Source organism: Ctenopharyngodon idella, chromosome 17, assembly GCF_019924925.1.
Source record: "Ctenopharyngodon idella isolate HZGC_01 chromosome 17, HZGC01, whole genome shotgun sequence".
Taxonomy (NCBI): domain Eukaryota; kingdom Metazoa; phylum Chordata; class Actinopteri; order Cypriniformes; family Xenocyprididae; genus Ctenopharyngodon; species Ctenopharyngodon idella.
This window is the reverse complement of record NC_067236.1, coordinates 7,102,467-7,246,645: the sequence shown is the minus strand read 5'-3', so window position 1 is coordinate 7,246,645 and position 144,179 is coordinate 7,102,467. Positions and strand designations below refer to the sequence as shown.

Genomic DNA, 144,179 nt, shown 5'->3' with positions numbered 1-144,179 from the left:
AACTGTTTTTGTCTATACAATGAAATATTATAGCATTTCACTTGTGTCCAAAACAAAATGCAGACCCCACTGACAAAAAAAAACACTGGAATTTGTATTCTACAGAAGAAGGAATGTCATACAGGTTTGGAAGGACATGAGGGTGATTAAATGATGACAGAATTACTATCCTTTTTATAGTATGTCTGTTGAGCTGTTTCCCTTGAACCATTGGCTGCTTCCTGTCATGTTGGTGATTTTAGGTTTTACTGTCCATTTAGGGATATTTGCTCCTCAAAATTGCTAATTTGAATCAACAACACTGATTTCAGGTCTGTTGAAGAAGTGTTCTCTATTTTTCTCCTCTTGTCTTTTTCTCGGTCTCTTTTTCTCCACGCTATCGTGCCAAAGCGACAGTGACTAACGGCCCACAGTAGATGAAATATAATGATTCTCTTGGAAGGAGACAGACACTTTGAGCTGTCTGGTCTCCCCTGGTAGATACATGCACACATGAACACTTTAGCACTGAGATCCAGGGTTAATCACTCTATCAGTGTAATGAAGTACTCACTGACAGCTGTAAGCAAGCTATGTAGATGAACTTCCCTCATCAATTTCTGCCACTCTTCACACACACAGAATAAATCTCCATGAAAACCCTGTCTAGAGAGGTAGACCCATAGACACTTTTACTGAGCATGTGTGTGTATGGGAAGGCTGCAGTGTTTATATCAGATTTAATGTTGGATTAAACACATGGTTTGACTTGGTTCCTAATATTTGCGCATTTGCACATTTCATAAATTCTCTGATAATAGTATAGGGCCTACATGTTAGCATTTCATTTTCAATGATGCATGCATCAGTAAGTTTATGTCTAGTGAATGAAATATTTTACTATTAAACTAGTAGCAGTTAGTAGTACAATGCATTTATGTGTTCCAAAACAGTATATTTAAAGGGATAGTTCACCCAAAAATGTCATAATTTACTCACCCTCAATGTGTTCCAAACCTTGTATGAGTTTCTTTCTTGTGTTGAACACAAAAGAAGATATTTTGAAGAACGTTGGTAATCACAGTTGACTGTAGCTATTGACTTCCATAGTAGGAAAAATACTATGGAAGTCATCAACTGTCTGGTTACCAGCATTCTTTAAAATATCTTTTTTTGTGTTCAACACAAGAAACAAACTCATACAGGTTTGGAAAACCTTGAGGGTGAGTAAGTGATGACAAAATTTTCATTTTTGGGTGAACTATCCCTTTAAGTAGAACGTCCCTGCATCTAAATTCTACCGAGATTAGACCTGTTGTATTACTTTAATAATATTCAGTCATCAATTTTATGATAACATTGTGGCTTACCTTAGCAAATGTGCTTTGATTTATTAGAAATTTTTAAGAAAGTGACCTATTATAATAATATAATTATAATATAAAATTATATTTTAAATGTACTATAATATAATTAATAATAATTATTAATATAAAATAATTCCTGTAGCTCAAACAGTCAAGAATAGCACCAGCAATGACAAAGTCATGGGTTTGATTCCCAGGTAATGCATGAACTGACAAAATGTATAGGCTACCTTAAATGCAATGTAAGTTGCTTTGGATAAAAGCGTATGCCAAATGCATAAATGTAAATAATTTAATATAATATAATAATTATTGCTAAGACCTTAAAACGATAAAGACAGGCATCAACTGTCAGAGGGGAAAAAAAGAGAAAAGAGAAAAAATCCATTGTCTAAAAAAAAAAAAAAAAATTGTAAAAAACGTATGTGAGTCTGAAGCACAAAAAAAGAGCAAAAACAATTTTTCCGTGAATGGTGGTAATTTTTTATAAAATCACTTCAGGACAGCGGTCTGTTTTCCTTTCAGCTCTGGAACTATAGGTTACGGCGTGCAGGATATTCAGTTTTGAAAAGCTTGATTTATAATTTGCAGCATTCCCATCTGCCCGTAGTTCACTGGTCGCTGAACGGACAGATAAACCAGTTAGCAAACACTTTTCCCCACTGTCTGTTGTTTTGATAATCACCCATAATAGCATCTAGCTTCAGTATGGTCTTTAAACCTGATTTACTGTCTAATGGAATAAGAGAGACTCAGAAAAGACAGAAAGAGAGAGAGAGAGAGACGCAGCCAGTCACTACATGCACCTTTTGGGTAATGTCATTAGACATGTTTTGAAGAATAAATTAAATCAGCCCTAAATTGTGCTCTCAAGTCAGACCTGGAAAAAAAAAAGAAAAAAGGGAGGGGGGAAAATGAGTGGACCTCATTGAAAAGAGAGAGAGAGAGAGAGAGTCATATTTGAACCTCTCGCAGGGAAATGCACTTAACCAGATTAGAACGGGCCAGTGTGGATGGATGGGCACAGTAATTGCGCTGGCTGTAATGGGTTCCTGTTGCCCGTAGCAGACAGTGGGCAGTTCAGTGGATAATGCGGGTCTCTGTGAGGTTCGAGGACCTTACAGGCTCAACCTGTGATTGGGGTCAGATCTGTGGATGTCAGCTGATAAAAGGTAACCCCACTCGCAATCCCACAGGTCACACATAACCCCGCTGCTACACCGCAGGAGTGTAAAACACACACGACTGCGTTATTTAAGTGCATTTATTATCCGACAGTTATGTGTGGTAAAAGTACATGTCTTCATGGTGAACTAACAAAAATCATCAAAAATTGCAAAAATGATTTAACATTTACAGACAAGTACCCTCGTTCCATTCCAGATTTTTCCTTAGATGTACCACACAATAAGAGTCATTGAACCCGATAAACAAAAGACAGACTATATCTGCTCTTTTTTGTTCTGTCTAAATCTTATTCAACCCCTCCTCGTTTCTTCCCCCGCTCGGTGATGTCTGTTTCACGTCTGTTTTTGTTGTCCTAAAGACAGAAACATTATCTACACTTAAACGAATTCTAACTTAACCTGTGGGATTGCTTTAAAATAATCACTTCCTGTCTGCAGAGGGCTTGGGAAGTACGCTGTTTGTGGCTTTTGTCTCACTGAAAGAGAATCAATGGTGAAACTGAAATTGATCTGCGGTGTGTAAATGTATTTTCTCTTTCAGCGCCGTTGTTCCCTCGCTCACACTCACACACACACACACACACACACACACACAAACTCCTGCCCCTCCCCAGATGGTGTGTGTTACCTGTGGTCCCGGGCTCACCTGTAACAGAGTCGGCTTGGCTCCAGGTGAGGGCTGTGGTAACGTTGTCCATTGTGTGTGTGAACAAGCAAAAGGCTGCAGGGATTGAATAGCAAACATGCAGGTGATGACATAGTCTCCTTGAACACAAAGTGTGTGACACTAGCAAGGAGGTGAAAACACACACATACACGTGTACAGACACACACACAGCTTGACAAGGGCATTTACCTTAATTCACTCAGCCAATTAAGAACAATATCGCTTTCTTCCAACTGAGAATTTGTAAACGGACACATTGCTATCACATCCACCTTATTTTTAACACAAGAGGCGCAGCCATTTTTAATTTGAATGTACTTCCTGTTTCAGCCACTTTTAGTTGTTTTAGCTGTTCAAAATTCAATCTGTTTTGCTGTTTGATTGATTGTAAACTAGTGTTTGTTTGTGATATTATTTTAATTTATTATCATAATCATAAACACACTGGTTATAGCAGTATATAGTTTTGCTGTTTAATGCACTTTGTTATTCTTACAGTTATTTACCTAATGACTCATTTGTCTCACACATTCCTAGGAAATTGATTACTTCCTTGTTAAAAATATGATGGCTATTATGTGCGGTTACCATTACGGAGGTGGGAATTTTAAAATCTGACATCAAAATGAAGGCCACAGTAAAAAGCAACAGTACTATGCACACATTTATGACATTATAAAGCATTTTACAAAGTGTATTTTCTGACTCTACCAAAGTTTAAAGGAATATTCCCGTTTCAGTACAAATTAAGCTCAATTGACAGCATTTTTGGCATAATGCCGATTACCATCGTTTTCAAAACAAAAAAAACACTCAAAAATCAAGGTAATGCTGAGGCACTTGTATTTTATAAAAGCTTTCACATTAATTATTTTTTTTATATTAATTGAGCTGTAAAGTTGTTCTGTTTTTTTACTGTTTTTGTCTTGTGGCTGTGCGTTTTGAAATAGTATTTTCATGTTTACATATTTACTCCATTCACTTAAAGGGTTAGTTCACCCAAAAATGAAAATTCTGTCATTAATTACTCACCCTCATGTCGTTCTACACTCGTAAGACCTTCGTTCATCTTTTGAACACAAATTAAGATATTTATGATAGAAAATATTTTTGACACTCTGAACCACTGATTCGAAACAAAAGATTCATAAAGATTCGAAGCTTCATGAAGCAGTGTTTTGAAATCACCCATCACTAGATATTGTGGAATAAAGTCGCTATTTTGTTATTTTTGGCGCACAAAAAGTATTCTCGTCGCTTTATAATATTAAGGTTGAACCACTGCAGTCACATGAACTGTTTTAAATATGTTTTTAGAAACTTTCTGGGCATTGAAAAAGGGAGTGTTCTTGCTGGCGGTGCAGGCCTTACTGGGCCATCGAATTTTATCAAAAATATCTTAATTTGTGTTCCGAAGATGAATGAGGGTCTTACAGGTGTGGAACGACATGAGGGTGAGTAATTAATGATAAAATTTTCATTTTTGGGTGAACTAACCATTTAAAGTACCTCACTTAAACCAGATTTTAAAAAGAATAAAAGAATAAGAAGAGACAAGTGGAAATTAATTTTGGGTTCACTAAAATTATGCCAAAAAATGCTGTCGATTGAGCTGAACTTGTATTGAACCCAGAATATTTCTTTAAAGAGGGGCAGGATTTGAATGTATTGGTCATAAACAATGAATAGACTCAATGCTCTTTATGAGGGAAATATGGGTGGGGCTAAAAGAGCAGAATCTCATGACCTCATCTGTGAAACATCATACAACCGTTGTAAGGTTTTGTTGCTTGCATCACCTGTTAAAGGGTATACCTTCAAGGAAAAAAAGCATGTTTTTCTGACAGAATGACAAGAGAGAGTTTGATATGAATAGCTGGCGATCTTTCAGACACAAATGATACTTGCATCCAACGTCTAGATCTGAAGACTTTTGGAGCTGTCACTCCATTAATCTGTTATGCAATCATGCCTTTTTTGCTTCAGATTCATTTGAAGCACTGAAAAAAATCACTTGTGTGTGTGTCGGTGCATTTCACAGGTGTTCTGTGGGGCCTGCAGAAAGACACTGCAGGCTGGTAACCAGAGACCTTTCAGACCTTGTGGGAACTCTGATAAGATACTCTTGCTCTTTTCCTCCCCTCCCCGCTCTCTCTTTCTCGGTACGATGGGGCAAAAGGTGAAGGCGGGAAGCCAAACAAAGGCATGTGTGCCTCTGCCATCGTTGAGCGGGACCCCTCGCTCGTCTGTCAGAACGCCGGGGCGCACCGTTCACAATGGCATTCCACATTCCGACACTGGAGAAAGTGGCTGGTGAGAGGGCAGCATGTCGTCCCCACGGTAACAAGACCCTTGGGCGGGTTAAGAAAAGGGGGTGTAGAAGCACTCTGGGGCCTTGTCCTCACTCTCAGGTGATGTGAGGAACTTTTTGTGTTACGTTGAGTATAACACACTGTTGCTTTTGACCCCACACACATCCATTACTGTAGAATGCGGCCCTGCGGGGTCACCGGGGACACCTGATCTAGTCGTACATTGGGTAGCCTTTGAATGAGTTTTGTTAGCGTTGGAAAAAAAAAGATATATTTTTAATAACATGTTGAACTTGTCAACACATCACACCTGAAAAAAATTCCCAGACTGTGCAACTTCCAAGTAAACAGAACTTAAATTATGCTGGCTACACACACACACATATGCACGTCCCTCTAAATTTACTCTGCTTTGTCTCAATTTGTTTCTGAGCCATTTGCGATCCTTAAAAACGACTGAAACACAATAGAAGTGAAATGTGAAGCTTGTGTTGTCTGGCAGCAGATATGAGTATGTCTGGATGTTGCCTTCATTCAGAAATTCCCTGGCAGCCGGAGAAACATCGTCAGACCCCGGCAGCTTCCAGAGAGCTCATTCAACCCCGCCCGCCGCTGGATCGTATTACTTGCGCTGGCCCGGCGGCCAAGAATTCAGGATGGAAAGGATAAAAATCGGATGAAATGAAAAATAATCCCTGTTGATGCCAGGTTAGTTTACCTGCCTTTGCCTACCTGTCATGGTATTTAATCCTTTGTTGTTTGCAGTCGGATTTTTGCGGAGAGAGGAATGTAATGAATGTGGTAATTTGGAGTTCCCCGGACACGATGAGGAGGTTTGCTGGGGTATGTGCTTGGGACAGTTGAGACTGATGACAAAATGTGCAACTTGCTAAAATGTTGTTTTTATGTCTTCATATTTCCTCAGTGGTTGCCGTTGCAGCACACCATTACTCTCGCAGCACAGCCTTGGCTGTGTCAGCTGGTAGAGGGTGTCCAGAGGGTGAATGATGTTGTTTGTTGGTCTTGTTTGGTGTATTAATGTATTTGTGTGCTTTTATAATGGATGACGTGCTGATGTTCGGACCCCTCTGGACACTCAGAGCTGATTTTGTTTGTGGAACACACCTCACTCTTCACTGGAGTCTCCAAAGCACCAGGAACCAGGTACAAGGTGCCCGAGGCTTTTGTGTGTGAGAGTGTTTGCGACTTGATTAATGTGACTGACAGGTCCAGGTCTCCCTGTTCTTTGTGATTTCGCCTTGATTCATTTGTAATGAACACACTTAAAATTCACACTGTGAAATCCGGTGTGTGTGTGAGATCCTTTGACAGGCCATTTCATTTTCCGGTTTCTCACATAGACTTAGGGACTAGGCCTAGTCCTGGCACGGAAAAGGCCAACATCCTGCTTCTGTACTGCAGGTGCGATCTAAAATTAAGTCCTTTGAAATAGTTTGCGAGCGTCAATGTCATACACTACTGTTCAGAAGTTTTGGATTAGGGTTCATTTTATTTTTTATTTTTTTAATTAAGAAAAATTAATAAAATTAATATTTGTATTCAGCAAGGATGCATGAAATTGATCAAAAGTGACAGTAAAGACATTTATAATGTAACAAAAGATTTCTATTTCAAATAAATGCCTTTCTTTTGAACTTTGTTTATCAAAGAATCTTGAAAAAATGTATCGTGGTTTCCACCAAAAATTAAAGGTAGGGTAGGCAATTTTGGAGAGGCTAGCAATAGCAAGCTAGCTTTGATAGCATAATTCTGCCTTCACGTGCTCTCGGAATTATTGTAAATACGAGTTTCTAGGTAAAAATTGCACATGAATGCCCTCCCATTTCAAAATTATCATAACTTCAGAAGTGAAGGCAGCATAAGATCCCACCCTCCCATTAGCGCCCTCTCTAAAACCACGCCTCCTTCAAAACACATGAACGCACACAGCAGAGTCTGCAAAGCATCTTGAGAGAGAGCGCTGAATTACCTCATGTCTCAAAGCACATAACATTACAGTAATAATGAACGTAAGCAACTTACAAAGCTCTTACTTGTACCACCTGATGAGTGCAGATTCATTTCAGTGTTGATATATATAAACTCATAATTCCAAAGACGTGAACAGCTCCGGGAACATCACGGGTTGCCATCTTTTAATTACGGTAATTATGACATGGTGTGAACGCTGCATAAGCTCATTGTTTTGGCTCAGGAGGAAATGTAAAAGGTGGCTGCTGTTTGTTTGCGGCGCTCAGTGACTTTGTCTGCAACTCTGCATAGCCTCATGGGACGAGCTGATGACGTGTGATGAGAGTGCGCAGAAGTATGAAAATACATAGGTTGACGGGCAGGACATCCTATCATTGCATTCGGACCGAATACAATGATTGGACAAAAATTTTTTGGACTTCCACAGAAGATATATGTTCATTTTTAGCAGCACAACTGTTTTCAACATTGATAATAAAAAGAAATGCTTCTTGAGCACCAAATCAGCATATTAGAATGATTTCTGAAGAATCGTGACACTGAAGACTGGAGTAATGATGCTGAAAATTCAGCTTTGCATCACAGGAATAAATTGTTTTAAAATATATTACAATAGAAAATAGTTATTTATTTAATACAAAATATTACAGGTTTACTGTATTTTTGATTTAAAAAAAAAAAAACTTGGTTTGAACTTGAACGGTAGTGTATATAGTTTAATGTTTTCTCAGTCCTAATGCAGAAAATATCAGTTAAAAGATTTTGAAATAATGATTTCAATTTTAGCGTTATTATTAAATTCAGTAAATTAAATTTAAATGAAAGCTTTAATAAAAATAGCTGTTTAGCTCTATATTTCATACAACAAATCCCAAAAAATCATCTTCATTCTTCACTAAAAAAAAAAAAAAAAAAGAAAAGATTTTTGTTAAATGATTGGATCTTATTCATGAGAGGTGCAGAAGAAATTTCTGTATGTAAATCCTTCTTAAATTAATTCTGACATAAAATTTCCTGTATTGAGTCATATGCAATTCACGTAAGGTTTTTTTTTTTTTTTTTTTTTGTACAATTATAAAAATGTTCTCTTCTTGTTTTTCATGAATAAGGCCCTTTCTATTTATTAAAAAGCTGCACATTCACATACACAAGTTCAGCAGATGTAATCCCTTTGCATCCATAATTTGCAATTACACTGTGTTAAAGCCCATGTTGTTCTAGTAAATATGAAGTATATGGCGCCAACGTTTCATGCTGCATATCTTCAATACCATAAAACCATTTTTGGCAGTGCTCAGTGAAATAATCCCTGTTGTGTCAGACTGTGGTTACCAGATGATGGCATATCATTTCTATGGCTGTTATTCACCATGATATAATTGTGTGTGTTGGTATCATCAGAGGTCCTCCCTTTTTTGAGGTGTGTCATGTCTTGTCCTGTGATTGTAATCTTACACTGAGCCTAATCAAAGACAGGCCTGCTGAATGCCCTTCCATAACCACAAGCGTTCATGCCCATTAGAGCTAACAGGCCCCTGAATGCATCAGATAACGTCTGTTCTTTTGAAGGAGAGTGAGAGAGATTGCGCCGGGGAGAGAAAGAGAGAAGGTGGTTGGGACATGTGGCTTTTGCGGGGGCTTATCTAGGCTTTGAGAGTGTCACAGCCTTGCCCTCCCTCTCATTCCCTGCATTATCTGGCCATATCTTGAGGGCCTTCCCTGTCCATTCCACATAATCACTCAGTAATACCAGCCACCCTTTTCTCTATTAAAATAATCACCGGCAATTAGGAGGAGAATGGGCAGGGAGAGAGAGAGAAATCACACACAAAGTAATATTTTCCCCACCTTACATGCTTTTCATCTGTTTTTTTTCCCACTAACCTCCCGCAATGCATCAGGACCCTGGGCGGCCTAGACTCGATCCAGCACTATTAAGGAAAAAGGCTCTGACAATTTTTCAAGAGCGGATAGATGAAAGAAAAAGAGAGAGAGACAGATAGGAGCAAATAATTTAAAAATTGACCATCTGTAAAATGAAGAAAATGGAAGTGTAAGAGGAGCATTGTGATTTACTTTATCCCTCTCAGAGAAGCCCGAAATCTAAGAGGCGCTATTAAATCTTCCTTTGAAATAAATGTGTCGCATTTATCTGTGTGGCCAAAAACGACTAATGAAGCTATTGTCAAAGCAAATAAAGCAGGGCGGATTTGCTGCGCGCAGACGGTGCGGTATCATCCGGACAAAGATAGGGGGTGCGTGTGGTGGGGGCTTTGAAAGATACATTCACATAAATATTGAGACAGACAGACACGACATCTCTGTAGAGGTGAAAGCCTGAAAAAAAGGATTTAACTAGACAAAAATCAGAATTGCTGTTCATACTCGGCATAAAAAAAACAAACATCAAATTAATAAATGACAGAATCAGGTGAAGAAAAGGGCAGAGAATGTAACTGCCATTCTCATATCTCGATTAAATGGAGGCGAGGATGTAATTACGGTGGAAGAGTTGCTCAATTACAGTAGCCGCTCACTGCATTTGGCATAAGTCACTTTAAATGGTTTTATGAGAGCTTGTTTTCAAAATGGCATTTTGCTGCCTTTTATTTTAATTACCAGGTCATAGCAGTGCCTCTCACTCTCTCTTGATCTGCTTTGGCTGTCCAACCGTCAATCTCTCTCTCTCTCTGTTCCTCTAAAAACTCTTTATGAACTAAGAGCAACTAACCCTCTACAGCTGAACACTTTGTGCCTACTGTTTCCTGGATGATATTTAAAAAAGCAAATCGAGCTCGACTGGTTTGCGCAGTGGAGGTAAAAGGTTCATGTTGTTCACGGTGCAGAGTAACGTTCTTCGTACACCATTTTAAGCCTCTTCTTTCCATTACTTCTGGTCACACTGTAGAATTACACAGAATAAAAAAAAAAACTATATAAACTATAACTTTTCATTTTATTACAACGCAAAGGCTTTGGAGAATGTCTCAGGCTATAGAAATGACAAGTTGTGTCATGTTGTTGTAAACAGCATATCCCAGTGTGTGCAACTTATCCCTCCATTTAAAGCTAATCAATTTCATGTTCAGGAAAAAGCTGTGAACCTGGGGTGGGTCAAAGGTTATTGTACTCAATGTGTGTTCATGTCCAGACGAGGGGCCACAAGGTCTCAGTCAGGGTCATGACCTTGGTGACCCCCTGATGTCCATAACACTCATATTTCTCTATAACAGGATCACTCTCTCAACATCGTATTTCGTCTGTCATATGATTGAACGGGCCAGTGCTGTATAATGTTGCCAAGTTAGCCAAATTTGTTCATGTTTGACATGAATATTGCATTGCATTTATTTATTTATTTATTGCTGTAATGCAAAGTTATTATCACACATTAATGAATTGCATTCATTTACTCCATCGGTGTGTTTATTTAAATGAATGAAATTATAATTAAATAAAATAGTAAATGAATGAATGTTTATTTGAATAAATAAACAAAAATATTTCATTTATTATATATATACAGTCAAACCAAAATGTATTCAGACACCTTGAACATTTCATTCATTAATACAGTTTATTCACTATAGTTTAAAAAAATGGTAATACAATATGACAAGATCTCAGAGTTAAACTGTGTCAGAAAAAAATAATCTTAATTATGTCAGATAACACTTAAGCAAAACATGGTCAGGTCAAAGTGTCTGAATAATTTTTGGTTCCAAATTTTTATCAATTTTACTGGTAGTCCACTGTAAAAATATATCAAAATATCAAAAATGTCTGAATAATTTATAATATATATATATACAAACCCGATTCCAAAAAAGTTGTGACACTGTACAAATTGTGAATAAAAAAGGAATGCAATGATGTGAAAGTTTCAAATTTCAATATTTTATTCAGAATACAATATAGATGACATATCAAATGTTTAAACTGAGAAAATGTATCATTTTAAGGGAAAAATAAGTTGATTTTAAATTTCATGGCATCAACACATCTCAAAAAAGTTGGGACAAGGCCATGTTTACCACTGTGTGGCATCCCCTCTTCTTTTTATAACAGTCTGCAAACATCTGGGGACTGAGGAGACAAGTTGCTCAAGTTTAGGAATAGGAATGTTGTCCCATTCTTGTCTAATACAGGCTTCTAGTTGCTCAACTGTCTTAGGTCTTCTTTGTCGCATATTCCTCTTTATGATGTGCCAAATGTTTTCTATTGTTGAAGATCTGGACTGCAGGCTGGCCATTTCAGTACCCGGATCCTTCTTCTACGCAGCCATGATGTTGTAATTGATGCAGTAGGTGGTCTGGCATTGTCATGTTGGAAAATGCAAGGTCTTCCCTGAAAGAGACGACGTCTGGATGGGAGCATATGTTGTTCTAGAACTTGGATATACCTTTCAGCATTGATGGTGCCTTTCCAGATGTGTAAGCTGCCCATGCCACACACACTCATGCAACCCCATACCATCAGAGATGCAGGCTTCTGAACTGAGCGCTGATAACAACTTGGGTTGTCCTTGTCCTCTTTAGTATAGTTTTCCGGCCTTGACCCTTACGCACAGAGATTGTTCCAGATTCTCTGAATCTTTGGATGATATTATGCACTGTAGATGATGATAACTTCAAACTCTTTGCAATTTTTCTCTGAGAAACTCCTTTCTGATATTGCTCCACTATTTTTCGCCGCAGCATTGGGAGAATTGGTGATCCTCTGCCCATCTTGACTTCTGAGAGACACTGCCACTCTGAGAGACTCTTTTTATACCCGATCATGTTGCCAATTGACCTAATAAGTTGCAAATTGGTCCTCAAGCTGCTCCTTATATGTACATTAAACTTTTCCGGCCTCTTATTGCTACCTGTCCCAACTTTTTTGGAATGTGTAGCTCTCATGAAATCCAAAATGAGCCAATATTTGGCATGACATTTCAAAATGTCTCACTTTCAACATTTGATATGTTATCTATATTCTATTGTGAATAAAATATAAGTTTATGAGATTTGTAAATTATTGCATTCCTATTTTATTTTTGTACAGTGTCCCAACTTTTTTGGAATCAGGTTTGTATATATATATATATATATATATATATATATATATATATATATATATATATACACATACATACATACATACATACAAATTTTATATATAAATTTAAATCATAAATTTTTCTATATCATTTATCTATATTAATATATAAATATTTATTTATATACATATTCATTTACTCGTTAATTTACATAAAATAAATAATTCGAAGAAAGGCAAGCATTTGCATATACATTCATTATTTAATTATCTAAATTAATAAAAAGTATTTAAATTATAAACTTAAAAATAAATTAAACAAAAAATGTTTTAATTTATTAATTCATCTAAATAAATTAGAAGAAAGGCAAGCAACTGATAATTTTTCAGTATTTTCTTTTACACAAAACAACAAATACACTTTTATAGGTAATAATGGGCAAATTTATAGTGATGAAAGTTTAGTTATTCTGCTTTTTCACAGGATTAAGTCTTTTCTGCAGTCACATTCAAGCATATTAGTTGGTTAAAAAAACATGTATTTTCAATGGGAATGAAGGTAAGGAACTGCTGAGACTCCTGCCTTATTGCATCACTTGATGGCTTGTTTAAAAACAAACTATTCAGTTCCAGAGAACAGCTGGTGTATTAAATATAACAGCTTATGGACTGCCACCCAACTGTATGCCCCATTCCTTCATCATTATTTCATATGTGTATGATTAACTCTCTCCACGCTGACTCTGACCCCATTTAGCACAGTAGTGGTCGCGGTCCTGACTGGAGAGTGTGACTTTTTCTAAGTCATTTAAATTTTACAGATCCATTTACACCACCTTTTAATTTAGTGCATAATGACACCATTAAAAAAAAAACCCATCTGGGCGTTCTTTGGGGAGGGGGTAATTTGCCTGAGCTTTCCACGCTAATGTTTTTCCCCTCACACAGGCAACAGATGCTGGGAAAGAAACAGATACATTCTCTGCAATTACCGTGGCCTGATGTGGGCATCCAGGATAAACGTTTCACAGTGTTCTTTTAACAAAGTATATTCCTGATTTTAGGCTTTGCTACATGGTGGAATGGTCTGGATAACCTCAATTAAATCGCAAGTTTAAAAAGTCTGGAACACGTCTGGAACATTGTACAGTATGGTGCCGTCACTTTTAGGCACACTTCCCATCAGTCCTTTTCAACAATAAAACTTTCCACAAGCCTTGATACAGTGTGAACCATAAATAAAGATCTGGGTTATTAAATAATAATACAATTAAGTAATTGCTCGAGCATGATAAACTGTGTTGCGAGAGACTGAGCTGCGGCCCCTGCGCTGGAGCGAACTTTAATCCTACCAGCCTCAATTATGATAATGAATGCATTTCTCCTGAATAATTAGGGTGATTAATTTTCCCTTGTTTTGAATTACAATTCTGCTGCCTGCTAGCATTTTAGACCACTCGTTAATTACCAATTAAATCAGCTGGCTCGTATGCTCCAGGTTCATTGCCCGTGTGGTTCTGTAGCACTTAGGGGTGGTGTTTAATGTGCTAATTGGAAGAGATTAAAATGTGTGACCTCTTTTGACAAGGACCGGATGTAGAATGTCGTCACCATGGATGACAGTGTTTCCCGTTCGCTGCTAGAAAGTATATTTCTTGGGTGTTTTTTGAGTCTTAGTTTATCTGCTATTTAGCATTTTAGCTGTAGCGCCATTGCATGTTTGATCCAGGAGTGTGACTGCTTTTATGTATCAAGCATCAGAGGCTTCATATTCTAACGTTTTTTTCCCTTTTACCACCATTATTAGCAATCACTGAACTACATTTGTCATTCTTAGCCCTTTTCAGAGGTGTCTGTTCTGCCCTCTGCTCTGTGTCTCATCTTAATATCCTTTCATTTCTACTCTGTCCTTCATGACGTCCACTTGAAACGCATTAACAGGTCTTCCATCCATTTTTCTGAGGCAAGATTGACTCAAATTTAGTTTGCTACATCAATACCACAACGCTCTAGGCAGACTTGAGAGTACTCCTAGTAAAAAGAGAGCTTTTTTATGTCCTGATGCCATCTTCTTGAATGGCAACTGGATTATTATTTTTTTTATTATGGGCTGAAGCTCTTTGGGCCTCAGCGAAGATCAGAGATTTGGGTGGGGAGGTATCTGTTGGCGGGTGCATTGATGGAAAGACCAGAGGCTCTAAGATCCATCAATGGAGTCCATCAACCAGAAGGCTCTGCAGTCCATTGAAAAACTTCAGAGTGTTGACCTTCTCAGCTCTCACAACACACCGAAAGGTTCTGAACTAATGTCCGAGGCCTACTAAAATAAAGTCTGCAGAAGCCCAGCTTCAGTCACCTGGTGCCATATTCAAACTATAATGTTATTTGAGCTCCTGGCACCATGTCAATGGACTCATCGTTAAACACCCAATGGACTCGTTGCCAAACACCAAAACGGATTCATGGAAGCGCATGCAACTGCAGTTTGTAATGTTCTGTATCTTTCTTTAATCATTCTCATGCAATTTAAAAGTAGTAAAGTGTGTATGACTGATACAGTAACTTTCTGTTCCACATTCAGAGTCGACTTGCTTTTAAAAATACTGCCATAAACCGAGACTATATAACTGAACGCGTTCCTTTCCAAATATTTCTCTCCAGGCTTTGTACTTCAGTCCCATCTGCAGATCAGAAAGAGTTATTAACCTCAGGGCAGGTGTGTAGCATCCTCGTTCTTCATCAGACCCCCTCATCGAAGAGAGGAAAAGGAGAACAGAGCATATACAAAACAACACAAAACAAACAAACTCATTTCAGGCACCAAAGGACTTCGCTGCAGCTCCAACCTTCATGTTGCCCTGACCTCCTCCAAGCCTCAAGTGTTCGGATACTGGCGAAATCTATTAGCTTGGTATCAGAGGCACAATGGCACGAATATCAGGTCTATTAAGTGTGTTTTGTTCGTGTAATTTATGGAGCTTGAGGTAAAGTGCTTTGTACAATACTAGAGCATCAAGATGAAAACAAATCGCTTTGTGTGAAGCTGGACACTTGCGTGCATCACGCGCGCACTTGTCATTTACATGGAAATGTAATAATGTTGTGTCCTCTCCTCTGTTTGCTTGTCATAGGTCATTGTTCACACAATAAAAGAAAATAAGAATCTGAAGTATAGGTCTATACATGAGACTGATCTGTAGAACAAGCTCCATCTAATAGAGATGTACATATGCCTGTAACTGTCTGTGGTCGGATTCTTTGAACTTTAAAGTTTCCTGGGAAACTACCAGTTTACAGACTGTGTATTAGTCGTTAAAGGGATAGTTCACCAAAAAAATGTAATTTGTCATCATTTACCCACCCTTATGTCGTTTCAAACCTATTTGACTTTTTGTGGAACACAACAGGAGATAAATGATGTTTCATTAACAAAATTCGGGAGTAGCACGTTCAAATGATCTATCCAATCAACCTGTCATCAGCAATTATCATGTCTATCCTATTAGCATGAAAGGAAGCATATATATATACACACTATATTGCCAAATGTTTTGGGACGCCTGCCTTTATGTGCACATGAACTTTAATGACATCCCATTCTTAATCCGTAGGGTTTAATATTGAGTTGGTCCACCCTTTGCAGCTATAACCGCCTCTTCTGGGAAGGCTTTCCACAAGGTTTAGGAGTGTGTTTATGGGAGTTTTTGACCATTCTTCTAGAAGCACATTTGTGAGGTCAGGCACTGATGTTGGTGAGAAAAACTGGCTCGCAGTCTCCGCTCTAATTCATCCCAAAGGTGTTCTGTCGGGTTGAGGTCAGGACTCTGTGCAGGCCAGTCAAGTTCCTCCACACCAATCTCGCTCATCCATGTCTTTATGGACCTTGCTTTGTGCACTGGTGTGCAGTCATGTTGGAACAGGAAGGGGCCATCCCCAAACTGTTCAAAATGTCTTGGTATGCTGAAGCATTAAGAGTTCCTTTCACTGGAACTAAGGGGCCAAGCCCAAACCCTGAAAAACAACCCCACACCATAATCCCCTCTCCACCAAACTTTACACTTGGCACAATGTAGACAGGCAAGAACCGTTCTCCTGGCAACCGCCAAACCCAGACTCGTCCATCGTCCATCGGAGAACACGTCTCCACTGCTCTAGAGTCCACTGCTTTACACCACTGCATCCGACACTTTGCATTGCACTTGGTGACGTAAAGGCTTGGATGCAGCTGCTCGGCCATGGAAACCCATTCCATGAAGCTCTCTACGCACTGTTCTTGAGCTAATCTGAAGGACACACGAAGTTTGGAGGTCTGTAGCTATTGACTGCAGAAAGTTGGCGACTTCTGCGCACTGTGCACCTCAGCATGCGCTGACCCCGCTCTATGATTTTATGTGGCCTACCACTTCGTGGCTGAGTTGCTGTTGTTCCCAATTGCTTCCACTTTATGATACCACTAACTGCTGAACGTGGAATATTTAGCAGTGAGGAAATTTTACGAAAGGACTTATTGCACAGGTGGAAACCTATCACGGTACCACGCTGGAATTCACTGAGCTCCTGAGAGTGACCCATTCTTTCACAAATGTTTGTAGAAGCAGTCTGCATGCCTAGGTGCTTGATTTTATACACCTGTGGCCATGGAAGTGAATGGAAAAACTGAATTCAATGATTTGGAGGGGTGTCCCAATATTTTTGGCAATATAGTGTATATATATATTTCTGATAGTTAGCATTTGCCTTAGCAGTGCAGCACACTAAGTATTTGAAGGTTGAGCAGCAAGCTCATTGGTTACTGATACAGCAGGAACCAATCAGCTACGCCCTATAAAGAATGATGCTTGCAAGCATATTGAGTTAAAGTGCCCCATTATGCTATTTGAAAGGTTCTTAATTCTGTCTCCTACAATAGGTTTACATGCATCAAAGGTCAAAAAACACTTTAATTTTCTCACAATATACATTACACATCACAATGATTCTCAAACGACTCGTCGGATGAATCTGTCTCTCTAAATCCCTTCTTTCCGTGAGCTGCTCTGATCGACCAGACGGCCCAGTCTGTTGTGATTGGTCTACTGCATACAGCTCCAAATACTTCCTAAAGCTCAGTGATTGTACACACTGTAAAGACAGTACCGATGGTGTTGATTTTACTATATTTATCTGAGCACAGATCTGATGATGAAATGTTGGAAGAACTAGTTATTCAACTGAAACTGAAAGTAACTAAAAATATGCTGAACAAGACATCTGTAGTTACATTCACAAACTTATTATGGTGGAATGAGGCAGTTTACATTTAGTGAATGAACAAATTAAAATTGACAAAACAAAGTAGTGTTAGGACAATTATTTAGACAATCATTGAGAGAACTGTGACAAATCTGAATGCATCATGTAGCCTTGAATTTTTTACTTTTCACAACAATTCCTTTTTACAGAGTAGTCTGTATTCTGTGCAGGGTTTGTGTGTGTGTTCAAAGGTCACGGTCTGTTTAACCACTCCCTGTCATCACATCATATCAGGAACCCCAGAAACTGTGATCAAAGGGTCATTATATGGGGACCAGATACCCATCACCCATCCTTCTGTCATTTTCTCTCTCTGTCCCTCCTTCTCCGTTCTCCTTTGAAAATATGAGTGATGGCTGGTGCGTGGCCTACATACAGAGACATATAAGACAGGGCCGCTCAGCTCGTGTCCCAGCTCCAGACGAGTGGCGACAAAGGGGTCCTTGTCACTCTGGGGGTGGGCGGAGAGGTTTCATAAAGTGACTTGCCACTACAACATAGGACGGTAAAAAGATCCTTCCTGGAGTGAGCCTGGGGGGTGCTTGCTGAGGGGAAGGGGAGGAGACGAAGGAGCCGGCAGGATATTGCTGGCCAAATCATCCAGTCAGTCAGAGATCATCTTACCTGTACAGGTGTGTGCTGTTAGTAAGTCTGTGTGTGAGTGTGCGTGTAGCTACAAAATTGACCCCAGAAGTGAGCTAAATTTGACATAAACTTTCTGTGGGGACATCCAGGGACACCAATTGGACAAATGATTCTTAAATACAGTAATATGTTGCATTTTTCAGGTGCTAATAAGTAGCTTAAAATTTGCGCTTTTATGTCCTGATTTAGACGTGTAAAAATGTACTTGTAATTAACTTAAATATGTACTTGTAAAAAAAAAAAAAAAAAACAGTTTTAAAGATTTCAATCATATATACAGTATAGTGAAATGTGTTCTCTAACTTCTGAGAGCATTTGAGGTGATTCACACTGTTTGAAATAATGCTAATAATGACAATAATTTAAACAGGTTAGTTTGAGTGCTGAAAATATGCTATTTATATAGATAAAGATTTTCTAACTAAAATTTATTTTATTGTCAGTAACATTTTTTTGAAAGGAATAAATACTTTTATTTAGCACGTAGAGTTGTCAAAAATACCGATTTCAGTACCACGTTGGTACTGAAATTTTAAAAATGTGACGCTTTGAGCACTGTTGAGCAAATTCGTAAACATCTCTGATTGGCCACGCTCATCGGATATGTCTGTGATTGGCTACAATGATCGCACACGTTTTTGAAGCGCTGGTTATTGAAGCCAATCACAGACATATCTGATGAGCGCGTCAACACAATGGCCAATCAGAGGTGTTTACGAATCCGCTCAACAGCACTCAAAGCGTCACATTTTTAAAATTTCAGTACCGATTGGTCCCAAAGTCTATACTTTTGACAACTCTGTATTAAATTGATTAAAAGTGATGGTAAAAAACATTTATGATGTTACAAAGATTTCTGTTTCTGTTCATTTTGAACTTTCTATTCATCAAAGAATCATGGAAAAAAAACATGTATCGGTTTCCACAAAAAAAAAGCATCAAAACCGTTTTTAGCATTGATAATAATAATAATAAATTACATAATAATTAATAATATCGTCAAAAATATAGTGAAACATGTTGAAAATCAGCTTGTGAGGTCTCGTGAAGTGCTCCTCAATATCTGACATGCTCATAAATCAGCCACATTATGTTTTTCTACAAATCTACTGATATCAGCAGGTTTGTGTAAAGGATTTAGAGATTTAGCAAATATCACTTCCATATAAAAACATTGTGTATGAGATCTCATCACTAATATACTATGAAACCAACAATATTTCACAGCCTTATATAAATAACATAATACCTAGCTGACATTACAAATGGCCTTAAATTGCATTAAAAATGCATTAAATAAAATACATGACCCGAGCCTAGCATATATTTAAAAAAAAAATGAGGTAGAAAGCAGAATATATTCTCAATAAATAATGATTCCCCTTCTTCCTCTCACTTTCTCTCTTACACACTCTTTCACACACATGCTGACCTATCTATGACAGCCGCATCATCTCCCTAATAGCACAGACTGAAGGAACAAAGCATACACTTTTACACCCTCTCATGTAATGATGTCTTGTTGTCAGAAGGTGATGTCGGCCTGAACCACATGAACGAAAGTTACTCCTGTGTTACATATCGATCCCTCTCCTTTTTTGATGGCCCAGGATACCGCTGTAATTAGCGCTAACCATTAGTGTAGCACTCTATGGGCTAAAATCACCATTAACGTCGCTGCGGGGTCTTTCATTCCCGTTAACATTCATTGTGACTTGCTCTTTTCTAAAGACAGCCGAGAGAAGGAAATGGTGCGGAGTTATCTGAATAGGATAAAGAGAGAGCCTGCTGAAGTGTAGGTGTAAAAGCATTAGATAGACGCTGGATTTAATTAACAGTCTTTAATAGAGCCAGCCTTTGTTCCACTACTGAAAATAATCGGCTGGAGGGAGTCTAGAGTGCCTGGATTTGGAAGGTGTCACTAAATGGTGCTCATAACAAAGCTGGCTTTTTTTTTTTTTTTTTTTTTACCTGCCTCACTTACTTTGTCAGTAGTAGCCAGCACAATGAGTTCCTTCTCCTGACAAGATTTGATCAGGCAAAAAGCAGAGACCCCATCTACGTCTGTGTTACCCCCTCTTATTTTTCCTCTCTGGGCTTTACACGCCACAAAATGGGAAACTGAGCAGGCCATTGTTAGCATCACTAATCTTTATGAACTCATTATGACATCATTAATAATTGCTGCTAAATCTATGATGTTGCATTGATGACAGGACTTTTTTATGTTTTATATGTACAATTCAGAAGACCTGGTTTCACAGACAGGGCTTAGATTAAGCCAGGATTAGGCCTTAGTTAAATTAGGACATTTAAGTCGTTTTTTAAAATGTACCTTAGAAAAAATACACTACTAGTGTGCATTTTAAGACAAAACAATGGCACTGACATATTTTAAGATGTCAGGTGCTAAGCAAGTTGCTTTCAGTTAAAACAGCTCAAACAGGCATTTTTGCCTGGGACTAGGTTAAAAGTAAGTACTATACTAATATATTAAAGGGTTAGTTCACCCAAAAATGAAATTTCTGTCATTAAAGGTGCAATGTGTAAATTTTAGGAGGATCTATTGACAGAAATGCAATATAATATACATAACTATGTTTTCAGACCTTACATAATGAACCGTTATCTTTTTATTACTTTGGAATGAGCCATTTCTATCTACATACACCACGGGCCCCTTTACATGTTAAGTCACCATTTTGCGCTGCCATGTTTCTACAGTAGCCCTAAACGGACAAACTGCTCTACAGAGTGCGTTTGCTTGACTGGCTTCTCTCTTCTGTCTCAGACGACATTTTTGTCCTGTGTTGGCAACCGTAGCTTCTCTATATTGCAATTCGCAAACTCACCGCTAGATACTGCTAAAATTTACACACTGCACCTTTAAGTACTCACCCTCATGTCATTCCAAAATCCCGTAAGACACTTTGGAACACAAATTAAGATATTTTTGATGAAATCCAAGGTTATCCCTCATAGAAAGCAACGTAATTACAGTCATTCAAGGTCCAGAAAGTTATTAAAAGACATCATTAAAATAGTCCATGTGACTACAGTGGTTCAACTTTAATGTTATGAAGTGACAAGAAATTGTTGAATAAAGTTGTTATCTTTGTTTTGTTTTTGTGCACAAACAGTATTCTCGTTGCTTCATAACATTAAGGTTGAACCACTGTAGTCACATTGACAATTTAATTATGTCTTTACTACTTTGCTGGACCTTGAATGGCGGTAATTACGTTGCTTTTTATGGGGGATAAAAAAAAAAAAAACCTTGGATTTCATCAAAAATATCTTAATTTGTGTTCTGAAGATGAACGAAGGTCTTACAGGTTTGGAATGACATGAGGGTGAGTAATTAATGACAGAAATTTCATTTCGACCCTTTAAACTACTACTTAAACTATTATATATCTTAAAAATAAAGGTTCCAAAAAGTTTTTTTTTTTTGCAGCTAAGCCATAGAAGAACCATTTCAGTGTAAAATTCTTAAAAAGAACCATTTTTTTAGTGTGAAGAACAACTTTTTTCCACTATCAATTTTGTGAAATGGAAAGGTTACATGGATGTTAAAGGTTCTTAATGGAACTAAAAGATCCTTTATTTCTAAGAGTGATGTAAATATGCATTGATGCATCCGAATATTCCAAAACATTATTGACAATTCTGTCCATCACAAATGGGGATGATTGCAAAAAAATATTATCTGTGAAAGTCTATTTTTCGCTTCTTCAGTGGTTATCATCTCCCTGTCTCCCCTCTCAAATGATGTTTGTGTTCCCTGGCAGGCAAAGATGCTCCGCTTGAGTATAAAAGCCCTAGACCCTCATTACCGTACCTCGACACGAGTATGTAGCACCATGCTAGCATAATGAGCATCCGTGCAGAAGGCCAAAGGAGCATTTCTGAGGCCTGCAGAGCAACAAAACAACAGACGCTACACACAAACACACATACCCACATACAAGAGCTGCTGCTTCACCTTTCACCCTGAAGGAGAGAGAGAAAACAAGTGCGAAAGAGTGATTGCTGTTGGCCCTCAGCCTTGACAGTGATTTAACATAATCTGAGTCTAATAATCATAAACAGTGTGTAGTAAACACTACAGGAAAACTGCAAGCAGAGCCGCAAACATGCCGCATTGACCCTCGATTTCACTCGAATCATCCAGATGTGATTTAGTGGCTGAAGTGAAAAGAAGAGTTGCAATGAATGAGAGAAAATCATCATCAGACAAAAAATAAGAGAAAATCAAATGAAATTGTACGTTTTTGTTAAGAACATAGAACTACTGATCTTCTTGGATTAATTTTAAAACTGTTCTAAAGTTGTGGGGCATGTTTTGAATCTGTGAGATTTATTGTACTGTAAATTCTTCTCATCACCTGAACGCAGCTCTCGCATGCTCTTTTCCATGCACCTTGTTTAAGGGCTGAACTCAGGACGAGTGTATATCAGCCGCCCGGGATGCAGTCGTCTCCCTGCCGAAGGCTGCAGGCTGTCTACTCCTCCAGACAGACAGCGGTAAATAAGGCCTAAGTCTCATTATCCCAGCACCAGGCCTCGACAGCTGCATTCATCCAAAATGCATTTCTACCTAAAGGTTAAGAGTAGTTATGAGGACAGTAATGTATTATTAAAATACCTTTCGGACTGAAGTACCTTTTGATATATTTTCCCAGGTAATGAAAGCAGCGTTCGGAGGGGGGAAATGTAGTAATTTGCTGTCCCATTTTGTCGGCTGCTTTATTCTCTCTTCCTCTCTCTGTCTCTCTTCCTCTCTCTTTACCTGCCTGTCATCTCAGGGGTGAAGGGGGGTGTAGTAAACTGGTCTGTGAAAGGCAGAAACGTATCTTACATTACCCAGCTTTCATTTATGAGGAAAAAAACTGCAAAGCATTCAGTGCATGAGGATGTCTTTCAATTTCTTTCTCTCTCTCTCTCTCTCCCTCTCTCTGATGTTGCCAGGGCAGTGATTGGGTGAGGAAAATGGCTGTTTGGTGTCTGATCCTGGCATGATAAGGGGTGGCAGAAGGTTTTCAGGTATTCAATGGAGAATGGCGCAAAGATGGTTTATGTCTTCGCTCTTTTATCTGTTGGAAAAAAGAGAAGAATAGAGGGAGGGATGGGTAGATTTTTGGTGTGAGGGAAGAGAGAAGCTTTAGTCAGTACTCAGAGCTCTATTAAAAGCATCAGCCTTGTTAAAACCAGTCAAAAGACAGGAAATCAGGCAGTGAAATGAAGCCTCTCGACCAATTATAGGATCTGAGTGGAACATCTTAGTGCTTTTTGTGTATAGCATCACCAGTCTCTCTATCTCTCTGCATCCTAGGTGTAGAAGTAGTACCTCCTGTCATCACTCTTCAGATGATCTCTAAAGGTATATGATATTTCTTTATAACTTACAAAATGTTATCTGCTTACTTATGCAATATGCAAGATATTAAGTTATTATATTAGCATAAATAGCAGGTTAACTCATGGGAGGACTTTTGTATGGTTCTGGAAGAAATATTCTTGTTATCACTCGTCTTTCAGTCTCTCTGTCAGTAGTAAATATCACATCACTCCATCTCAACAAAACTTGATTAGCTGTCTCTAAACAGATGGCTTATTGGAAATACCTCTGATGATTCCACATTTCCTGCTATTCACAATAATAAAACAATAAATGTGAAAAACAGATTTGGATGAGAGCACTCAAAATATAGTCAACATTTCAACCCTCAACATAGCTGATTCTAGGCCCTATTTTGGGAGGATTCTTTCTTCTAAACCCCTCTCTTAAAAATCTGAGATGAAGTCTGTAATTGTTTACTGAAAACAACAGCTCCAGTGAAGACAGGGTTTCTCAACTTTTTTAGCATCAGAAAAATATATAAATGGGCTAATAGGACAGTGACACTTTTTTTGTAAAATTTTAAATGGTCTAAGATTCAACAATGACGCATTGACAGTATCATAATGTAGGATACAAGCACTTTTTATTTTATCATTATTCCTTTTATTCTTATTCTCAATGTTCCTAATTACTGGTACGTACTTACAGTGTTCTGACAGACCATGGTATAAGATTATAAGATAAAAGGATAGTTCACCCAAAAATGAAAATTCTGTTATCATTTACTCACCCTCATGTTGTTCCAAAACTGTATGAGTTTATTTCTTCTGTTGAGCACAAAAGATATTTTGAAAAATGTTTGTAACCAGACAGTTGATGGTAGCCATTGACTGCATAGGGGGGTAAAAAAAATACTATGGAAGTCAATGGCTACCGTCAACTGTCTGGTTACCAACATTTTTCAAAATATATTCTTTTGTGTTCAACAGAAGAAAGAAACTCAGGTAACACTTTGGGGAACATATATTCACTATTAACTATGACTTTTACCTCAATAAACTTCTAATTTACTGCTTATTAATAGTTAGTAAGGTAGTTGTTGTAGCGTTTAAGTTTAGGTATTGGGTAGGATTAAGGGATGTAGAATATGGTCATGCAGAATAAAGCATTAATATGTGCTTTATAAACAGCCAATATGCAAGCTAATAAGCAACTAGTTAAAAGTTAGAATTGTTCCCCATACTAAAGTGTTACCAAAACCCATACAAGTTTAAAACAACTTGAGGATGAGTAAATGATGACCAAGTTTTCATTTTTGTGTGAACTGTCCTTTTAATCTAAGACCAGTCCTTTCTAGTTAAAACTTAAAACTTTACACATTTGCTGTTACGGAACTTTCTTTGAATAATAATTGTCAGGGGTGCACATAAGTGGTACGCAGGTCCGCATGCGCGGTAAAAATAAACGATGCGCACCAGAAAACATGGAGGGATGCACTTTTGAGTACCAGAATTTTTGAGGACCGGTTCACAGGGACACTTACTGGAGTAGGATTTTTCTCCATCTCTGGTAAGATGATGATCATGATGATAAGTGTGTTCTTTAATTATTAGGTGTGAAACGGATCGCAGTTAATCCGTGATCCGTACGGATAAAGTCCAACAGTTTGGCACACTTGAATCGCGGATTAACTGCTAAATTTAACCATCATAGAGTGAAAGTTTATCATTTGGACGTGTTTTGTCTCGTTAATTAACACATTCAAACGATTTTAAAAGCGGAAGAAGAGGCGAAATCGGGACTCGCGAGCTGTTATCTGTGCGCACAGCCTCACACCCCCGAAACGCGCGCAGGCAGAGAGAGAGACACTGAATTAATTTCTCTTTCGCGTTTACTTTCACTTGAACGGACACATACACACAAAATTATGTCAAAATACCTGTCTCGGCAAGTATTCTTTTGGTTATGTCATAAGTGAACAGTTGAGAAAGAAACCGGATGCGTGTCAGTTATTCGGTACATGTTTACCTTCTTAAAGTGACAGCAGCCTAATATTCTTGCTGTTGTCTGTGTCATTAATGTTAGTAAAATTTAAAAAAAATTTAAAATAAATAAAAATCATTATCATCTACCATGTTCGACAGAAAAGAAGATAGTGAGGAGAGCAGTCAGGAGGAAAGTGATGAGGGCAGCTTTTAGGATAAGTGTGTCGAGTAAAGTGTGAGTAACAAGCAACATCTCCAGGTGCTCCCTTGAGAACCAGACCAAAAAAGTTATGTGCACCCTAGGGGTGTCGCAATATACCGGTATTGACGATAAAAGCGATATTCAAAGCATGAAATATTGACATCGTGTTAATTTAGGGTGTGACAATATACCGGTATTGGCGATAACCACAATATTTAAAATGAATAGGACTCTTATGAAATCATGACACGTAAATACTCCAGAGCCAATACCTGGTTGACCTCTTAGGTGGTAGTGTTGCACCTTAACGCTGACACCTGTCAAACAAGAAGACGACGCAGCGCGCGCAGCTATTCCGAGAGTTGCCCAAACGGGAGAGCGAGAGGCTCTGTCCACACCGGTCCACACCCGAAAAAAGTAAGCTCGACAGTATGGGAGTTTTTCGGCTTCAAAGAAAACAGCACCTTAGACAGCCCAATCTGCAGGATTTGCCTCAGTTGCCTCAACTTGCCTGGCTACAGTCAGTGCGAAGGGTAGCAACACCACCAACCTTTTTACCCACCTTCGTGTCCATCACCCTGCGGATTACGCCATTTTACAGAGAGTAAGTTGCGATTATTTTACTTGTCATGGAATGGGAAATGTCATATTAACCTGTTAACAACGGATTTTCTGTGTTCATATATTTAAATAAAGGGTGATTCTTTTAATAAGTACCACATTTTCTTTACTCGTCTTACTCAGCGTGATGTATCTATGCATGCAGTTATATGCCCTCAAAATTCAAGATACATGGGCATTTTTGCCCTGACGAGTTTGTCATTATATCATAAGATATTATGTAATTGTATTACAATATCACACGAGCAAGAGTGACGTTTCCCCTAAATCAGCACAAATGCAATGTTCATATAACTTTCACACAGTATTGTTAATATTGTTTTTTTCTTTATTTCGCCAATGAAAATTTCAAAATTATGAACAGCAGAACAGAGCCCTCGTGCAACAGACAGACATTTTTGTTGTTATACTCACTGAATCTGAGTTTTGAATGAATCAGTTTAATTAATGATTAAATGACCCATTCAATAAAGACGGTCACTTGCTTCGTTCCTGAATGAATCAGTCATTTGAACAAATCGGTTGAATGAATGACTCACTCACTCATTAAGACAGTGACTTGCTGCCACGTACTGGCAGTTTAGTTTCATATTTAAAGTACATTTTAATTAAAAAGTTAAAATTAGAAATAATTCCATATTTAAATATTGAATTAAATTTATGTAGACAAATTGTAAATGCTGTGTAAATATATTAATGCCACCTCTCATTCTGTGTCACCTCTGTATTGCAAAGATGGATTTTGTTGATAATGATTTCATTTGATTGGTACAGCCCTAATGTATAGGCTACTAGGCTAGTATTAATTTTTATTTCTTCAGGTCTTAAAAAGCATTAAATTTGACTTAAAAATGTGCAGCAACCCTGAAAAAGAAAAACTAAATAAACAAAGTAAAAATCTCTCCCCCAAGGATTCTATATATCACGATATATCGATATTGTGAATTCTTTTGGCCACAATAACCGTGGTGTGAAAATCTAATATCGTGACAGCCCTAGTGCACCCCTGTTAATTGTACAAATTACAGTTCTGCACCATACCTCTTCAACTTAATCCAATTTAGAAATTGAAGTGGAATTTAAAAGGCATTCGTAATTGAATTCTGAATGATGCGCAAGCATAACCCTTTCATTCATCATTGGCGCTTCCTGTTACGTCACCGGCGCTCATCCGTCACGGCACACTTTCAAAATCAAATTTTCTGAATCACTCAGCAACGTATCGCTATAAGCGCCCGGCCATAATGCTAACAAGAGTTTCATTTTCTACACCGACAACATAATGCGCCTGGTGTCAAGGCGCAGGGGATTTTAATGGCTTTGGCTTCTGTTTAATGTTAATGTCAACAATGACACAGTTATTAGGAGTTGAGGGAGGTGTGCGCGCATGTGTGAGTGTGTGTTGCGTACGCGTTATGAATCTCTGACAGCTATTTGCAAGGTTAATGTAGCCGAAAAACAGCATCTATTCAAGCCTATCCCACACCTCCCCTTCCCTTTTCTATGGCTTAACAGTTTCATTAGCCCTCTAGATACAACCTCCCCCCAGCATTACGTTGTCAAATGTGACGCGCATCAAATTATCAAAGAGGCCCGAGATCGATCAATATGCAACGCCGGTGTTGAGCTCCAGCGCTCCTGGCGTTCAACGGCACAGAAATGGAGGCCGGTGTGTGTGTTTGGCCGCCTCTCTCTTCTCATTCGTCATCCATGCGGCTGTAAAGAGAGTGTCAGAGCTGAAAGATCCATCAATAACGCGAGCAGAGCGACTGGAGCAGGACCTGGACTGTGTCAGATACATTAGACTTTTCCTCCGTGCCTCCGTCATTCTGATTCATGGCACGGCCAAATGATCAGCTACTAGACAAACAAGCTGAATCTGGGGATTACATTAGTTAAACAAATACAGCGTATAATCAATGCTCTCCCTCTCCCTCCCTCAGCCCTGACACGAACAGCTCAAATTTTTTGCTAAAGTAGCAGCTTGTGATGCAAATGCTTTATAATGCGCTCGCTCTCCCATACAAAATGTTTAACTAAAACCGGATGTAACAATGGAAAAGTGAGTTAATAAAATTCTATTTAAGCTATTTGTAATAGCGTGTGTTGTTTCCGCTAATTCTCACAGTCAATCAGTCAGTCGTTCAGTCATTCTAAAGCCGAAACTCAATGGAGTTTGTTTACATTACTCTGTAATGTGCTATAGAAGATAAAGCACAAAATGCTGTCTTTATCTATATGTTAAAAAAGGGAAAAAAGAGAAGAATATGGTATAAATGAGGAAACACCTGTCGTGGATAGGCCTATTTTAAAATGCTTTTTTGGTATAAATTATGCGTTCATATCATTGGGAATGAATGGATGTAAAATGCATACAATACAAATGCATGGGGAAAACAGTGATAGAAACCAGATGTCAAAAGCAAATTTCTCTTGCAGTGGGTTTTGTTGTTGAAAACTATTGTAAATTATGGTAATGTGTGTGATTTTTTTTTTTTTTTTTTTTTTTTTCCTCAAAAATAAATTTATATTTTTGTAATGGCATAAATAAATAAACCACACTGGCATACAGTATTTAAATGTAAATACTGAATTAAGAACAAGGATATTTTTCATAAATGTGAATTTTTTGTTTTTTAAAATGCTTTTACTATAGGCTAAATATAGCTGAAAAGCAATTTAATAGAATATAAACCTTTTTAAATACAGTTTGTGAAACATGTTTTTTTAAACTTTGTGTAGTATTTCACATTTAAAAGAATATCGTTTTTTATTCTTCTCAAATTAGTGTCAGTAAACAGCAGCAGCATTGTGACAACTTGCCCCTAAAAATTGTAATCTCAAAAGTGTTCCTTTTAGAAAATAGTGTTTTGAGTGTTTCAACTATAGTTGTGATCGTCGGTTTAGACATACAAGCCTTTCAACTTCTATCTCTTTATGCCTCAAATAATAGAGCCTACTTTTTGTAGACTCAGTACTTGTTTTGAAATAAAATAATAAATGCATTACCTGGCTGCAAAAAATAACCATAACACATCTTTAAAGATACAAATGAGAAGGTTGTGGAGGTTTTGCTTTAAAAGAACTCTCTTTGCAACCGTCTCATTGTATCCTAACCTGGGAAAAGCACCAGCCATCCTGTAAATGGCAGCGTCACTATCAGACTTTAAAGGAACGAAAGCACTTTAACACACCGCCTCCAACAAATTAGAAAAATAATGAGGATTGGGAAATAAAATGGAACAGAGAAATTGAGTAATTATACATAAATGCCAAATGAAGTGAAAGGGAGATATAGTGAGTTAGAGTATAGAATATATTTGTTGAAATTCAACCATGCTGCACAACAAAAGATAGAGGTGATGTTTTAGGGTTTCTTCATCTTCATTCACCCACAGACTCTTCATAACCTTTCTTTTCCATCTTCCCTGACCCGCCACTTTTTTTTTTTCGTTTTCTCTGTCACTCTCTATTGCCTCTGCCAGTGTCCTCATCTCTCTGCCCTCTGACTGAACTTCAGAGGATTTAGCTAAAACAGCTATTAAGATATGTGCTTGTATTTTTAAAAATCATTCTAACCTTGTTTTAAAAGAAAAAAAATCTCTTCTTTTTATTCAGCATTAAAAAAAAAACAGCTGTTGATCGCAATGTATGTTGCTCCATGTCTGCTAAAACAAGCTTCTTCAATGAGCAAAATAATTGCTGCCATTTCTGGTGGGAGCACAGATACATTATCGACTTTCTGCTAAAAACCTTTAGCAGTAAATATTGGCAAGCAGCATTCATTAAACAGAAGTGCTATGGGCCATATTGCGAAATGTGAATCAACCATTACCTTGAATTACTCTGATTAGCTAGGTAATTATTTCTCTTTGCTAAACTGTAGATTCAATCCACTGCAATTACAGATCAGCGAGCAGCAAAATCTGCCAGATTGTGTGTGCGTTTGTGTGCCTGCATGAATGTTAGCCCGCTTTTTCTACTTGTGTGTTTCTTTTGGAGTACTGTGTGTGTGTGTCTTTGTGTTTGTATGTGTGTGTGTGTGTGTGTGGTTCAGGTATTCCCTACGTTATAAGGATAAAATGGCCCAACAAAGATGGCAGTATCCGAAATCCTTTATTAGGATATTTTTTGGTGCCTATAAGGAAAACAGCTTATAAATCATACTAAGTGATGTTTTTTAAAAATTGAAAAATGCAGAAAGTTTTCTTTGATTGGTAGGTTTAGCGGTACGGTTAGGGTTATGGGATAGAATACACAGTTTGTACAGTATAAAAATCATTATGTCATTGTGGAAAGTCCCCATACATAAATATAAAATGCGTATGTGGACACAAGTACATAGGGCTACATAATATTTCTCTGTTATAAATGTAACATTAACTCAAGTAATGTCTTCTCAGCAAGTGTCAACATATATCTGAAAGTGCTTATGGCAAGAAAAACACGTTATTGATTAGAGTTCCTGATCACCCCAATGGCCCAGTCACAACGGATCGATCATAGGCACCTTTTTTCTTCTCCGGAAACTGTGTGTGTTTGTTTGCATGTGTGCATTCATCTACACATGTGATGGTGAATGGGAGTTTAACACTTTAAGTTGCCACCACCATCTCTCAAGTATGCGCTCATCCTTGTCAGATACAACAAACGATGTGCTATAGCAGTAAAGAATGTGTAAGGTGTTTGATTTCGTGCCTGAAAAGAGAGCAAGTAAATATTTCAAGGGCAGCATGTTCCTATTATGAAGGAGGACAAGTGGAACTTCTCAGCCTCTCTGAAAGCTAACGGGTGGCGTGAGAACACTTCTTAATGACCGATGGAGAAGTGACATCCAAGACCCATGAGATCACACTGTTCCAAATAAAGGACAGGAGATGCATGTATGACTTTACAGAGTCCGATGAGATCACAGAACAAGATTCATGACCTACATGCTTGAGAAAAGACTGGATATTTAAAAAAAAAAAAAAAAATCCACAGTGAGGGCTACAATTAGCTTGTGAAATGAAATAGTTGTAATTGAACGTTCAGGAGGAGCATGTTCCTTTAATCCTGTCAGTCACAACAAAAGGGCCTTTAAACAGCTGCTTCCTGTGGCAACTTTTCTGGCAATGTTGGAATTAGAATCATAAGTGTAATTTTTAATAGAAAAGCAACGTTTATCAACTTTGAATGTTGGCTTGATTTGAAAAATTGCACATAGAAATTTATTTATATTGTTAAATGGGGTTAGTAATGTTTTTTTTATTTTTTTTTATTTAAGAAATTAATACTGTATTCAGCGCAGATGAATTAGGGTTAGTTCACCCAAAAATGAAATTTCTGTCATTATTTACTCACCTTCATGTCGTTCCAAACCTGTAAAACCTTCATTCATCTTCGCAAATCAACATATTTTTGATGAAATCCGAGGGTTTCTGAACCACACATAGGCAGCAACGTCATTGAACATTTTGTGGTCCAGAAACGTAATAAAGACATCATTAAAATAGTCCATGTGACTACAGTGGTTCAACCTTAATGTTATAAAGTGACGAGAATACTTTTTTGTGCACAAAAACAAAACAACTTTGTTCAACAATTTCTTCTCTTCCCTGTCAGTCTCCTACGCTGTCGATGTAGTGAACAGAGTGCAGAGCTTCCGTGTTTATGTCAGAATGGCGGCTCATTATTGGCCGGCTCCTGCATCAGGCGTCATCAAGGTGCTCACATGTACAGGGTCGGCCAATACTGAGCTCGCGTTCAGACGTAAACACGGACGTAAAGACGTAAGCGCTGTAGGAGACTGACAGGGAAGAGATAAAAATTGTTGAATAAAGTTATTTTTGTTTTGTTTTTGCGCACAAAAAGTATTCTCGTCGCTTCATAACATTAAGGTTGAACCACTGTAGTCACATTGACTATTTTAACAATGTCTTAACTTTCTGGACCTCAAAAGGTGCAATGACGTTGCTGCCTATGTGTGGTTCATTTCATCAAAAATATCTTAATTTATGTTCTGAAGATGAACAAAGGTCTTAGGGGTTTGGGACGACATGAGGGTGAGTAATTAATGACAAATTTCATTTTTGGGTGAACTAACCCTTTAAATTTTGCAACACAACTTTTTCAACATTGATAATAATAAAAAAAAAAAAGTATCTTAAGCACCAAATAAGTATATTAGAATGATTTCTGAAGGATCATGTGACACTGAAGACTGGAGTAATGATGCGGGAAATTCAGCTTTGACATCACAGGAATAAATTACATCTTAAAAAATATTAAAGTATAAAACAGTTTTTGATCAAATAAATGCAGCTTCAGTGAACATAAGAGACTTCTTTCAAAAACAAAAAACAAACTTTTCAATATATATGTATATGTTCTTCATCCTGTCATTCCAATTCAGCTTCCTGTGGAGTATGGCCTATTCAATTCGATTCAAATTCCAGCTTGTGAATTGAAAGAGAGCCAATTCTTCAATACTGAATTTTACCCAACCCAGTGAAAACAGAAATAGAGCATCGCAGACTGAAAGTAGATAGAAAGAAGGCAAGAGATTGACAGCCGTAATGGGGGCCCTTTCAAATGCACCATTTTAAACACACACTGGACAGTCGCCCTCGGCTGTTATGTCTTCTGTCAGAGATACAGTGTTTGAAGAGCAGTAACCCACAAGACATGCGGGAGAGAGAGAGAGAAGCTCTGTTGAGTGTTCTTTAAGCTGTCAACTGTCAAAGACAGGAAAAAAAGAGAAAACCATTGAGTTCAGCGGTTCAGACCAAGCAGAGGGATGATATATAGTCTGTATTGGTTTCAGTTTGCCATTTGATTTCTTTTTTAAAAAGTAAAAGAGATGGACAAAGTAAGGTCCGGCCAGCAATTCTTTTGTTTACCTTTGAAACAGGGCTAATTTTTTCAGGTCAAAAACTGCACACAAAAAAATCCCAGAGTCCCACAGGCTCAAGAGTTCTTATTTTTGTTGTTTTTTGTTTTGAAAACAACCCCATCATTAACTTCTTAAGCACTGACCTCCTCAAGGCTAAATACGTCCCATTCCCTGTGTGTGTGTGCGCGCTACTGTTTTTGCCCCTTGCAGAGCGGACTTCCAATAACCCAGCACCCTAATAAAGCTTGTAATGGATCTGAAGGGTTTGTTCTCTCTCTCTCTCTTTCTTGTTCATCATCTCTCTCTACAGTCTAATCTGCCCAGGGGTTCTTCGACAGCGAGCACGTAACTCAACACTCTTAGATTCACTGCATTAGTTCTGCTTAGCTAACCGTGAATGCTAATTGCAGGAAGGACAGAATTGCTACCTTTCCCTCCCTCTTTTCCCTCCCTCTCTCTATATATCCTCTCTTTTTGTTAAGACCCCTTCTATCCATTCATTCTTTAGGAGTTTGAAGGAGCAGCGTAGCGGTTTGCAGTCTTTCAGAGGGGATCACAGAAGGGAACGGGTTTGACAGTTACTGTGTCTCACAGGAATATGATTTGATATGTGAGAGATGTCACAGGCAAGCTGTAAATTCTGCCTGTAGCGATCTGTGACAGGTGATGACATCGTAAAGACTTGACCAATCACTCAGCACACTGTTGGCTCTAATCCTCCATAAAGACTTCAGATCTGTTCTCTTTTTCTTTCAGATCTCTTTCTTTGGCTGTGGATCTCCTCCTTTCTCTCTGTGTCTTCAAGCCTCATGGAGATTGATCTCATTTTGCCGGGTTAATGACTGCAGGTGAATTTGGCAATGCCCAGGATTACCCATGTTGTGCTGCAGTGTGTGAATGCTTGACAATACTGTCATATTTTACATAAATAAAAAAACAAAAAAGTCTAAGCTTAAGTGATTTTTCTAAAAATACAGTATTTTTCAAAACTTTGCAAATTACTGAATTACACTGCGTTAACAAATAAAACTGAATGTTTAAAATATAGTTTTACTTCTTTAATGTCTAAATAATTGACTCAAAATAACTGCATTTTCACATTTAATCATCTCTCCGATAAAACTAACAAACATTGTTACATTATTTAATGCTTACGATATTTCTGTAGACTGAAAAAGGTAGGAACTTTGTAAAACTTTGCTTTTTGATTTTTTTGGATACTCAAGTCACACAAACTTTATTAGATATTAGAAACTGCATTAGATAGATTAGAAAATATCAAACAAAGTGGCATCTGCATACATATGATGCTAGAGCTTTTCTCAGAACTAACATCACTTTTACTTTTGCAATTTGCTATTTTTGCTATGTGATATTTTGTTATGTAAGTTCCCCTCAAGTTCATTTTTTCCTGTGGTAGAAGAGTAACTACAAGTGTAGTTCAACACATTATGGATAAATTCCATCAACCTTTAACAACCAGAAAGTGTCCAAATACCTTTTGTCTTCATTTTTAACAAAATATCTGTTGTCAGTGCTGGGTAGATTACTTACAAATTGTAGTTGTTTACTGCTTCCAAATTACATGACAAAAAATGTAGTTAGTACTGTAATCCACTAAATTACACATTTTAGATTATATAATCAGACTTTAGATTATTGACTTGTGCCGGCTCAGCTCCAGTTTTGAGATGTAAGGTGCATGGGCCAAGTGACATTCCTGGTGGGCTGGAATTTATACATTATATTATTTTTTCCTCCATAACAGATTTTGTACCTTTTTTTTTTTTTTTTGTAGCAAAAGGTGTAGGTCTTAAAATGGACTCTACTGGTTACTTGCCCTGCCAACATTTTCACTGGCCCTGCCACAAAAAATAAATAAATACATAAAAATAAAAAAGGTTAAATAAAGACAAGTAAACAGTCAGTAATAAAATATGAACAAATGACCAAATTACTAACAATAGCACAAATAAACAGAACAAAAATACAGATGAAATAAACAGATTTCAGGTAGGTCCAACAGATTTCAGGTATGAAATACAACAGTGTAAAAATTAAATATATATTAACCCTGTTAAAGCTAAAGAATTCAGTCAGCAGATTTCAGCAGAGCTTTTTTTCCCTTTTGTTCTTTAACATTAATGACACAAGACAGCGGCAGGTATATTAAGCTACTGTCACTTGCTCGGATCTGACAAGCATCAGATTTTCTCCCGTTTACTTTCATTAAGACCTGTTCTTTTAACGGAGTTAAGACAACTCCAAAACAGCCATTTTAACATAATTGTGTGAGTATTCGTCTGTTTAAGCGCGGTAAGAAGCAAAATAGAACCCAGTTAATGGTGCGCTGTCTGAGACGCAGCTCTCTGTTTGCGCACTTTGTGTGTATGCGCACAGAAAACAGCGCACGGGTACCGAATTGACTTTCTTTCACGCCTTTTTTGCTTGAGCGGTTTAAAATCGGTCACGTTCTAATACAGCTTTTCTAAAGAACAAGCAGGTTTTTGATACCAAGCGGCCAAAAAGCATGATCTCCCTCAAAATCTGGAGCTGAATTGAACATTGCACCAATTTTGCAATCGGCCGTTATTTGGTATGGGGACAGGGGGGTGGGACAAGCTCCTGATTGGGTGGACCAGGCCCACCCTGGCACCCCATGGAGCCGGACCTGTTATCACATTGATTTGAATAGGATAATCTTGTACCATATTGATATAAAATACAAAGGGAAAGAAAATATATTCCATTCTTTGTTATCAAAAACATGAAGTGCATTAAACATTACATTACGTCAGTTTAATGAAAAGCTATTAATAAATCATAAAAATTAAAAATTAAAATAAATAATTTTAAAATAAAGAGAATCAAAATAAATTACTTACAGGTGCATCTCAATAAATTAGAATATCATGAAAAAGTTATTTTTTTTCTGTAATTTAATTCAAAAAGTAAAACTTAAATATATTCTAGATTTATTAGACATAAAGTAAAATATTTTCAGACTTTTTTGTTTTCATTTTGATGATTACAGCTTGCTGCTCATCAAAATAAAAAAATCAGTATCTCAAATTATTAGAATATTTAATTTCAAGTTCTATTAAATTACCATTCTCAGGGTATAAATACTGGGTTTAGGTCAGTAATCCAACAGCAGTCATGGGGAAGTCTGCTGACTTGACAGTTGTCCAGAAGACGATCATCAAGACCCTCTACAATGAGGGTAAGCCACAGAGGGTCAGAAAAGAGCTGGCTGTTCGCAGAGTGCTGTGCCAAAGCACATTCATGGAAAGATGACTGGAAGGAAAAAGTGTGGTAGGAAAAGATGTACAAGTGAAAGGAATGACCGCAGGTTTGAGAAGATTGTCAGGCGAAGCCGATTTAAGAACTTAGGAGAGCTTCAAAAGGAGTGGACTGAAGCTGGAGTCAGTGCATCAAGAGCCACCGCACACAGACGTCTTCAGGAAATGGGCTACAACTGTCACATTCCACGTACCAAGCCACTTCTGAACCAAAGACAACGTCAGAAGCGTCTTACCTGGGCTAAGGAGAAAAAGAACTAGAATGTTGCTCAGTGGTCCAAAGTCCTCTTTTCAGATGAAAGTAAATTTTGCATTTCATTTGGAAATCAAGGTCCCAGAGTCTGGAGGAAGAGTGGAGAGGCACAGAAACCATGTTGCTTGAAGTCCATTGTGAAGTTTCCACAGTCAGTGATGATTTGGGCTGCCATGTCATCTGCTGGTGTTGGTCCACTGTGTTTTCTGAAGTCCACAGTCAACGCAGCCATCAACCAGGAAATTTTAGAGCACTTCATGCTTCCTTCTGCTGACAAGCTTTATGGAGATTCTTATTTCATTTTCCAGCAGGATTTGGCACCTACCCACACTGCCAAAGGTACCAAAAGCTGGTTCAATGACCATGGTGTTACTGTGCTTGATTGGCCAGCAAACTTGCCTGACCTGAACCCCATAGAGAATCTATGGGATATTGTCAAGAGGAAGATGAGAGACACCAGACCCAACAATGCAGATGACCTGAAGGCCGCTATCAAAGCAACCTGGGCTTCCATTACACCTGAGCAGTGCCACAGGCTGATTGCCTCCATGCCACGCCGCATTGATGCAGTAATTCATGCAAAAGGAGGCCCAACTAAGTATTGAGTGCATAGAAATGAACATACTTTTCAGAAGCCTGACATTTCTGTTTAAAATATCCTTTTTTTTTAGTGATCTTATGAAGTATTCTAATTTATTGAGATTTATTAATTTATTGGGTTTTTGTTAACTGTGAGCCAAAATCATCACAATTAAAAGAACCAAAGACTTAAAGTACTTCAGTCTGTGTGCACTGAATTTATGTAATACACGAGTTCCACAATTTGAGTTGAATTACTGAAATAAATGAACTTTTCCACGACATTCTAATTTATTGAGATGCACCTGTACCTGCATGTCATGTGACCATTAACTGATATCGGAGAACTATGAGCTTAATTTTATTATTAATTATTATTATTGTCTTAATTTTATTCGACCAAAGTAACTGTAGTTTGATTACGAGTATTTTAAAATGTAATATAATCCAATTACAAGTACTTTTTGTAATCTTATTATGTAATCCAGATTACATATAATTAGGTACTACCCCGCATTTTCTGTTGTTGTCAATTTAAAGGGATAGTTCCTACTATGGTAGTTAATGGGGGGCGAGATCTGCTTGGTTACAAACATTCTTCCAAATATCTTCCTTTGTGTTCAGCAGAACAAAGGAATTTTGGGTGAACTATCCCTTTAAAAGTTGACAGTCTTTTTTTCTTCTTTTTTTTTTTTTTTTTTTTTTTTTTGCTAATTGTTTTGCTTAAACATGTTGCTATATTTCTTTAGAAATAAATGCTACTTGCTTCGATATTTTGTTGTATAATACAATGGCATTCTGCAACTGAAGTATCCAAATATTTTTGTATATTAGTGAAAGGGCTTTACTATATCATTTCATTCAAAAAGAGACTTTAACAAATTGCGAGCAATACATCTAGGTGAGGCCTGTTACATATGTCCTTCACCACCATGTGTTTTATTCTGCCAGAATTCAGCCACCCGTTGCATGTAATTTTTGGAGGACAAAGACTGAGACAGAAAGAAAGAGGGGTTTAGTCAGAGGGTGGAAGTGAAATAAACACTAGTTCTGATACTGATACTAATCTTAGGTGAAGGTCAAAGATCTTTATTCACTCTGAGATGGCAACTCCTCCTCAGTGTCTGTCTCTGTTCCTTTAAGCCATGAGTCAGAGGTCATAACCCTGATCACAGCCTGTGACCTCAGCCAATGAGAGGCCAGAAGCCTACAGGCTCGTCCTGAGCTTTATGTGCTTTTTGTAGTTCTCAAAACCCGGTGGTGTGTGAAGAATATCGGTCCACAAGTTGATTAGATGATTTAATAATAAAAATAATCAAAAAATACTGTAAATAATTATAATTGACAAAACCAACATTGAATTAAGTGTTTGGTATTCATTTTGCTTCTTTAGTCTAGTTCAGGGGTTTTCAAAAGACCCTGAAATATAATGATTGGCTCCCTTCTTGAAATATAAAGCCAGATATGTATTTTAAGACTCAATTATACTGTGTAAGAAAAATACAAAGTGAAATATTATGAAGATAACATATTTAAAAATCACTGGCATTTACTTTATCATTGTGCTAAAGCAAATTCAGGATGGTTAGCAGTCTCAGTTTTGCTGTAGAAATGGTCTAAAATCTAAAAGAGGACCACTTGTCTTAACTAAGATCTAAGAACCAGTTTCTCTATTATCTTTACCTGTTGCTTTGAAATTCCACAAGAATAAAGCCACCTCTACTTCTGTGTCATCATGATGTCATTGTTTCCTTTTTTATTGGTTGGCTGGCCTTAAATCTGCTCCATTCCCTCTGGCTTGGTTCCTATCACATGACTGTGGCTTCTCTCTCTCTCTCTCCCCCCCCCCCAGCAGGCAGAGTGGAGCTTTATTGTAATGAGAGGATTCCGTTACAGAGGTGAGGATCATCCTCTCCTTCTGTGCTTCCCACAGGTCTGTACCTTTGATCTGTGACCTTTGACCTTTCAGGTTAAGCCATGCTCTGCTAATATGATTCTAATATGATAACAGTCTCCTTAACGAGGACTAAGGGTAAGTGGTGACTTCGGCCACTTGGTTTAGTGTGGACCAACATGTGTGTGTGTGCGCGTGTAACTTTTGTACTGTGTGTATCTTCTTTTAGCTCTCAGAGAACCCTCAAACTTTCTTTGAAGTAAGAAATACAAGCTAGTTTTTTCCTAAACAATCCTACTTTGTGGAGAAAAAGGATTGGATGGATAATCTACGCTAGTGTGAATTCAACCCGTGTAGCATTTCTGTACTGTTCTTTACCAGGCGGTTAGTCAGGCTGAATTAAACCGCGAGAGAAAGAGAGAGAACAAGCAAATTTGTGTGATAGAAAAAAAATACACATTTATTCATTATGACCACACACACCAAAAACTGCACTTAACCAACCACAGATTATCAATTAAAGCAATCAGCATGTCTTTTACTTCAAACGGGTGCTTTCAAAGTCAAGCGCTAATGCCTCAAATTGCCATTTTCCCATTCTGTCAAATTAAATGTACTGAAATGTTGGGTGGTTTTCCCTTTATAGCATATATCTAAAATGTCACATTTGTTAACCTGTAATGTTTGTTATGCTTTTAAAAGGCACTTAGTGACTCTCTCACTCAGTGAAACAGAACAAGCCACAGTAAATGTGTTAAATGATTACGGAGACGTAGAAAGACGGTAGTATAACAAGGCTGTTGACTGCATTTTTTTTTCCTTGTCAAAGACAAAACACATACACACTTTTCTAAAAGGTGCTTTGAACTAATGCGAAACAAAAGCACGCACGCACACACTTCTTGTGTAGCAGAAGCTTCTGTTGGTTAGCCAGAGAGCTTCTTTGCCCCTAGTGCAGTGCTAATTACTCAGTAATGTAACGACACTTCTTTTGAAGAGCTGTTTTCTCTAGCACCAAATCTCCTTAAAAGCCTCCCCAGGGCTCTGTGGGGCCACGGAGAACCACAGCCATGCTGGAAGAAGGGCTCAGGTTACTCTTTACACCCAGAATGATGCATCATCTGCGGGACGAAGAGGCACCAGAGTCTCCTTCCACTAACATGGAGCTTCAGGACACACATATACACTCTGATGATGCTGTTAGCTCAGAGACGACATGAAACATGAAACAGGAGACCCAACTAATGGTTACAAATATGTTCCCTGTGAGAAAAAGATCTCTAGTGGGCCTCCCTAGTACATACACACTAACACACACACACACACAAGTCTGAGTTGTTATCCAGACGTGGCGCTTTATGCAGAGATCTCTCAAAAACCGAGTTGCTTGTTTACTAAAAACAACCTCAGTCAAGTGCTCTCCAGGGCATTTGCAACATAAACCTCATCTTTTTTTTTTTGTTAAAGTTAAACACTACCTATGCAATACATGGCTAACATACCGGTTCAGTTATTTTTAACAAAGTAGTCAATAAATAAATAAATAAAAAGGCATGTAAATACATAATTACATCAAGACTAGATTGCAATCAGGTTTCGGTCACCTCATCATTCAAGCTGCCTCTATAAAGCACAGGTGCATTTCACATTTACCTGACTCGCCTCACACCTGAATGACCCCTGCCTCCTGGTGTCTATAAATCTCTCTAATCAGGCTTTTCCTTCCACCTACACTGATTACCTTACAGGTGAGAATGAGTGAGCGGGTTTTACTTGGGGGTTTCCCAAATCCCACATATAATCTGTAAGATTTGACCATATTATTATATATATATAATATGGGACAATGACATGACGTGCATATTTTTGTGTCCAAGTACATTATTTCCTTTTAAAATAATCTGATAAATTCATGACGTATCACTTTAATCTATAATATCTATTTAGTTTGAATTCATTTTAGTGCATTTAAATAATACATATTATTTTATGTTTTGCTATCTTAAAGGGATAGTTCACTCAAAAAATTAAAATTATCCCATGATTTACTCACCCTCAAGCCATCCTAGGTGTATATGACTATCTTCTTTCAGACAAACACAATCGGAAATATTTAAAAATATCCGTAGTCCCCCAAGGTTTATAATGGTTGTGAATGGGGGGCTGTGTTTTGAAGCCAAAAATCATGCATCCATCCATTTAAAAAAAAAAAAAAGTAATCCATACGACTCCAGGGGGTTAATAAAGGCCTTCTGAAGCGAAGCAATGCGTTTTTGTAATAAAAATATTCATATTTAAAATTTTATAAACTCAAATAACTAGCTTCCGGCGGATGACCGTACGCGGAATGCACAAGTCGATTTGCGGCGGAAGAGTATCCTTTGACCTGACGCACAACAATGACAAACGCGGAGGCGCAGAGAAGAGATCAAAACAAATTACTGGTCACGAATTATAAGTCAATAATGATCATTTTTAAACAGAAATGTCGGAGGATTTCGATATAAGAGAAGAAATTTGTTGCACAGCCCTATTTGTTTGAACCGCGAGAGGCATCTAAGCTAACAATTCTCCTACATTCTGCGTCATACATCGCGTCAGAGGATTACTCATTTGGCGCAAGTCGACTTGCACATTCTGCGTACGTTCGTCCACAGGAAGCTAGTTATTTGAATTTATAAAGTTTTAAAAATGGGTATTTTTCTTACAAAAACACATCGCTTTGCTTCAGAAGGCCTTTATTAACCCCCTGGAGTCGTATGGATTACTTTTTTTATGGATGGATGCATTATTTTTTACTTCAAAACGCAGCCCCCCATTCACAACCATTATAAACCTTGGAGGACTAAGGATATTTTTAAATATATCTCTGATTGTGTTTGTCTGAAAGAAGATAGTCATATACACCTAGGATGGCTTGAGGGTGAGTAAATCATGGGATAATTTTAATTTTTGGATGAACTATCCCTTTAAACCCCCAAAATATCAGGTGGTGCAACTGTCCAAACAAATGAACAGACTAAAAAAAACTATTTAAAATGGCGTCTTAATAATAAAAAAAAACTATGGTATCATTTCAGTTTTGAAACCTTTTATAAATATCAGTAGTTTTAACACTGTTGAGATAACTGAAAAACTCTTCTCCAGCAATTTGGAAATTCTCAAATGTCAGGGTGGCACAACTGCAAACATGGCTCTTTTATTATGAATTGGCAAGGTAATAACAGTAAACATGATGCATCATCCAGAGGAACCCAATTGAAAAGGTTTGAGATGTCTCTCAAATACTGGTAAAAACTGCTAATTTCAAGTATGGGTAGGTTGGTACACTTTTCTGTGTGGTACAACTACAGTATACATACAACTATTTGGTTGTACCGCCTGACATAAGTCAAAAATGAATTTAAACACTTTAAAATGTTATTTAACAACTGATACTTGTTTTAACACATTGTTCATGACTCAAAAATATTACATCAATTTTGAAAAGATTTTTAAAAACACCTTTTTTAAGCTTTAGTTTTCAATGACCAATATATACAGTACATATATATACACTTCTAGGAAAGGTTTTATAAAGGTTTATATAAAATCACTCTCAAGTGAGTAAGTGAATGCATGATCAGCTTTTACTATCCCACATGAATCTGTGAATGAGCTTTGTGGGTGAGAGAAAGAAAACAAAAAAAATCAACAGAGCAGAGGGATGGCAGACGTACGGGCTCTACATGCAGTTGTTAGAGTTATTTAAGCGAAGTGATTGGGCACCACTGATTGTGTGTGTGTATAAGTGTGATAGTGTGTGTCTGCGTGTGTTATTGGCCTGTTTTGCTTAAAAGGGGTGAGTGGGCTTCAGTGAATGGACATGTTCATTTATCCAAACCACAAAAGGGTCTTATGTTAACACCAGCAGCAATGACCTTCAGTTTCCCTCTTTCACAGCATTCAGTTACAAGCACAGTCCCACATACACAAAATTTGCATCTACCATAAAAAAAAAAAAAAAAATGAATGTTTTCATTTAAAAAAAAAAACAACATGCTATACTAACTAGTCTGTTCTGCTTGTTCTATGTCAAAGTAACAGCCATCTATTTGGTTCTTGACAATTGGCTCACCAGATCATTTAAGACAGACGGCAGCAGCGCACACGATGGCCCGGTCTTCAACCCCGCTGCTCTGCAAACTTCATTTTCCAATTTACGGGAACACACAATGGCAGGAAACCTCCCCCTTCCAGCCTTCCTCTCGCTCCCAACCCTCTGAGAACCATGGGCAACTATTCCTGAAGAAGCAAGATGCCATGTTGAATTAAGACGTATCTGCATCAGAGACGTTCGGGCCCGCCTCATTACAACTAATTATGAACCAATTAGAAACATCATTTAACTAAACGAGCAAATAATGTTCAGGATATTGAGGGAGGCTGGCTGTGCCTCTGTGGACTGCAGCAAAAGCCATTACTAAAATTGTACCTCTTAAATAGAATAATGACCCCCTCCCTCCTTTTCCAGTATGAAAAAATGGGTCTGAAAGAAAGAGACAAAGAGTAAGATAGTGCAGATGAGATAGAGGAGAGAAGAGAGAGGCTTACACAACTGTTGTAGTGACTGCATCAATGATATTTCATGTGAGAAAGGAAACACTTTTGCTGCATTTATTTCTTTTTTCAGTGGTATTAATGTGTCTGATGTTTTACAACAATGCAACTCTGTGTTTAGGGAGAAAAGGTTTTTTTTTTTTTTTTTAACCTTATTCTGTACAAAATATGATTGTATTATTTTCTAGTTTTTATTTTGGTTATTTCTCTGTGTATTTTTTAAACTCCAAAAGTAGCTCCAAAAAAAAAAAAAAAATCAATGTATTAATGTTTTAAAAAATATCATTTTATTTTTTGTAAAAATTATAATTTATCAAAATAATAATTCCTGCAACTTTTTTTTTTTTTAATAAATTTCAGTATAAATAACGAGAGCAATTGTAGTGCATCTCTAAAAACGACTAATCAAGCGCTTTCTCGCATCCGCACAATCAATGTGAACTAATGGATAAATGTGATCAGCTTTCATCTCTGAGAGAAAAGTTCAGCCGACTAAGATACTTTTATACCATGATTATTGATTTTGCTCAATATAATGGACTTTCATTCTACTTCCCAATGAAAGAAGTGATCAGCCTCACTGGATTGAAGACATTAGGAAAGCTGAGTAGTTTTCATCACCACTTGGGAAGAAATGATAACTTTTATTTTGTGGTAAATATATATTTATATCTATCTATATATGTATATGTGTATATATATATATATATATATATATATATATATATATATATTGTTGTGAATGGTGCTCATTCTAAAACACTGCTTCAATGAAATGTTAAAACTCTGTCATATAACTGAAAGTTATCTCAGAGTGCATCTGGAAATTACTAAGTGGCTTTATATTTAGTTATTGTCTGGGGGGATCCAAACATAATTTCCCTTCGGCTCCTCCATTAAGATTTGATATAAACCAGAATCAGTTCAGACTCAAGCTCCTAATTTCAGCCATTAGTCTGGAGGTACAGCCGCTCATGTGGGGAACATAAGTGATACAGAGGCCAATCAGAAACCTGGTTATGTTTTTCTTAAATTCATTTAGAGAAAAGCAGCTTCTGTTAGATGCTGTTTGTAGTGAGTGACAATTATGGCAAATGTCCATCCAAACCTGCAGCACTCCTTCATTATTGAGCGGTTAGACGTTCAGCTGCTGTTTCAACAAAACAGACACATCCATGGTATGAAAACAGATCATTAGCTAATATATGGACACAGACATCAGTATTTTCAAAACACCTTTTATACGTCTTTTGTCTAAGTTGGCACAGAGACATGAATGCATTGGAGCAATGTTGAAGGTTTTTTTTTTTTTTTTTTTTTTGAGATTTATCACTGCTTTTAAATTAATAGACCAATGTCAGTTCTGATATTAGAGGAATGAAAAAACATTTCTCTCTAGCTCTCTCTCTCTCAGTATTTCTATTGCTCTCTCGTTCTCTTTCTCTCTCCCCACTTTATATATAGTGCCCATTACCTTCCTCATAAATTACATCCCAAACTGAATTACTCCTGCTTTTCGCTGTGCCAGGCAAGTTTGATGAATCCTGAGGCACAACACATCATCTCAACAAATCTGCTCCACACTGTCTTCCACCTCTTCAAACCACTTCAAATCATTTTCATTGCTGTGCTATTAAAATTTGTAATTCACACCTGCCATTTCACCTACAGATGGGTGTGTGAAGCAGTAAATGGAAGTGTACGTGCTTTTACTCAGAGAAAACACCGAAAACCCACAGGATAAAATTTACACGGAAGCCACATAAGTTTATGCTTGCATGTATGTCATGTGCAGCCTGACCTCTGGTCTGAGCTGTCAATCAAACAGACAGCAACAACAGTATTACTAGCATGCTAGGAGCTGCTCTTCCTCCTGCCTTTAGGGAAGTCACTGATGTTTCAGGTTTTTTTTTTTTTTTTTTAGGCATTTGACATTTTAGGGCAAAGAAAAAAATATATAATAAATATTAAAATAATAATATAATAAATATAAAAAGAGCAACATTTTTTTCTCTGACCATATCCGCCAACTATGAGGAATGAATGAAGGTATTTATTAATATGTTCCAATTAAAATGTATCTAGAATTTTATTTAAAATGTATTGGTTAATATTTATCTACATTCGTGCGAATTCTCTAGATATCTTTAAAAATTTGCGTTGTTTAATGTGCAGTTGGTCAGAAATAACATATTTCGAGATGGCGTTCAAACTGTTGTCATCATGTCGGAAAAAGTACTTGTGTGTGTTGATAATGAACTTTCTCCGTGGCCGGTATAGAGAACATGGAATCAGTACAACATGACACCACTACACCCTTTGTAATTTGACAGCGGGTGAGTCTTATCAGATTGCACCGCGAGCACTGTCATTCTTGACTGCGGCTTCTCTGAGGCCCCGCTGCGCTTTTGACGTTCCGCTTGTCTCCGAGAATGTTTGAATGCGTGTTCGTGTGACAAGCAACGTGTAATTATCCCTAATTGCGAAAGCATCAACTGGGGACACTACACGACCCAGTGTCACTGTAACACAAATGTTTGTTTTGAGCTGATAAGCACACGAAAAAGAGAGCACTGTCACTCTATAGCCTATATGTATATGTGTGTGTGTGTGTATGTATGTATATATATATATATATATATATATATATATATATATATATATATAGGCCTATACACACGCACACACTTAACCACTAAAAATTCATTCACTAGAATTTATGTAAACCTTTTACAATTCAAAATATTAGGAAAATGTGGTTGTTTTAAAGCAAAGGCATCATATCAAAATGTGGCATTGTCATTTGTTAAGCTGGTAATTCATTGTGTATTTTATAGACATCAATTTAAAATAAATATTAAATACAATATAATAAAACATTATTATTATTATCGTCATCATCATTATTATTGTTGTTGTTGTTAATGAGTGTTCTTTCCTAATCTCAGATGTTTTCATTTTAGAGACAGGAATCGAATGATTACACTTTTATTTAGTTTTCACTCCTCGTAATGTGTAAAACTGGTTAAACTGGGGACAGAAATGTAAATAAAAGTACAAAATAATTATTATACACATGGTGTATTTTATAGGACATGTACAGAACCGTGTTGCTTTTGTGTTTTACACATAGACTCGTTTAATTGCTGCATAATAAGAAATATATTTTTTCACCAAATAAAGAGGTATAAATAGACATGAATTTTGTCAAACATACTTAAATGTGTATTTGTACGTTTTAGTGTGTAATAGTCATCCTTTAGCAAAGAATTTTCGTTGTGCGCAAAAGTTAATATTCAATCTTATTGTAAAGATTGTATAATGGTAAAGCTGGTAAATTACTTCCAGGGTAATACAGTGGGGTTGGAAAAGCGATGGACCTCGGAACCGGCACTCGGAGCAACGAATTTTCTCTGAAAACGAGGGGCATCCCAACCAAAGTCTGCGCCGATGCGTGCGCCATGTTCGCAGCTTCCAGTTCCGCAGAGAGCTGCCGTTTCCATTTGTTCCGCCGGTTCTGAAACCACGTTTTCACTTGTGTCTCCGTTAACTGCAGGCTGGAGGCGAGACAGGCTCTCTCGGAGCTGCTCAAATAGCGTTTCATGTCGAATGTGGATTCGAGCTGATAAACCTGACTCCGAGAGAAAACGGTGCGCGTCTTCTTCTTGGCGGAACTGCTCTGTTTGTCCGGACCGTCACGTTGTCTCTCTTCAGAAACGGGAGACATTTGGCTACACGCTCGCTCCTGCTCCTCTTTGTAATCCGGTAGTATGGATGGTGTCAAATGCGGCCGGCGGTCGATCCCATCCTGCACAGGTAGAAGTCCCTTTGTGGCACCTGCAACAAATGCAACACAAAACTGGTCTTATCAAATTGTGCTTGAAGAATAACATCCATTGAGATCTACTGATAATTATATAAAGTTTTCGTGCTTCAGTGGAAACAATATGCATAACTATCGTGACTACATTAGTGAATTCAGTAAATGGTTGCAAACACGTTTATTTTTAATGTGGCACTTTGAATATTCGTCCATCATCAAATTCACTCAGTGTTTTTTTTTTTTTTTTTTTTTTTTTTTTCTGTTAGGCTAAACATCGCCATTACTCGATACTTTACACAAGAGTTCATTAAATTTGAACTCTGACTGTTTGATCGACTGTTGAAAGGTTACAAGTGCCCTGTTAAATAAACAATACAATATGACTAGCACTGGTGCACGATATTAATTAAATCGTGTTACATTTAACGCTCAATTGACAAAATGCAGCATTGCCTCTGAAAGCCGGGATAATCAATTAGCAGACTCGATTAAATTCGGTTAATTATTTGACCTTTCCCCTGTTCACCGAGGCGCGATAATATGTCGGATAAAAACACGACTGGAGTTTTATTCAGTGTTGGCAATGGGGACAACATTACAAGACAGTCACCATGGTGACAAAAACAATTCGTGTTTTATACTTAATGATTGTGAAGTGAGACGTTTAATAAAAGTGACTTTCTTACTAAATATCATGTCATCACAAATATATTTATTTTGACCATGGTGGTAACGACTGTCTATGACAATAAAATGTCACTTACCGAGGCAGGAGAAGTTCAGAGGCTGGTGCGGGTTGCAGGACTCTGGTACACCGGACTCAGAGCAGTAGCAGTCGCCCGAGTCCTCTCCGGCGCTGCAGTCGTCCTCTGACGACACGGACAACGTCCGCTTCCTCGGCTGGGATTTGGGACTGTCCTTTCCTGCTGACCGGACTCCCTCGTTGGAGGTACCGAGAATGGACTGGATCGTGAAGCTTGAAATGGGGGCAGGCGAGCACTTGCTTCCGCTGTCCTCCGAGTTATTCATTCTCGCCTCATAACAGTTCAAAAATGTGCTAAAATGATAAAATGTCAACGCACCAATAAGTTCCGCTACACATAGAGAGTGTTTTTCTTCAAATTTGAAAATGGTTCGTTAGAGCTGATGGGACGTTAAAAAAAACTTGTTTTTCGTGGGCTCAAAAGTGTTCGAATGCATTCCTCTCCACTTCCACGCGCTCTGGTCTCAAGGCGGGTGGAACGTGCCCTCATTTGCATGTAGGTAAGACCGGCGCTGGCCAATCACGCGCTCAAAGCGCGCCCGGAAATTTCAAATTTTATAATAGTTGAGTTCCTCGATGGAGATTAACTTGCTGCAAAACATTAGGCTACACTGCAAAAAGAAAAAATTTTAAAGGGGAAAAGAATGTAAAATGTCCAGACCTGTTATTTGGCTAACCGTAAGTTACCTTTCCGTACATGGTAAACAGTATGTTTTATAGACAATTTTACTGTAAAATATTATAAACAATATATGTAAAAAGTGTGAATTACTTTTTAATTTACGCATTTATATTCTATTTAACAAGGCAATAAATTTACTCTAGATTTTGTTAATTTTGTAAAAAGAAAAAAAAGTACCTTATTTAGTTAATGGGGAAAGGGGCATTCTCAGAATTCCCTTGACAAATCATCGCATTTGTTTAGTTACTTTTTTAAAGAACCAGTTACTTTTTATGCCTGTTATTAGTCATGAACATTAAAGTGGTTTATTTGGCATTTTAGGTTATTTAGTTTCATCATATGGCCTTATCAGTACTTTTTGCAGTAACAAACATATTTAACATCAAGGGCTCAAATAGGTTGTTATATTAATATTATTGTTAACAATATATGCCATTTATCTGATATAAATTTACCCCAAAATGCTTTACAATGTAACCGTCTAGCTGTATGGTCAACATTATTTTGTCTTTTTTCCTCCACAACTTAACAACTTGACGGACGTTTGCCTGCAGAATATCACTGTAACGAGAAATCACAACCAAGATTTTAATAGCTTTCTGTGAACTACGTGATGGATAATTATTCATTGTCATGTACGTGCCTCTGGTTTTCCACTTTGATAAATTGTGATTATTATTGCTTGTAATTTCAGTAATTTCCTGTTCCCTTATATCGACATAATATTTTTCTGTTTACAGGATAACGAGCTTAATTTTATATTCATTTATTGATGTTCAGATTTTGACTTGTATTGGAAGCCCATGAAACAGGCCTATGTTTTCTAGGCCTATAATTAAAAATGTAACAATTCCATAACTTTTTGTCTGGTTCAAAAGACGTTTAAGATGATCACAACAGTTGTCCATGCAATTCAGAGATCCAGAAGCACTTTTTAAACCGATTTTACTGTAGACTGATCATCACACAAACGTACAAGCATGCTGCTGATCCACAGAGGTGCTCTTTGTTCATGAGTTCTAGGCATCTCAAGTACACGCCTAGTTCTCAAGTTCATGTGCACATCAATAACCAACAATAAACCAGCCTCATAATCACAAGCCATCTGAATACATGGTTTAGTTCAAAATCATATATCTTATTAAACAGTCGTTTTAAATTCCACTAGTCGTGTGCTATAAATGGCAAATTGGTCAAATAATCCAACACACAGTCTAGGAACTAATAATGGATCCTATCTCATTTTTCTTGAAAATAATAAACTCATTCCACGTCCATTATCTCCGTTTAAGAATTAATTTGATCATTATGGTGGGCTAATCTACTGCCTCTGCGGGCCGGCTAGAGCGGGCAGGACCCTGTTTAATTGATTGACTAATTGATTGGGGGGGGGAGTTGTGCGCTCGCCCCACCCCTGACTCGTGTCTCGAGGGCAGCTGTGGCTCTGCCACATTAGCTCTCGTTAGCGTTTTCTAAAGGCTAGCGACACTTAACAAATGCTCTGGCTTTGTCGTGGTGACAGCGCGCGGACACCTAATGGAGCTGAGGGAGCCAGGGTTGAGCGATCCGGACTACAAATTTCAAAGGTCGGGAGTAATGCCCTGCACACATGGGTCTCCCAACCACAGACTAACTGGGCCATATCAGTAAATAAATAAATTATATATATATAAACATATATATATATATATATATATATATATATATATATATACATACATATATAGAGTATATGTACTCAACAAGAAATATAGGCCCATATATAGCCTGTATATTTTCTTGATCTGAAGTCTAATAACCTACAATCACGAACTTTTTACAGTGAACCTGTGCCTAAAAAAAACATATGAATGGGTCTAGTTTGTTTAGTTTAGTAAGGCTCTGAAAGTACGACACGTGCACTATATATGTACGCGATGATGGAAACGATGTGGTTGAACTGTCACAATCTGCAACTCTGTTTGGAACGGTTGTTAAAGAGACCTATTGTGAGGGGCCATATGCCCACATATAGCCATTTAGTGCGTAAAATATGAGGGTCTAGTTCACAGCGGCTCAACGATTTATGGCGCATTCACATAAGGCGTGAAATCCGCAATGATCGTTAAAGAGCCGGTTTTATACGCTGCGCCTGTCAGCCGAGGCTGGATGGCTTAAAGGCCGTTTAGACATATTAAACAAAAACAATACAGCAGAAATGTAGACCCCATCACAGTATTATATTATACGTGTTTGTTGAGAAGGGAGTGGTAGGCTAGTATCAAAAATTTTGTTGAAAGCTGCCTAAATAGTTACGAACAAGAGCATTTGTGTGTATGCTGTTAAGACGTGCGTTATAGGCCTATACAAAAAAAAAAAATCCGAAAAGTTGTGTTTCTATTATGACAGCAAACTGAACAGTCAATAGTGCTATCTATACAGGTTTACCGTGATGAACACCCAGCGATTATGGGACAATCTGTCACGCGTTCACAAAGCTAAAGATCTTTCAAATCCGGCAGAACAGGCGTTTTTGCACGTGCTGTCAGTGCATGCGGCAGACAGTAATGACCGAACATACACATCGAGCTCTGGCAAAAATGCTTTCCGCTAGAAAGACGGATGAAGTCATGGGCGCCTTTGATCTGCAAATCAAGCTTCGATAAATATTAAACAAAGGGCCCTTTACACGTGTGTATTATGATATATGGCATGTCCAACTTTAAGATAAGGAAATTACCAGAGAAAATGATATCAATAAATTTTCTAAGTATAAACGCTGATTATGTTTCGATTTTCATTCAAGATTCTGAGGCTGGTCTTTTATTTTTTCTCAAATGGTTTTGCAGAGAGAGAGAGAGAGAGAGAGAGAGCAGGCGGGAATCTCAAGCCCTGGAGGTGTACAATTTATGTAATCTACGGCTGGGAAATGAATTGGGTAATTTATTGGAAAACAGAAAGTCAAGAAGATTGGATCAGTATAGTTCAACCAAGGGCTTCTATTCATCAAGATCCAATTAACAACCTAACCATTGAGTCTTAATGGGTTTCCAATCTACTGCTCTGATATACTCATCAATCCCTGAGGGAGAAATTAAGCGAATCGACCGCCCCTCGGCGTTGTGGTGTCATTCCTCTCCGCAACTATATGTCAAATTAAAAACACAATTAAAATTTAAACTGTTTCAATCAGAGGCTGCCCCGCAACCTATGTTTCACTTAATAGAACTTTGATGAAAATCTGATGCTCGCTTTCAATCACAAAAGCAAATGGGAAAGGTGGGGCAAAAAAAGAAGATATCCTTTTCCCTGAATAACACCAAAACATTTCGAGAAAGTAATAAGCAAAGATAGGCCCGCTCCCTCTCTAGCCTTATTACACGGGATTGAGTTCACGTTCTCGCCGTCTATTGTGGGTAGATGTACTTTGCAGAGCGCTGAAAAACATTTTTCCCTATGCGAAAGATAATTTAATAGGGCAGATGATAGTCCATTTTGTCAGTCTCCTCCTATGACGCAGGGAGCTATCCTTTTCGCTCGAAAATGTGAGGTCGGCTATAACTAAACGTATTGTGCTTTATCGAAATTGTTAAATCACCGCTCCGTCAGTTTGAATAGCCCGAGCTTTGATGAGCTAAAAAACCCCGCCAAACTCACAAAGAAAAACACTGTTGTGCAAATAGGAATAATCACACAGACAGAAAGATATGGCTTATCAACACAAATGGAGAGAGGGTTGTTTAAATACCGATTATATATGCACTATTTGTCCAAACTCTTCTGTGTTCTTCTAACTTTGTCTTCTATGTTAATGCGCAGAGAACATTTTATCTGTTTATCCCCGCCTACCTTCTTTGCATAAAGACATGGTCAGATGGAAATTATCGAGTGATAGCTATATATTTTTTTCAGTTTATGACAGTGGATCAAGGTCATCAGTAAGCCAACAGGGAAAAAAAAAAAGAACTGTTAACAATGCCCTTGATTTGAAACAATATTTTACAGACGTTATCCGATCAATACTCGACAGGCAATAATGCCTCTGCGATCTATTAATTCACCGTAATGGGCTCGTGCTGAGCTTGCATTATATTATACGTCAATATAGGAGTTATGATTATTAGGCGGCGGTATTTGAATGTGCTCTTGGCTGAGTGCTCAGACCCAACGCAGTTGATTTCGACTTTATAGAGGAAGAGTGCAATAGGAGGACCAATGCTTGTCGATGAGCCTGACTGACCCATATTAGCCTAAATTTCTTTCGATGGTTCCTGTTTATTCTAATTTTTATGCCTTTAGTTTTGGTAACGGCAGGCCATATTCAAATTTTTCTTTACATATAGTCTATCTGAAAATAATTATAAGCCTTGAATCTGAAGCCTTTAATTTAATAGTTTAAGGTAGGCCTATCAAAGTAATTTATGACTGACCGTTTTAAAGGGGAGTTTATTATTATTATTATTATTATTATTAATAATAATACAACTTAACGCTTTAATTTCCCCTCGGGGACCAATAATAGAAGTTTAAGTCTAATACTACTACTAATAATAATGATGATAAAATAATTATTATTATTGTTATTATTATTAATATTATTTTGTCGTCTAACCTCTTCCACTGAACTCAAAAATAAACTAACAGGTTAAGGTTTGTACAGCTAAATGGGCCTTTTTTCTTTCTTTCTTTCTTTTTTTTTTTTTTTTTTTTGCATGTAAGCATTTTAAAGCACCAGCAATAAACTCATTACGTTTTTCATACAACTAAATACAATGCATAGGAGTTCAGTTTTTACAGTATCTCTCTCTCTCTCTCTCTCTCTCACACACACACACACACACACACACACACACACACACAAAGAGCGGCGAAACTCTTAATGCAATTCCGCCAGCTCTCACCGATAATTATACTGTCTTATTGACAACGCGATTTTGCAAAACATCGCTTGTAGAGTTCGCCAGATTTAAAGGTGCACCTGCTTGTAATTGAGATGGTAATGGGTATTTCAGCTTGTTGAAGCGTAAGTGAAACAATTCCGGTTTTGCTGCAAGCTTGGTTTACCTCGTGGTTTTTTATATTTCATAAAATATGCTGTTAACTCAATAAACAATAATAGAGAAGTGTTTTTTTATTATTACATTATTTCCTTTAATTTTTAGCATGGCGCACTGGCAAAATAAATTAATAATTCATAAATAAACTAATTAGCCCACGTATTGATTTAATTAATAAATTATTTACATATTAATTTTTACATCCCTTTAAGAATATTTCGTTGTTTTAAAATGTATAGAATTACTTCCATATAATTTTGAAACTGTTATACAGTGAGCCTCCTCAGACTGTAATGGGGTTGTGCGATCTTATGTCAGTTTTGACTCCCATGTTCATTTCTTTACATATATAGCCTATATATTATTTACTGAAAATCATGTTTTTATTTGTACTCGCTAGTGTATTGGTAAAGCAGCATGTCCATATTTATATAGGCTATAAACATTACTAAATTGTGAAACAAAAAAACACCTGTTTTCGCTTCAACACAGCAGTCGTGCCACAACGTCAATCAAGACATGTAGACTTTAATAGTCTCCGTTTATTTCACAACAGAATACAATGTAAAAAAAAACTTAGCTATTACTGTACAAATGACACCTTTCCTCATTTTGGTTCGTTATATCTGTACATGTACATATACATCTGTAAATAATATAGATAAAGGTAAAAGTTTTTATTATTCGTGTTTGCGTGTCTTCAGTTCAACTGTAATTTCTGTCAGATATAGCCTATGATTGTCCATTGAACGCGGGACCAAGGACACAAAATCGTTTTCAGCGGTTATCTTCTCAACCTAAGAACTGTTTGGTTAAGAAAATTTGTCTAAAATAAGAGTTTCAAAAAGAATATGTTGCCTAAATATATGGATCATACACAGTAGTATTGCACATTCGTGTTCAGGACTGTGTGATTTTTTTTCCCCCCCGGTGCTATAAATAAACTTAACCAGGTGTATGAACTCTTTTCTTTGACGTGTCAACAAGTTAATTTGTGATGTTCATAGATGATAATAATAATAATAATAATAATAACAATGAAAGCAAATTAACGTAGTCATTGTAATTCATCACCAATCAAACCAACATCAGAAATAGGCCTCTAAACATTCGCCTTATTCATGTGTAGTTTTATGGATATATTTGTGAGTTGTAAAACAAAAATTTAGGGCTCAAATGCATGATAGTGCGTCTTTGTACATTTTCTTTTCTTTCTTTTTAAATTATTTTCTAAACAAAAATAGCTTTGTCTCTTGGTTTCATTTCCGCCTTTTTTTTCTCTTTCCCTCTTTTCGAGTCTCTGTAAAATTGTTTTAGTTACATAAGTTACATAAAAAAGGCATCTCTCGTCCTCTCAAACCGGTCTGAGGAGGGGCACGGAGGTGACGATAGGATGCGAGTAGTAAACCGGATGAGGGAAAGTGAGCAGCGGCTGGCTCACGGGCACGTTGCCCGCTGTGTTGGAGCTCTCAGAGGACGAGTTCTCGTGATACAGGATGGGTACTCTCACAATCCTTTGAGCTGCTGCGTGGCTCAAGTTGGCGGCCTCCAGCTCTGCGGCCAGCTGACGTTTCCATTTGTTTCTGCGGTTCTGAAACCAGATTTTGACTTGGGTCTCTGTGAGGTGAAGGGAGGCAGCAAGGCCCGCGCGCTCCGAGCTGCTGAGGTAGCGTTTCATGTCGAAGGTGGACTCCAGCTGGAACACCTGACTCCTCGAAAACACCGTGCGAGTTTTCTTTTTCCGGCAAGGTTTCTTGTCCGCGCCGTCGTCGTTCTTCTTCCAGTCGTCCACGCCGCCTTCTTTTTTACCATCTTCGATGTCGCTCTCTTCGAGGACAATCTCGTCACCACTTTTGTTGTCGTCTTCATCGTCTTTGGCATCCGGGTCTGATTTGAGCACGAGCTCAGGTGAGTCTCGGTCGGTGCCTGCATTCGGTGAGGAGTCCCTCGCTTTCTGTGCTGCTACAGTATAAGAGAGCTCAAATTAGCATTCGTTTTCCTTCAGAAACATATTCATATCAAGTTTCACAGGTCGCGTCACTTTGCCACATGACAGGTGCAAACAAGTGTGATTCGTACTGTCCAAATCTCAGTGTTTTCACTTAAACTTGGCATTTTAAACTAAAAACACAGTCACTTTCATATTTAAAGAATGAAAACACAGCTTATTATAATTGATACATGTATGCTTATATTATTTAGTATGTTCTGAGCTGACTTGCTTCTCATTAACATTACGTAGCTATGCACCATTTGCTAGCAGAGTCACGCTATTGTTTATGAAAAATAACAAAGCAATTCACACTACACAACAAGCAGTTCTGAGTTATCAAACCTTACCTTCTGTTCTGTGAAGATGCGCAGATGCACTGAGTGTGTACGGGTACCACCACGCCGAGGCACGCTCAAGGTAAGCCGGTAACGCAAAGCGCTGGGTCGGCAACTCGAAGCGAGGAAAGTTTAATTCCCCAACCTGAGAGAGCGAGAAGCTGCCATCAAGTCCTGGTTTAGTTGAAGCCAACATAGGCTTAGGCTTGGACGGCTTACTGTCAGAATTTAGAAGATTTTTAATGAAAAACGGAGAGTCTTTCGCCGAAGCACATGTATCCTGGGTTGTTTCGGGCATGTTGGCTGGAAATTCGTAGTTATAATATTATTTATGAAAATTGTTAAAAAATCTTTAAAAAAAAAAAAAAAAAAATCTTTTAACAGTTTGAAGGTCCTTGGTAAACTCTTCCAGTATTTGGAACTTAAGCGCGGTTGTTTACGGTCAGCACTGACGTTAAAACGAAAGACAATAACGCGGGGCGAGATAAACAATATTAATCTTGCTGATCATCTTCCGAGAGTTCCTTGGTGAAAATGATGCTCACCGCGTCCGTCTGGCGCCAGATGCTAATGATGAAATAAAAATGTCACCCGAGTTAAATGCAGAAAGTATACGGCGATTGGGCACGTACAATAGCAAATGGGATGAAGGGAGAGATGGGAAGTGGAGAGTCGGGAGAGAGGAGGGGCCTCCCAGACTCTTCGCGTTGGCTGCTGGGCTGAGAGTTCTCTCCTGTTATTGGTCTTATATAGTCCAATTAGGTGGCAAATGAGGACGGACCATTAACACAAAGGAACAAGGATTTAGCTCAAGCGGTGCGCCGATGAAGGCAATAGCGAAAAGGTGGTTTAGGCCACGAGCATTGCAAAGTTAAAGTTGACTTATTTATCAGTGCATCACTATAAAAGGTTATATACTGACTTTCTACATTTATTTTGGCATAGACACAGGTGTAAACTTCAGTTAGGGTCAGAGAGATAGAAATGCGCTAATAAATAGGCCCATGAAGAAAAAGATTCGGATTATTTTCTTTTTTCACACAAGTCTAATTTGTAGTTGCTGCTTTAGGTACATTTGTAATAGCTATTCTAAAATGTTACAACATTTTGGTATAATATTGTATTATGCAACCCTATTGTATATAATACTGTAAACAATATGGAAAGCTATTTCGTTTTATTTTTATAGGTAAAGCACACTGCGAGTGCAGCTTCCACTGGTAAATCCCTTACAGATTTTTTAACGAATAGCTATCAGGCGTAGCCTATTTTCCATTTAGCCTACCTTGCACGGTCTTTTAAATATCCCGATAGATGAGCTGAAATATTTCTTTCCTCTGAACAAGACTAATTTAAACTCAAATATTTTCATAAGTTTTATTGCAACTAATTAATAAGTTAAATCTTTAGATTTATTACATTTTAACTCACCATCGAAAGGTGCAGAGTTACGAATGAACTTGCATTCGTCTTAAAATTAAATATTACTTCACAGTTTAACACGCTATAAAATCAAACAAACCACAAAATAAAACACAAAAATCTTAGCAAAGATAAATTTGACCACTAAACGCTGAGTATGCTCGGGAAACAGCACATTGTCACTGTCACAAAAAATAAATAAATAAAAATAAACTAATAAATAAATCACTGAACATATGTGCGTGGCCTATTATCATGTTGCCAGCTTTGTCCATATTTAATCAAACCCGTTCGTGTTGGTGTCTTCTTTCGACAATGATAATAATAATAATTTTGTTTCTATAATTATTAACAAGAGTGAATTGGACGCCATAAGTCACTGATTGAACGAGATGAGAGCGTCCTCTACGGGTTATAAAGAATTACTGCATGCTTGCAAAACAGACTGCAAGTCAAGTTAGCAAACCAATAAAAGCCAAGCTCGCTGCTGTAAAAATTACTAATATGAATTAAGCCCTTTCACAATAGATCGACAGAGTAATTTAGTCCTGGATATAATAAAACAGTGATTATGATAACAAAAGCATTATTATTATTATTATTATTATTAGCATATTAGAGTAAAAGCAGGGGAGTTGCAACTTAATCAGAACTGCTGATTTGATTATGATATTAGGCTACTAATTAAGCTGCATCCATATTTTGCTGGTCCACTGCCATTTCTAAAGTGATGACAAAACAGAAAATGGGTTTTCTAAATGTTAAATTTACTGTAAATGTGATTAGTCTTAGTGTGTCGAAAAAAATAAAATTATATTATGGGATTGTGAAAACATTTTCCAAAGACAGAGAGTCGGTTAGCTCTATACAGAATAATTATAAGAAGCTTAGTTAACACAGAAAATAAAGTGTAGAACCTTATGCCGCTAGAACAAGAAGTAAAATATACCATGCAACAGTCTTTTGACCATGTATATATGCGTAGCCTACTTTTATTGCATTATTATCATCAAAATCTACGTTCAAATAAGTCGTTCCCTAGCGCCATCAGGTGTTAGACAGGCTTTAGTCAATGATGTTACTCAGGCAACTCCCCTCTTCAAAATACATGTTTCGGCTGTCAGTTATTAAAACAAGGCTTATTTTTAATAGCCTACCTTTGGGGGGAAAAAAAACAAAAAAACAAAAAAAAAAACAATACAAGATGTTTTATTAACATAACTATAATGAGATTTAGAGGGTCAAAGGTAGGCCTAATTCATTCAGTGTAGATAACACATGGTTTTATCCATGAATGATGGACGCTACACACAAACCAATAGACTATTAGAATCAGTGTTCGGTGCATGCCTTTATTGGGGCTTGTGCCATGTTGGCTATGTGTAGATATTTCATATTAGTCTTCATCTCGGCTCTTTGTGTCTCTCTGCCTGGTGGGAAGATATAATGTTCCCTGACTTTTTAGATTATTTATTTCAGAGCGTGGAGTTATTGATTATTTCACAGGGAAAATGACGAATGGCAGGACGGAATGACACGGTCAGCAGGTTCTATTAAAGAAATGATAGTATTGCTCATGGTTTGTTAAAAGGTCCAGTTTAGATACTTTATAGGTTTACATCCATCATCGTCTAACGACCCCGGGAGATGAGAAAAGCGCGCCGCGCGGTGACAACGACCAGACGCCGCTAACTTCGCGCTGTAATTGCCCACGTATTATATATAGATTTTTGTTTTGATATCTTGTGAGTTTCTCTCGTCTGGTCGAAATTGTGATAAAAGACATGAGTATAATATCGAAAAGCACCACACAGTGAAAAATGGGCGAGGAGGTATTCTAAACCTTTAACTCTTGGATTGTATAGGCTACGCCTGTTGGATCTTATACGGCAATGTGTTTGGACATCACTAAAAATACTATTAAATGTCGATTTTGTTAACTGTGTGTAATTTAGGGCATAAACTCCAAATGTATTTATAGATAGATAGATAGTTTTATTACAGATTTATCATAGATTACAGATAGAGTGAAAAATTATTTCAATCCATTATGATCCTTTAAACCATATGACCATTATAAGAAACCTCAATAATGACTAATAAAGTGTACCTGGATGCACCACAAGTTGCTTTGTATAAAAAGCATATGCCAAATGCACAAATATAAATAAGCTAAAAATGCTTTCTGAGCACCATGATTAGCACACATAGTTTAAACCTTTTGATCTGTTTAACCGACTTGTACAAAATGACCACTGCATGCTCTTTCTCAGTGCATTAATGTCCGGCACTATTGAAACGAGGCATTAAAAGCTTGAAGGTCAGGCTGCTCGTCCCACTGTAATACACACAATGGATTTAAACATGGCATTTAAGTTGTAAAGGACTGACTGTGGCCTGGCCCTGACCTGGCCCACCTTAATTGGGATGGTGAAGCTATTGATTGGCTGAGAGATAGTTAGAGGCTGTGAGTTACAGCGTGATTAGCCAAGTATCAGTGAGCTGCTTTTATATGCTTATGGGGGACACGGAGAAAAGAGTAGAATTCAATGTCACTTTGAGGGTAAAAAGAGGCTCTCGCCAACTGGGTTACAGGTCGGTCCACGTCCGAACACTGGATTAACAACAGGCTATCAGGACCATCCTAGCACATAATATACCATCTGCAGAAGTTGTTGTGGAAAGTGGAAAGAATTAAGTATAATTTAATTCCGAAAACCAAAAAAGAAGAAACAGTGCTTTTAAGTTGCTTGTTTTCTCTTGGACAGAGTCATGTTAAAGCGATAGTTTACCCCAAAATGAAAATGTCTTAATTTACTCACGCTCATGTCACTTTAAATCTGTTTGACTTTCTTTCTTCTGTGGAACACAAAAGAAAATATTTTGAAAAATGTCCCAGTGTTTTTTTTTTAGTCCCCTCTGACTTTACTTGATTTCACGGCAATTCTTAAGTATTTTATGAAGTGGCTAATTTGTACGATCTCACTTGTACGAATTCGTATGTTTTTTGCTAAAGCGTATTTTTACAAGTTGCTAAATTCGTATGAATTCGTACGAATGACCTACACCTAACCCTGCCCCTAAACCTACCCGTCACTGGGGTTTAGACAAATCGTATGAATTTATACGAGTGAGGTCATACAAATTGAGTAACAAATCGTACAAATTTGTACGAATTAGCCACCTTGTAAAATACGTATGAATTAGTCGTGAGATATCGTTGGGACAAAACAACTAAAACATTCTTCAATTTCATTTTTTGTGAACTAGCCTTTTAAAGAACGATAAAGAATTGAGAAGGCATGCATAAATACAGGAACTTAAATACATGCTCAATGATGATATATGGTCTATGTAATCATCCTCATTGTGCTAAAGTTATTTTTTTTGTCTGATGTATCACCTTTGGAACGGTAAATGTTGCTTACAGTTACAGAGATGTTCAACAGGTTCCCTGACCCTCAGTGTCCTACATTGATGCAATGATCTGTGTCTTCCTTGTGCCAACCAAGAACTAAAAGACCCCATTCATTCTTTCTGACATGGCTGAATCTGTGGAATGGCTTTGCAGCACCTGTCCAGGTTCACACACACACACACACACACACATACACAGAGAGGCACACAGGTGATGCCTTCCGTAGAATAGCCAGGTGTGAGCGTTCTTGGGCCAAGCGTTCTGACCGTGTGTCATTACAGCGCTGTAATCGGGTTGAGGCAGCAGTGGCTTCTCATCAGTGTCTGAGGGGAGATAGAGATATGGAGCCCGTTACAAATGGCCCAAATGCTCAGGCTCTGAGGAAGCCCATCAATAAAGCAATTTCTGGTGTCATAACAGCGGCGCTTTTGCTAAAGCTAACCTTTCAAAAAACTTTTCTCTCTGCAAAGCACTGCAGCCCCACCATTAGAGTCCTGCCTTGTGAATTTAATGGATTCCGTACAAATAATATTCCACCATAATGGAAAAGGTTGAGGTGGCTGAAGACGGATGAAGTCATAAACACCTATAATTGAGAATCAAAGACCGATAAATTTTAAACTGCTATCCATTTTCCCCCTTTTTTTTTCTCCAGATGATGATCTATGTCATTCTGGCTGCAGGAAAATGGAGGAGATTATGGGTGGAAATTATAACAATAAATTTTCTAAACATACACCTTGATTATGCTTCGATTTTTTGGGAAGGAGAGCAGAGAGAGAGAGAGAGAGAGAGAGAGAGAGAGAGAGGCGGTTGGCCTGGTTGGCTGAAAGCTTGCTGGCTAAATGGCGCCATAAAATAGCTTCTGTGTGCTGTTTCGCCCGGAGAGGCCAGGCGTGCCTGGAGGTGTCATTTTCTTCCCCTAAATGGGGGGAAATGAATTGTGTAATTTATTGCAAACTGAAGCACAGTGAGATTAGATCAGCATATCCCATCAAAGGCTCAACAATCAATCTGCTCTGCTTTAACAGCTTGAGACGCATAAACCAGGGCACCTAATGGCTTTCCAATCTAACAGATTGATAGACTTATCTGCTCCCAGGGGATGTATTAAGAAAATCGGCTACTTTCACACTCTTCCCTACCACTTCTGACAGAACCCACTTTTTCTCTCGCTTTCTTTCCCCACTCACAGCCTTGATTGTAGATATAGAGATATAAATACATTTCTATGAGGTGTGGTGTAAAGGAGGGGGGTCGGAGAGGAGAAAAAGGCAGAATGGAGAGAGAGCTTGTTATTTGTTATTTAGATGACCGTGGGGGTACAAGGGGAGGGAGGGAGGAAGCTCTTTAATGAGCTGATTATTGCTCGTTGTTTGGAGCCGAGATGGTGAGCAGTCACTCAGGGCCACTTATGAACACATATAAATGTGGCCATAGCAACCGACCTTTCCTGACTAAAGGAAACAGAGAGACGAGCTGTAATGGGGTGGATTAATCAAACAAACTGAGTACAGTAATTAAAACAGGTCATTTATAGGAGCTTTAATTTCATTGTCATGTCCTCCGTTATAAGCTCACATATAAATACTTCAACATTATTCATTTTATTATTATCATTAGCTATTAAATATGCGTTTTAATTAAAATGAGTACAAATGCTAATAGCAGCTGTCATGCTCAGGAAAGGGATCTTATATAGTACCTGTCAAAAGTGAATTTTTTTTATTGTTTTTGAAAAAAGTCTCTTATGCTCGCCAAGGCTGCATTTATTTAGTATAAACAGTAATATTATGAAATAGTATTACAATTTAAAATAAACTGTTTATTAAATTTAAAAAACGTAATTTATTCCTGTGATGACAGAGCTGTCACATGATCCTTCAGAAATCATTCTAATATGCTGATTTGCTGCTCAAGAAACATTTATTATCATTATTTTATTATTATTATTATTTATTGTAATCAATGTTGGAAACAGTTTTTTGCTGGAAAATGTTTGTGGAAACAATGATATCAGCATTTAAACATTTGTGGTAAGATAAAAAAGAGAGAGGATTTAATACTTTTATTCATCAAGAATGCATTAAAATGATTTCTCTTTAATAAACACTTTAATAAATTTAATACATACATTTAATCAATGCAAATAAATGCTGCTTATTGAACTTTCCATTCATCAAAAAATCCTGAAAAAGTATCACACAAAAATCTCCACAAAAATATCAAGCAGCACAATGGTTTTCAAAATTGATAATAATAATAAGAAGAAAAGAGCAACAAATCAGCATATTAGAATGATTTCTGAAGGATCATGTGACACTGAAGACTGGAGTAATTAGGCTAAAGGAATAAATTCCACTTTAAAATATATTCAAATAGAAAACAGTTCTTTTGTTAATTTGTTTTTTAATGTTTTTTTTTTTTTTTTCTGTATTTTTGATTAAATAAATACAGCCTTGGTGAACATATGAGATTTCTATTAAAACAATGTAACGATTCCAAACTTTTAACAGGTACAGTATATATACATGTATATAAATATCATAGATTTAATGAATAAATGTAAATTATCACATTAAATATAAATATTAAATAAAATGTGATTATTTATATGTATTCATTTAAATCTTTTAAACATCATAGATTTAAATGAATACATGTAAATAAATTAATATTACATTATATGTTTGTATATATAGACATACATACATATAATGTAATATTTATTTAAATGTATTCATAAATATATATATATATATATATATATATATATATATATTAAAATTAATATATTTAAATTAATGATAAACATATCAGCCCAATGACATTATAGACAAACGTATTTGTCCAGGACACCAGTACAGATTCCCAGTGCAGGTGTAGGATGACTCCTATTTGTCAGCCAGCCTGTCAAGATAAAATCTAAACCTCAAACACTGAGAGTGAATGAGATGCTATCAGCATGGACACAGAGAATAAAGATCTCCTACCTCCCTACATAATTAAGCAGCTACTGCCACCGCTCAAAGAGAGCAATGAGAGGGGGCTGTCTTAGAGCAGAGAAAGAGAGAAATAAAAGACACAGACAGACTTCTATGAAAAAGTACTCATGATTGACATTCACGAGGATCTTATACTAAAAATTAAACTGGCTAAATAAAGCCTACTACACTTGTACTCCTTAATAGAGAACAGCTAATCCAGGGGAGAATAGAATTCATCTTGAATGAAAGATTAAAAGCTCTTGTTAGTGTCACCACACAAATCCATTTGAGATAAGACTCCTTTTATTCGCCTCACATCATCCGTTCTTCATGATGGTCATATTGGATCTCACATCTGATTTGTACCAGAGTCCTGGGGGCAGAGGGGCATTTTCTCCCCATATATATCAGTCTAGCCCCACATGGACCACAAATCAATGGCAAACAAATTTAGATGCTGTTCTCTCCCCCTACTACACCTATCACACACACACACACACCACTAAGATAGATGCAAACTATGCAAGCTTAAAATTAGCAAATACTGAGCACAGTGAGAGGATGATACAGCCATAGGTGTATCAATCAGACACAGGCACTTATTTTAATTATCTTAAATTAGAATGGGAATAAATGACGAAGATAGCACTGATGGAGATGGTGATGATGACTCGCTGGATGATGATGATGACAATGAGCACAGATGACAATGACGATAATGAATCTTTGTGTATTTTCTTACATTAAATTAAGTATTTCTGAAACAAAAACAAATCTATAGAAGGCAACATGAATAAAACAAATAAAGTGAATCCAGGCCATATTTTATGATATTCATCTGTTTGTATTATCAATTTCAAGCTGTCGGTGTCTCCAAATGAAAGTGTACTATACAGGGCACAATCTGTTATGCAGTCAAAATGAAGCATTGATTATTTGTAAAAACATAAGTGCAAATCAAATCAGTGCTCCTGAGAAGAGATGTATGGCCACCCACCTGCACACACATGAGAAGTGAGCCAATTATCGACCGATTGATTTTATGCACAGCACATATTTTTCCTTTTGTTCAATGTTAAGACCCTTTTTTCTTTTCTGTTTTCAACAGTGACTGTATCCTATGCTGCCATAAAGCCCTTATTCCCTGGTTACAAATTAAACCTTTTCCTCGACCTCTTATATATTTTGCTCTCCATTTCGCTTTAATAGCACTAAAATTGGTTACATATTCTTTTACAGTCCCCAGATGCCATTGCGCCCATGTTGTCATTCGATTATTTATAGAAAACTATTACATGCTTACATTAGCGGCTTACTTCCCCCATGTGGCCTACTTTTTTTTTTTTTTTTTTGGAAACCAAAAAGACAATTCTTTACAGGTGTACAGGCCTGCTATTGTAGTCTTCACTGGACCAAAGGTCAAGGTGAATAAAAGTGCACATGTGTCTGATAGCAGGAAGATGAGAAAAGAAGCAGAGTTGTGAAAGTGTAAGAAGTGATAGGATCTAGAAAGAGAAAGAGCCTGTGTGATAGACTCATGCAAAGAAAAGAAAAGAAGCCTCACCAGATACCAGAATAAAAAGAATAAGAGTAAAAGGAAGAAACAGAGAAAGACAAACAGAAACAGAAAGAGTGAAAAAGACTAATGCTTAAAAAAAATAATAAAAAAAAATCTGTAAAAGTGTAATGAATTATATTTATATATAGAAGAATTGGACCCTAAAGTGTTTATATATATATATATATATATACACTTTAGTTTAGGGTCCAATTCTCACTATTAACTAGTTGCTTATTAGCATGCATATTACTAGGATATTGGCTGTATATTAATACTTATAAAGCACATATTAAGTACTTATTAGTACTTATAAAGCACATAAAGCCTTATTCTGCATGACCATATTCAACATCCCTTAATCCTAAACTAAAGTGTGACCATATATGTGTGTGTGTGTATATATATATATATATATATATATATATATATATATACACACACACACACAGACTACCATTGAAGTCAGCAAGTAGGATTTTTTTTAAAGAAATTAATACTATTGTTCAACAAGGATGCATTTTATTGATCAAAAGTGACATTAAATACATTAATAATATACTTTCTATTTAAAATAAATGCAATTATTCAAAATTTTCTGAACGTAAAAAGAAAATTCTGAAAATCCAGAAAAATATTAAGCAGACACAACTATTTTCAACATTAATAAGAAGAAATGTTTTTTAGAGCACCAAATCAGCATATTAGAATGATTTTTGAAGGATGCGACACTGAAGACTGGATTAATGGCTGTATAATTACAGGATATATATATATTTATAAAATGGTTAGTTCCTGTCCTTGATTCTGATTGGTCAATAGCTGTTTTATTCACAATAAAACACAGCTATGACCACTTCACCCAACGGTTATGTGTATCACTACACAACACCCTTAGCAGCCACTCTTAGCAACGTAAACTGTGTTTATTGATATTGATATTGTTCATTGAAGCTTACTGTATTATGTAGAAGAGTGTTGTGAGAAAGAGATCGAGTGAGCGAGTTTATTACCTGCATTCAGATTTAGCATTTTCCTTCAGGTCAGTCCTATGTTCATAATAAAAAATCTATTTAAATGTCTGATGTATTATCTTGTCATTTTAACAGTTAAGGGGTTTTCCCATGACTGACAGCGCTAGTCAAAGCAAAGTCAGTTGCATCTTGTTCCGTGTTCACAACAATTCAGTCTTTTCAGTCTTTTCAATGTAAAAGTCTTCGCTACTGATTGACACACTCATAAACTAAGTTACTGTTCACGGTCAGGGAATATTTTTTCTGGCGGAAGGAAGGCTTTTAGTGAAAGTTTACTTCATGAAAGTTGCACTGATACATATTTCTGGCTTTAATATTTGTATTGTGTGGTAACCGCTTTATAAAAGCAACAAGGTACGCGAGGCTAGTGCTGTATCGTTTTGCGTCGTGCCTAACAACGCCCTTGAGCCGTAACTTATTTACGATACAACACAGCCACTTGTACCTTATTGCTTACTTATATCTCACACAGACTCTATATACAGTATATACCAAGTTCTGTCACAGGCTGATGGGTCCTAACGCAACCTGATGACATTTATATAATTTACTATAGCACAAGCTGATTGGTTCTTGTCGCATCTGCATCCAATGAGCTTGCTGCTCAACATTTAAATTGATGGTTAGACCCTCCATCTTCCCCAGCTCCACCTGTACAGGTCTGCTATGTGTAATTTTATATATGTTATTTGTGCAGCAGCATGTCTTACATATCACAGCAGCGTATCGGTGTTTGTACTGGTGGTAGCAAGTCCCTGTACTTGCTCTGCAGCAGCAGAAATAATCTACAACAGCAATAATCAACAGCAGCAGCAGAGCAGCAGATCTATTCCGCCAAGATCAAATGCATTAACACCGATTTGTCATATCCATTACCATGCTAAAAATCTTCCAAGAGCTGTCATGATAGAAATATATATATGTTAATATGACAAGAAGAAGGTCAAATATCTGTGCATTTACACAACTGCGTAAACCAAACTGCTCTTCTGATCAAGATAAGCTTGGCGGTTGAGGTTACTCAGTACAATTCATTATCTATTCATCACTTCATCAGCCTCCCTAAATTTCAAACCACTGAGAATTCAGACAGACAGAAAAATTGATTTATTGTTTTTTATTTATCTACAGCTCTTTATCCATTCTCTTTTGTTACTTCTTTATGTGAGCCCCATGACTCCCTGCTCCTCTGTGCTCTGGTTGGCTTGACACTGTTGTACAGGTGAAATGCATGTAATTAATGATCTCCCCAACTGCACGCTGGCATGGTACAGTGCGTGTCGTGTTTAAATTCCTCCCCCTATGCATTGGAACACAGTGGCCCAGCTGCACTAGGCCCAGAGATCGATAAGAGGTCAAGGAGGTCGAGGGTCATTCCTCCCTCCCATTATGACCTGGCCACTCACCTCATATGGTGACTAACGAGGCCTACTGGATACAGCGCAAGATAAGAGCAGTGTTCAGGGAAAGTGAATAATACTAGAGGGGCTATTCATTCAGAAACAGAATACAGAGGTAATGGAGTACTTCCTTGTTACAGCATCAACTTGTGTGGAGTATCAATAAAACATACTAACCACTGTGACGTGGAAAGCAAACTGGACCTTTGTTTAAAAATGATAGCTGGGATTGGGCTACAGAAAACACTGGGCGGAGGGTCATTAGTCCATGGTAAAATATCATGTGGTGCCATAGAAAGCAGTTTCTAAAAGAGTAGTAACCCAGAAGAATATAAATGAACAGGTTTGGAGGTGCAGAACTTCTGCAATGAATTGTTAGTCTAAAAAAGAGATAAGGAGTCTATTAGACATGATTATGCCAATGATCAGCTTTTATCAATAATCAATACTGTATTGGATCTCTTTAACCTGAGATGTCCTCTGTGTCTGGATGCTACCTAATTTTTGGAATACAGATAGTCAACCATACATTAACAGAATGTGCAATCAATAATAAATTAAGAGAGCATCATTTTAGTTTTACTTCTGTTAAATTTAAGATTCTGTGTTTTAGTTACTCTTTAAGAAAATGTTTTCTAGCACCACATTATATTCATGACCTGTATGGCTTTTTCAGTGTTTTATTTAGTCCTTATGAAAGTAATTGGGGTCCAATGTTGTTTGGAACGTTCTTTTGTGTTCGGCAGAAGAAAGTCATACAGGTTTGGAATGACACGAAGGTGAGTAAATGATGAACTGGGTGAACTGTGCCTTTAATATAATGAGTTAATACAAATGTCTACTTAATCTGCCAATGTATTTGCAAATTTCATGGAATAAAACATCTTCACTGTGAACACATATACATACACAGACTAAAATGAAACTAAACATTACCCAAATTCAGCATTAAACTGATACCCATATTTTACTCTTGAGAATTCAAAAGCCATTTCTAATGAATCTCCCTGGTTCAGCGCCCCAAAGTGGCAGGGAGGCGCAGGGGTGGTGCCGCTGGATGCACTCCGCTAGCTTGTGTAGAGCCATGTGTTTTAAAGATTTGACAGAAGATGCTCTAAATTATCTGCCTTCAGACAGTGCTATCCATTAGTTTCCCTCTCAGCGCCAAGCATGAAATGCGAGTATTGGGGCAACTGTGCGTTGGGAGATATCATTCAGGACTATGAGCTATTGCCAAGCACTGACAGTCAGGATAAATGCCCCCACTTTTCAGGCTGTACAAATGGCATTTGGCCACAATAATTCAGCAAAGGACAGTTCATTCCCCATCCAGAGCGACTGGACCCAGTCAAAAGCTATTACAGCATCTTCTTTATTAGTGCCTATGGTTTTGGTGTAGAGATCCTCAGATAAATACAGCTAAAATGCCACTTCACTCAGAAATATTGGCCCATTCCTCTGTTGCCTGACTGGGCCCGAATGGCAGCCTGTTTCAGACATTATAAACCTTTCTAAAGTCACACATTGCTCCTGCCAGCTATCTGTCATGATGTAAGTACCATCATTTGCAGACCAATAGAAGTGATCAGTAGTTTTTCCCCCAGGCTCCAAGCGAGGCATCATAGTCAAAAGAATTGATTATCACTTTATCATTTAAGTATAGCTTGCTTTGAAGAATAATAACTCACATTTAAGGTGCCAAATGGCTTTGCATATAGCTCAAAACGCTAGCCATTTAAGAATAATTGTGTAATTCATCATTTGTGACGTTGCTTTATAGTTTTTTGCATCTCGGCGGGGCTAAAGAGCTCTACCGAATTGAAGCGTGCTGTCACCTGTGACGTTTGAAAATCTCTCCGTCGAAGCTTTAATACTTTGCCAGAGGGACGCGCGCGCGTTTAGACTTCATAAGGTGACAGCGGTTTTATCGTGCGTCGCCTCGTAAAGGCACGTCATCTGTAGGACGCGCCCGACACTTTTATTAAACAGCTATTCACCGCGTGCGCGCCGAGAGATGTGCAAAGATAAATCCTCATGAATAACTGAATTGTCTGTTTGAGGATCGGTGTGTCATACAAAAGTTAAAACGTGATACAAGCAGCACACAAGATGAGGTAAAATGGTTGCTTTCAGAATGTATTTGACTTTGTATTGTGTTATTTAAATTAAATCATTGGCTATAAATAATGCCCCATTCAGATACATAGATAGGAATAGCTAAATAAAGTTTACACTCTGCTTTGGCATTCCTTTTATCCCCTTTGGATTTGATTTCGGTGCAATATTCCAATCAGCCAGATTGGGCTAGGTTTTTAGAAAATGAGATCTGGCATTCGACTAAATGAGAATTTCCTGTACCGAGACATTCATTGGTTCACGCAGGAAATTAATGATAAAAACGCCCATCTTTGTGTGTGGCGTGCGTATCGCCGCTAATCTGCGCCTTTGTGCAAATGTAACCAAGGCTGCTCTTTGGCAATCGAGCGCAACGCCACGGCTTTGAGAAAAACCACTTGTTCTGTCACATAATTAGAGATCTCATACCCGCTTTGTGAGGGGGGGAGAGAGCGGATGGAGGGGGCCTTGTTTGCCCATTTAAAGTGTGATTCAGATAATAGTGTTCTCATCAAAGGTAGCAATTACATTCATTACACAGGCGGCCGCGAGGAAATTAAGTGGCAGGAAAATGAAAAGCTTAATATGCACTTCCTTTATCCCATTTCTTTCCCTTTCTCTGCTTCTACACACGCCCTGTGTCGCACAAGGGTGGGGGGGGAGTAAGATAGGGTCTCTCCAGAAATAAATAGTCTTGGGGGCGTGAAGAATAAATCCAGCAGTGGTCCTCCTTCACCCTTTAGCAGTAATGATTTGGCGTTGGGGCAGCCGTTTCTATAGCTGCGCTCTTCAGGCAGGATTAAAAGCCTTTCTTCGGGGGCTAATGTCCACGGCAGCCTTTAAATGACTCCAGCATATGATTGGAGTCTTAAAAAAGTGCTCAGGGGCCTTCTCCAAATTAATACCCAATTCCTTTTCAGGAGAAAATGAATTGTTTCGCATTCTATAAAACCACAAACAGCACATAAATCAAGCGCTTTGGAGGAGAGAAGGGGGCCCGCTCATTCAAAGGCTTTTAAATGTGAATTAGGGCAACGGGGGAACTTGGTCTGACTTACCCCCGAGCAGGTGTAGATGGAGCAGCTTCAGACACTCTGCAGATGCCAAATTAAAATGGAGAGTGAGAAGGGAGGAAACTAAGCAGGACAAATAAATTGAACCAATTGTGACTGAATTACTTCAAGTCTGTGCGGAGTTTGAAAGTATATCAAGCTATAATCAAATATTTGGATATAATCATACGTGGCTGTCAAAAGAAAAAAGAAAGAAAGAAAGGTCACAATAGCATTTATAAAACATTGCAACATCGTTGGATATTAAACAACCTAGTTGTCTAGATTTCCAGAGTCTCTTAATCTGATGTTGACCAAGCTGAGAGAGCTAAGAAACAAATTATCATCACAGCAACTATTTTTCACATGCAGACCTACTGTTGCACTCCGGCTTTGAAAACAATAACGCTTCATGAAAAGAAGCCCACTTGAAACCCCAATTAATCTTTTTCAACTGACAAATTACTGTCACCCTGCTTGAATTATTTAAGGGGAAGTGGCTTCACGGGAAACCTGAGCATAATTAAATTGCTATAAAATAACATTAGTGTGGACAGGCCATTAGGAAGTGTTGTAATTGACTGCTTCAGGGGTCGTAGTTCAACCCCACAAGGTCGGGCTGTCGTGCCTGCCTTTGGATCAGTTTACGGCGCTTTTCACTGAAACCCACAAATTGTAAATGCTGTACCTCATAACTGTCCAAAGTCTGTTTGACTTCATTTATAATTCTCATTCAATAATGCTAATATATCAGTGCACTTTGAATAAAGACTTCTCAGCTCATTCATATGGAACAATTAAAAAACTGACAACTGAACACTCTTTATTATGCTTTGTGCATAATAAATGCAAAAGAGTGAAAGAAAAAAATTATATTAAACCATACAGGCCTACCTTATGTCCCTTCATCACAACTTGACATCCTGCGCCATCTAGTGTCCTAAGTGTGTAATGAAGCTGGATTCAGCCCTATTTACAGTAAAGTACAGAATTAGACATACACAGCAATAATATGCTTTTGGTAAGAAGAATTGTATGTTTGAGATCACAACACAAATGCAATGTTATTTGTGAGTCAGGAGTTTTAGTGGATTTCAGGAGAACTGCAAAATAAAATTTTAGACCTAGTGTGGAATAATACAAAAGCTTAAACAGTATGTCAGATCAGGGGGTTTCAAACTAGGGTCTGGGACCCCCAGGGGGCCACAAGGGAGTGCTAAAGGGTCTGTGGAAAAGTCTGAAGAAAAATAGTGTAAAAAATGTAAATAAATAAATAATTGAATCATAAAATCTAACTAACCAACTAAATAACTTGGATAAAATAAATAAAACATTGATTAAAATGAATAGATTTAAAAAAAAAAAAAAAAAAAAAAAAAAAATCTAATCTATCTAGTGCCGCCATTTGTAAATTTAATGTCTGGCTTCCAGTGTCATTCGCTTCCAGTTATTTTTAGCTGTACAAAACAGCTCTTTATGCTGCTTGATATTGCAAACTGGTATATTTCTTACCATATTATTTTAATGTATTGTCTTAATTATAAACACGCTGGTTTGTAGCGCAAACAGTTTTACAGTTTACTGTACTTTGATATTCTTCTCGTTATTTCCCTATAGCGGCTAATAAAACAGAAGTCTCGTACATTCACAGAAAACACCTTACTTACGTATTGAAAAATAAGGTGGATAGTACAGCACAGTAATATAGTGAGAAGAAAAAAAATGTATTAATGTATCATAATAAAAACTAAATATTTTCCAAATTATGTTTTACACATATTTATAATATTAATTTTCACAGTATAAATTTGGTCTTTATACATGAAAATATATAGATGCCTTTTTAAATTTTAGGATGGGGGCCCTCGCACCAGTATGATCATATTTAGGGTTCCATGCATGGCATCTAAAAGATCTGTGTTAGATCATAGCTTGGTAAAATCTGATCTTTTTTTTTTTTTTTCTCGCTATAATGTGTCCCAAAACAGATTTTAGTGTAGGGGAAAAGTCTAACTCCACAATAAGGTTATATGAATAGGCAGTTTTAACATTTTAACCTACAATGGGAGCCAGACAAGTTGTTCTCTGGTCACATGAACCATGATCACAGGCAATGAATTGCCACATGTTACACTAGAACCCTCTCATTACAACTCTGAAGAGTGTCATAAGGATCCAAAGCTCTCGCTCTAACCGGTCATTTGTCACAACCTCTTCAATGGTTTTCCTACAACCCTGACACAAATGGGGCAATGCGATCTTCGGCTAACTTCCCCTCTAGTTAAATATTAAACGCTATGAAACATAAATGAGCCAATCCTGCTATTTAAAGTAATGCAATTGGCTCAAGTACTCATCAAATTGCCCATGACATTTGAATATGGAAATTATCCATGTATTTAGGTTTAGGTAATCTGGTAAAAGGTGATGAATCATCAATGCACTTGATGCAGGTTTTGAAACTCTAAAAGTTTTTTTTAAAAATGGATCTGTTTTGCAGTACCATTTATATTAATATAAATTAATATGATTAAGATGTAACTAATTTAAGAAAATATTAAAAAGGTAAAATGGTACACAAGACTTTCATAAATATGCTTTTAATTATAACTAAATTATTTACATAATAACAAGAACATTAACAGGATGCCTAACAGGATTCAAATAAAGCGCAAGTTAATTGCTCAATGAGGCATTGAGAGTGAGAGCATCAAGTTAAATGTAATATTTTTAATCTTTTTGAAATATTTATAATATCATACTGATTTATGTAGTTAATGACAGCAAGTAAATACTGTAAATACTTACATATAGGCTACAGTATTTGTGCTGTTGTTTTCCATCTAAACGATGTCCTTTCCTGGACGATGGCGTCTTTAGGAACATGGCTATTGTTATTTAAAATATTTATAAGAAAACATGATTTGATTAGAGGAAGGGAATAACTGAATACGTCTTAATTGTTTGACAGTTTGTCATTTTAACAAATTTAGGATATATATAGGCTAACACTAAAGACGTGGCAAAATGGCAACACCAGCTCAAATCACGAAATGGAAATTATGTATAATTCACTCCTATGTTCGCATATTTTAGGATAACGTGTTAGGATACATTCCTTTAAAACGTCTGGTTTGCTCTGCTGAAGTCCTGTATACTCACAGTGACACACAGGAACTAAATGTTCACTTATCGGAACGAAGACGGAATCATTTCAGCGGCGCACCCCCGGGTTGAACTTTCACCCTTTCGTTTTCTTTTGTTTTGATGTTGCAGAGCATCGTTTTGGCCCACGAAACGTCGGGTTTTACTCTCCGTTTACTAATGATACAGTCCTAGTGGACACACGGAGTATGTTTCAAATACGTCGATCTAACGGCTGGTCAAATGTAAAGCTCGTTTAAAATCTGTTTTCAACTGAATCAATCGTGCTAACTCGCCGACGTTAGCTGTCCAGCATCAACATGGAGTTTTATGTACTCCCATTTTTCTAAAATCTCCTTAAAGAACGGGTCGGCAGTCAGTACATTCAACAACCGGGTGTGGTTTTAATTTATCTGACGTCTTTGAGAAGGTAACTGTTGTTAATTGTTGTTTTAGCGATAGCGTAATGGTTAGGAATACATAGCAACGTCAACGTTCACTCGCTATCATAGCAACGCATGTTACCTTGTCAACTGGATAACAGCCAGACTAATACAACTGATTAGTGTTTGTTACAACTGTCACAAGTTCCACTATAACTTATAAGCTTAAGATAATATATGACATTTGTTTACCGACCCGTTGGCCTGTGGTTACATGTTATTGTAGAAGAATCGACTGGATTCACACTTTATAGATTGCTTGTAAAGTTTTATTTTGTTGCTGTTTGAAGTAGGTGTCATGTTACATATATTAGTTTTTATAAATTTACATCTGTACGGTCTTCTGGTTGTATTTTATTTACAGTCTGTTTGGTCTAGCTTAAGACAGCAGAGAACGACGGTGTAGATCTTTCAATGGGCGAGGAGAAGCCAGAACCACTGGATTTTGTGAAGGACTTTCAGGAGTACCTGAGTCAGCAGACCCAACATGTCAACATGATATCTGGCTCTGTCATCGGAGTGAAAGACAGCGAGGATCTCCAAGGAGGTAATGCTTAGAGAACCTTTCTGTGTGTTGTTTTAGACTTGACTAAAAATGTACAAAATGTATCAGAATGTAAGATTTAGTATTAATGCACATTTTTTGAACATCTGCATGCGTACATTTTCATCTGATGGTACTTACCATGAATAGGGTACAAAATATAGCCTGAAACATTTTTTTTCCTCAGTAAAAAGAAGGCAATTTACCTGGTGAAATTCACCAACTTTAGGAGGTCACACGAAATAATAGAAACGTTTTTTTTTCTATTTACTTTATATGAGGTTTACATTTTTTTTCTATTTTTTATTAAAATAAAATTTTGCAAATTTTACCTAATTTAAGCTGTTGATCAGTAGGTCCTAGTTTGAGACCAATTGTTGGTTTGTAGTTATTAATTAACTTTTAAAATTATTTATTTAAATTATTTAATTATTTACTTAATTGTTTTATTTATTTGTCTTCTAGCCATGCTGCAGGGATCCTAATGTTGTTACTTTTTTGTTGTTAATTTTGGAATGAAATAAACAATAAATTAAAGGTACACTATGTAACCTTTTATTGGTTCAAAATTAACAAAATGTAAACAATTTGTCAATACATCATCAATATTTCTTCCAAAATGTGTTTTTGTCTTACCTTGATTCACAAAGGTAAGCCTATTATAAGTGTTTATATTTTAGACCGATCTGGATGGTTTTTGTGGGAAATTGCATACATACGTCACTCGCCTGTGTGTGTCTCATCATATCTATAAATAGAGCAAAGTTGCTTTGGCTACTTTGATGCATGTATGATTTTATTGATCAGATAAATTGCCGTATGTAGCTCTGTAACAGAGTGTAAAGCATTATCTATTGTGAAAGGTCATTTCATTATGGGTTGTTGAAGCGCTGTGCTGGAATTTATTTTCAGGGAAGTACCATGTCTGTTAATGGGTATAGCTACAGTAACGTCTTCAGCTAGTCAGTTTGAGATCCTTTCCATCTTAACTGGTTATATCTCTTAAGCCTAGTAGTGAATGTTTTATGAGCAATACGATAATCTCTCTCTCTTTTTAATTAAGAGAAAGAACCATATTCATCCGCAGTCATGCAGAGCCAAAGCACAACCAAAACAATGTTCTTCCGCAAAAATGCACGTAGTTTTGTTTTTTACCTGCTAGAGGGCCAAAATCGGGCTGAATTGTGTAACTTATTGTGTAACCGTTCCATTCAGTGCCGATCCGGGCCAGCTGGTACGGTTACGGTTTCATTTTCCACTGTGGGGCTGATAACGGCCGCTCTTCGGAATGTAATATAAAAACGTCAGTCGTTGCCTTGGTAATGCAACAGTTTACTGATGATATGAGATGTAAATAACGACTGCGTTATGGAGGATGATCAGATATTTCATTTAATTTTATTATTAATTTGTTTACGATGCTCAAATAGAGCGCTTAGCCAGCTACAGAGAAACTGGTAGCCAGGCAACAGACAAATAAGTATACTTCCATGTCTTAATCTGTTCTTTTTTTCTTACCTTAAAGAACTTGGGCAGAATGGCCTGGAGCACCCAGCAGTGGACATATCCTTAGAAGATAGTTCAGGGATGTTAGTGGATGGCTTTGAGAGAACATATGATGGCAAACTTAAGTGCCGCTATTGCAACTACGCCACCAGAGGCACTGCACGGCTAATCGAACACATTCGCATCCACACAGGTAAGACTGAAAACTCATCTTTAAAGGGTTAGTTCACCCAAAAATGAAAATTCTATCATTTATTACTCACCCTCATGTTGTTCCACACCCGTAAGACCTTCATTCATCTTCAGAACACAAATTAAGATATTTTTGATGAAAATCCAGTAACAGCAAGATAATTAACACTTTCAGATGCCCAGAAAGCTACTGAAGACATATTTAAAACATAAAACAGTTCATGTGACTCAGTGGTTCAACCTTAATGTTATGAAGTGAAGAGAATTCTTTTTGTGTGCCAAAAAACAAAATAACAACTTTATTCAACAATATCTAGTAATTTCAAAACACTGCTTCATGAAGCTTCGAAGCTTTACGAATCTTTTGTTTCAAATCAGTGGTTCGGAGCATGTATCAAACTGCCAACGTCACGTGATTTCAGTAAACGAGGCTTCGTTATAAGTGTTTCGAAATTAATGTTTCGAAATTTCAGTGGTTCACGTGACTTTGGCAGTTTGATACATGCTCCGAACCACTGATTTGAAACAAAAGATTCATAAAGCTTCGAAGCTTCATGAAGAAGTTAATTATCTTGCTGTCAATGGAGGCCTCACTGAGCCGGATTTTAACAAAAATATCTTAAGTTGTGTTCTGAAGATAAATGAAGGTCTTATGGGTGTGGAATGACATGAGGGTGAGTAATAAATGAAAGAATTTTCATTTTTGAGTGAACTAACACTTTAACTTTAGTTTCACTCTGACTAGTTATATAGGTGCTCTTTGGTCTTTTCATCAGCTTACCGAGTACATAAGACGTTCCCTATCTCTTTCTCCAGGTGAAAAACCCCATAGATGCCACTTGTGTCCTTTCGCCTCAGCGTACGAGCGCCACCTGGAGGCGCACATGCGCTCTCACACGGGTGAAAAGCCCTACAAATGTGAGCTCTGCTCTTTCCGCTGCAGCGATCGCAGTAACCTTTCTCATCACCGGCGTCGAAGACACAAACTCCTTCCTATGAAGGGCGCACGCTCTGCTATCTCACACCGAAAAATGCTCAGTGTCCTCCAGAAGAGAGGAAACTCTCTGGGTTATGGCCGCCGGCTACTCATCAACCTCAGCCCTCCATCCATGGTATTGCAAAAGCCCAGCTCAGAGCAGCACCACATGGGTGACTTCGGTCATGATCTCCCTCCTCATGCCCACCTCCATCAGGAGGCCTACAACAGTCTAGGAAAGGATGCGCAAGCTGGTGGAGCAATTGGAAGTGGTTCCAGGGAGGACCAGGACATGGCATTGGACAACCCGCTGAACCAGCTTTCGACTTTGGCCGGTCAGCTTGCCAGCATCCCACCTGATGCCCAAGGTGCACCGGTATCTCCCGGAGCAGAATCTCTACCCGATGAAAAACCCACGTTCCTCGTCCAGCAGCCTGTGACGGCACCTGCTGCCGTTTCTGTCAGCGCAGCTCAAGCTTCTTCTCCCATCACCCCCGAGCCCAGACCGGCAGCGCACAGTGGCTGTAGCCCAGGGGTGGGACCCTGCAGCGAGAGAACCAGCACTCCCAGCGGTACCAACAGCCAGCCAGGGACGCCCACCCCAGTACAGGACCCCCAGATGCTTCACCACTGCCCCCACTGTCACATATATTTCCCTGACAACATCCTCTACACCATCCACATGGGTTGCCATGGTTACGAGAACCCTTTTCAGTGTAACATATGCGGACACAGATGCAGAAACAGCTATGACTTTGCCTGCCACTTTGCAAGAGGTCAGCACAAATAAGGACACATGGGTGTTGCTGGCCTCTTCTTTGCCCTGTTTTACATAATAATACAATTATAGTATCTGGAACATTCCAAAGACAAAATTGGTTGACTCTGCTTTGTAATTATTTTATTGGTATGTTATGAAGTCAGTAAACATTTTTTGGTCTTTGAAAAGGTAAGAAGTGTTCTCATATCAAAAACTACCATCTCAGATGATTCCAGTTTGAGATCTTGAGAATTTAACAATTTTGCAATCATTCAGACCACAGATTTTGCCTCAACTGTTTTTTTTATAAGTGCCAGAGTTCAGTAAACAGTGCCTATAGTTAATTTCTGAAAGTTGTCACTTAACATTTTGTATTATTATTATTATTATTATTATTATTATTTTTACATTTGGAATTCAGAGACATGAATGACAGTAAATGTTTTGGCTATTCTAACGCTTTAGTTTAAATGTAACATGACATTGCCATATTTAATATTTCTTTCCTCTAATTTAAGATAAAAATGATTTATTGAAACAAATTATTACTTGCTTATTGGTTGAGAGAGCTACATTATTTAAGCTTAACTTAAATCATCAAGGTTGAGACTGAAAATAAAATAGCACAGATAAGTAACCTGGCTGTTTAGCAGTGAGAAATAGTGTCCTGTAGGATTGTTGTCCAAATTGATAATTTTAGTGACCTGAGGTCTTCTTACTTAGCACCATAGCACATGGCTGTATACACTGGTTTTGTAAAGCAGTGTTGATTGTTTTTGAGCAGTGTGGGCACACTGTTCTCTCTCTTTCATTCTCTCACCCTCATCGCTACCACCGGTGCCATTCTGTAGATGTTATTTGTAATGTTTTTGGAAATGTCTGTGGTGCTACTATTTCAACATTTCATAATTCTGTCTGCATAATGAACTAAAGTATCAGATGAGTATTGAATAACATGTTTTGGTGGATTTGATGTTGAATGTCAATAAACCTGACTTATGCGATGTGTACTGCAATGATTGTCTTGTCATTTCATTCTCAAAACCAAAAAGGTTTGCCTTGCATTTCTGTCTGGTCCACATGAGGGAGCCACCTTTGTTATCTGGTGAGTTGACTAAATATCTTCCTGCTAATAAAACTTGAAAGGTCTCTTGACCCACCAGAAAATTTCAAATGAAAGACAAACACCTGTTACATGCAATTATTAAGACCTACATGTGTATACAGTAAAGATGAATCAAGTTTCTAGTTCATAGTTCTGTGAAATATGACTGAGCTGAATGATCCATTACATTGTCATTAGCCACCTCACCTGTATCATTTGAGTTAATTTCATGTAAAATTAGAACGTCCATGTCATCATTGGTTTCAATTCTCTCATGGTATTCCTTCACTGGAAAGACGTGACACATGGGAACACCCGCTGTAATACTGCACCATTCCATCTAAGAACAAATCATTTAGAAGGTCAAAATCAAGCTTAAACTCATTGTGCAAGTCAGCAGCAGGATATTTTTAGTAAGTGTATTTCAAAGTGTTTAAGTGTATAACTGTTAAAAATCAAATTATTAAATATTTAAAAGAAAAATGTGAGAAAAGTGCAAATTAAATTTTAATAATATATATAAAGTTTCATATGAATCTGCTTTCTAAACATGAAATTTCATTCATATCAAATGTGCCTTTTTGTCTTATACAGTTTTTACATTTACTATAAATGTGCTCCAAGGAAATCTTAAAAGCTCAAGCAGTATGTTATAAGCTATACTCTAATTTTCTTTAAACTGCTAAAGCTGAAGAAACCATTTTATTTCAAGATGATGTTTGTATGACTGTATGATCCATGGTAAATGTGCTTTTGATGTAAGTTTTTAAACTGTTGATGAAAAAAACTTTTGACTTTCTGACGAATATCTCATCTTTTCCAAAACACATCTGTGAGTTGGATTCTATCAGTTGCTAAAACGTACACTAGACAGTACTTATCAGAGAGTGTTGGTTCCTTAATGTAGCATTTACCATCTGAGGATAATGGTTTTTCTGGGTTAAGTTAAATATGAAATATGAATAAAATATTATTGGCCAGCTGCGTCAGCAGCACACACATGCGTCATTGAGCTCACGTGTACAGCGTTGGCCAATACTGAGCCGAAGTACTGACTTGGAACCTGGAAGCGCTGCGCTGTGTTTACAACATAAACAGCATAGGAGAATGACAGAAGAGAAGAAATTGCTAAATAAAATCATTATTTGTTTTTGTTTCTGCGTACAAGTATTCTCGTCGCTTAATAACATTAAAGTTGAACCACTGTAGTCACATGGACTATTTTAACAATGTCTTTACTACCTTTCTGGACTTTGAATGTGGTACTTGCGTTGCTTTCTATGGGGGATCATCAGAAACCTCTTGGATTTCATAAAAAAAATCTTAATTTGTGTTCCGAAGATGAAAGAAGGTCTTATGGGTTTGGAACGACATGAAGGTGAGTAATTATTGGCAGAAATTTCGTTTTGGGGTGAACGAACCCTTTAAGCCACATTTGAAGTGTACATTTTGGACTTTGACAAAGTTAGAAATGTGGATGCTATTTGTTAATGGTGTCCTGTCCTCATGTAACAGAGGTCAGCTTGTGCAGGCGAAGTAGGCCTGGGTTTGATCAGGCCTATTTGTTTGAACAGCGAGAAAAATCTACTCTCATAAACTTACTCTAGGACTGCGTCCTATGGCCGCATACACACTGCAGCTAAATTCGGTTGTCAGTTCACCTTTTAGTGCTTAATCGTGTTCTGTACACACACAGTTCAGTAAAATACGGGAGTGACAACTGCATTCTTCAACCGAATTAACTCACGAAAAATCACGTACACACTGTAAGTTTCAGGAGTGACAACCGCATTTAAATGCGGGAGTGAATCCCCTAAATTATCGTTACACGTGTGTACGGAACACGACTCACTTTCGAAAATGCGATGATTGACAGCTTGGAAACCAGCGACGTTCTGGCGTCTCTCGTGTTCGTTATCCATTATTGTGACCAAAGTAATATTACAGTGATAAAACACTCGTTATTTTCACCAATTTAACTAAACACACTAACACAGTCGAATGCGTCGTGTGTTGTTTATGCTTGCTCTTTCTGTGTTGCCATGATTGCTCATTACAAGCGTTTTCGGGTTTGTTGTTTAAGCTCATCTCATTATTAAAGTGTGCAGACATGAATCGTGATATTTTGGTGTTATTTTCAGCATAAAGCATTTGGATTTATTTCGGTTTATTATGGGCTTATTCTTGTTCGCTGATTTTTCTATCAAGATCTGGCAACTCGAATGAGTCAGTGCTCGTGCTTTCCCTGTAATTCACCGCGCATAGAGACACATTTCCGATGAACGTTAAACGTCATTAACAACTAGTTGTTCAGTTCGGTTCCGTACACACTGCTTGGAATTTCTGTAAATGCGGTTGTCACTACCTGTAGTGTTTTTCGGGAGTTAATTCGGTTGTAGAATGCGCTTGTCACTCCCGTATTTTACTGAACTGTGTGCGTACAGAACTAAGCACTAAAAGGTGAACTAACAACCGAATTTAGCTGCAGTGTGTACGTGGCTATGTCAGATTATGCCAAAATTCGACTCTCTTGTGAACGCACGGATGGCCGTTACCAGAAGTTAGTCATAACAGTTTATAAAGTTATAGCTAATTATGGATATTTTTCTTACAAAAATGCATCGCTTCACTTCAGAAGGCCTTTATTAGCCTCCTGGAGCCGTATGGATTACGTTTATGATGGATGGATGTGCTTTTTTTGGCACCATTCACTCCCATTAAAAGCTTTTTTTTTTTTAATATAACTTTAGAGTAGAAAAAGTTATATACACCCAGGATGGCTTGGGGGTGAGTAAATTATGGGATAATTTCATTTTTGGGTGAACTATCCCTTTAAAGAGCACCCATGTCTTATAAATGAGACAGTAGGCCATAGAGCAATACATTTAAACAGCCCATTCCACATAATGTACTGTTCTGCTGTACATGTTTACTCTGCCTGAGGCATGAGAATAAAAACCTGGACATACAGCTGGATATAAGGCAGATGAAAAAAAAACCTTCTTGTTTTGGTCTTGTTGCTATTTTGTAACACGTTTTCTGTCCTTTTGGACAATGCTGTTAAAATCCTGTTCTTGTTAGGGAAAATATTATATCTACAAAACATTTTGCTCTGAGTTAAATGTTTTTACTGATTCCTTGTCTAAATTACAAACAACCAAACAAACAAATAAAATCATTAAAATATGGCTGCTTTAGATAAGATTATGGAGTCCATTTTGAATAGATCCAGTATTTTAGTTTAGGTTTTTACCTTCATATCATCACTGCATCCATATTACTTTTTAATGCAATGCAAAATGTTTTGTGTTAATTAATAGTAATATATATCAACACATTCTCTTGACAGGCGGCAATTGTAAGAATCCTAGAGTATTTATAAGTGAGTTGCTTGGTTCAATAATTGCAAAATAAAAAAATATCTATATTCCACTGATAGAGACAAAGAAGTGCATCTGAAGAAGGATTGCTTTAATGAATTCAAGAAAATTTCATTTAAATCAATTTGCTTAGGAAGGATAATATGATTTGATTAATGATACAGATGAGAAATAGAGATGCTGATGATGATCAAATCACTCTGCTGCCTCAATCTTCTCACGCTGCCTTGAAAGTGCGTCTCCCTCCTGCGCAGTATAGGGATAAAGGGATAGAGTAGTCATATATACTAATAATTCAAACTTGACAGGAAATTATACCAATGTACCAGCAGAGCATTTTCCTAACATTTAAAATATTGTATGGAAAATGTAAATATTAATTAAAACATTTTAAATTATCTTTTTAATTTTTTTTTAAATTATTATTTTTAATAAAACGTTTTAAGATACAGTTAAATCGATAGCTGACCCAATAATTCTGACTTTATTTACTCGTGTTGTTTATCCTCACATTGTTCCTAGATTCTTCAGAATTTTCCCTTTGTGCTCCATATGAGCATATGGGTTCGGAACACGAGGGAGAGTAAATAATGACAGAATTGTCACTTTTGGTTAAATTATTGCTTTAAATTTGTGAGACTCAGAGAGACCTCTGACCTTTGAGTTTGATTGGCCCCAGCGTCACAGTATTGGTGTGGTAGGTGCTGTCGAGGGATCTCTTGCGACGGAAGCGACATCCTTGACGGCAGCGAGAGTTGTAATCGTTATCGGGGCAGATGATCACTTTACACTGCAGGTACACGTAGGCGTGAGTCCGGAGAACCTTGAAAGCCCGGAAACTGAACTGAGCATAATAGTGCTGACCGCTGGTGTAGGAATAATAAGTGTTGTCTCTGGGACATCTACAAAAGATAAAATAAGAGAAATTACTTGTATTTGAAAGATAAATGCATTTGGATTACATTCAGGTTTCTCTATTATTGTACACAAATGAGTACAAGAACATATTTAGACTAGGTAGCTACAGAATTCTTACAAATACTGTCTCACCCGTTACGCAGCAGGTCAAAGGAACGGTCTTTGAAGTCACTGGGATTTGGAGACGCTACACAGGTGTCCAGAAAGAGATCCAGGCTGTTGTCAGGCCTGTTTAGCTTGACTTGAACATACAGAAGCTGGTTCAGGTTGACTTCATATGGAGAGTCATAGATTTGTTGGTAGAAACTGCTGGAGGTGTAGAAGGCTATGCTGGCATTGAAGCGGCCCATTCTTGTGTTGTTGGCATTGATGTTCTCCCTGGCAGGTTCGATGTTCAGCCCTAATCATTAATTGTCATTATAATATCAGGTTAGAACTGAGGTAGTAAAGAAAGGAATTTTCAATATGTGTGTGATGTACACATTACTGGGTCACTTTACTGATAGACCTTATGCGCCAGAGAAACAAGCGCACAGCCATCTTTAGAATTTTGTGTTTGAACTTCCATTTTGCGGTAGCTCTGTATATTTCTATGGCATCGCTGTCGAAGAGTAATTAGCTGGTGAAGTGGATGTACTTATTGAAGAGTTGAGTTATCAAGTTACCTGCTGACTTTGTTGTTGTTGTTCTTGTTGTTGGTGTTGTTGTTCTTAAGCAGACGTCTATATAAAGAGAAGAGATAAGACTGAAAGGGGAAAAAATGTAACACCACAAGTCTCCATTGTTGCAGCAAAATCCATTTCACCCATGTGTTCACTACAGGAAAATATTTGTGTATCTAATTAGAAGGAACTCACTTTGGTAGTCATGGCAACAGTCACCAAAAAAAAGACAGGCCCTGGAGCATGAACAGTACCCAAGGTGGTACCCACAGTTATACATGCAGGAGGGAGCTAGCAGAGAGAGGAATGGATTTGAGCCATAAAATGTGTGCAATGTCACTTCATTGATTAATACACGGTATACATTTAGATAGAAAAGTTACAAAAGTTGCTGAACATTAAGCCGATCCATTTAATGTCATTAGTGTCATTTAAATTCAACTGAATGGCAGCAGCACCTGTTGGATCATCTGGCGGGTGAATTGTTGCTATGCAGAAGCCTGCGTAAAGAAAAGAGACAAAACTCAAGGGGTAAGAACAGTAATGCCACAATTCTGCTTTGATTCAGCAAAATCCAATTCATCACAAGGAATGCAATGGCCCATGTGCTGACCACTGGAAAGTTGTTTATTTGATTTTGAAGTGTCTCTGATCTAGAGGAACTCACTTTCATAATCAGGGCAACAGTTGTTGCCATAGTACTGACAGTCGTGGCTGCATGAGCAGCTGCCGAGGTCATATCCACAGGAATACCTGCAGGAGGGAGCTAGTAGAGAGATGAACAAGCCATTAATACATGTATGATTATTAATATGTGATGCCATATTAATAGTTATGGTTATCTGAAGTCGCTGATCGCTCTGATTTTCAGAAATGGAATTCTGAGAAAAACAGGTTTAAATAACTGTCTGCTCCTTTTTTCACATAGACATGAAAATGCACTATCCAAACATAAATGGTTGTAATTCAAGAATGCTTTGGAATATAGACCTAAGGTTGGTCTTGTTTTAAAGAAGACACTAGTCAGATTATTGTAGAAGTATAAATTATGTATAAATTATGAAAGTGAAATAGAAAAAAAGTTATAGAATTTTAAGTTTATGAAAATGTTTTACTCTTAAACTGCAAGAAAAATGCCAAAAATGTCAACATTCCAAATTTTAGGTTGAAATATTTCAAAAATGAGCTTTCAGTAAGATTTTGTTTGGGCGCAGTACCAAACTTTTTCACTAGATGACACCCAAGCTCATTATCTGACCATTTAAGGGAGCCTCCATTTATTTGCGTGATCTGAACCATATATTTCCATATTTTCATACATTTTGTGAAGTAGACATCCTATTCAGAAGTAGTATGGGCAGTTTGACAGTATTTGATTTGAATTCAACCTCTAATAAACACATAATTAGAACATGTATGTTCATTATAGCTCAGTTGTTCTCGTGCTTCGCCTTCTCGCAGTAACGTTGTATTAGAAAAAAAAATCTTTGCGTGCCCTAGCTTATACAGGACTGGCGGGAAATTTGCATTAATAGACCTTCATTCTACATGTTATGTGGTTTATTTTGATAGGTGAACTGTCTTTGTAGTGTTAAGAGAGGGAAAGCTATGGGCGTTTTTTTTTTTTTTGTTTTTTTTACCTCCGCTGGGCGTGTTCTTAAACAGTAACGTTTGAGGAAGACAGCCTAGCCACTATAAATCGCTATTTTTCTGCACTAAACAGGCGACTTTTGCCAATATATTTTCAGAGATGATAGACAAGATGTTATAGAATGATAATTTAATGAAAACTAATTTTGACCAAAAAAAAAAAAAGTAAATAAAAGACATTCGACCTGTTTTTTGACTTTACTGGAAACATTCCTTCGCGACATCCGGCGGGTTTTCCCAGATCGCATCACATATATGATATATGGGGACATCAGCCTCCTTCTACACACCAGGGAAAGGTTTAAATCTGACAGACAAATAAGAGAGTCATAGATGTACCTGTTGTAGTTGACTGTTCAGTTGTTATAAAGCAGTAGTCTGTATGAAGGGAAAAGATGTGAAAATCAATTTAATATCTGGAAATACAATGTATTATCATATTTTCAAACTGTATGCTCAGTACATGAGAGATTTGTGTATAGTATTTGAAGTGTCTGTCTGATCAAGAGGAACTCACTGTCGTAGTCAGGGCAACAGTTGCCATAGTTATGACAGTCGTAGGTGCATGAGCAGCTGCCGAAGTCGTGTCCACAGTTATACATGCAGGAAGGAGCTAGAGAGAGGAACAGATTTTAGACAGTGATGTCAATGTATGATTAATGTACACATTATTGGTTTACTTCATTGATTAGTGTACATATTCAGTTAGAAGAGCAAAGCCGGGCTAATTACTGCCTTTACAAAACTAGTTTAATCTCAGTGTGCACTTAAATTCAACTGAATGGCAGCAGCACCTGTTGTATCAATCCAGTATGTTGTTGCTGTTGTTGTTTCTGTTGTTGTTGTTTCTGTTGTTGTTGTTTCTGTTGTTGTTTCTAAGCAGTAGCCTGTGAAAAGAGGAGACAAAAATGAAGTAGGAAGAAAAGTAAATGCACAAGTTTCCTTTGATTCAGCAAAAGCCATTTCATCACAGATAATAATGACCCATGTGATCACTACAGGAAAGATTTGTGTTTCATCTTGAAGTATCTGTCTGATCGAGAGGAACTCACTGTCGTAGTCAGGGCAACAGATGCCATAGTTATGACAGTTGTAGTTGCATGAGCAGCGGCCGAGGTTGTGTCCACAGTTATTCATGCAGGAGGGGAATTCTAGCAGAGGGAGAAACACATATTATCCATGAAGCCATTAATACATATATGACTACAAGAGCCATTAATATGTGTGTGATATGTGGGGACATCAGCCTCCCTCTACAAACAAGACACCAGGGAAAGGTTTGAATCTGACAGACAAATAAGAGAGTCATAGATGTACCTGTTGTAGTTGGCCGTTCAGTTGTTATAAGGCAGTAGTCTGTATGAAGGGAAAAGATGTGAAAATCAATTTAATATCTGGAAATACAATGTATTATCATATTTTCAAACTGTACACTCAATACAAGAGAGATTTGTGTATAGTATTTGAAGTGTCTGTCTGATCAAGAGGACTTACTGTCGTAATCAGGGCAACAGTCATTATAATTTTGACAGAGGTCGTCACATGCACAGATGGGAAGAAATTCACCACAATAATTCTCGCAGGAGCCTTCGTCTACTGTTGAATGTATACATTTTGAAGGGAAATGTTTGAGAAATTACTGCGCTCACATAGGTTGTTGAACATTCATCTAGTCATTTAAATGTCAGGTTAGTTCAACTAACTGACAACAGTACCTATTATAAACTCAGTTGTTGTTTCTTGTGTTGTTGTTGTCTCTTGTGTTGTTGTTGTTTCTTGTGTTGTTGTTGTCTCTTGTGTTGTTGTTGTTTCTTGTGTTGTTGTTGTTTCTTGTGTTGTTGTTGTTTCTTGTGTTGTTGTTGTCTCTTGTGTTGTTGTTGTTTCTTGTGTTGTTGTTGTCTCTTGTGTTGTTGTTGTTTCCTGTGTTGTTGTTGTCGTCATGAAACAGTAGCCTTTGTAAAGGGAAAAGATGAGTAAAATTAAAGCCAAACAGAAAAGTTTTGTTTTTGTAATATTTTTTTCCTTAAAAGTATCTGTCTGATCAAGAAGAACTCACTGTCGTAGTCAGGGCAACAGTTGCCATAGTACTGACAGTCGTGAGTGCATGAGCAGCTGCCGAAGTCATGTCCACAGTTCCACATGCAGGAAGGAGCTAGAGAGAGGAACAGATTTTACTCATGATGTCATCAATGTATGATTATTGTACACATTATTGGGTCACTTTACTGATAGACCTTATGCGCCAGAGAAACAAGCGCACAGCCATCTTTAGAATTTTGTGTTTGAACTTCCATTTTGCGGCAGCTCTGTATATTTCTATGGCATCGCTGTCGAACAGTAATTAGCTGGTGAAGTGGATGTACTTATTGAAGAGTTGAGTTATCAAGTTACCTGCTGACTTTGTTGTTGTTGTTCTTGTTGTTGGTGTTGTTGTTCTTAAGCAGGCGTCTATATAAAGAGAAGAGATAAGACTGAAAGGGGAAAAAATGTAACACCACAAGTCTCCATTGTTGCAGCAAAATCCATTTCATGACAAGAAATACAATGACCCATGTGTTCACTACAGGAAAATATTTGTGTATCTAATTAGAAGGAACTCACTTTGGTAGTCATGGCAACAGTCACCAAAAAAAAGACAGGCCCTGGAGCATGAACAGTACCCAAGGTGGTACCCACAGTTATACATGCAGGAGGGAGCTAGCAGAGAGAGGAATGGATTTGAACCATAAAATGTGTGCAATGTCACTTTATTGATTAGTACACGGTATATATTTAGAGTAATATAGTATATTTATAGTATATTTATAAGTTACAAAATTTGCTGAAGATTAAGTCGATCCATTTAATGTCATTAGTGTCATTTAAATTCAACTGAATGGCAGCAGCACCTGTTGGATCATCTGGCGGGTGAATTGTTGCTATGCAGAAGCCTGCGTAAAGAAAAGAGACAAAACTCAAGGGGGAGGAACAGTAATGCCACAATTCTGCTTTGATTCAGCAAAATCCAATTCATCACAGGAAATGCAATGGCCCATGTGCTGACCACTGGAAAGTTGTTTATTAGATTTTGAAGTGTCTCTGATCTAGAGGAACTCACTTTCATAATCTGGGCAACAGTTGTTGCCATAGTACTGACAGTCGTGGCTGCATGAGCAGCTGCCGAGGTCGTATCCACAGGAATACCTGCAGGAGGGAGCTAGTAGAGAGATGAACAAGCCATTAATACATGTATGATTATTAATATGTGATGCCATATTAGCCATATTAGCCATATTATAGATGACATATTATAATAGTTATGGTTATCTGAAGTCGCTGATCGCTTTGATTTTCAGGAATGGAATTCTGAGAAAAACAGGTTTAAATAACTGTCTGCCCCTTTTTTCACATAGACATGAAAATGCACTATCCAAACATAAATGGTTGTAATTCAAGAATGCTTTGGAATATAGACCTAAGGTTGGTCTTGTTTTAAAGAAGACACTAGTCAGATTATTGTAGAAGTATAAATTATGTATAAATTATGAAAGTGAAATAGAAAAAAGTTATAGAATTTTAAGTTTATGAAAATGTAAAAATATAATTGTTTATATTTTGTAATAATATATCACAAAGCATGTTTTACTCTTAAACTGCAAGAAAATAAAAGCCAAAAATGTCAACATTCCAAATTTTAGGTTGAAATATTTCAAAAATGAGCTTTCAGTAAGATTTTGTTTGGGCGCAGTATCAAACTTTTTCACTAGATGACACCCAAGCTCATTATCTGACCATTTAAGCGAGCCTCCATTTATTTGCGTGATCTGAACCATATATTTCCATATTTTCATACATTTTGTGAAGTAGACATCCTATTCAGAAGTAGTAGTTTTTTTTTTGTTTGTTTGTTTGTTTGTTTTTACCTCCGCTGGGCGTGTTCTTAAACAGTAATGGGGCGTTCACACTAGACGCGACTTGCGTGAATAAATCGCGCTATTCGCGCGTAGTTGGACGCTTGAACATTTTGAGTTTGCTCGCTTCATTCGCGCGTGAAATTCACTTCACAACAGACGCGAATTCGCGTCATGAGAGGGGCTTCTGCCAGGCGGCTTGTCTCGTTTCTGCACACTTCCTCTTAATAAACACATCAACTCGTCAGCGGGAAAGTAGTTGTAAAATACGGCGAATAAGCTCAATTTGCCGGCTTTATCTAGCTTGTAGTCTCAATATGTGTATATATAGCTCAAATTGAGTAAAGAGCGTTTTTTACAACTTACCAGATTGTCCGACCTCCTCACTCACTTTCTTCTAATCCTTTTTATTCCTGTTTCTAAAAAAGTGCAAAGATGTATCATACAGCGAGGATGATTTTGTCCTCCATGTTGTTTCGGCTTTCTGCCTCCTCACGCTACGTCGTTACTACTAGAGCAAGCTCCTGATTGGTTAACGCGGCGCGAATTTTCGCCAAAGTTCAGATTTTTCAACTCGCGCGATTCGCGCGAATCACGCGTTACGCGCGTCAAACGCCCGAAACGCTCTATTCGCGCCGCCTCATTCGCGCGAATCGCGTCATTCGCGCCGCAGGATGTCTGTTCGCGTCTTTGCATTGACTTAACATGTAAATAACTCGCGCTTAACGCTTCATTCGCGTCTGGTGTGAATGCACCATAACGTTAGAGGAAAACAGCCTAGCCACTATAAATCGCACTAAACAGGCGAATTTTGCCAATATATTTTCAGAGATGATAGACAAGATGTTATGTTATGTGATGTCAATGTATGATTAATGTACACATTATTGGTTTACTTCATTGATTAGTGTACATATTCAGTTAGAAGAGCAAAGCCGGGCTAATTACTGCCTTTACAAAACTAGTTTAATCTCAGTGTGCACTTAAATTCAACTGAATGGCAGCAGCACCTGTTGTATCAATCCAGTATGTTGTTGCTGTTGTTGTTTCTGTTGTTGTTGTTTCTGTTGTTGTTGTTTCTGTTGTTGTTGTTTCTGTTGTTGTTTCTGTTGTTGTTTCTAAGCAGTAGCCTGTGAAAAGAGGAGACAAAAATGAAGTAGGAAGAAAAGTAAATGCACAAGTTTCCTTTGATTCAGCAAAAGCCATTTCATCACAGATAATAATGACCCATGTGATCACTACAGGAAAGATTTGTGTTTCATCTTGAAGTATCTGTCTGATCGAGAGGAACTCACTGTCATAGTCAGGGCAACAGATGCCATAGTTATGACAGTTGTAGTTGCATGAGCAGCGGCCGAGGTTGTGTCCACAGTTATTCATGCAGGAGGGGAATTCTAGCAGAGGGAGAAACACATATTATCCATGAAGCCATTAATACATATATGACTACAAGAGCCATTAATATGTGTGTGATATGTGGGGACATCAGCCTCCCTCTACAAACAAGACACCAGGGAAAGGTTTGAATCTGACAGACAAATAAGAGAGTCATAGATGTACCTGTTGTAGTTGGCCGTTCAGTTGTTATAAGGCAGTAGTCTGTATGAAGGGAAAAGATGTGAAAATCAATTTAATATTTGGAAATACAATGTATTATCATATTTTCAAACTGTACACTCAATACAAGAGAGATTTGTGTATAGTATTTGAAGTGTCTGTCTGATCAAAAGAACTTACTGTCGTAATCAGGGCAACAGTCATTATAATTTTGACAGAGGTCGTCACATGCACAGATGGGAAGTAATTCACCACAATAATTCTCGCAGGAGCCTTCGTCTACTGTTGAATGTATACATTTTGAAGGGAAATGTTTGAGAAATTACTGCGCTCACATAGGTTGTTGAACATTCATCTAGTCATTTAAATGTCAGGTTAGTTCAACTAACTGACAACAGTACCTATTATAAACTCAGTTGTTGTTTCTTGTGTTGTTGTTGTTGTTTCTTGTGTTGTTGTTGTCTCTTGTGTTGTTGTTGTTTCTTGTGTTGTTGTTGTCTCTTGTGTTGTTGTTGTTTCTTGTGTTGTTGTTGTTGTCATGAAACAGTAGCCTTTGTAAAAGATGAGTAAAATTAAAGCCAAACAGAAAAGTTTTGTTTTTGTAATATTTTTTTCCTTAAAAGTATCTGTCTGATCAAGAAGAACTCACTGTCGTAGTCAGGGCAACAGTTGCCATAGTACTGACAGTCGTGAGTGCATGAGCAGCTGCCGAAGTCGTGTCCACAGTTATACCTGCAGGAAGGAGCTAGAGAGAGGAACAGATTTTACTCATGATGTCATCAATGTATGATTAATGTACACATTATTGGTTTACTTCATTGATTAGTGTACATATTCAGTTAGAAGAGCAAAGCTGGGCTAATTACTGCCTTTACAAAACTAGTTTAATCTCAGTGTGCACTTAAATTCAACTGAATGGCAGCAGCACCTGTTGTATCAATCCAGTATGTTGTTGCTGTTGTTTCTGAGCAGTAGCCTGTGAAAAGAGGAGACAAAAATGAAGTATGAAGAAAAGTAAATGCAAAAGTTTCCTTTGATTCAGCAAAAGCCATTTCATCACAAATAATGATAGCCTGTAGCCTGTATAAAGTAAAGAGATAAAGTTTTGTTGTACATTATGTATTGGAAATTTAAGGGGGACCCCAGTTCACCCAAAAATTAAAATTCTGTCATGAATTATTCACCCTCATGTCATTCCAAACCCGTAAGACACAAATTAAGATATATACCTCTCGAATTTCATCAAAAATATCTTAATTTGTGTTTCGAAGATGAACAAAGGTCTTACGGGTGTGGAACAACATGAGAGTAAGTAATTAATGACAGAATTTTCATTTTTTGGTTGAACAAACCCTTTAAAAGTTACATATATGAACATTAGAAAATAATTTTCAATTCTGGAAATTACCCATATGCTCAATACAAGAGGGATTTGTGAATAATGATTGATCTAAATTGTCTGATCAGGAAGAACTCACTGTCGTAGTCATAACAGCAGTTTCTATTGTCCTGACAGGAATCATCACAGGAACAAGAGCCAAGGGAGCGTCCACAGTTATGCCTGCATGAATTGGAATCTATCAAACAGAGAAGTAGATTTTAGCCATTATTATGAGCACGAATGGGAATCGTAATGATTCAAACAATTCCTTCTCTGGTTCCAGTTTCTCTTAACAATTCTGCTTTCTTAACTATTTTAGTAACGATTCTTTAGTATTTGGAAAATATTTGGAAAACAAGCAAATTGCAAAAGGTGTTTACACAGGCTTTTAATGACTTTAATGATAAAATACTGACAATATTCATGTGTATCTTTAAGCTTTGTCATATGAACTAGTCAGTAACCACATTGATTTAAGCCTTAAATAAATTGTAAGGAGTGTGTCTGATTTAATAAACAGAAGCGGTTCATAAATGTCATTCGTTCAGGAGTTAGACACTGGTTGCGCTGTATATTTCTGAATCAAAAAAAGAAGCTGCTCATGAAAGTAATTCATTCCAGCAATCGAACTACAAAGGTTGCAATAAATATTTTTAATTCTTGTTTTAAAAATGAAATTTATTCTGTTAATTTCATTTAACTGCTTACCTACAAAGACCCAGTTTGCATGAAATCCTCTTCTTGATATACTGCCATCACTGTAGAAAAGCACCGTCAGATCATTGTTGCTGGAGTTGTAGCGTTTGTTCTTGTAGTCTCGTATTTCGTCCAGTAACGGGTAGAGGGTAGAAGGACCATCATATACTCTGATGTAATCACAACATGTTTCCAAACTAGCAAATAGAGAGGAGAGAGAAAACGAACGCAAATTAATATATTGTCACAGAACATTTGAAAACATACATTCAGTGATCACAAAATTCTTGCTTGAGAAGATGAAGTTACACACTTCAGGTGTTCTGTTTCATCTCATAAATCAAGAAATTAAATTACATAAATTCCTTTGACAAAGATCAAGTGATAAAACAGAGATAATGGTAGATAACAAATGTCTCCTACTAAACATCAGTGAAGGTCAATAGCACAGTTGTTCTCCCAGTGCTATGAATGGTCCATGTGCATCGTGCATTATTAGGGTAGCTATTTGGATACCGGGGGCTGAAAAATTCACCCATCCAATCTGTCAGATAGTCACCACATGGTTCTGAACATGGAAATGGAAAACAAGAGAATTAAAAAAATACAAATAAAAACAACTTAATGCAGACTCACTCCTGACAAAAACTATAGATATGCAGACAAATATCTAAAGAAACCTCAGTGGTATACTGCCAGTAAAAACAAAATAAATATATAATGTAAATTGATGTTTTAACATTGTATAAAAATATGCATAAAACAGCCATGTTATTCACTATATAATGTATAATGTTCATTGATTTACCTGTTGTCCATGACCCAATAGTATTTGCTGTAATATGACATGTAGACATTTAATGTAATGCTTGTCTTTCTATACAGTATGTGCAAAACAAATGATGAAGCAGGCAGATGATTTAGAAATATTTTACAATTTTCTCCAGGGAATGATAATCTTACCTTGATAGGCAGTTAGAAGCAGACAGAGAAGGAAATTCAGAGCTTCCATCTTTCTCTTCTGATCAAGTTTGTCTTTAACTGTTCAATCATCACTTATATAGTCAAAAGGTTTCCTTATAACAGGATTTCTTTATTATCAATATCCTGGAGCCTGTGCTGGAATAAAATCTATATAGCAGCATAATCGTGGAAAAGACACAGCTGAGTATTATGTAACTTTCATTATTACTCTAGACTCTGTGTGATTTTTTTTAATAATTATTGTGTTGACACAAAGTTTAGGATTATGGAGTGATCATGTTAATGAAGTTATATTGTACACATATCTACTTTCTACTATCTACTATCTACTTTCTTATATTGTACACACATCTATCTACTACCAAAGTTGTCACCATTACATTACAAAAAATATGTACAGATTTACAAAAATGTAAAATTAATGTATGTAATGTAATGTAAGAGCAAGTCTGTGGTGTGACACAAGAGACAGAGACAAGAGACAGATTTTAATAATGTTTTGCTAAATGTTGAAATTAACATTAATAAAGATTAATAAATGCTGTATACGTGCAGTTCATTATTAGTTCATGTTAACTAATGAACCTTATTGTAAAGTGCTACCAAGTTCTCTAATCTAAATGCCAAAGGAGAACATTATTTCAGAATAAGAAGAGGAGAAAGGAAAAGGAGGAGATTTCAAAATATTTCTTGTTATAAAAACAAAAATGTGTTTTGAAGCAAAGTGGCACTGACACAGTACTATCTAAACTAAATAAAATTTATAGACTAAAGAATCATTAACATTATCTGTACTGCAGTCTCTGATCACACCACTATCACAAACGTTGTGTCAACAGATTTATCCATTGATATATACAACATCCAGCTGTGTCATTTCCACATTAGTCTACGTAATTTCAGGCTCCAGGATAATAATCTGTCAAGATATCCTCCTCTGACTATCTTATTCTGTCTGCTTCTAACTATCTTCTAATTCCATTCAAAAAGTGAAACTTGTATATTATATTCATTCATTACACACAGACTGATATATTTCAAATGTTTATTTCTTTTAATTTTGATGATTATAACTGACAACTAAGGAAAATCCCAAATTCAGTATCTCAGAAAATTAGAATATTACTTAAGACCAATACAAAGAAAGGATTTTTAGAAATCTTGGCCAACTGAAAAGTATGAACATGAAAAGTATGAGCATGTACAGCACTCAATACTTAGTTGGGGCTCCTTTTGCCTGAATTACTGCAGCAGTGCGGCGTGGCATGGAGTCGATCAGTCTATGGCACTGCTCAGGTGTTATAAGAGCCCAGGTTGCTTTGATAGTGGCCTTCAGCTCTTCTGCATTGTTGGGTCTGGCATATCGCATCTTCCTCTTCACAATACCCCATAGATTTTCTATGGGGTTAAGGTCAGGCGAGTTTGCTGGCCAATTAAGAACAGGGATACCATGGTCCTTAAACCAGGTACTGGTAGCTTTGGCACTGTGTGCAGGTGCCAAGTCCTGTTGGAAAATGAAATCTGCATCTCCATAAAGTTGGTCAGCAGCAGGAAGCATGAAGTGCTCTAAAACTTCCTGGTATACGGCTGCATTGACCTTGGACCTCAGAAAACACAGTGGACCAACACCAGCAGATGACATGGCACCCCAAACCATCACTGACTGTGGAAACTTTACACTGGACCTCGAGCAACGTGGATTGTGTGCCTCTCGTCTCTTCCTCCAGACTCTGGGACCCTGATTTCCAAAGGAAATGCAAAATTTACTTTCATCAGAGAACATAACTTTGGACCACTCAGCAGCAGTCCAGTCCTTTTTGTCTTTAGCCCAGGCGAGACGCTTCTGACGCTGTCTGTTGTTCAAGAGTGGCTTGACACAAGGAATGCGACAGGGTGCGGTTATCCCTATTGCTTGTACACTTTTTTCTAACACGTCTTTTCCTACCCTTCGCCTCTCTATTAATGTGCTTGGACACAGAGCTCTGTGAATAGCCAGCCTCTTTTGCAATGACCTTTTGTGTCTTGCCCTCCTTGTGCAAGGTGTCAATGGTCGTCTTTTGGACAACTGACAAGTCAGCAGTCTTCCCCATGATTGTGTAGCCTACAGAACTAGACTGAGAGACCATTTAAAGGCCTTTGCAGGTGTTTGAGTTAATTAGCTGATTAGAGTGTGGCACCAAGTGTTTTCAATATTGAACCTTTTCACAATATTCTAATTTTCTGAGATACTGAATTTCGGATTTTCCTTAGTTGTCAGTTATAATCATCAAAATTAAAAGAAATAAACATTTGAAATGTATCAGTCTGTGTGTAATGAATGAATATAATATACAAGTTTCACTTTTTGAATGGAATTAGTGAAATCAATCAACTTTTTGATGATATTCTAATTATATGACCAGCACCTATATATATATATATATATATATATATATATATCAGTGGCATGCAGTGGTGTTCTGAAATGAGGAGGCAAAGTCCTCACAGTTTTTTTTATTTATTTATTTGTATATTTATTTATAAATCAAATGCAAATTCATGTCACATTTTCCTCTTTAAATGAACATTACTGTACATTACATCAAAAAAGAAACCAAATACCATTTACATTGACAATGTATTTAATGTTCTATTTATTAAAACCAGTCAGTGTCATCAAGTTAGTGTTTTAAACATTTTTACATTTATTCCAAAATAATAACTAAAGGCAGTAAAAAGTTAAACAATCTATTTTATTCGTATATTGATGTTCAGCTGTTCTTTTTAATAGTAAACTTATTTTGGATCATCGGTAAACACTGTCTGTCACAGACAGGAAGATGTATCTTTAATTTTCCCAAGCTGATTGCTCACTTGTAAAAACCCCCGCAGTCATCATGTTTTCAGGTCTTTTCAAGTTTGATTTTTGACGTAACATAAAGCGGTGTTATCTAAGTGGGTGAGCTGTTTACTTACTTTTTAATTAGCCTTCTCATTGACGGCATCCTGACGTGCGGAACGCGCATGTAAACAATAGGTGGGATTTATCACACAAACCAATCATATCCAATCACATCCAACCATAGCACAATGGTTGAATTTCCCCTATTCATTCTTGATTACCCCCCACTAAATAAGTTTACGTCACTGTAAGTTTACTTCATATGTAAGTTAAATGCGAATGGCTGTCGTGCCGAAAGCTCGTTATTTTACTTTATAAAGTTTTAAATAAGGATAGTTGTCTTACACAAATGCATCGATTCGCTTCAGAAGGCGCTTATTAACCCCCTGGAGCCACGTGGAGTATGTTTTATGATCGATGGATGCACTTTTTTGGACTTCAAAAACTTATCCTCCAATCACTCCCATTATAAAGCTTGGAAGAGCCAGGATATTTTTAATTTAATTCTGAGTTCTTCTTTCAGTGTTTGGCTGAAAGAAGAAAGCCATATACACCTAGGATGGCTTGAGGGTGAGGAAATCATGGGGTAATTTTCATTTTTAGGTGAACTAACCCTTTAAGTATGACCTTTTCTTCTGAGTAGATATCTTCAGTTCTAATAAACTTTAAATAAAGTAAAATATTAACTCAATAATTAAGAGCCTGCATAATGCAATATTAATATTGTTAAACTCATTTGCAGTATATTCAAAAAATTGGTAACACTTTAAAATAAGGTTAATTACATTAGTTAACATGAACTAATAATGAACTGCACTTCTACAGCATTTATTAATCTTTGTTAATGTTAATTTCAACATTTACTAATACATTATTAAAATCACGAGTTGTATTTGTTAACATTAGTTAATGCACTGTGAACTGACATGAACAAACAATGAACTGCTGTATTTTTATTAACTAACATTAACAAAGATTAACAAATACAGTAACAAATGTATTGCTCATGGTTAGTTCATGTTAGTTAATACATTAACTAATGTTAACAAATGAACCTTATTGTAAAGTGTTACCAAAATTTTCTCTTATTATGGGTTTCTGCCCATTTATTTATGCATTCATTCCAATTTAATGGCTCTAACCCCCACAAAACATGCATGGCCCAGCCCCAGTCCATCCCTGCTGATGATTCTCCTCTTTATAGTGCCAAAAAGAAGACCTTCTAATGGGAAAAAAAAAAAAAAAACTATGAAACTATGAAGGTCCTTGGGTTTGCAATAGCCCCACGCCACGACCCTATGTGTTCTTAATCTGACTTCACGTTATCTTTTTTCTTTTCAGAATGGAAAGTGAATATAAACAATTGCAGACACCAATGACAAAACCTGCTGTTTAGAAATGCTTTATTTAATTGCAAAAATACAATTTGTATTTTGAATAATTTGCTGGGTGGTTACTAAAGACTCATTAATAGAAATGATTAATGGTGATGATTGAGAAGATGATCAATTCATTCCTTTGACTTCTCGGTTCATTCCTTTGACTTCTCAGACTCCACATCAAGCCTTCGACCTTGACAAACAGAGAAATGAATAGACAGTTAGGAAAAGGCTCACTATTGTTACATCAAAAACTGTCAGGTAGATTCATTAGAAATTAAACCTGCTATTGGCATCTGACCTTTGAGTTTGATTGGCCCCAGCGTCACAGTATTGGTGTGGTAGGTGCTGTCGAGGGATCTCTTGCGACGGAAGCGGCATCCTTGACGGCAGCGAGAGTTGTAATCGTTATCGGGGCAGATGATCACTTTACACTGCAGGTACACGTAGGCGTGAGTCCGGAGGAACTTGAAAGCCCGGAAACGGAACTGAGCATAATAGTGCTGACCGCTGGTGTAGGAATAATATGTGTTGTCTCTGGGACATCTACAACAGAGGAATTAAGATATAAATTTGAATTCGGAAGATGAATGAATTTGAATTACAAGTACAATAGATGGTTTCACTATTAGTGCAAATGAGTACAAGAACATATTTAGACTAGGAGCAACAGAATATCATTTGAGACACATTTAAGAATTAAAAGGTCTCACCCGTTACGCAGCAGGTCATAGGAACGGTCTTTGAAGTCACTGGGATTTGGAGACGCTACACAGGTGTCCAGGAAGAGATCCAGGCTGTTGTCAGGCCTGTTTAGCTTGACTTGAACATACAGATACTGGTTCAAGTCGACTTCATATGGAGAGTCATAAATTTGTTGGTAGAAACCACTGGAGGTGTAGAAGGCTATGCTGGCATTGAAGCGGCCTGTTCCTGTGATGTTGGCATCGATGATCTCCTTGGCCCTGTAGAATATTTGGACTATAGTGTCCGGCTCCATTCGGCAGCCCACGTGTAGTAGGAACTGTGACTGACGAGTGATCTCACCCGACTGAGACTGAGATGCCCGCACATTGTTGGTGAAGGACACATAACCGTTCATCATCTAGGAGAGAGAGACAGAGAGCAGGTGATGTTGTGTGGTAAATATGCCCCTCAATGGTGAATACATTTATGGTGTCTAACTGATCTGACAGAGAAAATTCAAGCATTAAAAGCTGACAAGAAGCTATCAAGACTTATTTTCAATTTTGGCCAAGGAAAACAGAGATGCTGGATCTGACACACACGTAGATCATACCTCTTTTGCGGTTCCACACGTGTCGAGAGGGAAACTGAACACAACCTCATAACTGGTAATAGTGGGTCTGCACAGATGATCATCCACATACAGGTCATTTCCACTGTACCCAAGTGAGTTGAGGTAAGACCTTTGTATGACAATGACCATGTTGTCTGAGGAACAATCCACACGACCTGCAGAGCAAAAAGTTTAATCCTCTTAAATGAATTGTGCACTTTTAAAGTATTTATTTCAATTCAGGAATTATGAAGGTGATTGTTTATACTTTTTGAAAAAATTATTTTATTAAGCGAAAATGAACACTAAATATGGCAATGAAGGGATCAAATACAAGTTACAGCAGCTGTTTAACAGAATCATTTATATATATATATAAAAAAAAGTTACTTTAGTAAGAAAAAGACTTTACTTCACAGGGCATTACCTTGATCTGCAGTCAGAGAGCTTGTGAAAAGGGCCTTAAAACCATGGCTGACACCAGAGTAGTCACTCCTGAAGACAACAGTCAAGTATCGTGAAGAAGAGTGCAACACCTGGTTGGTGGTGTCATTGAAGCAGATCTTTCCCAGCTGTGGATAACCAGTGGAGGAGCCATCATATACAGAGATGTAGTCACAGTTACAGCAGCGCTCCAATCTGAAAGAATCAAAAATAGACAAAATTTTACATCAACCAAAAAAGTACTGTATTCTTGGATGTCATTTATGATTGAGAACTGTCAAAACATTTGTGAATGAAATATTTTAATCTGACTTTTTAACCTCACTAGAATGGAAGGAACCATTTGGAATTGGATCCACCCTCAGGTTGTTAGTGGAACCAATTCCAAATGGCTCCTTCCATTCTAGTGAGGATGGATGGATGGATGGATGGATGGATAGATAGATAGATAGATAGATAGATAGATAGATAGATAGATAGATAGATAGATAGATAACATGGTTCCACCAGCACTGAACCTATGTCTCACTTACTGCACATCAACAAATGACAGGAAGATCCTCTGTCCGTGCTGAGCAGAGAGATACCACACACAGTAGGCATTGTCATGGTAATAGTTTGGGTAGTTTGGACTGGAAAACAGCCCAGAACCATACAGGTGTCCTCCACACTGAGGGTGAGATTCTGGTAATCATGAAGAAACAAAATATGTTAAACTTTACAGTTACAAACAAGTTTAATAAGAATCAGATAAAAAAATTACAAAAACTAGTGACATTAGTACCTGTTGTGTCTGATGGGCAATACCCTGATTAAAGGAGAGAACAAAAAACTGGATGAGTATGAACCAGAAGTATTCAAGAAGTGGTTTACACTAAAATTAAGCTCCTGGTCACAGAATGCTTTCAAAGAATGGAAAAAAACAGTGTTTCTTCAAAACATCATTTGTATAACGAGCTGTGAATAAGAGCTTCATTCAGTATTTCTGTGGTATTTGTTATGTGATGATAGAATACCACATTTCTAAATACTTTAACTTTATATTTGATTAAACTTATACAACTCTAGACAGAAATATGAGTTCATCTTCTTTTCATTTATCTTATTGGTATAAATGCCATATTCTGACACATTAGTGTTATTCAGCAATAGCTTCAACTCCAGGGCAAGTTTTAACTGAGATTTCTCGTCTGTTTTTGAGGAACTTACAGTGAAAGTCATGGCAACAGTTGCCATAGTACTGACAGTCATGAGTGCATGAGCAGCTGCTGAAGTTGTATCCACAGTTATACAGGCAGGAGTGAGTTACTGTAGTAGAGAGAGGAACAGATTTTACTCATGATGTCATCAATATGTGTGTGATGTACACATTATTGGGTGGTGTGCACAGAAAAGCACAACTCATTACTGCCTTTACGGAAATTGTTGTACATTCAACTGAACCAATTCATGTCATTAATCTCATTAGTGTCAATTTTTAAATTCAACTGGATGGCAGCAGCACCTGTTGTTGGCCAGGTTGTTGGTCCTGGAGTATGTGAGCAGTAGCCTGTGTAAAGAGAAGAGATAAAACTGAAAAAAGTAAGAAACAACACTAGTCTTCTTTAATTCATCAAAATCAATTTTCACAAGAAATACACTGACTCATGTGATCACTACAGGAAAGATCAGTATATGTGTTTGAAGTGTGTCTGATCAAGAGGACTCACTGTCGTAATCAGGGCAACAGTCATTATAATTTTGACAGAGGTCGTCACATCCACAGATGGGAAGTAATACACCACAATTATTCTTGCAGGAGCCTTCGTCTACTGTTGAATGTATACATTTTGAAGGGAAATGTTTGAGAAATTACTGCGCTCACATAGGTTGTTGAACATTCATCTAGTCATTTAAATGTCAGGTTAGTTCAACTAACTGACAACAGTACCTATTATAAACTCAGTTGTTGTTTCTGGTGGTTGTGTTGTCGTCATGAAACAGTAGCCTTTGTAAATGGAAAAGATAAAAATAAGTAAAATTAAATCTATGTATTTCTAAAATGTTTCAGCAAAATCAATTTAATCACAAACATACAAAGTTTTGTTTTTGTAGTATTTTTTTCCCCTAAAAGTATAAAGTAAAAAGACAGAGACAAACTCACTGTCGTAGTCAGGGCAACAGTTGCCATAGTACTGACAGTCGTAGGTGCATGAGCATCTGTAGAAGTCGTGTCCACAGTTATACCTGCAGGAGGGAGCTAGAGAGAGGAACAGATTTTATTCATTATGTCATCAATGTATGATTAATGTACACATTATTGGGTCACTTCATTGATTAGTGTACATATTCAGTTAGAAGAGCAAAGCTGGACTAATTACTGCCATTACAATAGGGGTTTAACGACTTAAAGGGTTAGTTCACCCAAAAATGAAAATTCTGTCATTAATTACTCACCCTCGTGCCGTTTTACACCCGTAAGACCTTCATTGATCTTCGGAACACAAATTAAGATATTTTTGTTTAAATCCGATGGCTCAGTGAAGCCTACATAGGGAGCAATGACATTTCCTCTCTCAAGATCCATAAAGGTACTAAAAACATATTTAAATCAGTTCATGTGAGTACAGTGGTTCAATATTAATATTATAAAGCGACGAGAATATTTTTGGTGCGCCAAAAAAAAAACAAAAAAAAAACGACTTATTTAGTGATGTCCGATTTCAAAACACTGCTTCAGGAAGCTTCGGAGCGTTATGAATCAGCGTGTCGAATCATGATTCGGATCGCGTGTCAAACCGAAACTGCTGAAATCACGTGACTTTGGCGCTCTGAACTGCGGATTCGACACACTGATTCATAACGCTCCGAAGCTTCCTGAAGCAGTGTTTTGAAATTGGCTATCACTAAATAATTCGTTATTTTGTTGTTTTTTTGGCACACCAAAAATATTCTCGTCGCTTTATAATATTAATATTGAACCACTGTACTCACATGAACTGATTTAAATATGTTTTTAGTACCTTTATGGATCTTGAGAGAGGAAATGTCATTGTTCCCTATGTAGGCCTCACGGAGCCATCGGATTTAAACAAAAATATCTCAATTTGTGTTCCGAAGATTAACGAAGGTCTTACGGGTCTGAAACAGCACGAGCGTGAGTAATAAATGACAGAATTTTCATTTTTTGGATGAACTAACCCTTTAAGATTTTTTAAAGTCGACATTTATGTGATGAAAGTCGAGTCGACATCTGCTAGTCGCTGATGACGTCATTAATGAACAAATAAGTCTGAAACTCAACTGAGACTCAAACGCATGTTGCCTTGTGCACACAGCACTGCCCACAAGGCTATTGCTTCTAAGTAACAGCTTATTTTTAACAGTTCTTTTGTCTTTGGGTCATCATATTTCTCACAGATTTCAGCTCGTTCTAAATCAGATACAGATAAAGTAGCACAGTAAAGATTACGTTTATATGAATGCATTGGTGAGAGACCGATTGTGTGTGAATTAATTCAACCTGGCAGCTTCTCTCTACTAATAGTGAAGCTTTGAATTTTAGTTACTAAGAAATACATGCTAGAACTAAGCTATTTTATTTATAAATCACAGAACAGTGTTGTACAATACATTTCTGAGCTACTGAATGTTTCCATGTGATGTGCGCGCTACTGTCTGTATTTGTGTGTGTGCGTTACAATGCAGCAGCGCATTAGTTTAGAACGGCGATTAATTTACGTGTACAATAAGCTTTTTAAAACGTGCATTCACCTGATCAATATTGAGCATCCAGATGGTATAATCAAACATATCTTGCGGAACACTCTCAGAGTATGCATTTATTTGTCATTTACTGTTGGATACAGAGCATAAATGTGGACTTAAAAAAATTCTTATCCTGAAATATAGGCCATGACCAGTGACTATCCGACGTCAAGCTTAAAGTGTCATGGCAGAGCATTAAAGTCGACAAGTTGATTAGTCAAAGCTAGTTTAATCTCAGTGTGCACTTAAATTCAACTGAATGGCAGCAGCACCTGTTGTCTCAATCCAGAATGTTGTTGTTGCTGCTGTTGTTGTTTCTATTGTTGTTTCTGAGCAGTAGCCTGTGAAAAGAGGAGACAAAAATGAAGTAGGAAGAAAAGTAAATGCACAAGTTTCCTTTGATTCAGCAAAAGCCATTTCATCACAGGTAATAATGACCCATGTGATCAGTACAGGAAAGATTTGTGTTTGCGGTATTTCATCTTGAAGTGTCTGTCTGATCAAGAGGAGTCAGTCGTAGTCAGGGCAACAGTTGCCATAGTTATGACAGTTGTAGTTGCATGAGCAGCTGCTGAAGTTGTGTCCACAGTTTAAGATTAAGATAAGATCACAAATTAAGATATTTTTGATGAAATCCGAGAGGTAAATGACCTGCCAGCAACATAATCAACACATTCAAGGTCCGGAAAGGTACTAAAGACATTGTTAAAACATTCAACGTGACTGCAGTCGTTCAACCTTAATTTTATGAAGCGATGAGAATACATTTTGTGCGCAAAATCAAACCAAAAAAAAAAACTTTATTCAACAATATCTTCTCTTTTGTGTCATTCTCATATGTTGTTTACATCCAGCGCTTTCAGGTTCCATGTGATCAGCTTTGGCCAACACTGAGCTGGCATTCGGAGGTAAACACAGAAGCCTTCACTGTGCTTACTGCGTCAACTGCGTAAGGATAATGACAGGGAAGAGAAGCGATTGTTGAATAAAGTCGTTATTAGGGCCCGAGCACCGATGGTGTGAGGACCCTATTGGAATTGCTCCGTTTATTATTATTCTTCCTCTTCCTTTTCCTCTTCTTCTTCTTCTTCTTCTTCTTCTCCCAAATGAATAGCATTTTTGAGGGCCTAAACATGCTCGAAAACTCATGAAACTTTGCACACGCGTCAGAAGTGGTGAAAATTTACGTCTGTTATGGGTCTCAGAATTAGGCGTGGCAAAATGGCTCGATAGCACCACCTACAAAATTTCAATGAAGTGCCCCTTGCACCACGTTTCACTTACAGGTATGAAATTCAGTAGACACATGTAACAGCCCAATCCCTACAAAAAAGTCTCCTGGAGCAAAGTCTGAAAACCAACAGGAAGTCAGATATTGTGAATTTTCTCTGCAAAATTTGTGCACTTTTTGCCATTTCCAGACGTTGTACTTTAACGAACTCCTCCTAGAGCTTTTATCAGATCAACATCATATTTGGTCAGTCTAATCTAAAGGCCTTTGTGACGTTAAATTGCGAAGATCTAGAGTTTTCGCTAAAGGGCGTGTCCGTGACGGCCTGACAAATTTCGATGTTTCGCCATGAAAAAGAAAGTTTATGTAACTCGGGTATACAAAGTTGGATCAGCCCCAAACTTCACATGTTTGATACAAGTCCTGGCCTGAAGACATCTACATGGCAATATTCAGTTACGGTCATAGCGCCACCTGCAGGCAACAGGAAATGACATGTTTTACACTGTGATTAACTCCTCATACAGATTTAACCAGAACCACATCATATTTGGTCAGTCTAATCTAAAGGCCTTAGCGATGTTAAATTGTGAAGATCTAGAGTTTTCACTAAAGGGCGTGTCCGTGACGGCCTGACAAAGTCTGATGTTTCGCCATGAAAGAGGAAGCTGTTGTAACTCAAGCATACAATGTCCAATCTGCCCCAAACTTCACATGTGTGATAAGAGTCCTGGCCTAAAGACATCTATATGCCAATATTCAGTTAGTCATAGCGCCACCTGCTGGCAACAGAAAATGGCATGCTTTACACTGTAATTCACTCCCAGAAACACATTTCAATATGCCACAAAATACCAAACACACTAGAAACAGGTTAAATCACGCAACACTTGGCTAAGTGCTAATGTATGCGATTAACGCCACGAAACAGGAAGTTGTTGTAACTCAGGCATACAAAGTCCGATCTGCTCCAAACTTCACGTTCGATAATAGTCCTGGCCTGAAGTCATCTACATGGCAATATTCAGTTCGATCAAAGCACCACCTGTTGGCAGCAGGAAATCTGGCACTTTGAAATGACTTGGCCATAATTCTCTTGTATTTACTTGCTTACATGCATGTCGCCCACTGTTCACTGTTTTCCTAAGGCCAACGGGTGGCGATGAGCCCGGGTGCGAGGGCCCTTTCATCGCTGCTTGCAGCTTTAATTTTGTTTTGTTTTTGTGCACAAAAAGTATCTCATCGCTTCATACAATTAAGATTGAACCACTGCAGTGACGTTGACTGTTTTAACAATGTCTTTAATACCTTTCTGGACCTTGGTGAAGTGGTGATTATATTGCTGTCTATGGACAAGTCATATATCTCTCGAATTTCATCAAAAAGAAGATGAACGAAGGTCTTACGGGTGTGGAACAACATGAGAGTAAGTAATTAATGACAGAATTTTCATTTTTTGGGTGAACGAACCCTTTAAAAGTTACATATATGAACATTAGAAAATAATTTTCAATTCTGGAAATTACCCATATGCTCAATACAAGAGGGATTTGTGAATAATGATTGATCTAAATTGTCTGATCAGGAGGAACTCACTGTCGTAGTCATAACAGCAGTTTCTATTGTCCTGACAGGAATCATTACAGGAACAAGAGCCAAGGGAGCGTCCACAGTTATGCCTGCATGAATTGGAATCTATCAAACAGAGAAGTAGATTTTAGCCATTATTATGAGCACAAATGGTAATTGTAAGGATTCAAACAATTCCTTCTCTGGTCCCTAAATTTCCTTCCTCCATTTCCTCTTAAAAATTCTGCTTTCTTAACTGTTTTAGTAAGGATTCTTTAGTATTTGGAAAAGGTGTTTACACAGGCTTTTAATGACTTTAATGATAAAATACTGACAATATTCACGTGTATCTAGTCAGTAACCACACTGATTTAAGCCTTAAATAAATTGTAAAGAGTGTGTCTGATTTAATAAACAGAAGCGGTTCATAAATGTCATTCGTTCAGGAATTAGACACTGGTTGCGCTGTATATTTCTGAATCAAAAAAAAGGAAGCTGCTAAAAAAGTCATTCATTCCAGCAATCAGACCAAGGTTGCACTAAATATTTTTGATTCAATCTGGTATTGTTTTAAAAATGAAATTAATTCTGTTAATTTCATTTATCTGCTTACCTACAAAGACCCAGTTTGCATGAAATCCTCTTCTTGATATACTGCCATCACTGTAGAAAAGCACCGTCAGATCATTGTTGCTGGAGTTGTAGCGTTTGTTCTTGTAGTCTCGTATTTCGTCCAGTAACGGGTAGAGGGTAGAAGGACCATCATATACTCTGATGTAATCACAACATGTTTCCAAACTAGCAAATAGAGAGGAGAGAGAAAATGAATGCAAATTAATATATTGTCGCAGAACATTTGAAAACATACATTTAGTGATCACAAAATTCTTCACAAAACCTTTATTTTTGCTTGAGAAGATGAAGTTACACACTTCAGGTGTTCTGTTTCATCTCATAAATTAAGAAATTAAATTACATAAATTCTTTTGACAAAGATCAAGTGATAAAACAGAGATAATGGTAGATAACAAATGTCTCCTACTAAACATCAGTGAAGGTCAATAGCACAGTTGTTCCCCCAGTGCTATGAATGGTCCATGTGCATCGTGCATTATCAGGGTAGCTATTTGGGTACCGGGGGCTGAAAAATTCACCCATCCAATCTGTCAGATAGTCACCACATGGTTCTGAACATGGAAATGGAAAACAAGAGAATTAAAAATAATAATAATAATAACAACTCAATGCAGACTCACTCCTGACAAAAACTATAGATATGCAGACAGATACCTGAAGGAACCTCAGTAGTATACAGCCAGTCACCTATAAAAACAAAATAAATATATAATGTAAATTGATGTTTCAACATTGTATAAAAATATGCATGAAACAGCCATGTTATTCACTATATAATGTATAATGTTCATTGATTTACCTGTTGTCCATGACCCAATAGTGTTTGCTGTAATATGACATGTAGACATTTAATGTAATGCTTGTCTTTCTATACAGTATGTGCAAAACAAATGATGTTCAAGCAGGCAGATGATTTACAATTTTCTCCAGGGAATGATAATCTTACCTTGATAGGCAGTTAGAAGCAGACAGAGAAGGAAATTCAGAGCTTCCATCTTTCTCTTCTGATCAAGTTTGTCTTTAACTGTTCAATCATCACTTATATAGTCAAGAAGTTTCCTTATGACAGGATTTCTTTATTATCAATATCCTGGAGCATGTGCTGGAATAAAATCTATATAGCAGCATAAGCATGGAAAAGACACAGCTGAGTATTATGTAACTTTCATTATTACTCTAGACTCTGTGTGATTTTTTTCATAGATATTGTGTTGACACAAAGTTTAGGATTATGGAGTGATCAACTTGTTGAAGTTATATTGTACACATATCTACTTTTAGCCAAAGTTGTCACCATTACATTACAAAAAAATATGTACAGATTTACAAAAATGTGAAATTAATGTATGAAACATAAGAGCAAGTCTGTGGTGTGACACAAGAGACATATAGCGCCAGTTTCAGTTACTCAGATAAACTGTCTGACATGCTAACGACAGAGAATATTAAGAAATATTAGAATGCTTCATGTCTCTCCAAACTGCGGGCTGTCTCTCATAAAAATGTGTGTTCACTCGTTAACACTTTACAATAAGATTCATTAGTTCAACATTAGTTAATGTATTAACTAACATGAACTAACCGTGAGCAATACATTTGTTCATTGTTTGTTTATGTTAGTTCACAGTGCATTAACTAATGTTAACGAGATTTTAATAATGTATTAGTAAATATTGAAATTAACATTAATAAATACTGTGTGCAGTTCATTATTAGTTCATGTTAACTAATGTAGTTAACTAATGTTAACTAATGAACCTCATTGTAAAGTGCTACCAAGTTCTCTAATGCAAATGCCAAAGGAGAACATTATTTCAGAATAAGAAAAAGAGAAAGGAGGAGATTTCAAAATATATTTCTTGTTATTAAAACAAAAATGTGTTTTGAAGCAAAGTGGCACTGACACAGCACTATTTGAACTAAATAATATTTATAGACTAAAGCATCATTAACATCATCTGTACAGTAGTCTCTGAACACACCACTATCACAAACGTTGTGTCAATAGATTTATCCTTTGATAACATCCAGCTGTGTCATTTCCACATTAGTCTACGTAATTTCAGGCTCCAGGATAATAAACTGTCACAAGGATATCCTCCTCTAACTATCGTATTCTGTCTGCTTCTAACTATTAAAAATGAGCCAAAAAGAGATTTAACTTATTACAGTTATTAAATGCGCATGAGAAGGATGCAATACTAATGCAATACTAGAAATTGCAAAGTTAAGGCATGACCATTGGACAGCAAAATGCTCATTGGGTCAGCGAGGTCAGACAAAAACAGGTGGAGAAGAAAAGACTAATTCACCTAAGGAGTTTTGGTGAAGAATTAAGTGTGAAACCATTAGAAACCCTTTAGTCTCCAGCGCCAACATTTTCCAGAACTGCAATCTACCTGGAGTCTCCAGAAGTCAGGATCTCAGAGACTTAAGTTAGGTAAAGAATCCTAAAATATGCCCCCCACTTAATACGAATCACAAGCTGAAGTGTCGTAAAATACATGAAGACTGATTTTTTTTATAGGCTTTATAGACAGACAGATTGAGAGTGACTCTTGAAGGACCAGCACCACATCCTCTTATACCAATGTTTGAAGAATTTATCTTCCAGAATCTGGCAGTAAATTTTGGAAGTTCATTTTTAGCCCATCTGCAGAGATGGGCTAAAAATGAACCCTGCTGACCCAATGAGCATTTCGCTGTCCAATGGTCATGCCTTAATTTTGCAATTTCTAGTATTGCATTAGTATTGCATCCTTCTCATGGGCATTTAATAATTTTTGACTTCTCAGTCTGAGTTAAAGCTCTCTTTTTTTCTTTTTTTTTTTTTTTTGGCTCATTTTGCCTGTAAAAGAAAACCTGCTTAATAATTATAATTATAATAATTATAATGAATGCACACCTGAATATAAGGTGTTTTTCACTTCCAGCTGTCATGAACAATTATATATCACTTATAAATGCTTAAATACAAAATTAATAGTAGTTATTAAGATTAAAGTGGTTCGGAATTGGTAAAATGTGCTGTATTACTGTGACTATGACTATATTTATATTCATTTAAACTAAGTAGTTAATAATAATTGATAAAGTGTACGTGTGTAATGGATTAGGGGTATAATAATTACATGAACACTGCTAAAAGCCAAGACATTTTCAAGGTGCCTAAAACCCCCTAAACTCAACATACCTGGTTAGCCACCTAAAACGGCTTAATGGTATAGGCCCCTGACCTAAACCAGGGTGGATTTGTATAGTTTTGTCAATTGAACTTAAACTTTCGGCTGGTCTTAGTTGATTTATTAGCTGGGTTTTTTTTTTTTTCAGCAGGGGTAATAATTTGATTTCGTGCATGTAACAGATCTGCTTGGCTCTGGAGAGTCAGGATCGCTATTGTGCAGTGTGCAGCACTATAGCTGATCTGTGCAGATTATTTGTCCATATCATGTGGTTTTGTCTCATTCCACCATTGTTTCTTCCATGGTAACAACAACTTAGGCTTGAGAGCTGTGGATAAAGAGCTCCTGCAAGATTCAGTGTGTGGTGTACAGTACAAAACACTGTTTTATCCCAACCACATATATAGATTTGAGAAAAGAAGCTCAGCTTCTTTCAAAAAAGTTCTCTACTAGTGATGGCCATTTTTGAAACACGCATTGTGAAGCTTTAAAACCTTTGTGGGTCATTTGTTTCAAACCAGTGATTCGGAGCGTATATGAAAAGGTGCGTTCATGCCATGTTGTAATTACCGTAATTATGAGATTTCCTCATAGAGCTCGTAATTACAATTTGTAAGCTGGGATTTTTCTGAGAGCTCCTATATGTACCACGTGACCACTGCAGATTCATTTACGCGTTGATAGTGGTGCCATAGAAATGTATAATTCTCAGTATGAGGATGTGAACAGCTCAGATTAGAACGTCATGTGTTGTCGGGCGCTTCTCAAACGGGCAGCTGTATACCAGAAAAAAATAAATTTCTCCCATCACTATTTTCTACTAGTACCAAGCTTCTATTAGAGGTGTAACACAACGATCTCTATTTTTAATGTCATATCTCTGTTATTTTGCTGAGGAGCAAGCGGAGGTCACCAACTATCATCTCTGTCTTATATGTAGTCCAAGTCCAATTGATTTTATTGAATCAATTTGATCTTCCTCTTCCTCATCTGTTCTCTCGTATTAGATTCATCCCAGTGAATCGGTTCATCATATAGACTACTCTGTCCCTGTGTTCCAATGTGCATACTATCCATCCTAAATAGTATGTGAGATTAGAATGCGTGTATCTCAAAGAGTGTGGCAAAAGTCCATGGATGGTCTACTATGTTTGGTAGATTTTCAAAGTGTGGATTCGTGCACAGTCTAACGGCTAATATTGCCCACAACCCATTGCGCTTGAGCATGTGGATGATGTAAAGCCCGATTCATTTTGGTGAATTAGTTTCGTTTGGACTGTTCCTGTAAATGAACCGATTCCAAAGATATTCAGCATTTCAAGTATCTGGCTGTGTTCAAATCGCAGGAGGAGGAGTCTAACCTACAAGTCTCTGAAGGACTGGACTAGGAATGACGCAACCTCACAATGATGCAGCCTTCTGTTTGAAGCACCCTACATCAGTTGTACACTCGGTATTGCGGTGCATTATGAGATTGAATGAGTGTACTCGATAACGTCCGCTATGGTTTCGGACACCATTTAAGCGTATAGGGGAAAAACACAGCCTCTGTGGGGTTTTTATTTGGGATTGTTTATTCAAAAATACACACTGATATAATATCATTGGATAGAGAAACAGAATAAAGGTGGAGATTTCTGGCCTTGCCACTTGTATCTACAATAAACAAATGGAAAAATCTTTTTCAAATCTAGTTCAAAACACATTGAAATTTCTTAGAAATGTATTTTATGCAATCTTTGTATTAATGTTGATGTCATATGTTCATTTTGAACTTTTCAAAAAAAAAAAAAAAAAGTTTTCAAATAGGGCTATTGATTAACAATGAAGTCACCCTGACATTTTATATCTTCCAAAAAATATCAACATGAATTTTAATGCAGAAATGAAACATCCAAACATCCCGAAGCATTTAAATGTAACAGGGTTTGAATGAGAAATGTCATGGTTTTTTTTGTCTTTTGTCTTCCTTTTGTCTACCTTGCATTATCTTGTTTTATTTCAGAAAAAGTGAATTTAAACAATTGTAGACAACAGTGACAAGAACAGCTGTTTAGAAATTCTTTATTGAATTGCAAAAATTCAACTTGTCTTTAGATTAATTTGCTGGGTGGTTAATAAAGATTGATTAGTAAGATGTCACGTAAGGTGTGTCTGTGACATAAGGATTAGGGTGATGATCAAAAAGAAGATGATCAGTTCATTCCTTTGGCTTCTCAGACTCCTGTACACCTTGAATGACAGTGAAAGGACAACCATTAGAAAAGGCTCAATATTAAAACATCAAACACTGACAGGTAAATTCATTCGAAAACATACCTGCTATTGGCCTCTGACCTTTGAGTTTGATTGGCCCCAGCGTCACAGTATTGGTGTGGTAGGTGCTGTCGAGGGATCTCTTGCGACGGAAGCGGCATCCTTGGCGGCAGCGAGAGTTGTAATCATTATCGGGGCAGATGATCACTTTACACTGCAGGTACACGTAGGCATGAGTCCGGAGGAACTTGAAAGCCCGGAAACTGAACTGAGCATAATAGTGCTGACCGCTGGTGTAGGAATAATATGTGTTGTCTCTGGGACATCTACAAAAGAAGAAGAGAAATTGAGATAGAAATCTGAATTTGGAAGATAATTGAATTTGAATTATAAGTACAATAGCTTGTTTCACTATTAGTGCAAATTCTTACAAATACTGTCTCACCCGTTACGCAGCAGGTCATAGGAACGGTCTTTGAAGTCACTGGGATTTGGAGACGCTACACAGGTGTCCAGGAAGAGATCCAGGCTGTTGTCAGGCCTGTTTAGCTCAATTTGAACATACAGAAGCTGGTTCAGATTGACTTCATACGGAGAGTCATAAATTTGTTGGTAGAAACCACTGGAGGTGTAGAAGGCTATGCTGGCATCGAAACGGCCTGTTCCTGTGATGTTGGCATCGATGATCTCCTTGGCCCTGTAGAATATCTGGACTATAGTGTCCGGCTCCATTCGGCAGCCCACGTGTAGTAGGAACTGCGACTGACGAGTGATCTCACCCAACTGAGACTGAGATGCCCGCACATTGTTGGTGAAGGACACATAACCGTTCATCATCTAGGAGAGAGAGACAGAGAGCAGGTGATGTTGTGTGGTAAATATGCCCCTAAATGGTGCATACATTTATGGTGTCTAACTGATCTGACAGAGAAAATTCAAGCATTAAAAGCTGACAAGAAGCTATCAAGACTTATTTTTTTGAATTTTGGCCAAGGAAAACAGAGATGCTGGATCTGACACATGTAGATCATACCTCTTTGGCAGTTCCACACGTGTCGAGAGGGAAGCTGAACACAACCTCATAACTGGTAATAGTGGGTCTGCACAGATGATCATCCACATACAGGTCATTTCCATTCAACCCAAGTGAGTTGAGGTAAGAACATTGAATGACAATGACCATGTTGTCTGAGGAACAATTCACACGACCTGCAATACAAAGAATTCCAATGTAATTTTTTTTTAATTTATTTAAATTCAGAAAAGACAAAGCTGTTGAATGTTTTATAATACTTACAGTTGTTTAGCATCTAAAAGTTGTTATATTTTAGAGTTACTTCACAGGGCATTACCTTCATCTGCAGTCAGAGAGCTTGTGAAAAGGGCCTTAAAACCATGGCTGACACCAGAGTAGTCACTCCTGAAGACAACTGTCAAGTATCGTGAAGAAGAGTGAAACAGCCGGTTGGTGGTGTCATTGAAGCAGATCTTTCCCAGCTGTGGATGACCAGTGGAGGAGCCGTCATGTACAGAGATGTAGTCACAGTTACAGCAGCGCTCCAATCTGAAAGAATCAGAAATAGATCTTTAAAACATTTTAACCTCATTTGAATTAAACAAGCCATATAACTGGTTCCACCCGCAGGTCATTACTGCACAAACTCTAATTTCACCAATCCAAAGTTACGTTTGCTAGTAGATGCGAATATAAGTATCACTACTAGTTCCACCAAACATAAGATCTACCTCTAGTTCTACCACAATTCAATCAATCACAGCTGATCTCTCACTTACTCCACATCAACAAATGACAGGAAGATCCTCTGTCTGTGCTGAGCAGAGAGATACCACACACAGTAGGCATTGTCATGGTAATAGCTTGGGTAGTTTGGACTGGAAAACAGCCCAGAACCATACAGGTGTCCTCCACACTGAGGGTGAGATTCTGGTAATCATGATGCCCCAAAATACATGACATAGCAGTAATCAACAGTGTCCAGGCATGTTGGAAAAGAGGAGAAAAACAGCACCATTGGTAAATTTTGCACCATAGATGCTGTGGATACAGTTGATCAACTGTGAAAGGTTATGTGTGGCCAATTCTCACAAAAAGATGCCTTGCACATATATTTTGTTAACCATATTTGTTCATTTGTCCAGGTGATATTTTACGAAATGAATTACAATAAATATGAAATAGCTCAGTGACACCATCCATTCCAATGTTCTATTGCACTTCACAAGATACTCTGCATGTGGTGACACATTTCAAATACACTTTCACACATAATCTTTACCTAAAAGCACAAACACACTCATACTGTACACCTATTCAATGCTATGTTCTACTCACACATTAGAACCATAATTACATGAGAATGACTAATATTGATATTTTGTAGCAATGTTTCATTGGAAAAGGGAAATCTGAAAGTTACACTGTTACAACACATTTTGGTAACACGTTAGAATACTGTTCTATCATTAATGTAAAGTATTGGATAGTAATGACTCAAGTGTTACTACATCCTTTTAAAGGATTTACTTATTATTTGGATCAGTAGTGTTACAATCCATCAGAAATAAATTACTATCCAAAACCTTACAAAAACCTCAATGACATCCCAGTCATTACTAGGGAGTTATCATGCTTTTCACTTTAGAATACTGACCCAAATAATTAGTAGTACCTTCTGAAGGATGCAGTAATACCTGAGTGATTACTATCCAATACTTTACAAAAACCTTAAAAGCTTACAATGATTAGAATACTGATCCAAATAATTAGTAATTCCTTATGAAAGATTTGATAATACTTGAGTCATTACTAGTGGGTTACCATGAGCTTCACTTTAGAATTAATTATATATTATGCATTTTTCATGATAATTATGAACCTGTATATAGCAGTTCTTAGTAGTCCTCTGGGAGGTATGAAAAAAAATAGTAGTTATTAATAGTTAATGACCACATTCGACTATTACTTACTAATTCATTAATCAGAGTTTCTTGTTAGTTAATAGTAGTTACTAGAGTGTTTATATTGTGTTACTCATTTGTTTCTGTGTAGTTATTCATTAATGATGGAACAGTATTCTAAAGTGTTACCCACATTTTCAGTATCTCAGTTCCAAAATTAAGAAATTCAAAGTGCATATGCAACATAGGTGAAGGCCAATGACACGGTCCTGTTCCCTGTGCTATGAATGGTCTATGTGCATTGTGCATTATTAATGTAGTTATTAGGGTAACGGGGGCTGAAAAATTCACCCATCGAATCTGTCAGATAGCCACCACATGATTCTTCACATCAAGATGGAGAACACAACAACAAAAAACAAAAAAAAACTGTCACAATTGTAATTATGAAACAATCACTAGAAATTTGACATAGCAAACTACGAGAGGCTGAAATTCATAATATCATATAGATCAAGTTCTACTCATCTCTTTGAATTGCTTACCTTCAAAGACCCAGTTTGCATGAAATCCTCTGCTTGTTACACTGCCATCACTGTAGAAAAACACTGTCAGACTATTGTTCCTTGATTTGAAAGACTGGTTCCTGTACTCTCGTATATCGTCCAGTAAAGGGTGGAGGGTGGAAGGACCATCATACACTCTGATGTAATCACAGCACTTTTCTAAACTAGCAGGCAGAAAAGAGAGAAAACAAAATGAGAAAGCAAATGTAATTATGGTAATCCACCATATAAATATTTTGTAGCAATGTTTTCTTGGAAAAGGGAAATCTGAAAGTTAAGTATTTTTAGTTTTCTCAGTTCCAAAATTAGAAAATTCAAATAGTGTCCTACGCGACATCGTTGAAGGTCAGTGACACGATCCTGTTCCCTGTGCTATGAATGGTCCACGTGCATTGTGAGTAATCAGGGTAGTTATTTGGGTACCGGGGGCTGAAAAATTCGCCCATCGAATCTGTCAGATAGCCACCACATGATTCTGAACATAAACATGGAAAACAAGAGAATAAAAAAGACAGTCTCACAACTTAAAACATAAAATTTTCCTGACCAAAGGAAAAAAAAAAAATGAACATCAGATTATCATAGCTTAAAGCCATTAATTTAAGCTAATATATCTAGCATAATAAAATAATTTAATTTTGAAGAACTGCTGTTGTTGTATTTTCTCTTACATGTTACATATTAGTCTCTTACCACACTCCTCCCAAATGACCTATTTTGTGTGACATATGACTCAAATCAGATAGATAGATAGACAGACAGACAGACAGCCAGATACCTGAAGAACTATTGGTGGGATCCTGCCAGTCACCTAAACAAAATAAATATATTGTGTAAATTGAAAAAAATATATGCATAAAACAGCCATGCTCTACACTCTATATTGTATAATATTATGATATTTACCCGTTGTCCATGAACCAATGGTGGTAACACATCAGATTATCATTGCATAAAGCTATTCTAATCTATCTAGCATAATAAAATAATCTTATTTTGAAGAACTGTCGTTATTATTTTTTGTCTTAAATGTTATATGTTAGTCTGTTACATCATAAGATGACATATTTTGTGTGACATATGACCCAATAAAGGTAGGAGATAGATATAGACAGACAGATACCTGAAGAATCTTCAGTGGTATACTGCCAGTCACCTATAAAAACAAAATAAATATATCATGTAAACTGATGTTTCAACATTGTATAAAAATATGCATAAAACAGCCATGTTAATATAATCAATGTGTAATGTTAAATTATATTTTACCTGTTGTCTATGACCCAATGGTGGTACAACATCAAATTATTATTGCATAAAGCCATTCTAATCTATAGCATTATAAAATAATCTTATTTTGAAGAAGAACTGTCATTATATTTTGTACTGTTATGTGTTAGTGTGTGACATATGACCCAATAAGGAGATAGATAGATATGGATGGATGGATGGACGGATAGATATACAGGTGCTGGTCATATAATTAGAATATCATCAAAAAGTTGATTTATTTCACTAATTCCATTCAAAAAGTGAAACTTGTATATTATATTCATTCATTACACACAGACTGATATATTTCAAATGTTTATTTCTTTTAATTTTGATGATTATAACTGACAACTAAGAAAAATCCCAAATTCAGTATCTCAGAAAATTAGAATATTGAAGACACCTGGTGCCACACTCTAATCAGCTAATTAACTCAAAATACCTGCAAAGGCCTTTAAATGGTCTCTCAGTCTAGTTTTGTAGGCTACACAATCATGGGGAAGACTTTTGTGTCTTGCACAAGGAGGGCAAGACACAAAAGGTCATTGCAAAAGAGGCTGGCTGTTCACAGAGCTCTGTGTCCAAGCACATTAATAGAGAGGCGAAGGGAAGGAAAAGATGTGGTAGAAAAAAGTGTACAAGCAATAGGGATAACCGCACCCTGGAGAGGATTGTGAAACAAAACCCATTCAAAAATGTGGGGGAGATTCACAAAGAGTGGACTGCAGCTGGAGTCAGTGCTTCAAGAACCACTACGCACAGACGTATGCAAGACATGGGTTTCAGCTGTCGCATTCCTTGTGTCAAGCCACTCTTGAACAACAGACAGCGTCAGAAGCGTCTCGCCTGGGCTAAAGACGAAAAGGACTGGACTGCTGCTGAGTGGTCCAAAGTTATGTTCTCTGATGAAAGTAAATTTTGCATTTCCTTTGGAAATCAGGGTCCCAGAGTCTGGAGGAAGAGAGGAGAGGCACACAATCCACGTTGCTTGAGGTCCAGTGTAAAGTTTCCACAGTCAGTGATGGTTTGGGGTGTCATGTCATCTGCTGGTGTTGGTTCACTGTGTTTTCTGAGGTACAAGGTCAACGCAGCCGTATACCAGGAAGTTTTAGAGCACTTCATGCTTCCTGCTGCTGACCAACTTTATGGAGATGCAGACTTCATTTTCCAACAGGACTTGGCACCTGCACACAGTGCCAAAGCTACCAGTACCTGGTTTAAGGACCATGGTATCCCTGTTCTTATTTGGCCAGCAAACTCGCCTGACCTTAACCCCATAGAAAATCTATGGGGTATTGTGAAGAGGAAGATGCGATATGCCAGACCCACCAATGCAGAAGAGCTGAAGGCCACTATCAAACCTGGGCTCTTATAACACCTGAGCAGTGCCACAGACTGATCGACTCCATGCCACGCCGCATTGCTGCAGTAATTCAGGCAAAAGGAGCCCCAACTAAGTATTGAGTGCCGTACATGCTCATACTTTTCATGTTCATACTTTTCAGTTGGCCAAGATTTCTAAAAATCCTTTCTTTGTATTGGTCTTAAGTAATATTCTAATTTTCTGAGATACTGAATTTGGGATTTTCCTTAGTTGTCAGTTATAATCATCAAAATTAAAAGAAATAAACATTTGAAATATATCAGTCTGTGTGTAATGAATGAATATAATATACAAGTTTCACTTTCTGAATGGAATTAGTGAAATAAATCAACTTTTTGATGATATTCTAATTATATGACCAGCACCTGTAGATATAGATACCTGAAGAACCTTCAGTGTGATACATTCCATCTTTAAAAACAAAATAAATAAATCATGTAAATTGGTGTTTCAACATTGTATAAAAATATGCATGAAACAGCCATGTTATACAGTATATAATGTATAATTTTAAATGATATTTACCTGTTGTCCATGAACCAAAGGTATCTGCTGTAATATGACATACAGACGTAACATTTAATGTAAAGTAAAACTTGTCTTTCTGTACAGTATGTGCAATGTATTAAATGTTTTTTTATTCATAATTGCATATAATATCTGCAAAGTCAGCACTATGAACTAAGAAATTATATATCATTTAAGCAAAACAAATGATGTTCAAGCAGGCAGGTATTTTCCATATAAAATTTTCTCCAGTGAATGATAATCTTACCTTGATAGGCAGTTAGAAACAGAAAGAGAAGGAAATTCGGGGCTTCCATCTTTCTCTGCTGATCAAGTTTGTCTTCAAACTTTCAGTTATTACTTATATACTCAAAACCATCATAAGAAGGATTTCCTTGTGACGCATCAATATCCTGGAGCCTGTGCTGGGAAAAGCTTTAAAACAGTTTAATCGTGGAAAAGACACAGCTGAATGTGTTTTATAACATTTTGTGTAAATTTATGGATATATTGGTTGACACAGTTGACACAGAGCCTAATGATCAAAGCTTGCAATAAAGGCTAATTAAACCTTTCCACACATACTCCATGAATTTCAAATAGTGCTTAATCTGCACCATATGAAAATGTAATTTTTGTTCATGCTATTAAAAATTTTCCTCAACAAACCTGAGTCGAGAGAATGTGGCTTACTTTCCTATCATGACACACATAAAAAAATACACAAAGAGATATATGCAAATGTACTACCTACTACTATTCTACTAAATCTACTGTGATTTTCGTGCACAGCCATCTGTAGCATTTACAGAGAAATGTCACAAAAAGATAAAATATCCAGTGAGTGACAGTTCTGTGGGTGAAAATGCCTTGTTGATGCCAGAGGTCAGAGGAGAATGACCAGGGCTTTGTTTCCCAAAAGCATTGTAGGCCTAAGTTGGTCTTAGAACAATTGCCGCCAATGGTCTCTACGGTCAATTTAGGCTTATGATGCTTTTGGGAAACGGAGCCCAGACTGGTTTGAGCTGATAAAAAGGCAACAGTAACTCAAATCACCACTCGTTACAACCGAGGTCTGCAGAAGAGCTTCTCTGAACATGTCGAACCTTGAAGCAGATAGGCTACAGCAGCAGAAGACCACACCGGTGCTACTCCTGTCAGCTAAGAACAGGAAACTGAGCCTACAATTTCGGGCTCACCAAAACTGGACAATAGAAGATTAGAGAAATGTTGACTGGTCTTATGAGTCTCAATTTTGTTTAAATGCCACGGCCTACCTAAGTATTATTGCTAACCATGTCCATTCCTTTATGGCCACTGTGTCTGTGAGAGTTGTGAGCGTTTTCCCAATTCGAACGCTCCGTTCCCGCCTGGCCCTCTTCTCAAGGGAAGAGGCGTCAACATCTGCGCCTGGTGGGTCCGGCCCTGCTCGTGCCGAGGCAGAGCAGCGGCTGCACTCATGGGGCTCGCAGGTGGAGCTCGCTGCCAAGTTTGAGAGAGGTGTCACAGTCTCTCAACCTCTGGCGGCGGCTGGCGGGGATGAGCTCCTGGATGACGATGATGTCTTATCTCTGACATCATCGGATCCAGGAGTGAGTGTTCTTCTGGCTGCTAGCCCCCGTGAGCAGGAGATGGCAATGGAGGAGGAAGAAGTTGCGACTGTTTTTTTTATCTGTATACACTTTCGTTGGCCAGAGGCCTAAGTGATAAATCCAACCTCCTTTTTGTCTGGTTGTTTATCGTCCTTGGGGCCTAAACACTGCCACGAGCTGATGCCACATGTCTGTTGAGGTTATAGGCCCCTCCAGGCCTTCTTTAATACGTGTTGGCGTATGCTGCACTCCTCTTGCTTTAAAGAGTAAAAGGCGCTTTTTACTGAGTGCACTGCTCCTTGGATTGTGTTAGGTGGATTGTCATGCGGGCACTTTGCAGCCTCTTATGCTGCCATTGAAGTCGTCTGTCTACCCCAGAAAAACAAGAAAGGTGTTCAGGGTGGCCCTTAAAACCAGGCCACTTTCTGTATAAGACTTCCGTTTCCACATAACTACTATCATGCTGTAGGCCCCTCCTCGGCCTCCATGAGTATGTGCCCATTGCATTGTCTACCTGTTAGGTGAGCTTCGTACTTCCCTTTTCCCTTGTAATAGTGCTTAGCTCCCTAAGCTGATCATAGTGGTAGGCCTTAATTAGGCCTCCTTCTAAATTCAGCCTCAGGCTGGTTTGTGCTCCCCTGGATCAGGGTTCTCTAGCGCACAGCCTCCTCAGTGTGTTAATTAAGCACTGAGTAGATCCTAGGATGAGTGGATTGTACTCCTCTCAATACGAGGGTTCATAGCACTTAGCTGAGTTCTGCTCTCCAGGATGCCCATCTCTACGTGTGGGTTTGAGTTTGTTTCTGCCTCTTTGCAGTCACTCTTACTTACTATCTTCTATGAAGAATGCGTTTTAGAGGCTCTGTATTCAGACAGGATTGGCCAAGACTAAGTTTGTCTCGTGACAGACCAGGTTGGCCTCCCTGGTTGCATTGGGGGTGACTTCATTCCCCTCTAGTGACTGGCCGAGGTTCCCTTCGGTTCCTTGGTCACATTCCCTTAAAGGGATCGCTTTCTCTTCGGAAAAGCTGGTTCCAGACGCCTTAGCAGCTTCTGTAGGACCTCTGAGGAAGGCCTTCTTGAAGTTCAGCTTGGGCTGTTGGCCAAAGGGAATGCTGTCACTGACAGCCTGGTGTGACCCGAGGGGGAGTTGCCAAGCAGTTCTCTAACTGCTCTGGAGCCTTTGTCTCAGCCATATTTCTTGGCAGGCACTCTCCTCAAGCATGGCGGTGTGGGTATATCGTTCCCCATAGCGTTTGCAAATGCAGAGTAGAAGTTCCCTTTTGAAAGGGTACGTCTCAGGTTACGTATGTAACCATGGTTCCCTGAGAACAGGGAACAAGACTCTGCGTTTCCTTGCCATGCTTCGGGCTGCCTGCTGAACAGTCCCTCAAGACGACGGATAATGACTGCTTCCCCAGGCGCGCCTTTTATACTTCCGGGTCGCGCCGTATGACATCATAGGCTGTCGCCAGCCAATAGGCATTGGAGTTATTGGATAGTTGGCTTTCAGACACCGAGTCAAGTGACGTTCCCCATAGCGTTTGCAAACGCAGAGTCTCGTTCCCTGTTCTCAGGGAACCATGGTTACATACATAACCTGAGACGTTCTCTGTGCGGCGCAAACTAACATGTTTGCTAACATGCGCAAACTAACATTTACGTTATAAAGGTGTTTAAACAGCAAAACACATCCACTTGCACATATTTGACAATCGGAATATCGGATATTTCATGCTATAGTTAACAAATTTGTGAATATTTTTAATAAAAAAGGAAAAATGAAATAAAAGCAGATCATCAGTCATACAGCGCTGTGCTGTTTTACGTGAAAAGCAATGACGCGTCACCATGGAAACAATAAAGTGGTATGTTCTAAATAACGGTCGCCTTAAAAAACTCACGCTGGGGGTCAGCCAGAATATTTTAAACTTATGTGCGAAAGGATAAAAAAAAAAAAACAGGTTTGCAGCTTGTTTTGTTACTTGTTTCAAGAATCAATACATTAATAGCAGCACTCAAATAACTAGATTTAGCAATATCTAATTTCAGTGCTGAGAACATTTAAAGCCAGGGTCAAACATCAAAAGAAACTATGGTTACCTTGGTCATTTTGTACTGATGAAAATATTTTAACATCACGAACATGACAAAAATATAAATATTACTATTTTAAAAGTGTCAATATGAAAGAATGAAAATGAGTGAAGACAGAGTACTGTCTGTCTCTATATGAGTTTGTTTATGGATATGGGGTTATGTTAAAATGTAAACACGGATCCTGGGGCCCGTTTCAGAAAGGAGGTTAAGTGAAAACTCTGAGTATATTAACCCTGAAATAAGGTAAACTCTGAGTTTTCCGTTTCAAAACCGAGTCAAACCCGAGAAAGCAGGGTAAGTCAAGCCTGTTTCTGAAAGAGAGATAACTTATACTATGGTAACTTACTCTGTGAACCTAACCTGGTCGGGAGCAGGTTTTCTTCACTAAACCTAGAGTTTCTTTCAGTCTCCTCCCCCTTTTTAAAGCGTAAGAGATGTTTAAATACTTCATTCATTCATTTACGCTGCAAAAATGCTTATTTTTGTCTTATTTCAAGTACAAATATCTAAAAATTCTTAAAGGGGACATCGGGTGCAAAATTCACTTTTGCATGGTGTTTGGACATAAATGTCTGTTGGCAGTGTGTCTACACAACCACCCTATAATGATAAAAATCCACCCAGTGCATTTTTTTTTAAATCACCACAAATCATAAGCACTTTGTCAGATCAAGCAGTTCACAGATTCTTGGCAAAGTGACGTAAATTTGCACAGGCCCCTCCCACGACTCTTGACGGACACTGCCGTTTTGGCATAGACCCGCCCTGAGTGAGCTGTAAACACATAGACATTATAATAAACACTAGACATCCTATGTTTTTTATTTTTTTTATTTTTTATTAATGCCAAGGAATCAAAAATACAAGTACATATCAAAAATGTAAAAGTTACATACAATAAAATGATAATAAAGGCAAAGCATAATTTATACATATACACATAAGGCCTATATGCATGCATACACCTATATATATATATATATATATACAGGTGCTGGTCATATAATTAGAATATCATCAAAAAGTTGATTTATTTCACTAATTCCATTCAAAAAGTGAAACTTGTATATTATATTCATTCATTACACACAGACTGATATATTTCAAATGTTTATTTCTTTTAATTTTGATGATTATAACTGACAACTAAGGAAAATCCCAAATTCAGTATCTCAGAAAATTAGAATATTGTGAAAAGGTTCAATATTGAAGACACCTGGTGCCACACTCTAATCAGCTAATTAACTCAAAACACCTGCAAAGGCCTTTAAATGGTCTCTCAGTCTAGTTCTATAGGCTACACAATCATGGGGAAGACTGCTGACTTGACAGTTGTCCAAAAGACGACCATTGACACCTTGCACAAGGAGGGCAAGACACAAAAGGTCATTGCAAAAGAGGCTGGCTGTTCACAGAGCTCTGTGTCCAAGCACATTAATAGAGAGGCGAAGGGAAGGAAAAGATGTGGTAGAAAAAAGTGTATAAGCAATAGGGATAACCGTACTCTGGAGAGGATTGTGAAACAAAACCCATTCAAAAATGTGGGGGAGATTCACAAAGAGTGGACTGCAGCTGGAGTCAGTGCTTCCAGAACCACTACGCACAGACGTATGCAAGACATGGGTTTCAGCTGTCGCATTCCTTGTGTCAAGCCACTCTTGAACAACAGACAGCGTCAGAAGCGTCTCGCCTGGGCTAAAGACAAAAAGGACTGGACTGCTGCTGAGTGGTCCAAAGTTATGTTCTCTGATGAAAGTAAATTTTGCATTTCCTTTAGAAATCAGGGTCCCAGAGTCTGGAGGAAGAGAGGAGAGGCACACAATCCACGTTGCTTGAGGTCCAGTGTAAAGTTTCCACAGTCAGTGATGGTTTGGGGTGCCATGTCATCTGCTGGTGTTGGTCCACTGTGTTTTCTGAGGTCCAAGGTCAATGCATACCAGGAAGTTTTAGAGCACTTCATGCTTCTTGCTGCTGACCAACTTTATGGAGATGCAGATTTCATTTTCCAACAGGACTTGGCATCTGCACACAGTGCCAAAGCTACCAGTACCTGGTTTAAGGACCATGGTATCCCTGTTTTTAATTGGCCAGCAAACTCGCCTGACCTTAACCCCATAGAAAATCTATGGGGTATTGTGAAGAGGAAGATGCAATATGCCAGACCCAACAATGCAGAAAAGCTGAAGGCCACTATCAGAGCAACCTGGGCTCTTATAACACCTGAGCAGTGCCACAGACTGATCGACTCCATGCAACGCCGCATTGCTGCAGTAATTCAGGCAAAAGGAGCCCCAACTGAGTATTGAGTGCTGTACATGCTCATACTTTTCATGTTCATACTTTTCAGTTGGCCAAGATTTCTAAAAATCCTTTCTTTGTATAGGTCTTAAGTAATATTCTAATTTTCTGAGATGCTGAATTTGGGATTTTCCTTAGTTGTCAGTTATAATCATCAAAATTAAAAGAAATAAACATTTGAAATATATCAGTCTGTGTGTAATGAATGAATATAATATACAAGTTTCACTTTTTGAATGGAATTAGTGAAATAAATCAACTTTTTGATGATATTCTAATTATATGACCAGCACCTGTATATATATATATATATATACAGGTGCTGGTCATATAATTAGAATATCATCAAAAAGTTCATTTTTTTATTATAAATTATTTTTAAAAATGAAACTTTCATATATTCTAGATTCCCTACATGTAAAGTAAAACATTTCAAAAGTTTTTTTTTTTTTAAATTTGATGATTAGAGCGTACAGCTCATGAAAGTCCAAAATCCAGTATTTCAAAATATTAGAATATTTCCTAAGATCAATCAAAAAATGGATTTGCAAAACAGAAAAGTTCAAGTTCTTTAAAGTATGTTCTTTTGTGCACTCAATACTTGATCGGCAGGACATATTACAGCAAATGACTTGCTCCTAGCCCAAATTACTGCATCAGTGAAGTGTGGCATGGAAGTGATCAGCCTGTGGCACTGCTGAGGCACTATTGAGCCTTCAGATCATCTGTATATTGTTGGATCGACTGTTTCTCATCTTTCTCTTGAAAATATCCCATAGATTCAGGTCAGGCATGTTGGCTGGCCAATAAAGCACAGTAATATCATGGTCAGCAAACCACTTGGAAGTGGTTTTTGCACTGTGGGCAGGTGCTAAAGTCCTGCTGGAAAAGGAAATCAGCATCTCCATAAAGCTTGTCAGCAGATGGAAGCATAAAGTGCTCCAAAATCTCCTGGAAGATGGCTGCATTGACTTTGCACTTGATAAAACACAATGGACCAACACCAGCAGACGTCACGGCCCCCCCAAATCATTATTGACTTCAGAAACTTCACACTAGACTTCAAGCAGCTTGGATTCTGTGCCTCTCCAGTCTTCCTTCAGACTCTGGGACCATGATTTCAACATGAAATGCAAAATTTACTTTTATTTGAAAAGAGGACTTTCGACCACTGTTCACTGTCCAGTTCTTTTTCTCCTTAGCCCAGGTAAGATGCTTCTGACGTTGTCTCTGGTTCAGAAGTGGCTTGGTAGTCCTTTTCCTGAAGATGTCTGAGTGTGGTGACTCTTGATGCGCTGACTCCGGCTTCATTCTACTCATTGTGAAGCTCTCCCAAGTGTTTGAATTGGCTTTACTTGACAGTATTCTCAAGCTTGCAGTCATCCCTGTTGCTTGTGCACCTTTGCCTACCCAATTTCTTCCTTCCAGTCAACTTTGCATTTAATATGCTTTGATATACACTCTGTAAACAGCCACCCCATTCAGTAATGACCTTCTGTGACTTACTCTCTTTGTGGAGGGTGTCAATGATTGTCTCCTGGACCATTGCCAAGTCAGCAGTCTTCCCCATTAGTGTGGTTTCAAAGAACAAAAGATACCCGGAATTTATACTGTAGGGATGGTCATTTAATGAAACTCAAATGTAAATATTCTAATATTTTGAGATACTGGATTTTGGACTTTCATTAGCTGTACGCTCTAATCAACAAATTAAAAAAAAAAACCTTTTGAAATGTTTTACTTTACATGTAGGGAATCTAGAATATATGAAAGTTTCATTTTTTAAAATAATTTACAATAAAAAAATGAACTTTTTCACGATATTCTAATTATATGACCAGCACCTGTATATATTAAAAAAAGAAAAGAAAAAAAAAAAACTTTAATGAAATAAATTAAATACTTGAAACAAGTTTATTGTCTTAAGTGCTTTAAGATTCTTAGATGATGAAATATTTTGGATGTTGGACCTCTCTTCTAAAGACAATGAATAAAGGATTTTGGTGAGTGAATTTACCGCGGTGAATGTGAGATTTTGCAAGGAGCAATAATAGATTAATAATAAAGTATTCATTAATTTTAGTTTTTTTGTATATTAAAGAAGCCAAACAGTACATCCTTTGAAGATAAAGAGAAACCTGGAAGCACATTACAGTGAATAAATTTAGAAAAAGCACAGTTTTCCAACTGGGAGTTCAAATATGTCTAAAGAAACAGGTAAAGCGCTGGATGATCTAACAGACTCCCTTAGAAGCATGACGACTCCTTTAGGAACAGCGTCTATTACAATGGAAAATTCCTTGGGAGTTACTGGAAAATAAAAATAAATACAAATTCTTCATACTTTAAAATAAGACCTTCTGAATTGAATAACTGAGAAACAGTTAAAATTACTAAAAAACAAAGACTTATTCTTATATACAATATCTCGGTTGTTCCAAATAAAGTACTGGTAAGGGGAAAAGTTGTGCTTAAAAATTAATGACCATGCAAGTAATGCTTGCTTATGGAACTTGGATAAGTTGTAAGGGATTCTCTCAATATAAAAATTGCAGATCAATAGGAAAGGGAGACCGCATAATTTGGAAAAGAAGTAATTAGGGATAAAATTCCAAATTGAATTTGGATTACACAAAAACTGTCTGATCCAATTAATTTTGAAAGTGTTGTTCAGAGATGAGAAATCAAGAAAATTCAACCCACCATACTCGTACGTATTCATTATTACAGACTTCTTAACATAATGTATTTTGTTTTTCCAAATAAAATTGAAGAGGGTTTTATCAACTGACCTACATAAGGCATCTTTACACAGACGATTTAAGGCTGCTCTAAAGCGGGTCTGTGTCTGCACAGAATTCAGTGTAAAGACGCAATGCCGCATAAAAGCAGACCTAAAATACGCCGGGTCTGACCCACCTCAGCCCCTAGTATCAAAGGCGACTCTGATACTGTTCTGGTTCAGTGTAAATGAACGCGAAATATAGCCGCCCTAAAATACGTCATTGTCATGACAACCAAAAGCATTCCAGTCAGCTCAGGCGGCGCGAGATTCAAGATGCAGGAGACGAAACATATAGGGCAAATTAAAAAAATGTCTACCAACAAGGGACAGTGAAGTAAAAGAGTCCTCTACTCACATTGTGAAGCAAACCACCAAAATAACAGCAGAGAATCGTCGTGTCATCAATTGGCTTTTGCCGTTTGCAGTCATCCTATGAAGAGACTGTCAGATCAATGCGCTGCTACATTTCTCTCAGATACGGTAAATGCTTAACACAATCGGTGTCACTATGATTGTGCATTGTTATATTAAATTCGAAAAATCATCTCCTTGAGGACGATATTTCACCCACACACGATGGTCTGGTGACATCTGCTGTCCTGTCTGACACACGCAAATGCTAGCATCATTTGTTGTTTCTGGTTCTTTGAAAAAAAAAAAAAATTAATCCTGTGGTTGTCAGTCACCAGATCTGTCACCAGCACTACATTTCCCAGCGTCCCTCCTGTTCCTCACCTGCACTCGATCATCATCACCCGCACCTGAAGACGATCATCATCACCACTCATCAGCACTCCCTTTATAAGCTGTCACTATCCTCACCACTGTGTCTGGTCTTGTTTGTGTATTGTGTTGTGTTACCTGCTCCTGTATATTCTCCTGTTGGATATTTAAGTAAAGACTTCTTTGAATGTTCATCTTCTTCTTTGTGTGTTTCCTACGCAAGCAACGCCTGACAGAAGACCAGACCTCCCAATGGATGAATGGGAGCCCGTGCCAGGAGGAGTGACCAAGCATGACATCACCCCGGAGCCTGAGGGACTTCCATCTGAGGAGAGGTCCAAGTCGGCAGTCCAAGTCGGCAGTCCCAGTCAGCGTTGAGGGTGTCGGAGTTGAAGGGCCGGCCAGAAGGCCCGCCCACCCACCCACCCGTCACTGAGAGAGAGTTTACCAACATCCACATAACTCCTCATCTGCCTGACCATTCTCTACTGGACTCACTGGTCCCACCCAGCCTCCCTCTCCCACATCCTCTCCTTGATATGTCTGTCAGCTCGTCATCCCTGCCTTCTTCACAAACCCCAGCCATGTTTGCTGTCCTGCCCAAGCTGTCCCCCATCAGTCCCGCGGTATCATCATCATCTCCTCTCAGTGACGTGGTTGCATCGCGGGCCTACTGTGAGCCACCTCCTTCTGGGCGTGAGGATCCCGTGGCTCCGCCTCCGGCTTCTGTCCTGGTCTCTCCACCTCTACCCGTCGCCCTGACTCCTCCACCTGCGCTCCTTCCTCCCTCGACGTCTGCGCTCCTTCCTCCCTCCAGCACCGCCGCCATGGTCCACCATCCTGGCTGGGGACTGGGTCACCACCTGGCTCATCCTCCAGCACACACGTCCTCCTCCTGAGCCACCTCCAGCATCCTCCTCCTTTTCTTCACTCCGTTCACCTCCAGAACCCCCTCCTGCCCTCCCCTTTGGATGTTTCATTACGGCGCGAGGACACGCCTTGCCGGAGGGGGATGTACTGTCACAGTCACCAGATCTGTCACCAGCACTGGCACTACATTTCCCAGCGTCCCTCCTGTTCCTCACCTGCACTCGATCATCATCACCCGCACCTAAAGACGATCATCACCACTCATCAGCACTCCATTTATAAGCTGTCACTATCCTCACCACTGTGTCTGGTCTTGTTTGTGTATTGTGTTGTGTTGCATGTTACCTGCTCCTGTATATTCTCCTGTTGGATATTTAAGTAAAGACTTGTTTGAATGTTCTTCTTCGTGTGTTTCCTACGCAAGCAACGCCTGACAGTGGTGATCTACCTGGTGTAATAATGAATAATTTCTTTGTAGCATTTGTTCCAACTGTAACGATTTTTAAGAAATAGAAAATAACTATCAGTAGGCTACCACAGAATTGACAAACAAAGCATGAGATAGCTATAGCACGCCGAGAAAATTAATTTAAAATTTCGGGGTTTTTTTTTTTTTTTGAGTTTTATTTCATTGTTTATTATTTCATTATTTTTAAATTCATTGTTAAAACTGTAGTTTTAAAATAATTATTTTCAAAGCATTGTTTTCTGCGATTTTAATTCCTGTGTAAATGCATTTATGCTGCTTCAGAGAAGCCTTAAACACTCTGTGTAAATGCACATTTTTGTGATTTTATGAGTTGGTTTCAGAGTTGGTTTCTGTGCTGCTTTTTCTGTGTAAAGATGCCTATATATTTTGTTGTCTACATACAGAGAGAGAGAGCAGCATATGAAAACCTGGAGATGCCCTCAGCCTTAGCTAGCAGTACTCTTCCTCTCAAGGGCAAGTCTCTGTGCAACCATGCGTTAAATCTTCTTTGGGCTTTGATTATAACAGGGTCAAAGTTCAAGGTACTTCTATTATCTTGATTTTCAGTCATCAGAATGCCTAAATATGTAACTTCAGATCTAACTGGAATATTATAAAACGAGGATACTGTACAATCTTTAATAGACATTAACTCACATTTACTTATGTTTAGATTAAGTCCTGAAGCTTTAGAGAATGGTTTTATATAATTAATTGCTGTAGGGATTTGGGAAGCATCTCTTAAAAATAAGGTGGTGTCGTCTGCTAATTGGCTAATAATAACTTCCCGATCTGCTATACAGACACCCTTAATATTGCTTTCACAAATAAACGTTGAGAGTAGCTTCACACAAAGTAGAAATAAATAGGGAGAAATGGGACACCCTTGTCTGACTCCTTTAGATAAACTAAATCTTGGGGAAGTGCCCACTAGACGCCCTATTGGCCTCTTTGGACTGTTGCTGTGATATGTCAATGAGTCCGCCATATTGTGCGGGGCAAGACTGAGCTGTTAACAAATGCAAGTAAACGGGCGAGCTGCTTTTTTCTGAATAAAATCAAAAATAACGTTTACATTTATCAACCGATTTCAGTGGTTGGTGAGGTCTAAAAACGCGTTCTGATGACGGAAGTGATGTCTCGCGCTTATACTTCAAGGAGTGCAAGACATCACTTCCGTTGTCAGAGCGCGTTCAGACCTCACCAACCGGATGCGCAAGGCAGTTGGACATAGTGGTGTTTTAGAGGCGAAAAATGATATAAATACTGTTCGGTTTCTTGCACAAACCGATCGTTTCGTGTCTTAGGACATCAATGTGTCGTTACGAGCCTCAGGGTTTAATTTGGATTTGTCTGTGCATGTTTTTTTGATGGCGTTACCATTCACAAGCATTATACGACTGACAGACCGCAACGGTTGGAGTTACAAATCATCATTTGTGTTCTACTTAAGAAACAAAGTCACCTACATCTTGGATGCCAGGGGGGTAAGCAGATAAACATCAAATTTTCATTTTTGGGTGAACTATCCCTTTAAATACTGGAGAGAATAAACCATAATAATGAGCGTTTACGTAATACAGGCTATATAGCACTCAAACGCATGCATAAAGCTTGCCATTAAGAACCGGCAAAAGTAATGATTATGAATGTGACAAAACACAACAAGGAGACATTTTAATTGTTTATTAATAAACTAATGTTTTCTAAATCAGTGTCGGCTGCAAAGATGTTGACATTGCTGAGTCTCATCATCTCCGCATAGAGAGAAATGCACATTTCTTTCGTATTACATAATCAGTGAGTTTCATAATACACTGAGTTTCGGTTCATTTAGCCTATAAGACGCGCTCCAGTTCACGTGCAAGTGATCGCGCCGGCGCCTCTATGTCATGATTATATTGTCTGCTATATTTGCTTCTTATTTATTAAATCCAGGCAATTGGTTGACGAAACATTGATTAAAATTAAGATACAATTTTTACAAAACGAAATTTAATGAAGTGGTCAAAATCATGTCTGACCCACTCTTTGTCTCCCGATATATTGTGCATCTTATGATGTTTTCTCTCTTAGTCATGCTGTTCACTTTTCATAATCAAATAGATGAAATTAAAAAATAACATTATAATAGGCCTATTTAAACATAAAGAAAATGTATTTGGTTTCATTTTTTAATGGCTACCAACTAGGGATGCTCATTTCGGTTAATTTTCATGACCGACACTCGTTAACCGTTAACTGATAAGATTTGAATGTTAAATTAGGATTAAATAAAAATAGAATTGACAAGTGTCTGTGACAAACAATACAAACATTTTTCAGGGTGGAAGTTAAAGAATTAGCGCGCTTTACTATGAAACATAATTTTAACATAAACCTTAAATTTCACTACTGGGACTTAAATGTTTTTAATGAGCCTTCCTATTGACGCCATCCTGAGGCGCAGAATACATACAAAAACAAGAGGTAGGATTTATCACACAAACCAATCATATCAAATCATAACCAATCACATCCAGTCATAGCATGAGGAGGCATTGCCTCCTCTCACGTGACTTTCCCCCATTCATTCTCAATTGCTGAGAGGAGGCACGAGAGGCACGCTTTAAAATAGGTCCAATACATTTTGTGGTCTGCGCCGATTTGCGCATATGATCTACTCTGTGCTGTCGTGTCTCTGTACCCGAGTAGACTCTTTTCTTTTTTTTTTCTTTTGTGTAGATTCATACTGTCTTCTTAAATTAAGTTCTGTTTTAAGTTTCTTTTAGTCAGACAGGAGTGTTTTGTTTACCTGCTTTACTAGTTTCGGCTACTTCCTGTAGCCTTCGTCAGAAGCGTCACGTGATGTTGCTGTGATGTGTCTTGTAGGCTGTTTATGTTGTTTTGCCAGACAGTAGGGAGAGCTTGCCAGGGTCATCCGTGCTGAAAGTAACAAGTATCACCGCTGGATCAGGGAGGCCATTGAGATTAGGAAACGCACACCAAGGACTATGAACCGGGATGAGGGAGCCTACACCTTATCCCACACCTGGGATGCGGTCCTGGAGAAGGCGTCAGACAGTAGGGGGTGCAAGCTCTCCCTACTGTCTGGCAAAACAACATAAACAGCCTACAAGACACGTCAGAGCAACATCACGTGACGCTTCTGACGAAGGCTACAGGAAGTAGCCGAAACAAGTAAAGCAGGTAAACAAAACACTCCTGTCTGACTAAAAGAAACTTAAAACAGAACAGAGTAGACTGTGTGCGAAGAAAATTGATGCATTTGTGTAAGACAAATATCCTTATTTACGTAGTACACAATGACATGACGTACTACGCTATGTCCTACGTTATAATGCGTAGTACGTCATGTCATTGTGTACTATGCACAGAAGTTAACACTTTTTGGACCCAAGTTGAATGCGTATGGCTGTCACGCCGGAAGCTCATTATTTTACTTTATAAAGTTTTAAATAAGGATATTTGTCTTACACGAATGCATCGATTCGCTTCAGAAGGCTTTTATTAACCCCCCAGAGCCGCGTGGAGTATGTTTTATGATCGATGGATGCACTTTTTTGGACTTTAAAAACTCATCCTCCAATCACTCCTGTTATAAAGCTTGGATGAGCCAGGATATTTTTACTATATCTCTGATTGTGTTTGGCTGTTCTCTTATTATGGGTTTCTGTCTGTATTTTAAATTAATTTATTAATTTATTTATTCATTCATTCCAATTTAATGGCTCTAACCCCAGCAAAACATGCATGGCCCAGCCCCAGTCCATCCCTGCTGATGATTCTCCTCTTTATAGTGCCAGAAAGAAGACCTTCTAATGGGGAAAAAAAAAAAAAAAACTATTTAAACTCTTTAAGGCAGTCATATGTGCAAAAGTTATTTGCTTTGACCTCATATCTGGCGTTCATGCATTTACTCCTTGAATGTGTTGTAGCCTGGAATATTTAGTATGCATACTCATTGTATCTCTGTGTTGGAGATTTGATTTAAAAACAAAACAACAACAACAACAACAAAACTATGAAGGTCCTTGGGTTTGCAATAGCCCCACGCCACGACCCTATGTGTTCTTAATCTGACTTCACGTTATCTTTTTTCTTTTCAGAATGGAAAGTGAATACAAACAATTGCAGACACCAATGACAAAACCTGCTGTTTAGAAATGCTTTATTTAATTTCAAAAATACAACTTGTATTTTGAATAATTTGCTGGGTGGTTACTAAAGACTGATTAATAAAAATGATTAATGGTGATGATTGAGAAGATGATCAGTTCATTCCTTTGACTTCTCAGACTCCACATCAAGCCTTCGACCTTGACAAACAGAGAAATGAATAGACAGTTAGGAAAAGGCTCACTATTATTACATCAAAAACTGGCAGGTAGATTCATTAGAAATTAAACCTGCTATTGGCATCTGACCTTTGAGTTTGATTGGCCCCAGCGTCACAGTATTGGTGTGGTAGGTGCTGTCGAGGGATCTCTTGCGACGTAAGCGGCAACCTTGACGGCAGCGAGAGTTGTAATCGTTATCGGGGCAGATGATCACTTTACACTGCAGGTACACGAAGGCGTGAGTCCGGAGGAACTTGAAAGCCCGAAAACGGAACTGAGCATAATAGTGCTGACCGCTGGTGTAGGAATAATATGTGTTGTCTCTGGGACATCTACAACAGAGGAATTAAGATATAAATTTGAATTCGGAAGATGAATGAATTTGAATTACAAGTACAATAGATGGTTTCACTATTAGTGCAAATGAGTACAAGAACATATTTAGACTAGGAGCAACAGAATATCATTTGAGACACATTTAAGAATTAAAAGGTCCCACCCGTTACGCAGCAGGTCATAGGAACGGTCTTTGAAGTCACTGGGATTTGGAGACGCTACACAGGTGTCCAGGAAGAGATCCAGGCTGTTGTCAGGCCTGTTTAGCTTGACTTGAACATACAGATACTGGTTCAGGTCGACTTCATATGGAGAGTCATAAATTTGTTGGTAGAAACCACTGGAGGTGTAGAAGGCTATGCTGGCATTGAAGCGGCCTGTTCCTGTGATGTTGGCATCGATGATCTCCTTGGCCCTGTAGAGTATCTGGACTATAGTGTCCGGCTCCATTCGGCAGCCCACGTGTAGTAGGAACTGTGACTGACGAGTGATCTCACCCAACTGAGACTGAGATGCCCGCACATTGTTGGTGAAGGACACATAACCGTTCATCATCTAGGAGAGAGAGACAGAGAGCAGGTGATGTTGTGTGGTAAATATGCCCCTAAATGGTGCATACATTTATGGTGTCTAACTGATCTGACAGAGAAAATTCAAGCATTAAAAGCTGACAAGAAGCTATCAAGACTTATTTTCAATTTTGGCCAAGGAAAACAGAGATGCTGGATCTGACACATGTAGATCATACCTCTTTGGCAGTTCCACACGTATCGAGAGGGAAGCTGAACACGACCTCACTACTGGTAATAGTGGGTCTGCACAGATGATCATCCACATACAGGTCATTTCCACTGTACCCAAGTGAGTTGAGGTAAGACCTTTGTATGACAATGACCATGTTGTCTGAGGAACAATCCACACGACCTGCAGAGCAGAGTTTCATCCCCTCAATGTAATATTGCACATTTAATTTATTTAAATTCATGAAAGACAAAATGTGTTGCATTTTAACTTCCTTGTGTATATTTGTTTTTAAAGCACATTTAATTTTATTAAGAGAAAACTCCAATGTGGTCAGAGAAGGGATGGAATGCATGTGACAGCTATTCAACCTTCATCTGCAGTCAGAGAGCTTGTGAAAAGGGCCTTGAAACCATGGCTGACATCAGAGTAGTCACTCCTGAAGACAACAGTCAAGTATCGTGAAGAAGAGTGCAACACCTGGTTGGTGGTGTCATTGAAGCAGATCTTTCCCAGCTGTGGATGACCAGTGGAGGAGCCGTCATGTACAGTGATGTAGTCACAGTTACAGCAGCGCTCCAATCTGAAAGAAACAGGCAGAATGTTACCTGATCTGGAAAAGAGGAACTTTTTAAACCACACTTGAATTAAAGGAGCCATTTTGAATTGGTTCCACCTGCAGGTTCTTAGTGGTACTGCATGAAAAAACTGCAAAAAATAAAAATTATTTTAATTAAATTAAATAGGAGTGTTCCTGTGCTCTCTCCTTAACTTTTTGTTACCTGCCTTCTTTAACCCCTAGACTTTTAAGAAGGCTCATACCAAGTGGAGGCTTGTCCAGGATCAAAGAAAAGCAATATACCTTTTTTGTAAAAATGTTTGGCATTAAAAATGAATTATATTAAATTATGATTTCATCAGCACTAAACTTGTCACTGCTGATTTCTCACTTACTGCACATCAACAAATGACAGGAAGATCCTCTGTCCGTGCTGAGCAGAGAGATACCACACACAGTAGGCATTGTCATGGTAATAGTTTGGGTAGTTTGGACTGGAAAACAGTCCAGAACCATACAGGTGTCCTCCACACTGAGGGTGGGAAACTGGTTCTACAGAAAGAAATATGTCTTAAATCTTAAAAGTCAAAACATGTGTAATTAATATCATATACAAGTGGTATGAGAATTTAGCCTTAGGCATTACAAAAACTACTTAGTGACAGCAATACCTGTTTGTATTTCTGGCCTTGTTGTGTACGATGGGCAATGCCCTGCATACAAGGGAGAAGTTGAAACTATGTAAGTATGAACCAGAAGTGCCTTGTTTGAGTCATCTAATAATAATAATTCCCACAAAAATGAAGCCTCTGATCACAGTATGTTTTGACTGTATGGAAAAGAGCACTGTGAACATTCTTTAAAACATAATTTGTAAATTTATTAATTATACACTATATCATTATACATAATGTAGTGCAATATTATCTTAAACTGAGCTGTTGTTAAGGACTGTTGCATCTGTTTTTGAGGAACTTACAGTGAAAGTCAGGGCAACAGTTGCCATAGTACTGACAGTCATGGGTGCATGAGCAGCTGCTGAAGTTGTATCCACAGTTCCACATGCAGGAGTGAGCTAGAGAGAGAAACAGATTTTACTTATGTTGTCATCAATATGTGTGTGATTTACACATTATTGGGTCACATATTGGTGTGTGTATTTAGTTAGAACAGCAAAACTGTACTCATTAATGCTTTTTATGGAATTTGATGTACACTGAACTGATCTATTTCATGTCATTAATCTCATTGGTGTTCCTTAAATTCAGCTGAATGGCAGCAGCACCTGTTGTTGGCCAGGATGTTGGTCCTGTTGTTGAGCAGTAGCCTGTGTAAAGAGAAGAGATACAAATGAAGTATGGATAAAAGTAATGGCAAAATTCCGTTTTGATTCAGCAAAATCCATTTCATCACAGGAAATATCTTTACGTGTCTGATCAAGAGGAACTCACTGTCGTAGTCAGGGCAACAGTTGCCATAGTTATGACAGTTGTAGTTGCATGAGCAGCTGCCGATGTTGTATCCGCAGTTATACCTGCAGGAGGGGAAACCTAGCAGAGGGAGAAACAGATATTATCCACAAAACTATTCATATGTTTGTGATGTATGACTACATCAGCTTCCCGCAACATCCAGGAAACCAGGGACAGTTTGAATCTGAAAGACAGGTAAGAAAGTCGTAGGTGCACCTGTAGTTTCTGGCCAGTCAGTTGTCATAGAGCAGTGGTCTGTATAAATGGAAAAAATAAAACTACTTTAAAAAAAATTCAAGAAATCAGTTTCATTTCTGGAATTACAAAGAATCATATGTGCAATAAGAGATATTTGTATCTCACTCTTTAAAAAAAAGGTTCAGTGGAGTTCTATAGAATCCTAAGGTTAATTACAACTCAATCCATTAAATGATCCCATGATGGGAACCCCTAAAAGGTTCTATTTATGAAGCACCTGACAAAACTCTTTATAGAACCTTTTCTTCTAAGAGTAGCCTATATCTTGTATATTAAATATCTAATATGTCTGATCGAGAGGAACTCACTGTCGTAGTCAGGGCAACAGTTGCCATAGTTATGACAGTTGTAGTTGCATGAGCAGCTGCCGATGTTGTATCCGCAGTTATACCTGCAGGAGGGGAAACCTAGCAGAGGGAGAAACAGATATTATCCACAAAACCATTCATATGTTTGTGATGTATGACTACATCAGCTTCCCGCAACATCCAGGAAACCAGGGACAGTTTGAATCTGAAAGACAGGTAAGAAAGTCGTAGGTGCACCTGTAGTTTCTGGCCAGTCAGTTGTCATAGAGCAGTGGTCTGTATAAATGGAAAAAATAAAACTACTTTAAAAAAAATTCAAGAAATCAGTTTCATTTCTGGAATTACAAAGAATCATATGTGCAATAAGAGATATTTGTATCTCACTCTTTAAAAAAAAGGTTCAGTGGAGTTCTATAGAATCCTAAGGTTAATTACAACTCAATCCATTAAATGATCCCATGATGGGAACCCCTAAAAGGTTCTATTTATGAAGCACCTGACAAAACTCTTTATAGAACCTTTTCTTCTAAGAGTAGCCTATATCTTGTATATTAAATATCTAATATGTCTGATCGAGAGGAACTCACTGTCGTAGTCAGGGCAACAGTTGCCATAGTTATGACAGTTGTAGTTGCATGAGCAGCTGCCGATGTTGTATCCGCAGTTATACCTGCAGGAGGGGAAACCTAGCAGAGGGAGAAACAGATATTATCCACAAAACTATTCATATGTTTGTGATGTATGACTACATCAGCTTCCCGCAACATCCAGGAAACCAGGGACAGTTTGAATCTGAAAGACGGGTAAGAAAGTCGTAGGTGCACCTGTAGTTTCTGGCCAGTCAGTTGTCATAGAGCAGTGGTCTGTATAAATGGAAAAAATAAAACTACTTTAAAAAGAAATTCAAGAAATCAGTTTCATTTCTGGAATTACAAAGAATCATATGTGCAATAGGAGATATTTGTATCTCACTCTTTAAAAAAAAAGGTTCAGTGGGGTTCTATAGAATCCTAAGGTTAATTACAACTCAATCCATTAAATGATCCCATGATGGGAACCCCTAAAAGGTTCTATTTATGAAGCACCTGACAAAACTCTTTATAGAACCTTTTCTTCTAAGAGTAGCCTATATCTTGTATATTAAATATCTAATATGTCTGATCGAGAGGAACTCACTGTCGTAGTCAGGGCAACAGTTGCCATAGTTATGACAGTTGTAGTTGCATGAGCAGCTGCCGATGTTGTATCCGCAGTTATACCTGCAGGAGGGGAAACCTAGCAGAGGGAGAAACAGATATTATCCACAAAACTATTCATATGTTTGTGATGTATGACTACATCAGCTTCCCGCAACATCCAGGAAACCAGGGACAGTTTGAATCTGAAAGACAGGTAAGAAAGTCGTAGGTGCACCTGTAGTTTCTGGCCAGTCAGTTGTCATAGAGCAGTGGTCTGTATAAATGGAAAAAATAAAACTACTTTAAAAAGAAATTCAAGAAATCAGTTTCATTTCTGGAATTACAAAGAATCATATGTGCAATAGGAGATATTTGTATCTCACTCTTTAAAAAAAAAGGTTCAGTGGGGTTCTATAGAATCCTAAGGTTAATTACAACTCAATCCATTAAATGATCCCATGATGGGAACCCCTAAAAGGTTCTATTTATGAAGCACCTGACAAAACTCTTTATAGAACCTTTACTTCTAAGAGTAGCCTATATCTTGTATATTAAATATCTAATATGTCTGATCAAGAGGAACTCACTGTCGTAGTCAGGGCAACAGTTGCCATAGTTATGACAGTTGTAGTTGCATGAACAGCTGCCGATGTTGTATCCACAGTTATACCTGCAGGAGGGGAAACCTAGCAGAGGGAGAAACAGGGAGATCAGCTTTCATCTGCACTCAGGACACCAAAAAAAGGTCTGAATCTGACAGAAATATATGAAAGATGTAGGTGCACCTGTTGTATCTGGCCAGTCGGTGGTCATTGAGCAGTAGTCTATACAAAGAGAAGAGAAATCAATTTCAATTCTGGAAATATGCTCAATACAAGAGAAGTTTGTTTATAGTATTTGATCTTGAATTGTCGGATCAAGAGAAACATACCATTGTAGTCATAGCAACAGTTTCCATTGTTCTGACAGAAGTATGTACATGAACAAATGCCAAAGTGGTTTCCGCAGTTATTCCAGCATGAATAGGCATCTAGAGAACAGAGAAAGAGATGCTATCCATGATGCCATTAAAATAAACGGGTGGAAATTGTAAGGATTTTAACAATTCCTCCTCTGGTTCCAATACCTCTTAATGGTTCTATTAATAATGAGTCAACATTCATTACCATATAATGTGACATAGACATGACATGTAATATAAACCTTTTCTTCTGTATGTCCATTGTACTAAATATTTTTAATCCATGTCATCTTAATGAACTGAGAAATTATATATTGTATATATTGATTAATAGATAGATAGATAGATAGATTGATAGGTAGATTGATAAATACATGAAGGATCTTGCGTGGAATAGTAATCTATAAAAAAGAAAGAAAAATAAATATATCATGTGAATTGATGTTTCAACATTATATGAAAATATGCATAACCTATGTTCCACAATATATAATGTTGAAGTATATTTACCTGTTATCCATGACCATGATCCAATGGTATTTGCTGTAATGTGACAAACATACATGACATTTAATGTAATGCAATGCATTAGAAAGTCAGCTCTTTGGACTGATGAAATATTTGAGTGAAACTTCTGATGTTGTTGTTTTCCATAAATTGTACATTTTCTAAAGGATTTTCATTGCCATTGAATGATAATCTTACCTTGATAGGCAGTTAGAAGCAGACAGAGAAGGAAATTCGGGGCTTCCATCTTTCTCTTCTGATCAAGTTTGTCTTCAAACTTTCAGTTATTACTTATATACTCAAAACCATCATAAGGAGGATTTCCTTATGACACATCAATATCCTGGAGCCTGTGCTGGGAAAAGCTTTAAAGCAGTTTAATCGTGGAAAAGACACAGCTGGATGTGTTTTATAACACTTTGTGTAAATTTATGGATATATTTGTTGACACAGTTGTTTGAGATGATCATACTATGATCATATGCCTAATGATCATAGCTTGCAATACAGGCTAATTAAACATTTGCATACATACTAAATGAATTTCAAATAGTTCCTACTGAACTGTCATTATTCTGTACCATTCCTTATTAAGGCATTTGGATTAGGGAACGAGTATATGAAAATGTAATTTTTGTTCATGCTAAGAAATTTTCCTCAACAAACCTGAGTGCAGAGAATGTGGTTTACTTTTCAATCATGACACACAAAAATTACACAAAGACATATATGAAAATGTACAAATACACAAAGAGAATACAGCTTTACTATAACAATAAGATACTCACCATTGGTGGTCCAATAATCCCAGCAGACATACTCATGGGCCTAGGAGTTCTTATAAAGTTATGTAATATCTTTTAGCAGTATCATCTTTTACTCAAACTAAGCATGGCCTCTTACTGGATTATAATATAATTTGGTCTTATAATCAAATGGAATATTTTTTTCATACTGCTCAGCACTACATGATTTCTTGTCTTATTTAAGTTTTATGTATACAGAGAAACCCAATGTTACTTTAAAAAGCCACTTAAAGATTACAGACTATCAAATTTGCTAGAAATATAAAATATATAAATGAGTGTAAAAAATTGTAAAACATATGCTCACTGGCTACTTTATTACACCTGTTTGACTGCTTGTTAATGCAAATATCTAATCAGCCAATCGCATGTACATGGTCAAGAAGACCTACTGAAATATTAACGATCTGCTGTACTTATTGAGCCATATTGTCAAAACTGGCGCAGATATGTTTTAAGATAACTAGGCCACATTTGTAGCATTATATGTGGGCCATTTTTGGCTCACACCCAGATGAGCCAGTGCTTACTGTGCCATATCTTTGCCAAAACTGGTCCACGTACATTTTAAGATAACAGGGCCACATTTGGTTTACACCCAGATTAGCCTTTGTCAGTTGTGCCACATTTTTTGCCAAAGGTGGCCCACTATAGTTTTGCGATATTTGGACCATATTTATTATTTACAGCATGGGCCACTTTAGGGTCACATTCAGATTACACATTGCCGTAAGCACCGCATCTTTGCCTAAAAAGGCCCACATGTGATTTGAGATATTTGGGCCATAATTGCTATTTTACATGTGGGCCACTTCAGGTTCACATCCATTTTTTCCGGGCCATAAGAAGGCCTGCAGTGCCGCATCATTGCCTGAAGTGGCCCACATCTGTTTGCTATCTGGGGATCTGGTGAAGTATTTCAGAAACTGCTGATCTACTGTGATTTTCATGCACAACCATCTCTAGGATTTACAGAGAATCATCAGAAAAAGAGAAAAAATCCAGTGAGTGACAGTTCTGTGGGCAAAAATGCTTTGTTGATGCTAGAGGTCAGAGGAGAATG

General features: G+C 37.6%; 5 protein-coding genes across 68 annotated transcripts; 1 reads left to right on the top strand and 4 right to left on the bottom strand.

The window, feature by feature from the left end:
* Positions 1-46,933: 46,933 nt before the first annotated feature.
* Positions 46,934-51,054, bottom strand: hmx2 (H6 family homeobox 2). The gene is made up of 2 exons (XM_051867030.1): positions 48,722-51,054; positions 46,934-47,971 (listed from the first exon to the last, which is right to left on the bottom strand). The coding sequence occupies exons 1-2, from the start codon at positions 48,984-48,986 to the stop codon at positions 47,424-47,426; spliced, it is 813 nt and encodes a 270-aa protein (XP_051722990.1). The 5' UTR covers positions 48,987-51,054; the 3' UTR covers positions 46,934-47,423.
* Positions 51,055-54,950: 3,896 nt separating this feature from the next.
* hmx3a (H6 family homeobox 3a) lies at positions 54,951-74,814 on the bottom strand. 3 transcript variants are annotated; one of them, XM_051867027.1, is made up of 4 exons: positions 74,561-74,814; positions 72,647-72,721; positions 56,779-61,929; positions 54,951-56,400 (listed from the first exon to the last, which is right to left on the bottom strand). In XM_051867027.1, exons 3-4 carry the CDS (start codon positions 57,062-57,064, stop codon positions 55,793-55,795), a joined length of 894 nt encoding a protein of 297 aa, XP_051722987.1. In that variant the 5' UTR covers positions 57,065-61,929; positions 72,647-72,721; positions 74,561-74,814; the 3' UTR covers positions 54,951-55,792. The 3 variants fall into 3 exon arrangements, with proteins under 3 accessions (XP_051722987.1, XP_051722988.1, XP_051722989.1); XM_051867028.1 differs by having other exon boundaries at positions 54,951-56,397; XM_051867029.1 differs by having other exon boundaries at positions 56,779-56,911.
* Positions 74,815-74,984: 170 nt separating this feature from the next.
* Positions 74,985-80,333, top strand: ikzf5 (IKAROS family zinc finger 5). Of its 3 annotated transcripts, none has more exons than XM_051867025.1 (4): positions 74,985-75,326; positions 75,718-75,886; positions 77,409-77,582; positions 78,398-80,333. In XM_051867025.1, exons 2-4 carry the CDS (start codon positions 75,754-75,756, stop codon positions 79,345-79,347), a joined length of 1,257 nt encoding a protein of 418 aa, XP_051722985.1. In that variant the 5' UTR covers positions 74,985-75,326; positions 75,718-75,753; the 3' UTR covers positions 79,348-80,333. The 3 variants fall into 3 exon arrangements, with proteins under 3 accessions (XP_051722985.1, XP_051722984.1, XP_051722986.1); XM_051867024.1 differs by having other exon boundaries at positions 74,986-75,326; positions 75,704-75,886; XM_051867026.1 differs by lacking the exon at positions 74,985-75,326 and adding an exon at positions 75,343-75,628.
* Positions 80,334-83,853: 3,520 nt separating this feature from the next.
* LOC127498065 (deleted in malignant brain tumors 1 protein-like) lies at positions 83,854-109,743 on the bottom strand. 32 transcript variants are annotated; one of them, XM_051866952.1, is made up of 32 exons: positions 109,674-109,743; positions 109,527-109,553; positions 109,382-109,414; positions 109,134-109,278; positions 108,705-108,889; positions 108,119-108,217; positions 105,564-105,632; positions 103,688-103,783; positions 103,475-103,531; positions 103,254-103,355; positions 92,483-92,521; positions 92,218-92,316; positions 91,933-92,052; positions 90,130-90,228; positions 89,921-89,962; positions 89,634-89,729; positions 89,424-89,480; positions 89,089-89,184; positions 88,748-88,984; positions 88,527-88,628; positions 88,350-88,388; positions 88,085-88,183; positions 87,827-87,919; positions 87,550-87,645; positions 87,372-87,410; positions 86,050-86,148; positions 85,841-85,882; positions 85,578-85,673; positions 85,386-85,442; positions 84,853-85,120; positions 84,460-84,704; positions 83,854-84,048 (listed from the first exon to the last, which is right to left on the bottom strand). In XM_051866952.1, the coding sequence occupies exons 1-32, from the start codon at positions 109,720-109,722 to the stop codon at positions 84,020-84,022; spliced, it is 3,051 nt and encodes a 1,016-aa protein (XP_051722912.1). In that variant the 5' UTR covers positions 109,723-109,743; the 3' UTR covers positions 83,854-84,019. The 32 variants fall into 32 exon arrangements, with proteins under 32 accessions (XP_051722912.1, XP_051722914.1, XP_051722913.1 ...); XM_051866954.1 differs by having other exon boundaries at positions 103,254-103,352; XM_051866953.1 differs by lacking the exon at positions 103,254-103,355 and adding an exon at positions 92,660-92,761.
* A 3,712-nt stretch (positions 109,744-113,455) lies between these two features.
* Positions 113,456-142,590, bottom strand: LOC127498068 (CUB and zona pellucida-like domain-containing protein 1). Of its 29 annotated transcripts, none has more exons than XM_051866982.1 (23): positions 142,509-142,590; positions 142,314-142,346; positions 142,178-142,204; positions 141,774-141,872; positions 141,628-141,666; positions 141,430-141,528; positions 141,078-141,116; positions 140,841-140,939; positions 140,489-140,527; positions 140,252-140,350; positions 139,902-139,940; positions 139,665-139,763; positions 139,315-139,353; positions 139,078-139,176; positions 138,912-138,953; positions 138,606-138,701; positions 138,298-138,339; positions 138,022-138,178; positions 137,439-137,650; positions 137,075-137,250; positions 114,611-115,002; positions 114,229-114,491; positions 113,456-114,141 (listed from the first exon to the last, which is right to left on the bottom strand). In XM_051866982.1, exons 1-23 carry the CDS (start codon positions 142,555-142,557, stop codon positions 114,110-114,112), a joined length of 2,310 nt encoding a protein of 769 aa, XP_051722942.1. In that variant the 5' UTR covers positions 142,558-142,590; the 3' UTR covers positions 113,456-114,109. The 29 variants fall into 29 exon arrangements, with proteins under 29 accessions (XP_051722942.1, XP_051722951.1, XP_051722948.1 ...); XM_051866983.1 differs by lacking the exon at positions 114,611-115,002 and adding an exon at positions 136,490-136,881 and having other exon boundaries at positions 113,458-114,141; XM_051866984.1 differs by lacking the exons at positions 113,456-114,141; positions 114,229-114,491; positions 114,611-115,002 and adding exons at positions 135,810-135,969; positions 136,078-136,322; positions 136,490-136,881 and having other exon boundaries at positions 142,509-142,589.
* Between the last annotated feature and the right edge of the window lie 1,589 nt (positions 142,591-144,179).

Coding starts and splice junctions, on each gene's coding strand:
- hmx2 (XM_051867030.1), bottom strand. CDS start 48,986: ATGAATAACTCGGAGGACAGCGGAAGCAAGTGCTCGCCTGCCCCCATT. Junction 47,972..48,721: donor TCTGAACTTCTCCTGCCTCG/GTAAGTGACATT, acceptor CATTTGTTGCAG/GTGCCACAAAGGGACTTCTA.
- hmx3a (XM_051867027.1), bottom strand. CDS start 57,064: ATGCCCGAAACAACCCAGGATACATGTGCTTCGGCGAAAGACTCTCCG. Junction 56,401..56,778: donor GCATCTTCACAGAACAGAAG/GTAAGGTTTGAT, acceptor CTTATACTGTAG/CAGCACAGAAAGCGAGGGAC.
- ikzf5 (XM_051867025.1), top strand. CDS start 75,754: ATGGGCGAGGAGAAGCCAGAACCACTGGATTTTGTGAAGGACTTTCAG. Junction 75,887..77,408: donor CAGCGAGGATCTCCAAGGAG/GTAATGCTTAGA, acceptor CTTACCTTAAAG/AACTTGGGCAGAATGGCCTG. Junction 77,583..78,397: donor ACACATTCGCATCCACACAG/GTAAGACTGAAA, acceptor CTCTTTCTCCAG/GTGAAAAACCCCATAGATGC.
- LOC127498065 (XM_051866948.1), bottom strand. CDS start 109,722: ATGGAAGCTCTGAATTTCCTTCTCTGTCTGCTTCTAACTGCCTATCAA. Junction 109,279..109,381: donor TACTACTGAGGTTCCTTCAG/GTATCTGTCTGC, acceptor TTCCATGTTCAG/AACCATGTGGTGACTATCTG. Junction 92,762..92,880: donor AACAACTGAGTTTATAATAG/GTACTGTTGTCA, acceptor TACATTCAACAG/TAGACGAAGGCTCCTGCGAG.
- LOC127498068 (XM_051866982.1), bottom strand. CDS start 142,557: ATGGAAGCCCCGAATTTCCTTCTCTGTCTGCTTCTAACTGCCTATCAA. Junction 141,873..142,177: donor TTCCACGCAAGATCCTTCAT/GTATTTATCAAT, acceptor TCTGTTCTCTAG/ATGCCTATTCATGCTGGAAT. Junction 137,651..138,021: donor CTGTCATTTGTTGATGTGCA/GTAAGTGAGAAA, acceptor TGTTTCTTTCAG/ATTGGAGCGCTGCTGTAACT.